At 31.8% G+C, this 144,179-nt stretch overlaps 10 protein-coding genes and 8 long non-coding RNA genes across 28 annotated transcripts in view; 4 read left to right on the top strand and 14 right to left on the bottom strand.

Annotated features, from left to right (window-relative positions):
* The first annotated feature begins 5,956 nt into the window (after positions 1-5,956).
* LOC118029692 (protein CROWDED NUCLEI 1) lies at positions 5,957-13,313 on the top strand. Of its 6 annotated transcripts, none has more exons than XR_004684210.2 (10): positions 5,957-6,580; positions 7,876-8,085; positions 8,625-8,878; positions 9,014-9,284; positions 9,363-9,446; positions 9,929-12,006; positions 12,180-12,345; positions 12,470-12,742; positions 12,867-12,950; positions 13,057-13,313. XR_004684210.2 is itself a non-coding variant. In XM_035033605.2 (9 exons), exons 1-8 carry the CDS (start codon positions 6,380-6,382, stop codon positions 12,716-12,718), a joined length of 3,513 nt encoding a protein of 1,170 aa, XP_034889496.1. In that variant the 5' UTR covers positions 5,957-6,379; the 3' UTR covers positions 12,719-12,742; positions 13,057-13,313. The 6 variants fall into 6 exon arrangements, 3 of the variants coding, with proteins under 3 accessions (XP_034889496.1, XP_034889495.1, XP_034889494.1); XR_012168544.1 differs by having other exon boundaries at positions 12,856-12,950; XR_004684208.2 differs by having other exon boundaries at positions 12,470-12,950.
* Positions 13,314-17,084: 3,771 nt separating this feature from the next.
* LOC118029693 (uncharacterized) lies at positions 17,085-23,719 on the bottom strand. The gene is made up of 9 exons (XM_035033606.2): positions 23,545-23,719; positions 22,380-22,942; positions 22,049-22,130; positions 21,796-21,868; positions 21,460-21,540; positions 20,355-20,491; positions 19,438-19,690; positions 19,099-19,162; positions 17,085-17,966 (listed from the first exon to the last, which is right to left on the bottom strand). The coding sequence occupies exons 2-9, from the start codon at positions 22,879-22,881 to the stop codon at positions 17,311-17,313; spliced, it is 1,848 nt and encodes a 615-aa protein (XP_034889497.1). The 5' UTR covers positions 22,882-22,942; positions 23,545-23,719; the 3' UTR covers positions 17,085-17,310.
* A 5,263-nt stretch (positions 23,720-28,982) lies between these two features.
* On the bottom strand, positions 28,983-29,925 carry LOC118029694 (uncharacterized). The gene is made up of 2 exons (XR_004684211.2): positions 29,531-29,925; positions 28,983-29,234 (listed from the first exon to the last, which is right to left on the bottom strand). It is a non-coding gene; the product is annotated as an uncharacterized lncRNA (long non-coding RNA).
* A 4,228-nt stretch (positions 29,926-34,153) lies between these two features.
* On the bottom strand, positions 34,154-34,997 carry LOC118029697 (uncharacterized). The gene is made up of 2 exons (XR_004684213.2): positions 34,698-34,997; positions 34,154-34,558 (listed from the first exon to the last, which is right to left on the bottom strand). It is a non-coding gene; the product is annotated as an uncharacterized lncRNA (long non-coding RNA).
* A 12,848-nt stretch (positions 34,998-47,845) lies between these two features.
* On the bottom strand, positions 47,846-48,463 carry LOC118029696 (uncharacterized). Its single transcript, XR_004684212.2, has 2 exons — positions 48,419-48,463; positions 47,846-48,212 (listed from the first exon to the last, which is right to left on the bottom strand). It is a non-coding gene; the product is annotated as an uncharacterized lncRNA (long non-coding RNA).
* Positions 48,464-52,065: 3,602 nt separating this feature from the next.
* On the bottom strand, positions 52,066-52,678 carry LOC140954908 (uncharacterized). Its single transcript, XR_012168553.1, has 2 exons — positions 52,392-52,678; positions 52,066-52,252 (listed from the first exon to the last, which is right to left on the bottom strand). It is a non-coding gene; the product is annotated as an uncharacterized lncRNA (long non-coding RNA).
* Positions 52,679-57,799: 5,121 nt separating this feature from the next.
* LOC118029698 (uncharacterized) lies at positions 57,800-58,758 on the bottom strand. Its single transcript, XR_004684214.2, has 2 exons — positions 58,457-58,758; positions 57,800-58,239 (listed from the first exon to the last, which is right to left on the bottom strand). It is a non-coding gene; the product is annotated as an uncharacterized lncRNA (long non-coding RNA).
* A 10,874-nt stretch (positions 58,759-69,632) lies between these two features.
* LOC140954837 (uncharacterized) lies at positions 69,633-70,758 on the bottom strand. Its single transcript, XR_012168364.1, has 2 exons — positions 70,270-70,758; positions 69,633-70,025 (listed from the first exon to the last, which is right to left on the bottom strand). It is a non-coding gene; the product is annotated as an uncharacterized lncRNA (long non-coding RNA).
* Positions 70,759-78,846: 8,088 nt separating this feature from the next.
* LOC118029699 (isoprenylcysteine alpha-carbonyl methylesterase ICME) lies at positions 78,847-84,257 on the bottom strand. Of its 2 annotated transcripts, XM_035033607.2 has the most exons (11): positions 83,624-84,242; positions 82,765-82,841; positions 82,097-82,166; positions 81,911-81,991; positions 81,533-81,607; positions 81,185-81,286; positions 80,956-81,096; positions 80,167-80,232; positions 79,900-80,043; positions 79,462-79,552; positions 78,847-79,181 (listed from the first exon to the last, which is right to left on the bottom strand). In XM_035033607.2, the coding sequence occupies exons 1-11, from the start codon at positions 83,992-83,994 to the stop codon at positions 79,020-79,022; spliced, it is 1,380 nt and encodes a 459-aa protein (XP_034889498.1). In that variant the 5' UTR covers positions 83,995-84,242; the 3' UTR covers positions 78,847-79,019. The 2 variants fall into 2 exon arrangements, with proteins under 2 accessions (XP_034889498.1, XP_073262112.1); XM_073406011.1 differs by lacking the exon at positions 79,900-80,043 and having other exon boundaries at positions 83,624-84,257.
* Positions 84,258-87,898: 3,641 nt separating this feature from the next.
* On the bottom strand, positions 87,899-93,869 carry LOC118029700 (uncharacterized). Its single transcript, XM_035033608.2, has 9 exons — positions 93,556-93,869; positions 92,782-92,902; positions 92,521-92,621; positions 90,574-90,699; positions 90,326-90,446; positions 90,099-90,183; positions 89,765-89,878; positions 89,575-89,614; positions 87,899-88,439 (listed from the first exon to the last, which is right to left on the bottom strand). The coding sequence occupies exons 1-9, from the start codon at positions 93,730-93,732 to the stop codon at positions 88,287-88,289; spliced, it is 1,038 nt and encodes a 345-aa protein (XP_034889499.1). The 5' UTR covers positions 93,733-93,869; the 3' UTR covers positions 87,899-88,286.
* Positions 93,870-98,311: 4,442 nt separating this feature from the next.
* Positions 98,312-100,421, bottom strand: LOC118029701 (cinnamoyl-CoA reductase-like SNL6). The gene is given in 6 exon segments (XM_035033610.2): positions 98,312-98,867; positions 99,099-99,252; positions 99,381-99,566; positions 99,781-99,953; positions 100,141-100,352; positions 100,354-100,421. Coding segments are annotated over 6 exon segments (1,077 nt in total). The 5' UTR covers positions 100,407-100,421; the 3' UTR covers positions 98,312-98,568.
* Positions 100,422-107,137: 6,716 nt separating this feature from the next.
* On the bottom strand, positions 107,138-113,930 carry LOC118029702 (proline-rich receptor-like protein kinase PERK8). Its single transcript, XM_035033611.2, has 8 exons — positions 112,127-113,930; positions 110,842-111,252; positions 110,238-110,324; positions 109,693-109,763; positions 109,339-109,421; positions 108,895-109,042; positions 108,152-108,313; positions 107,138-108,070 (listed from the first exon to the last, which is right to left on the bottom strand). Exons 1-8 carry the CDS (start codon positions 113,139-113,141, stop codon positions 107,861-107,863), a joined length of 2,187 nt encoding a protein of 728 aa, XP_034889502.1. The 5' UTR covers positions 113,142-113,930; the 3' UTR covers positions 107,138-107,860.
* A 4,798-nt stretch (positions 113,931-118,728) lies between these two features.
* Positions 118,729-123,247, top strand: LOC118029705 (uncharacterized). Its single transcript, XM_035033612.2, has 6 exons — positions 118,729-119,085; positions 120,952-121,074; positions 121,289-121,477; positions 121,572-121,653; positions 122,639-122,703; positions 122,817-123,247. The coding sequence occupies exons 1-6, from the start codon at positions 118,801-118,803 to the stop codon at positions 123,111-123,113; spliced, it is 1,041 nt and encodes a 346-aa protein (XP_034889503.1). The 5' UTR covers positions 118,729-118,800; the 3' UTR covers positions 123,114-123,247.
* Positions 123,248-123,959: 712 nt separating this feature from the next.
* Positions 123,960-125,632, bottom strand: LOC118029706 (protein trichome birefringence-like 19). Its single transcript, XM_035033613.2, has 2 exons — positions 125,105-125,632; positions 123,960-124,828 (listed from the first exon to the last, which is right to left on the bottom strand). The coding sequence occupies exons 1-2, from the start codon at positions 125,597-125,599 to the stop codon at positions 124,016-124,018; spliced, it is 1,308 nt and encodes a 435-aa protein (XP_034889504.1). The 5' UTR covers positions 125,600-125,632; the 3' UTR covers positions 123,960-124,015.
* Positions 125,633-130,468: 4,836 nt separating this feature from the next.
* LOC118029707 (small ribosomal subunit protein eS8) lies at positions 130,469-132,583 on the bottom strand. Of its 2 annotated transcripts, none has more exons than XM_035033616.2 (5): positions 132,435-132,583; positions 132,253-132,325; positions 131,837-132,167; positions 130,862-131,031; positions 130,469-130,769 (listed from the first exon to the last, which is right to left on the bottom strand). In XM_035033616.2, exons 1-5 carry the CDS (start codon positions 132,436-132,438, stop codon positions 130,688-130,690), a joined length of 660 nt encoding a protein of 219 aa, XP_034889507.1. In that variant the 5' UTR covers positions 132,439-132,583; the 3' UTR covers positions 130,469-130,687. The 2 variants fall into 2 exon arrangements, with proteins under 2 accessions (XP_034889507.1, XP_034889505.1); XM_035033614.1 differs by having other exon boundaries at positions 130,862-131,034; positions 132,435-132,582.
* Positions 132,584-133,962: 1,379 nt separating this feature from the next.
* Positions 133,963-134,776, top strand: LOC118029708 (uncharacterized). Its single transcript, XR_004684217.2, has 2 exons — positions 133,963-134,254; positions 134,362-134,776. It is a non-coding gene; the product is annotated as an uncharacterized lncRNA (long non-coding RNA).
* A 2,468-nt stretch (positions 134,777-137,244) lies between these two features.
* On the top strand, positions 137,245-138,227 carry LOC140954840 (uncharacterized). 2 transcript variants are annotated; one of them, XR_012168383.1, is made up of 2 exons: positions 137,245-137,850; positions 137,939-138,227. It is a non-coding gene; the product is annotated as an uncharacterized lncRNA (long non-coding RNA). The 2 variants fall into 2 exon arrangements; XR_012168382.1 differs by having other exon boundaries at positions 137,245-137,854.
* Positions 138,228-141,781: 3,554 nt separating this feature from the next.
* The window catches only part of LOC118029709 (protein FLX-like 2), a 4,755-nt gene continuing 2,357 nt past the window's right edge, over positions 141,782-144,179 (bottom strand). For all 3 annotated transcript variants that reach the window (XM_035033617.2, XM_035033620.2, XM_035033618.2), the window contains exon 5: positions 141,782-142,830. In XM_035033617.2, the coding sequence (XP_034889508.1) occupies positions 142,189-142,830 (642 nt within the window). In that variant the 3' untranslated portion in view covers positions 141,782-142,188. The remainder of the gene's footprint in view (positions 142,831-144,179) is intronic.

Raw genomic sequence — 144,179 nt, 5'->3', positions numbered from 1 at the left:
AATTGCTATTTAAAAAAAAATTGAATCCTTTTGTATAATTGAGTTTTTTTTTTTCAATTTCATCCTTAAATATTTTGATTGATTGGCAATTGGACTTTATGGTTTTTTTCATATGATGTGCTTATGATCTAATAACTCAAATCACATATTTGAAAAGTCAACATGGATTAGTTTTTTTGTAAAAAAAATTGACTTTGTTATTTTCTTTATTTTTTTCTCTATTAGGTTATCTCGAACTTATGACCTTAATTACAGGTTTGACGAGATAACTGGAGTTGGCTCGACCCTTATTTTCAAGGTTACAGGTTTGTCATTATAACTTGAGTTAACTCAAACCAATTATTTTATCATTTTTTACACAATTGTTTTGTCCTTTTTTGAAAAAATATTTTGTTTTCCAGGTTATCATGATAAATTTTTAAAAATTTTGGTTAATTTGTTGTCATTGTCTATTATTTTATCATCTAATTAAAATAAAACTAACCTTTTGATCTAGTTGGATCTATGAACCGAGTCACATATTTTTCTTCCTTCTTCAAAACATGTTTGCGCCACCTGAATATCATTTTTTATGCAAAGAAATAATTTGACCCCTGCAAAACAACACAATTCAACACCTGGTACAACACTATTAATAATGGTCTTTATAACATATCAATCTAATAAATAATGCGGAATCAATAATTCAAAGAAATCCTTAACTTTAGAATATTAACATGACAATAATGACCACAATGAAATAAAATGTTTAAAATGCATTGCTTGTTAACATTTTTATTACAAATACATTAATTTTAGAATTGTTTGAAGAGGGTGATCTTAATGCACCTATAAACTAATAAGTGAGGATACATGTGTGAACTAATTTGAAGATATTTTTGTGTTAAATTAAAAAAAAAAAAAAAGTTTTAAGGGTTCACAATATGGATCTTGAGTAGCTACTTTGATATTGTGATTAAATCGGTACATGATTTAAATTCCTAAATTTAGTTGTATGATAGTTTCTCCTAGAAAAAAATCATTTCATAAATGCCAATCAAATATGTTAAAATATATAAATGAAGTGTTGTCCAATAATCACAAATGAGTAGATGATTAAACAAGTGGATCTATCTATTTAGTTTATAATTAAACAGACATATAAAACATGTTAATTTTGCAATTATTACAAAAAAGAAACTAGCATAAATACTAAACAAATATATAAACTTACAAAAGATATATATATATATATATATATATATATATATATATAACAATCCTAGCATGCAAACTAAACAAGGTTTTAAAATTATAGTTAAACAAAACTAGTTTAGGGTACTTGTTGAAATTCTTTGAAAATATCTCCTTTGAAATTTTTGTCGTTGTTAATAATCAATCATTTGTCCTCAAAATTTTATTGTTCATCACTTTATGCAAAAGGACTGACTTCAATAAGTCTCTCAAGATTCTAACAACTCCTTTTTTATTTAGGTGCACTCCTAAATAAGGACCAATGAACTTAAAAATCTATACTTAATATCTCTCTACAAAGACCGAACATAAGCTCTATAATAGAAAAAAAATGAGTAAAAGAACAGGTTTAAAAAAAATTAACAACAAAAGGGACGAAAGAACTTAGGATATTTTTTTTTATTGAATTCCACCAATCAAAGACATCTATTTATAGGACTTGAAAACCAAAACATTAATTACTCATAATTTATGAATGTTTATTTATTATGATGAATGTTCAAAGTTCATGAAAATTCATAAATACATTTATTTTTATCACATAATTAATATATTAGTTCATGTACTAAGATATTTATTTTAGGGGCTAAAAAAATATCGATTAAATAAGGATTTAATAGTAAAATATTTTTTATTAATCAAACCTAAACCTAAACTCATGAGCCCACAAGCCCACTCCCCAGTCAACAAAGCTGTTTTGGGTTTGAAACTTTTGTTATCTAAAAGTTCATTAAGAATAATTTCTCATTCATCTTTAATTAATTTATTTTTAAAACCATGTTAATATTTTATGTTAAAGTATGTATGTTTGATTACAAAGTCCAACATTAATTTTTTTGGTTAAAGTTTAACTCATAAGAAGATCAATGATTTATTTCTAATGCAAAGTTATTAAACCCAATCCGTGTTAAGAGTTGAATGAGATAATTTAGGCTAACCTGATCAATTGATGTTTTAATTTTTTTGAAAAAAATAAAAATAATGTTGCTTCAATTTAAAAAAATTAAAACGATGTCATTTTTTTAAAAATCAAACTGGTTTTTGATAAGTTTAATTGGGTCACCAATTGACCCGTCAAGTATCTCGAGTTAACTCTCACCTTTAAAAAAAAAAAAAACTCGACTTGAGCCAGGTTTAAGGTCAACCACACATATCTAAGTCGGGTTTAATAATACTAATAATATATCAATTTTGATGTAATTGTTGAATGAAAGAGATAAATTCAACAACTCAATAACTCTCAAGACATTCACATTTATAAATGACATAGGACAAATGATTTAATGTTTTTTAATCAAACCACAATTATATTTAAGAAAATTGTTGGTTTTAAGAAATCTTTAAACAATACATGCCTTCATATATAGTTACACGCAACTCATCATAACACAAAAAGAAACACAAACAAGAATATAACTAGATAAAAAGATAGAATTGAAATCAAATAGGGTTATCACATAGAACTTTAATTCATAATTTTATTATTGGATATTTCTCTTTAAGTATCATGTCTCATTAAGAGCATTACAACTCATTAAATAAACCCCAAAATTAACCTAAAAAACTAGAAAACATGAAAAATAAGGGAATAACAATCAAAGTCCTAAACAAACTAGGAAAAATAAAATTATTAAGCATAATATTTAATTCCTTAAACTAAATAGGAAACAAAGAAAAATAACAAAAAAACAAATAGCTCTTTTTTTAAAATAAAAAATCCTCTTGTATTAGTCTCATTTCCATTATAAATACCATATCTATCAATAACATGCTCAACCTTTAACAATTGAACCAAACTTAGTGTTAGGATGAGATTTAAAAATATACTTCACAACTTTTATCTAAAGTACAATAACATCAACTTTGACCCTATCAATTCCAAAATTCTCCTCAAGCAAATGTGAGGTGCACAATTCACAACATGTTTCATAAAAAATCACTTTTTGAACCATATTTAATTTTGTTCCTTTCTCGTGGACATCACATATTAAGAATTTTGCATCTAAATCTTCTCATTCAATACCATTTTTATCATCCCTGTCAATTTTTTGTTGTTGATTTTAATCCATAAAGGAACTAATTTTATCAAAACTTTCAATTTTAACATTAGAATCATCCTAATAAAAGAATTATGTTTTTTTGCTCATGCCTCTTAAATGGTTTCTAAAAATTAGCCATACATACGTAATCACTTTTCTTGTGATCTCATGGATCCTCACCTTCGTCAACTAATAGATTAATTTTGTAATTTATCTTTGCATGTCTTTTATAATCAGTTTCTAAATTCCTTCTATTTTTTTTAATTTTTCAATTTATCTCTACATGTCTTCTAACACCAGTTTCTGAACATATTTTTTCTCGTGGAGGACCTTTGTATCCTCTCTAATACAAGAACACTATATTCCATTATCTCTTTCAATAATGGTTATTCCATCACACAATAATAATAATAAAAAACCATTAGGATAGTTAGGCTCTAATGTCAACTAACATAGATAAAAATACAAACAAAAAGATAACATTGAAGTTGAATATAATTGTCACACAAAACTCTAATTCATATTTCTATTACTGAATATTTTTCTTTAAGTAGTCTACCTTACTAAATAGTTTAAACCTCCTTAAATAAACAAAAAAACTAACCTAAACAAAATAGGAAACATGAAAATAAAGGAAATAAATAAAAGTCCTAAATATATTAGAAAGAATCAAAATTATTAAGCATTATATTTTATTTCCTAAACTAAATAAAAAATAATAAAAATAACTAAGAAAACAAATAACATTTGCTAAAAAAAACTCCTCCTACATCACTCTTTCCAGGTTGAAAAGAACTCGTCATTGAGTTCAAATTATTGTTGCCTCAATTTCATGGATGTCCAATAAAAAATTTCTAACCCTTTATGTGCTTAGCTTTTCTATTAAAAACATTATATTTGTCAATTATAAGTTCAGCCATCCTAACAACGAGACCAATCTTAGCGTCGGGAGGAGGTTTGAAAATCTACTTCACAACTTTTATCCAAAACACAATAACATTAACTTTGACTCCATCAATTTAAAAATTATCCTCAAGCACATTTGAGACAAATCTATCACAATATGATTCATAATAATAAAAAAATCATCTTTGGAACAATATATAATTTTGTTCCCTTCTATTTGACATTACAAACCAAGAATTTTGTATCTATATTTTCTTTTTTAACATCATCCTTATCAGATTTTAATGATTGATTCCAATCCACAAAGAAATTAGAATATTTAAAATATTAAATTTCAACATCATATTCATCCCAATCAAAAAGTTACTTTCTCTACTCATGCCTCTGAAACAGTTTCTCAAAATTACCCATAGATCCGTGATCACTTTTCTTATGATCTCTTAGGCTCCTGATCTCCGTCAACTGATGGGATAATTTTGCAATCTGTCTTCATATGTATTTTATCACTCATTTTTGAACATCTTTTTCTCAAGAGGGAGCCTCCTTATCCACTCTTACCCGATCACATTCTCTTCTACTATTTCTTTTAACCCATGATTTTTTCATCACACAACAAGCAAATAACCATTAAGATGATTGGGTTGTGATACCAATTAATACATATGGAAACACAAACAAGAAGAGAACAAGCTAGAGAGACATAATTGAAATTAAACAAGGTTGTCACATAAAACCCTAATTTATAATTTTATTGCTGAATATTTCTCTTCAAGTAGTCTGTCTCATTAAAAAATTTACAACTTTTTCAATAAATCAAAGAACTAATCTAAACAAACTAGAAAACATGAAAATAAAGAAAAAACAATAAAAACTCTAAATAAATTAGAAAAAATAAAATTATTAAACACAACATTTAATTTTCTAAACTAGAAAAAAATAACCAATAAAACAAAAACTTTTCCTGAAAAAAACTCTTCTCCATCAGGCCCACAACCCGGATAAATCAAGCAAATTTTAAATATTTGTGCATTTCTAATAACCCCTTTTTTTCATGAGAATAAAATCAGATCTCTACTACTATCCTTTTCAATAAAAGCATAAGCACTAATCAATACTTGTCATCCTTTACCCGAGGAAGAACATCTCATGAAAGATGACGAGTCACCATTTTACTCGAGTCCTTCCTCTACTTGAAAAGAAACACACACATGAGGCTCCTGAATTCTTTTCACCTTTCTTATCCCTTTTTTCTCAGTGGAAAGAGACAGTAGGGTCCATGTTTTTCAGTCTTGGTAAAGACTTCAGAGTAGTTTGGGCATATGATGACGTGTGCGCGTGTGCGTGCGTGCGTGTTTCCTTGAAATCCATGTGGGACAAAATAGATGCTTATCTTCATCACCCAACCATCCAAATCCAAAGCCAATGCTTCTTTTATTCATAACAGCTCTAAAACACCGTGGCATTTCCATGCTAGCATATTCCTCTCTCTCTCTCTCCTCTCTCCCCCCCCTCAAATCTCCAAACCACCCTTCCATCGCCCACTCTCGGCCACCAGGACGGGGGCATTTCCGTCACTACGTCTAAACCCCCACGTTCCGAAACCAGAAATCACCTTTCAAATCCCCAAACCACCCTCGCATGACCCATGAAGTATAAGAGGAATAAGGGTGAGATGGTAATTGGGATGAGAAATGATGTTGGTGGGGCCCATTACTAATTAAAAAATAAAATTAAAAGAAAAGGGAAAGAAGGAGAATAAAAGAAGGCAGCGTGAGTGGAACTCACAAAGCAGACACAGAGAAAAAAAAGTGCGGGCTCAAAATTTTTTCATAGAGAGAGAAAGTATGAGAGATATAAAGTTGTGGAGAGAGAAAGGAAGAAAGAAAAGTTCGTTTTAGAGACGTTACCGGACTCCAAAGCAACATTCCGCCGGAATTTACCCACACCTATTTCACGTCCGGTCTAGGTTTTTTCAATTTCAATTCAAATAATAATAATAATAATATTAATCCCTAGTTCCTCTTCTAATTCTAGGGTTTCTCTCTCTCCCTCTGTTACTCTTAACCTTCAGACTCTCAGTCTTTTTGATGTTTTTCAGTTTCAAACCCTCAATTCTGTAGAAATTCTAGGGTTTCTTTCACTGCTGGGGCCTTTATAAATTTGGGTTTTGTAGATTTAGTGAAGTTAGAGGGGCAATTCCGATGTTTACGCCACAGAGGAAAGTGTGGTCGGGGTGGTCGTTAACGCCGAGAAGCGAAGCGGGTCAAAAGAATGGAAGCGAGCCCGGGTCGGATCTGAAGGGAAAGAGTGTGGGTTTTGTCGAACAAGTGACGCCTAATGGAGTGCGACCCAATTTGGACGGTGAAGATTTGGCGGATAAGGTTTCAAGGCTTGAGAATGAGGTTGGTTTCTGGTTTTGGGTCCCTTTTATTTTTTTGCCTTTCGTTTTGTTTCAAAGATTTTTGTGATTTGTTGTAGCTGGGTTGTCTTTGAAATTGATGGGTTTTAGTTTTTTCTTTTAATTTTGTGATTTTAGTGCTCATAGAGTATGAAGATTTTTACCTTTTTTTTCCGAGTGTTTTTAGTCGGGTGGGTTTGTATTGGAGGATTTTTGGTTAATTCTAATAGTAGTGAAGTAGTTGATGGAATTAGTTTGTAATAGTAGATTTGGATGGTGGGGACGTGAAGTTGTGGATTGTGATCCCCCCCCCACCCCGCTTTCACTGTGCTATAGAAAACTATTGAGATTTGATTTGGTGCTGTGACCAGATTGTGGCTGTTGTGTAATGTCTGCGTATGCCATTTTGATTAGCAAGAAAGTGGAGTTTAAAGTTGGTAAATCATTATAGGGCTTACTGCACATTTTACATCAATTGCTTTCACTAAGGCCTGCTTACTGCACATCAAAGTTGGAATCATAAATGCGATCATTATTTATGTTTGAGCAAATGAAATTGATTTTAATAATTCTGATGCTGTGTGTCCATAAATATTGTTCTCTAAGGCCTGCTTGTATAGTTGCATTTATGCATCTAAACCGATGCAGAGTTGAAGCTGAACTGATTTAAACAATCTTTTGTGTGTTTGTATTGGTTAAAACTTGGGAATTAGGGTTTGAACCAATAAGGATTGTCTTGATTGTTCAGGGTATGTATATGCTTGGTAAATGAACTTTGGTGTAGAAAATTGATTGAAAAAATGACTTGCTAGGTTTTCTGGCAGCAACAACTAGTTGCTTCAGAAAAAAAGAGTAAAAAATGAACAGAGAAGAAAGGGAGAAAGAGTGAGTGTTTAAATATGAATTAGTAGAACTCAATCAAAGTATTTAATTATGCAATCAAATCATAAAAGACTTGAATTCTTTTTATGTGCTGTAAAAAGACTATTTATTTTCCTAACTTGTAGACTTCCTCGTAAGACATTTAAACGACAGGGGCTAAAATGGCACTCTATGAAGCTACAAGACGTGGCTGGACAATTTGTTATGCAAAACATGTGGGACTGTTGAATTCACTGTTCTGCTATCTTTAAGAAGTAGCATATCATAAGATAAAGTCCTAGCTAACTTTATATAGACTTAGACTGTATAACCACACAAATGCAAGTTTCCAACAGATAATGACTAAGTCTTTCTTTGACTGTACGTTGGTTGCCTTTATACTGTTCTGCTCATTTGATCCACTGATCTGTATCCCAGCTATTTGAGTACCAGTACAATATGGGGCTTCTCTTGATTGAGAAGAAGGAGTGGGGTTCTAAGCATGAAGAACTCATGCAAGCATTTACAGAAGCAACGGAAGCTGTCAAACGGGAACAAGCTGCACATTTGATTGCACTTTCTGATGCTGAAAAGCAGGAAGAGAATTTGAGAAGAGCCTTGGGTGTTGAGAAACAATGTGTGCTTGATGTAAGATTTTAATGTCTTTCTTTGATAATATAAATGATTTTTTTCTCACAGAATTCACTTGTTTTTTAAATAGACTGCTGTCATGCATAATCTGTCTCCCTTAATCATTGATAACTTAAACAAATGAACATACTTTGATCATAGGGAATGTTAAGGGTTAGCATCTGTTAAGTTAGAAACTCCCTAAAGTAGAATGTTGCCAAACCCCGGAGAATGACTTTCATTGCCAATATCATGTAAGAAGGCTTGTCAGGTATTTTATCTTGGAGGTCATTTCCTTGACTTCCTCTTATTGTGGCGAAGAATTCTCCAATGAGGGGTGAAATGAACAGCTCAAGTCTGACTTTGTGATTACTTTTTCCTGCACTAGATAATGTTATCGTGCATTGTTTAAGAGTTTTGATATTGCCCTCACTACTTGTGCATGTTTGTGATTTTATTTTTTATGCTAGTGTAAAGGCGCCTTTTAATGACAAATTTCTTCTACTTTTCTTCCGTGAATCTCTTCGAGTAATCTGTGAATTTGTTGGCGGATGCAGTTAGAGAAGGCAGTGCGTGAGATGCGTTCAGAAAATGCAGACATTAAATTTACAGCCGATTCAAAACTGGCTGAAGCAAAAGCATTAGTTATGAGTATTGAAGAAAAGTCTCTGGAGGTAGAGGTGAAATTGCGTGCTGCTGATGCCAAGCTTGCAGAAGTGAGCAGAAAGAGTTCTGATATTCAGAGGAAATTGCTGGATGTGGAATCTCGAGAAAGTACTCTTCGAATGGAGCGCTTGTCCTTCATTGCAGAGTATGCTCAATTTACTTTGCCTTTACTAATTACTGTTGAATCTGCTTCCTCCCTTCTTTGTCTGCACTCTTCAGTACTACTGTAGTTCAAATTGTGCACATGTTAATTATGTTGATGACATTACATTTCTCTCAGGAAAGAGGTGTATGAGACCACTTTTTCCAAGCAAAGGGAGGACTTGCAAGAATGGGAGAAGAAATTACAAGAAGGAGAAGAGAGGCTATCAAAGAGTCAAAGAATTATTAACCAAAGAGAAGAAAGGGCAAATGAAAATGATAGGATCCTTAAGCAGAAAGAGAAGGATCTTGAAGAGGCTCAGAAGAAGATTGAGGATGCAAACTCAATTTTGAAGAGGAAAGAAGATGATATTAGTAACCGGCTCACTAATCTAACTATAAAGGAAAAGGCACGTATTTTCTTCACAGTTTCTGTTATTGAATCAGTAATAAATGTATATTCTAATTTATCTGTCTGATCTATGCAGGCATTTGATGCTACAAGAAAGAAATTAGAGGTGAAAGAAGTAGAGTTACGTGCGCTAGAAGAAAAGCTAAATGAGAGAGAGAGAGTGAGTTTATGCAGAATACCTTTTTTTTTGGTGTTCTCATATGATGACATGTTTTAAATACTCTACATGCATGTTGTTCTGGTTCTATGCCACAAGTAACTGATAAGTCATACACAATGACAATCAGATTTGGATTTGACTTCCTTAGTGGTTCAGCAAACAATAAATCACCATAATTGATATAGATATTCCAATAAGAAGTTTTCTCTCAATCTTCCCATTTGAGTGAGGTTTTGGTGATGTGTTTGTGTGTGAATTATCCTCACATTTCCCTACATCTGTTGCATTATTCTTGTGCATCTTTTTATTAGAGTTCACAAACTTCCAGAATTAAACCTTCAGAATGGTCCGCTAATCTAGAATTTTGCTGATTGATTGCTAAAGATCAAATCTATAATTATCATTTTTTTTTACCTTTTTAAATATGATTAGCTGTTACTTATCATGCAATTTGATTTTCCTTTTGCATGGGACATCCAAAGGTTGAGATTAAGAAGCTAACTGATGAACACAATGCCATTTTGGATGCAAAGAAGCATGAATTTGAGTTGGAAGCTGAACAAAAGAAGAAGTCTTTGGATGAGGATCTCAAAAACAAGGTAATTGAGCTAGAAAAAAGGGAAACTGAAATCAAACATAAGGAAGAGAAAGCTGCAAAACGAGAGCAGGCATTGGATAAGAAACTGGAGAAGTGCAAGGAGAAAGAGAATGAATTTGAATCAAAGTCCAAATCTCTGAAGGAGAGGGAGAAGGCCATCAGATCTGAACAGAAGAAATTTGAGGGAGAGAAAAACCAACTGGAATCTGCTAAAGAGAATTTTCTAAATCTTAAAGCAGAACTGGAAAAAACCAAGGCTTCAAATGAAGAACAGCTTTTGAAAATTCACGAAGAGAAGGAGCGTCTCAAAGTGAGCGAGGAAGAGAGGTCTGAGTATGCCCGCTTGCAAGCTGAGCTTAAGGAGGAAATAAATAAATGTAGGCTTCAGGAAGAGCTGCTTTTGAAGGACGCTGATGATTTAAAGCAGCAAAAAGGGAATTTTGAGAGAGAGTGGGAAGATCTGGATGAAAAAAGGGCTGAGGCTGAGAAAGAGTTGAAGAGCATTCGTGAACAGAAGGAAAAATTTGAAAAACATAGACTCTCTGAAGAAGAAAGAATAAGAAATGAAAGAAAGGAAACAGAAAACTACATAAAAAGAGAGCTGGAAGCTCTGCAAGTGGCCAAGGAATCATTTGAGGCCATCATGGAGCATGAGCGGTCTGTGATGGCCGAGAAAGCTCAAAATGAGAGAAACCAGATGCTACATAGCATTGAGATGCAGAAGACTGAGCTTGAGAATGAATTACAAAGAAGGCAGGAGGAGATGGACAGGCTTTTGCAAGAGAAGGAGAAACTGTTTGAGGAAGAGAGAGAGAGAGAATTTAAGAATAGTAATTTCTTAAGAGATGTAGCTAGAAGAGAAATGGAAGATATGAAACTGGAAAGGCTTAGGATAGAGAAAGAGAAGCAAGAAGTTGATGAGAAAAAAAGGCATCTTCAAGAGCAACAAATTGAAATGCGAGAAGATATTGATAAGCTGGGCAATCTTAGTAGAAAGTTGAAGGACCACAGGGAGCAATTTATTAAAGAGAAAGAGCGTTTCATTGTATTTGTTGAGCAAAACAAGGATTGCAAAAACTGTGGTGAATTGACCTCTGAGTTTGTGCTTTCTGATTTGATATCTTCACAAGAAATTGAGAAAGCTGACGCCCTTCCTACATCAAAGCTGGTTAATAATCATGTGACCACAGATGATGGAAATCTGGCTGCTTCTGAGAAGCATGATAGTGAGATATCTCCCACTCTAGCTCATTCTGTATCTCCAGTTTCTTGGCTGCGCAAGTGCACATCAAAGATACTTAAGTTCTCTGCTGGTAAAAGGATTGAGCCTGCTGCTTTACAAAATTTGACTGATGGCACACCCCTGTCTGGTGAGCAAGTTAATGCAGAAGAAATGTCAAAAAGATTAGATTTTACTGAAAATGAACCAGAGCTATCTTTTGCAATTGTCAACGATTCACTTGATGCCCAGAGGGTACTCTCTGATACAAGCATCAGAGAGGTTGAAGCTGGACATGATTTATCGATTAATGATCAGAGCAACAATAATGGTACAGCACCAGAAATTCAGGAAGATTCCCAACCTTCTGGATTAAAGCATGGTCCCCAACGTCGTAAAAGGGGTAGGCCAAGAGTTAGCAGAACACGCTCTGTCAAGGAGGTTGTCCAAGATGCCAAAGCTTTCCTGGGGGGTGCTTTGGAATTAAGTGAGGCTGAAGAATCTGGCCATCTGAAATCGGAAAGCCGTGAGGAATCAAGTCTTGCTGATAAAGGAGGTCCAAGAAATGCCCGGAAGCGGAATCGAACTCAGACATCTCAAATTTCAGTGAGTGACCGTTACGGTGATGACAGTGAAGGTCATTCTGATAGTGTCACTGCTGGTGATCGCAGGAAGAGACGGCAAAAGGTTGTTCCCAATCAAACTCAAGGCCAAACACAATATAATCTACGGCGACGCAATCTGTAAGTTTTCTCATTCACTATATTCCAAATAGACCTTATTATATTATATTCCAAGTAGACTTTTAAGCCATATAAAGGCATGGCACTTCAGAAGGGCAATTACCTATCTATTGAGAAGTGCTCCAGCAGTCAAGGCTGGCCACTAATAAATGGATTTATTTAATGGCTGTCAGTGGAGTTGCTGTTGTAACTGCTAAAGCCTCATCAAACCTGAACAATGAAAAGGAGAAAGAGGATGATGGTGTAAGTAGTCCACAGGATGGAAATCTATTGAGAAGTGCTCCAGCAGCTTCTGCAGGGGCTGCCAGTGAGAATGGTGAAAGCATGCACTTTGCAAGGGTGAGTGCCAAAACACCCGCTGTTAATGTCATTTTCTCTGGGATAATGATTATAGAACATTGTGTGAGCAGCAATGGTGCTTCTTTTCTCATTTTGATTTGACATGATGTATTTTTGTGGACAGTGTGCAAATGTTATGGACACAATGGACGGTGATGGCAGTGCAAGAAGGATGGATGAGAATGCAGCACTGAGTGAAGAGATAAATGGAACTCCAGAAGGGGCTGGGGAGTATGGTATTGCAGATGAGAACAGAAGTGAAACCCCTAGAGGTGACAATGAAGATGAGGATGAAGATGATGATGAGGAAGAGTCTCTGCATCCTGGTGAAGTCTCAATAGGAAAGAAGCTCTGGACTTTCTTGACGACGTAAAGATAAATCTTGTGCACCAGTTGGGTGAGACTTAAATGGGTTCTTGATTGTTCCAATTTTTTTTTAGGGTTGTTGTTAGGAGCTCTTTGATGTGAAGTAGTGTGTATTAAAAATTTAACTGTTATGATGATTTCAAGTCTTAACCCAGGTGCAAGGGATCTGGTTTTCTTCCCCCCTGGTTTTGGTTTGTTAGGATTCAGGATTTTTTGGAGCTGCTATCTTTTAGAACAAGGTAGATCATTTGATGTAGCAATGACCAGTGAATATTAGACACTGGATACAATCTTCCACATTTTCCAAATTGGTTGTATCAAAACGTGTATTATTTCTCCTCGCAGGAGTGACGTTTGAAGAAACTGCGGTCTCAGTCCTCGTTCTTTGTCAGCTATGATGCCAGTTAGGTGGTATGATGCCAATTCGAGTACAAGGAAGAGTGAAGAGGAGATGTTCTATGAAAACAAGAACACCTTATTGGATAATCAATGATTTAGTTTGAATGTGTCAATCATTTTGATGGCATCATGTGGATGTACCTAGGAGTGAAATTGATTTGTTAAATCATTTGGTTGCTCAATGAACACTGATTTTTGGCCAATTCTCATTACCTTTGAAGTCAATCGTGTTTAGGCCCCTAACCTATTTTTCATCTCAATTAAGCAACGCGTCCAGGAATTTTTTTAATAATTCTCAATGATTGTTTCAAGAAGTGATGCGAGGGGTTTTCGTAAATTCAAGGATTTTAAGGAATCATTCCAAGCGTGTGACAATGTATGAAAACAAGAGCAAAGTGAAAACTCTAGCTTCGAGCAGAACAGGTTTTACCAATTCATAGTGGTGATAGGCCAGAAACAAGTTTCGAAAGTATACTAGTATATCCCTACTAAACACTACCCCGTTGGAACATCTACCCCGTTGGAGCATAGATGTTAATCATGCCCAACTTGCGCATTACTAGCGGAGACGGTCTTTTCTGACGGCTGACGGTGAGGAAAGGTCAACGACGGATACTAATACAACTGGGATTCAAAGAATGATTAACAGACGATACTTTGGCTTGGTCCCAGTTAGCATTCCTTCTCCAGATCGGAGACTAGATAAGTTTTTTTGCTTGAATCTGGAATGGTGGGACTGATTGACCTGTCAGTTCCTTGCATCAACAGAAATAAGACCGACGAGGTCATGATGGGGGAGGGGAAGATGACTTGAGGCTACTATTCAATTCAGCGTGAGAGAAACTGAAGAATTGATGGAATTCCTTGGGATTCTTAATGGTGCAGAGCTAACTATAGTGCAAAGTCGTATTTCCTTGGTTAATAAGATCCAGCTGCAGGCAGTGTTGGATTATGTAGATGATGCAGGATCGTCATTGACGAATGCTTTTCTCGGCGAAGTGTGTCAATGATAATGATTCTTCTGACAGAGACCCAAGAAAGTATGTTGATTCTCGAATGCCAGTTTTCTAAAACAACATCATTATCCTCAGTAACGGACCGTATCCCATTCACCATAACCTGAAAAGAGAAGAATGAAGAAGGACCAACAGGTTGTTGGCTCAGTGGTTGTTGGGGCAGCTCTTTTTCCTTCGAATTTCGATTCGAGTCCCAGTGGGAGTGGGGCTAGAGACTTTATTCCCTTCCTGTCTTTATTGGGTCCTTCCTGTGCGGTATGCTTATCACCCCCGCGGTGCCTTACTTGCTCACTGGGCTTGCAGGATGTTTAGTGGGCCGTGAAATTAGTCGTGGTGCGAGCAAGCTGGCCCGGACACCCACGTTAATAAAAAAAAAAAAAAAAAGAATGAAGAAGGTATCAAATGTGCCGTCTTTGCAATTACAAGTATAGTTATCACTGTAAATATAGTAAGGATTCTCACAGTATGCTTTTCCTTGTTATGTAAGGAGTGTGAGCCCTACTCTTTGAGGCCTTTCTCTGCATCATGGCTTCTGCAAAATGCGTATTGAACTACAACTATTTCCGAGTAATAATTCCATGTTCTGTCAGAAAAAAAAATAGTGGGAAACAGTGATTTAAGCAAAATGACAACCACCATCACTGCTAATGAGCTCCGGGATATACGCAAGTACATTAATTACCTTTCACATAGCTGAAATTGTTTTGCAGTAGTGGCAAAATCGTTGGCACTTTATAATGATAATGAGTGTGAATTATTATAGAGATTAATATAAATTTATTTTTGAAATTTGTTGTGAAAGAATTTATAGTTATTATTAATGAATATTGTAATAGGGGAGAAATTAAAAAGAATATAAAATTCAACAAAGTTAAACAATATATCTACATTCACATGAGTGATGAACTTTTATTTTTACTATATCAAAATAGAGTTACATGATATGATATGTATTTATTGTAGATCCTAAATCATTCAAAGAATCATAAGCATTTCCATAATATTTCTTTATTGTACCATAATGATGTTATCCCCGCACCTTAAACCTATTAATCATTCCTGACAACAAAACAAACAATAAATCCTTAAAAGACAAATATTATCATTCTGCTTCGCCCCCTCACTTTACTCAAACATTTATTTATGAGCCACAAACTACAACAATTTTCATCTTGACAAATATTCACCATTTAGAAGAAAATTAAGGAGAATCACCTAAGACAAAAGTAATTTTGGATGTCTTCTATCCAGCATATGGAGACATTACATTAAGTTCAAATAATGCTTGAAATTATATGTGATAACAGATTTTATCAACATGTCTATTGCATTCTTAAAATTTCAAACTTTGTCAAGTAACAGTTCACTAGAAAAAACCAACTCTCTAGTCCTATAAGACCTCACATCTATGTGATTGGTTTTGCATTATACACTTGGTTATTTACTAAGTAAATGAAACTTTGACTGTCACAATACAATTGAACTCCACCTTGCTGAATACCTAATCTTTTGATTAAACTTGTAATCCACAAAGCTTCCTCGACAACCACTATCATATATTCTGACTTAATAGGAGATAATGTAACTAGAAATTAAACCATAGACTTCCAATAAATAAACCCTTTTATCAGAATAAAGACATAACTTGTGATAGATCTCTTGTCATCCAAATCTTCTACATAGTTTGAATCTACATATCCCACAACTGAAGGATTACTCTACTATCTATTAAACATGATGCCATAGTTTGTAATACCCCTTAAGTATCCGAAGATCTATTTGATTGCATCACAATGTTGTTGTCCAAATCTAATAGAAACTTACTCATCATATTGACTGCGTGTGCCAAATCTGATAGAAACTTATTGACCATGCTAACTATGTGTATCAAATCTGGTGCTGTACAAACTACAACATACATTAAACATCTCATTGCACTAGTATATAGGTCCTTTGCCATTCTTTCACTTCATCAATCTTTGAGCACTATACAATACATAATCTGAAATGATTCATTAAAGGCATGCTTATTGGTTTTGCATTATTTATGTTGAACCTTTCCAACACTTTCTCTACATAGTTTTATTGAAATAACCATAATCTCCTGGTAGTTCTATCTATGCGAATTTCCATCCCAAGAATCATCTTAGAAGCACTCAAATCTTTCATGTCAAATTTTCTACACAACAAAGTCTTTAATTTTTTGACTCCACTCGTACTCATTATAATAATCAACATATCATCCATATAAAAAACAAAAAAACATCCATATAAAACAACAAAAAAAGATAAAAAAATCATTACCAAGGCTTTTTACATAAACACAAAAATCATATTCACATATTTTATAACCAATCCTAAGATCATGTAATAACAATCATTCATGTTTTCTTTAAGCTTATTAAATAAATTAATTCATATCAAGTTAGCTTTTATATATTTTATTAGAAACTCATGTCAGGCAAAAACTCAAGTTAAAAAATTTTAAAATTTATCTTTTTATCTAATATTTGATACCTGTTTTATTTTTATGTTATGTTTTTAAAATTATAATTAACCTCAGCATGACCAAATTAACTAGTGATAATATAAAAACAACTTGGTTAATAATAGTAATAATAATAAAAAGCTCATCAACTACATGGGAAAAACCTCGTCCTAAACAGACTAAACATTGGAAAATGTTGAATTAGCATTCAGTGTCGAGATACAACTGCAAAATGCATGTGGGATTAGCCATCAGATTTAAAATTGCAAATCTTTTTCCTTTCTGTTTCTTTATTCTTCTTTTCAAAATGCACGTGGGATTCGTCATCAGAGTTGTACATAAATTTTAACAGAAACCATCAACCTATCTATCACAATTTGACAGTCCATCAGGAAAAATAAATTCGATGGACACATCCACGAGGCCCTCTAGAAATTCGACAATTCGCAATTTTAATAAAGCAACAAAAATAGATGCAAATAAATATAAAACTAAATGGCTCCCATAGGAGAAGTATGGCAAACGATGTATGGATACAGAAACATCTTAAACTAGTTGAGACTTCTCCTCTAGTTGATGGAGAAAGGAATCGGAGCTGCAACTCTAGCCTAGATAATAAAGAAATGAAGAGGACAGGGGGTGTTGTACAAAGACTATCGCATCCATTCTACCCCATCACACTCATGACTACCCCATTTACCTCCTACTACGACGGCGATAGCGATCATTGTCATACTCACTCCGAAATGAATAATCCCGATATGAATAATCCGTGTCATAGTCATCCCGGCTGTTATCAGTCTCGTATCTGGCTGAACCAATATCCTGTGGCGAAGAACGTTTCCGTGAGGACGAGTAGGATGAAGAACCATGACTCGCAAAATCCTCATATACCAAAGCACCCCTCCCTCTATCGGAATTAGACCTCCCAAAGGCAGGGCTCAGATCTCTAGGGCTGTCAGAACTGTAACTAGAGTCATGATGACCATACCTTGGAGGATAACTGGACATAGATGGACTGAACACGGGATCAACACCTGGAGGCCCATCGTTAATGAAATCCCTATACTGTCTCTGTTCATGATGATGCCATCTGCCTGTAGCATCTGAAGAATGGTTTGATCTATGGCGTGATCGGTGCCTAAATGGATCAGAACTTGAAGGCCCCACTTCCCAAAATCTTTGATTTGCATTTTCTGGAATTGGTGCATTTATTCCAGGAAATTCAACTGACATTTTCCTTGGTGGTTCAGGATGGTCTGTTTCCATAATCTCCCCATCTTCCTGTTCTTCCTCTACATCTCCATCATCAAATATTGTGATCCCAGAAGGCTGATCCCCATCATCGGGATCTGAAATATGAATGTAAAGGACTTGCAATGACAACCATAATAATAAATAAAAGCTGCCGACAACAATAATAGTTATTGGGGATGACAGCACAGCAAAATGAATGCCACCACCATCAACATGGGGAAAATTGTAGCATATGAAATCCAAAAGACCACAATTTTAGTCTATTGCAATGTACTGCCCTTCTGGAATCATGATGATTTGCCGTGGTCCATTCTTCCTTATATGTGGGAGGTGATTAGCTCAAGCATCATTTCTAAAAAGCTCAATGATCTCTCCATGAGACATAGTCCTTTATATGCATAGCCTCAAATTCAGGGAAAACAAAAGTATTGATCTAAATTTACAGTAGCAGGACTTTGGATATGACTATTGCCTTCAATGAATAATCAGAGATTTTTCTTTTGTTACAAAGTAGAGATTTGAACTGGTGACTTCTTCTTTTTTCTTCTTCTTTTTTTTTTCTTTTTTTTTTTTAATTTTGATATAATGAACACACTTTGTTTTTGTTTTTAGTTTTTTTCAGGATCATGTGACTTATTCCACTGGGAGGGACCCGGGGCTAGAGCCAGTTGAGCTATCTGCTCAGTTGAAAGCACCATAACAGAGCCTCAATCCCAAACTATTTGAGATCGGCTAAAGCTTAGTTGAATTATGAAGTGCAAAATGATAGCAAGGATTTAAAATTGTATTTTCCTTGGGCCACATTAGCCTTTTTCATTCTTACTGGCCTTAGGGCCTCATGAGCTTAGAGTAAATTTATAAAATCAATCCAGTCATACTCTACATTTGACCAATCCATTAACATCAATTACATGAAAATAGGCCTCCAATCCATGTGTCAACCAAGGGCAACAGTGAGAATTTATGATAATCCTTGAATACCTTATTCAAATTCTTTTGAAGACCACACTTTTCCAGGTGGGGAAATTGGCAATAAAATGACAATTTCAAACATAAAGAGGAACACCCAGACAGCATAGAAGAAAATCAAACACAACAGCGGAATCGCAACTATTCATCCCAGTGTAAACATTAAAAAAAAATAAAAAACTAAAAATAGTGAGTTTATAATAGACAATTCTATGACGGCTTGGAATATCAGACAGAAAGTAGAATTGTGTGCATTACCTAGATATCCTGGCGGGTATCCCAGCTCTCGCATTCTGTTAAGCCATGGTGGAGGATCAAGCTCCTGTTTAACAAAATCAGACGGAGGGAAAACAAATATCTTACGAACAAAACAACAATACTATTTCAACTAGCAATCCATCTCATTATCCAATTCATGCGTTGTGTACTTTGTACTCTAAATTGTAGATGAAGTTTGATTTGGGTATGGGATTTTATACTTGAGTCAACTAGGCTCTAATGGGTTCTAGGCTTAGATGTAAGAGAAACATGGGGGGTGTTAAATATGTTGCAGGAGAAATTAAATGTTTGCTTTGATTCAATCTAGTATGCTCTTACCCCAAGACCCAAAAGTTGTCGTGTTTCAGTGTCAAGAGAACCTGGCTTTAAACCATCATACTTGCCACCAGAAGAGCTTTGATAATAGCGTGTTGGATTGCGGGAACTAGAATTCTGATTTCGCTTGAACTTGTGTTGTTTACGAGCATTATTAACAGCAGCATTATCACGAGGTTTTGGGCATTCCTTCAAAGAATGGTTGTACGCACCACAGTTAAAACATCGTGCAGCAGCATCCACTATCTCCAAGCCTCTACAAAAATGGAAGGCAATAGGTAGTGGAAGATAAAATACATTCAGGAACCCTCAAAAACATATATTTAACACAAGAAGAACAGCTGGTTGGATCAGTGAAAATATAGGAGCAGAATTATAATTAATGAATAACTAGGTCCTTGATGGGTTTTCACCGTGAAAATTGGGCCCCTTAAAGGTATAAAATCACCAACAGATTATTATATGAGGTAATGTGCGAGATCCTTCTTACATAAATGAGGGATATGAATGCAGCAGCTATTCTAATGTGCTGAACAGACTTGAGTTTTTATGATCTTTCTCAGATCCTCTGTTTAGTAAGCTATTGTCCTGAATTAGTCTGTAATGAGGTTCGCATTGAAAGTTTCCCAAGGAAATACAAAACAAGAGATTCTTGGAAATAAGTCCACATGGATATCCCTTGTGATTAGTTACTGTCCAACACATTATATTTGTCAACACATCAAATACAATACCATTGCCACAATCATAAAATCATCACGAAAGCTAATATCCCAAGCTTGTTCAACATACATAACAATCAACAGGTTTTGAACAACTTAGATATTTGCTACAATTCTGAGCATGTAGGACAAAGACCAAAAAAGTAACATTTTCAAAACATGAAATCTAAGAAGGGTACACAAGTCAAGATCATTTACCCTTCTACATTAATTGGACCATCTGCTGAAGTCAAACCCAACACATATCCACGATCATATAGAGGCACAGAATTACTATGTAGAAGAATTAAATCATTGTCTTCTTGTTTCCTTGCTTGGTTCTCAATCCAGAAGGACTACAAATGAAAAGTAATCAATCAAATGAAAAACTAGATGAAAAGCAAAGACGTGAAATCCTAAATTTTAACCTCTTTTAGTGAAGCTAAATGCAATGCACTATGATAGTTAGGGCCTTAGCATCAGCGCTACAATGAATAAAGTGGATAGTCAAGAGTGCAAATTTTCTGGTCAAAATAGGATGAGAAAGGTAAAATAAAGAGAAAAGAGGAAAAATCTCACAATAATACATTGAGTAAGAACTGAGAACTTAAACAGAAAAAATTTCTACCCGAGGATATCTAATTTTCAATGGTGATAGAAAATTTAACTATCCTCCAGGGTGATAATAGGGCTCCAAGTAGATAATGATTGGATAATACATTCCTTGTTTAAATTCCATGTTAAAAAAGCTATGGGGTCCATGACAACCATGAAACTTAATGATTCAAGATAGAGTTCCATGGTCATTGTTTAGAATACTAAAATCTGAAGTTGTGCTCTCTAAATTTTAGCATGAAGACTTAGCTCAGAAAATGGCACACCAGTGCATTGATTGCCCAGTGATAAATGCCAAAGAGTTTCTAACAAGTAAATTATCTGCTTCCAAAGGTTAGGATTCCAATTAAAGTTAAAAAGGTTTCTTTCTTTTTATCTTCTTTTTTTCTTCCCTGGAGGTGAGGGGAACTTCAAGAAAGAGCTTGACAAAGGTTAAGGCCACACACAAGAAAAAGAATTCCAGGAAAGAGAACCTAGAAAATTTATGAGTAAGAATATCTTCGCTATATTTTTTGCCCTTCACCAAATATATATTTGTAATCCAGCTAGCTTTATTAATGAAGCAACGGGCTAATTGCAACACAGAAAATACATCCTAAAGCATCTAAAGTTACAAGAACAAGAAGTTCTTCATAGCTAAAACCTGGCTAGTCCTTTTGGCTTAAAACTATATGCATTCAGGACCAAAGAAGCAAAAAATGGAAATTACCACTGCAGAGGACTTCTCCATGCCAACACGTAGAGCAGGAAAGTAAGTGTCTTCACCAGATTGTAACATTTCATCAGAATCCTGAAAGATTGAGATACATAATGAGACAAGCCACTGGTTTAATAGAGAATAGGAAGCCACAGAGCAACAACAACAGATTGCATGCATTCACCACATAGAATATCTGCATTATTATCTATCAATCCAATCTGGATTATGTGTTTGAAAAACTTTCCTAACTTTGCATTGGTCAAGCCAAGCACCCAAACTAAAAAGATTAAAAACAAAATTTTACATTGTACTGCAATTTTAATTAGCAGGAAAATTGAACCTTACATGAGATGAATTCTGTTGAGCATGCCATTCTGACCACTGTTGTAACAGTTCCTCAAGCTTTTGTTTGCTAGCTCTGGGAAGAGTAAGGCAATCACCAAGAATTAAACAAATGAGGATCTTAGCTAATTCTAATAAGACATGATGCCTCCAATAAGTACAGAATAATAACAGTCACAGCAATCCAACAAGAAATCAAAACATACAGTTAAAAATTCTTGGATTGCCAAGTTATTATGAACACTTCCACCCTGACCTTGTTAAGGAGTTATACATGACATGCACTGAAGGTTGCTGTTCATCATATGCCATCCTTTTTCTCTTAACGCCTGATATATCTGGCATATTGGATTGAGGGAATACATGACAGAAAGGGGAGGAAATCAGAATAAACTGCAACTAAAAAGGTGATTGTCATGGATATAGCATTCCTCCAATTGAGATTGACTTATTAAGGTTGTTTGATGCATTTATTTCTGAATAAGAAGCCTTTTTGGAATTATGATCTAAATCTAATGGGTTCATCTAGAGTTGAGTAGGAGAATTTACAATAAATGATTATGTTATCAAAGGTTAAGAGAGGATACGACTGCCATCCACCTTGCCTTGTTGGACAAGACTATTATTTTGTGTATCAAGGAAACAGTCTTCAACGTTCCCTATGATGCTGGAAATATCTGGCTTCTTGGAAACTATAACAGCATCAACCACATCAAAATTCACTTGTCTGACAGGAGAAACAACCAAATCCATGTCAGCCTCTGTTTCCACTGCAAACTGGACACCTTTAGATCCAATATCACGTTCCTCAAGCACCAAATTACTCTGATCTGTTGCAGCTTCTTCAGTTCCAGTATCACCTACATTAAGCCCTGAACACCCTGGATCGACTATACCTTCTTCATTTCCAACCACACCTTTACAGAGCCCCAAACCCTCCTCATCATCCTTACTTTCTTTACCATCATTACTACATGGTTGAGAGCGAGATTCACTGGGCCCAAAATCAGACTTGGAAAGCTCATCATTCTCATTTTTATATCCAAAATCAAAAGAACCAGGGAGGCCAATCATATCATCTGTTTCCATACTCAAATTTAAAAGGAGCTTCACTTCTAGCAAGTCCACTAACCAAGCCTCCTCAACTACCCTGCATATGAAAAACCCTAGTTACTTAAAAAGAAAACCAATATTTACCACCTTAAAAAAAAAAAAATCAGTCTTTTAAGTTTCTAACTTAAAAAAGAAGAAGAATAAAACCCTAATTGAGTGTTCATAGAAGCACCTTTTCATATCAAATGCTTATGTTAATAACTATCATATTGTATTTACACTACATAAAATAACAATTTCATCTATAAAATAATCATCAAAACCAGAAGATTAGGAAAAGAAAAAACGATTAAAACCACCAAAAATAGCTCATCCCAACTAATCTAACCAATAACAATAATGATAATCTAAATTCACATATCAAAAAAAGGATTCTTGATTAAAGCAACTAAAGCAAATAAAATTAGGCGCTTAAAAAAACTTACTAGCAATTATCAATCAGCAAATTTCTAATCCCTTGGAGAAAAAAACAACAACAACAACACTCCAATTAACAAAATAACTAATGCAAAACAAACCACAAAACAACAAATGCAAATTAATCATCTTTAAAAGAAGTTAGCGAGGTGATTTAAAACGGAAGGAAAAATAGACCAGAAAGGAGAGATAGTGAGTAATTGTTGTCTTCTTTTTACTTACCTGAATTTTCTCAGGAACCAAACAGGAAACGAAGAGAGAGAGAAGCTTTTGGAAGTGAGACTTGGTTTAGTGACAAACGAGCGAATTACTAGCAGAAGAAGGCAGAAGCTGGAGCGAACAGAATTTTGGATCTGTTTTTCGATTTTCAGTTTCTACGAATGAGCCGCCTTTTTTTTTTTTTTTTTTCCTTTTAACTAATTATTGGACATGGAGAGAGACAATGCTGTGGTACATCAAGGTGTATGTTACACTCCTTCCCCTTCGTTCGATGGAGAAGATACGTGTTGTTGCTACGGGTAAGCTTATAAAATTAGTTTTAATATTTTAATTAATTTTAAAAATTTAGGTGAATTAAATAAAAACTAATTTTAAAAATTTTAATATGTATTTTTTTAATTTCAAATAATTTTATGAATATATTTGATAAAAAAACCTAAAATGCACTTAATTTTTTATATCACATGAAAATCTGATTAGAATGGTTAAAAATGGGAAGAAGGAAATAATTGATATTGAAATGGTGATCAAGCATTCTATATTCAAAGGATTCGTAATTTTAGTAAATGAATTCATAATATTAATTAAAAAACTACATTATTCCATGTTTGATAGTTTCATTTCATATTGATGCAATTTTTAAATATTAGTTTTTATTAATTTAAATATAATTATAAAATTACATAGAAAAATTATAAGATTAAATAATTAATATTTAATTTTTATTTATGTAAGTCTAACTTGCCAAAAAGTATTACAACTCTTTATATAGAGAAAAAAAACCTAGAAAACTCTAATAATATCAAATAGAAAAATAAAAATAAGAAATTATTTTGCTCAAATAAGAAAACTAGAAAGGCATAATATTATTTAATAGGAAACTACAATAAAAATAAATTTCCTAAACCAAAAAAAAAAAAATAAAAATAATTAAATAAAATAATTATTTTTTCCAAAAACCTCTCTATCAATCTTTCTTGAACTCGTTCTCGAGTTCAATAGTTTTCTTTAACCAGAAAACTAATGATAGGTTGATACTTAACATTTTTTATAATTTCGATTATTGATTTCTAACACTTTTATATGACCCCCGTGCTAGACTTTTAAATACCAACTTGCAATAGATAACCTCTTGGAATCATTAAGCTTTGATATCAATTGACCTATAGCCAAAAGTGAATGATAATAAAGTTTGATATAAGTTAAAACTCCCTAAGGCCAAAAACATTATAATTATAGGGAGATATTCAAAATATTTATTTTTTATTCATCCAAGTCTCACATGTCAAAAAACTACTAAAATCCTTTATATAAAAAAAAATGAGAAACCATATTAATATTGAATAAGAAAATAAAAATAGAAAAGAATATTTTATTTAAATAGAAAAAATAAAATTCCTTGACTAAAATAAATAAATAAAAATAATTAAAGAATATATATATATATATATATATATATATATTTTAAAAAGCTCCTGTGTTATTCTCCCTGTGTTAGAAGAAACTCATCATTTAGTTTAAATTATTTATGAGACATAATTTATTTAGTTAGAAACTGCTATTCACCGTGAAAACATCTAACATAACATTCTTCGAGCAAAACCTACTTAGTAAAAAAAACTAATGTTTTTTTTATTTATAGACCACTTATCATGAATTTGTAATATCTTTCTTATAAACCACCCCATCATAGATCCTTAACATCTTTTTGTGGAATGCTATACCATGAGTTTCTTATGCTTTTTTATGGGTTATCCTATCATGGATTCCTAATACATTTATGGATATTGACCCATACAAATTTTGAATAATAGAATACAATAGCTAACCTCTATTAATCATTGAAATTTGATACCACTTGATGCAGTTGAGAGCGAAAAATAACAAGGTTTATTATAAGTTAAATCTATAAAAAACTAAGAACACTATAATTATAGATGAATACCCAAAATATTTAATTTTTATTCATTCAAGTTTCCTTTGCCAAAAAGTTATCACAACCTTTTATATAGAAAAAACTAGAAAACTCTGTTAACACTGAATAAAAAAAAGATTTCTTTCTTCAAATAGAAAAACTATAAAAGCATAATACTATTGAATAGGAAAATAAAAATAAAAAACAAAATTCCTAAACTTAATAAGAAGAAATAAAAATAATTAAAAAAGTTATTTATTTTCCAAAAAGCTTATACATCACTCTCCCTAGATTAGAAGGAAATTGTCCTTGAATTCAAATTTTTTATGAGATAAAACATTTTTAGTTGAAAACCATCTTCTACCATAAAAACATTCAACATAATGTTCTTTTAGCAAAACCTGAAAAACTAATAATTTTTTTTGTGTGGGGGTCATCCTATCATGAGATGTCCTAAACACTTTTATGATGTCACATCATTATGGATTCCACCTCTAGAATTTTAAATAATAACACATAGTAGCTAAGCTTGAGAAATTATTAAATTCTAATACCAATTGATGTAACTGAATTTAAAAGTCTAAAAAACCAATAACACCATGATTATAGAAAGACATTCAAAATATTTAACGATTAAAAAACTTATATAATCTTTTTTATATAAAAATAAAACTAAAGAATCCTATTAATATTATATAGATAAATAAAAATAAGAAAACTAATGGAAGCCGTTGATCATGTGCTTTATGACGGGATAACATGTACATGTTGTGGGACACCTAATACCGCAATCAGTAAAATTCTTCGAGATAGATGTTGCGAAATTAATAAAACCCTGAACCCCGTCACAATAATCCATCCTCCGCAATCCTTGGGGTGAGTCTCGATACATCCATGAACGATCATCCATGACTTCTATCGAACCTCTGTAAAATTATGACGACAACATGTATTAATTAACTATGTTACATAAATAAACATAACAAAAATATTGGTTTGCCCTGATATTATCCAACAAAATAAAAAAAACACTTATGTTAAATATTCATTATCAATTATCAACGTCCATATATATATATATATATACACACACACACGGAAATCACAACTTCACAATAGAATTGATAAAAATTAAAACGGACCCATTAAATAAGCTTTTAATTATTTCATCACAACACATCCAATTCGGTGTAATTCAAATAAAGTTTCAAAAATTTATAAACAAATATAATTTGACAAAATCTAAAACAAACTATAATAACTATAAAATTATACATTCATACTATAAGTTTCTTTGACAAATAATAATTAAACAAGTACATACGTTAACAAAAAACATATACTAAAAAAAAACAATAAAATTCACATTTAAGTGTTAAAACTAAAAAGGATAAATTTACTTACATAAAATGATAAAATCCACAAGAACGGATATTGTTTTGACCACATACAAAAGTATAAAAAACTTGAGTGCCTGTGTTGAGAAGAGGAGGAGAGTTGGGATGGGTGGTTGGCTGCAGTTCGGGAGGGGAGAGGTGGGATGGGGACGAAGAAGAGGAAGAAGAAGGAGAAATAGAGGAAGAGAGTGTCGGCAGAGTTGGTATAAATTGGCTTTTACCGATGGAATCATTGACGGACATGTTCCGTCGGTATACCTGTCGGTAATTCCACTGGTGAATGTGCCACATCACTGTATGAAGATCCCGGTTTGAATCCATTGGTAAAATTGTCTAAAAAAAATCCACGTCATTATATCGTTGCAACTTTTCAAAAAACTATATAATTCGTTGGTGATACGGTCGGTATATACCGATCGTATTACCGACATATATTTTCTATTGGTATATTCAAACAGAATTAACAATATTTAAAAAAGAGTCCATGTCCATGATGTACGCAGAATGGGCTAATCCCAACTGCATACGTTAGAAAATCACTCCTGAAAGCTTGGAATGTGTTTCAAATCAAAGAAAGTCAAAATTTAGCAATATTTATATCCACCGCTCTTACTCATAGCCACCATGATTTTTAGCAGCATTCGAAGGGAACCATTCTTGAAGGGAACTATTCCTCCCGTGCCCAAGATAATTAACGAACGTATCAAATACTTCGTATTATTGAATAAGCCAACTTTGAAATGTAAGAGTGCATTCTATCCACATATGGTGGAAGTATGGAAGACGATACTCAGCATTAGTAAAGCTGAAGACTAGCTGTTGACTCACGGTGACAGGCTCCACCGTCCGAGGTTTCCAAGCAAAACATAGTTCATAAGTACAAAATCAAGGTGCGTCGCATGTAGTAAAATAATAGTTGGATTGTCACGGTAATTAATTATTTGTATTTTTTTTTATTTTTTTTTTCTTAACAACTAAAATGTATAATTATTTTCTTTATTTGTTGTGTGCGGGTCTATCATAATTGTCAGACCTAAGATGGATCTAGCAACGCTGACAAATCCAAAGCGCTTGAGACAGTTAAAGTATTTTTTTACCTCTAAAATCAACGAAAATTAGAATAGTTGACCAAGAACTTTCTTGGCTTTTCATAATTTTTTAAACAATAAAAATACTTTTTTGCCCCCAAGTTTTTTTTTTAAAAAAAAGCTCCCAAAAAATTGTATTTCTAGTTTTTATAATTTTTTATATTCAATAATAAAATAATATTTTTAGTCTCAGAAAAATAAAAAAGGCATCTAATATTTTTGCTAGACCAAAGCTAATTTGATCCAGCAATCATTCAAGGCTCAAAAGTCTTGAGTTTGGTAATCATGTCAAGTCTAATCGTATTGGATCTGTTATGATTATCTGACGCAAGGTTATTAAAATATTTTTACACTCTTAATATTTTTTTATATTTTTTTAAAAAATTAATAATAATTTACTATAAAGCGGGAGCAATCTACTAATTCAAAAGCTGCTTAAAGATGATGTAATTACATCCATAAAGTACCCAATAGTTGTTCTTGACACCGATGAAAATTACTCAAGCTTATAACATATGTATGGAAGCAAATTCATCGAACCGTTTGAAATGGTAAGACCACTCATCTATGGTGGGACGTCGATTGGTATCCTTTGGCACTTTAATCACTATTAGAAAATTATTAACTATCAATGATTGAAAAAACAATTAAAATATTACAGCCCGAAGAGACGTGTTCAACTGAGTATTGCATTCATTGAAAATAAAATAAGAAATAATAGAGAGATTCTTTATAAACTATGAAATAACTTTCTTTTCCATGTCATTTGACAAAATCAAAGGAAAACACCCCACTCGAACAAGGGCTGCGCAGTTTACCATGCTTTCAATTTGTTTAACCTGTCCCATTTTTTCTAGGCAACCAAACAGAAACAGTGCAGACAAATAGAAAATAATAGTTTGAACATGGTTTTGAGAGATAAAAGAGGCTTTAAAGATTTATGTAGAAACTGAAGCTTCAGAAAGTGTTTGTTTTTGTAATTCAACCTAATTTTGAAACAGAGGACTGCATATTAATGACCGAAATTAAAACCTCAAAAGATACCATGAAACTCACTAAGAACTTCATTTATTTTTCTCACATAAATAGTTCTGATCATTTTACATATCGATAAAGACAGCGGAGGCTCTCCATGATCTTAAGCAGTACTCAACTTTGCTTGCTTCTAACGCCCACAATTACGCTGGTAAGGACTTGTGCATTTACGTTTTGGTGGTTGGCCACGGACGCAATATCGATTACCCCTTCCGCAACTGAACACTGGTTTATTGGAGCTGAGACCTCCGTATCTGGCTGCAAGATTCACGCATGTTATAGCAAATTCATGTTGACCTAATCTGATATTGTAGCAGAATCATCTTTATTTTTCTTATAAGATAGCCCACGACAGATTAATTACATAATATATACTTACAAAACATGAAATTAATGATTATCTTAACTTAGTTAATGATGGAAGTAAATGTAAAGGTTGACTCATCAGTTCTATAACAAAAAATTGTTTGCAGTGCACAAAGAGATTACACAGACAAAAAATAGTAATAAAATGAACTGCTTTTCTTAGGTTAATGTTGGAAATAAAATCTCACCTCGCTCGGTCAATTCTCGAGCACTGCATGTGGATAGGGGAGAGAAGACGACGGTGGCTAAGAGAAAGCATACGATAAGAAGGGCCTTCATCTTGGAAATATATGTGACTAACACGGTTATGCTCTCCTCCTATTATCCACCGCTCTTATTTATAGCCACCGTGATTTTTAGCAGCATTCGAAGGGAACTGTTCTTGAAATCAAGGATACGATAATTAATGAACGTATCAAACACTTCGTCTTCTTGAATACGCCACCGTTGAAAAGTAAGAGTGCATTCTATCCACATATGCTGGAAGATAATACTATGCTTTAATTAATAAAATGCATTAATAAAGCCGAAGACTAGCTGTTGACTCACGGTGACAGGCTCCACCTTCAGAGGTTTCCAAGCAAAACATATAGTTCATTAGGTACAAAATTGAGGCATCATTTTCTAAGGTATAAAGCTTCGAAAAGTATAAAGCTGTGAAAATTAAGAGTTAGGTATAAATTAAGATATTTAATTCAAAAATAAATTTTTTTATTTAATTATATTTGTTAAATTTTTTTTATTAACATAATTTATTTATTAAATAAAATGATAATATAACTAGAAACACAAATTAAATTGATTAATCTAGAATTATCTATAGACATGGGTCCTTTTATACTCAACTTGCTGGGTCCTTTATAGACGAAAGGCATCTTCGTCTCCCCTCCCTAAGTTTACGTCAACTTGGGTCCTTTTTATATATTAAGATAGTGTTTTTTATGGGTCCTTTTTATATATTAAGATTATACATATTATTTTTTTAAAATATTTTTTTATTTAGATAGATATAAATAATACTTTTATTTTAATTTTTTTAAAATTATTTTTTTATATCAATACATCACAACAATCTAAAAACAAAAAAAAAAACTTATAAAGAGAAATAATGCGTGTACTGTTGTTACTTGGCCTTATCTTGGAAATATATGTGACTAACATGTTTATGCTCTTATTTATAGCCACCATGATTTCTAGCAGCACTCGAAGGGAACTGTTCTTGAAATCAAGTTCACACGAGCCCAAGATAATTGATGAGCGTATCAAACACTTCGCATTATTGAATAAGCCAACTTTGAAAAGTAAGAGTGCGTTCTATCCACACATGATGGAAGATAACTAGCCTTGGTACCCGCGCGATACCGCGGGTCATTTTTTTTTTTGTATAAAAATATTATAAAAAACAAAAATTTAAGAATCTTGGGTTTTTTTGCAAGGTTATACTCAAGAATCTTGGGTTTGGCTGCAACTCCTAACCTAAAAGTAATATTTTATAATATTAATAATAAAATTAAACTTGTATAACTCAAGTTTAAATGAGCCTGATTGCAACATCGGAGATTCGTATCATGAAAATATGATAACTAAATAAAAAAAATTTAACATTAACAAAAAAAATCAAACAAAAAAAATCATTAAAAAAACTTAAAAAGAAAAAAAACAGTCATATAATAATAATACAATATAATAATAATTATAATGAAAAAACATGGGGAAAGCTAAAGCTAAAGATAAATTCTCAACCAACTCAATATTAAAAAAATAAATTTAACAAAGATAATTTAAAAAATAAACATGTGGGATAAAGACTGTAGCCAAACAAAAATCATGCAAGGGAAACACTGTAGTAATCCATAGTGTTTTTTTTTCTTTTTGAAAAAAGCTACAAAACTAAGTTCCCAACCAGCTTAATATATATAAAAAAAAACCGAGATTTCGTGTAATGAAAGTATGATAACTAAATTAAAAATTTTTTTTCACATTAAAAAACTAAATTAAACAAAAAAAATTCATTAAAAGAAAAAAAACACAAAGAAAAAAGTGACTATAAGGTCGTGTCATAAAAGTGTGATAATTAAATAGACTAATTAAAAAAAAACAAAGAAAAAAATCAACATGAAGGAAAAAAATAATGAAGAAAAAGAAAAAAAATGAATTAATTGGGTTAACCCTTTAAACCAGGTTATCTCGTAAAACCTGAGATTCGCGTAATGAAAGTTTGATAACTAAATAGAAAAAAAAATGACGGGTTTACTCAGAATTAACTGGGTTAACCCATCAAACCAAGTTAACCTGTCAAGCCCAGGATACGTATCATGAAAGTATGAAAGTTTGATAATTAAATAGAAAGAAAATTAACTTTAACAAACTAAACTAAATGAAAAAAATAACTCGTCAAATCAGGTCAACCCATCAAACCCGAGATCCGTATCATGAAAATCTGATAACTAAATAAAAAAAAATTAACATTAACAAATTAAATCAAACAAAAAAAATTCATAAAAAAAATTAAAAAGAAAAAAAAAAACTAATATTGTAGCAATCTATAATGTTTTTTCTTTTTTTTAGAAAAAAAAGCTACAAAGCTAAGTTTTCAACCAGATCAATATAAAAAAACGACAAAGACTATTTTTTTTTTTAAAAAAAGTAAATTTTGGGTAAAATAAATTAAAAAAAAAACATGTAAAAAAAAAGGAAACAAAAGCAAAAAAAAAACACGTGAGGAAAGCTACAGTGTTTTTAAAGAAATAAACAAAAAAAACTAAATTTTCAACCAGTTCAATAGAAAAAAAATAAAATCAACAAAAAAATAAAAAAAAAACATGTGGGGAAAGCTAAAGCTAGATTATCATTCAGCTCAATATTGAAAAAATAAATTTGATAAATATAATTTTTAAAAAAAATATATGGGGAAACACTGTAGTAAAACAAAAACTATGTAGGGGAAACACTTTAGCAATCCATATTATTTAAAAAAAACACTACAAAGCTAAATTCTCAACCAACTTAATATAAAAAAAATAAAATCTACAAAGAACATTGTGAAAAAAAAAAAAAAAAAATCATAAAAAAAAAAAACAATGTATGAGAATATTATAGCAATCCACAATGTTTTAAATAAAAAAACTACATAGTTAAATTTTTAACTAGCTTAATATTTTAAAAAATTAGTAAGGATAATTTTGAAAAAAAAAAAAAAAGAAATAAAAAAATAAAAAAAGAAAAAAAAACAAAGACAAAGAAGTCAATTTTGGGTAAAAAAAAAAGAAAAAAAACATGTAACAAAAAAAAAGAAACAAAAGCAAAAAAAAAAAAAAAAAAAAGCTATAGTGAAAAAAACTGCTACAGGAAAAAAAAACATGTAAAAAAAAAAGGAAACAAAAGCGGAAAAAAAAACACGTGAGGAAAGCTACAGTGTTTTAAAGAAATAAACAAAAAAAAACTAAATTTTCAACCAGCTCAATAGAAAAAAATATAAAATCAACAAAAAAAATTCTAAAAAAAAAATGTAAAAATTGACAATTTTGAAAAAAAAGAAAAACAAATAAAAAAAATAAAAAAAAAACATGTGGGGAAAGCTAAAGCTAAATTATCATTCAGCTCAATATTAAAAAAATAAATTCGATAAATATAATTTTTTAAAAAAAATATATGGGAAAACACTGTAGTAAAACAAAAACTATGTAGGGGAAACACTTTAGCAATCCATATTATTTAAAAAAAAACACTACAAAGCTAAATTCTCAACCAACTTAATATATAAAAAAAAAAATCTACAAAGAACATTGTGAAAAAAAAAAGAATAAATAAATCATAAAAAGAAAAAAAAAACAATGTATGAGAATATTATAGGCAATCCACAATGTTTTAAATAAAAAAAAACTACATAGTTAAATTTTTAACTAGCTTAATATTTAAAAAAATTAGTAAGGATAATTTTGAAAAAAAAATAAAAAAAGAAATAAAAAAATAAAAAAAAGAAAAAAACAAAGACAAAGAAGTCAATTTTGGGTAAAAAAAAAAGAAAAAAAACATGTAACAAAAAAAAAAGAAACAAAAGCAAAAAAAAAAAAAGCTACAGTGAAAAAAACTGTTATAGGAAAAAAAAATATGTAACAAAAAAAAAACTGCTACGGTGAAGAAAAAAAAAAGAAAAGAAAAGAAAAAGCTTTAGCTACAGTATTTTACCTACACGTTTTAGTATATTGTTAATACTATGGAAGACGATATTTAACGTTAACTAGATACTTTATCCGTCACGTTGCGGGTTATATATAATAACAATAACAATAACAATAACAATAATAATAAATAATAATTTACCAGAAAAACAAAAACCAGGCTCTATTGAGCTTGTACGCCTCACCCGTTTTGTTAGGTTTCACATGCAAGCTTGCACTAGCAGGCCCTCGTGACTGAATTTTTCTTTTTTTATTTCCATGTCGTCCATCCCAATTTTGTTTTGAAAAACAAATCATATGACAACTCGTTTGATTTATCTAGATTCCGGTCACCACAATAGCTGTAAAATTAAGGTATAGGTTTTTTAATCTCAAAACTCATTTTTTAACTTAATTTTTTTTTTTTAAAAATACCTACAAAACATCTTAGAAACCATGATAAATCTATCCATAGCTTTAAAAAGATATCTCAAAAACTAAAATCAATCTAAAATAAAAAATTAATCCGAGTTTAAATATGTTTTTTCATGGACTTTAAAAGTACAAAAACACTTAATTGAGAAGATTTTACACAATTAGAACTAAACAAGAGGACTGCATATTAATGACCGAAATTAAAACCTCAAAAGATACCATGAAACTCACTAAGAACTTCATTTATTAATTTTTCTCACGTAAATAACATTTTACAGATTTATAGAGACACTATGAGCCGTCCATACTTTTTAAGCAGACAACCTTGCTTGCTTCTTCTAATCCACTGGAGAGCTTCATTTATTTTTCTCACATAAATAGTTCTCATCATTTTACATATTGATAAAGACAGCAAAAGCTCTCCATACTTTGAAGCACTCAACTTTGCTTGCTTCTAATCTTAAAGGCGCCGCCCACAATTACGCTTGTAAGGAAGACATTGTCGTGGTGGTGGTGGTGGTGGTGGTGGTTGTGGTGGTGGGTGGCTACGTACGCAATATCGTTGACCCCTACCGCAACTGAATGGAACTTTGCCGGGGTCAAGACCTCCGCTTTTTGGAGCTGAAAGATTTGCACACACGTATACATAAGTAAGCTTGTTAATTAGATAACATATGAAATTGTTTGCAATACACAAAGTGATTACACACACACAAGATGAACTGTTTTTCTGAAGTTAATGATGGAAATAAAATCTCACCTCCCTCGGCCAATTGTCGAGCAGTGCAAGTGGATAGGGGAGAGAAGACGATGGCAGCTAAGAGAATGCATGCGAGAAGAAAGGCCTTCATCTTGCAAATATATGTGAGTACTAACATGCACGGTTATGCTCTGATCCTCCTATCCACCGCTCTTACTTATAGCCACCATGATTTTTAGCAACATTCGAAGGGAACCATTCTTGATCAAGGGAACTTTTCCTCCCGTGCCCAAGATAATTAACAAACGTATCAAACACTTCGCATTATTGAACAAGCCAACTTTGAAAAGTAGGAGTGGATTCTATCCACATCTGCTGGAAGTATGGAAGACGATATTCAACATGTTAAATAATCATTTTAATCTAATAATTTAAGTTTTTAGATGATATTTTAGGATATAATTTATATTATTTTTTAACACACTTTTTCAAATAAAAGCCCTTTAAACTTGAAACTTGAACAAGCTCATATTACCCTGTGCTTGATTTTGATCAAATAAACGAGGATTGTGATATTCGAATTCGTGACTAGTTGATCATTAAAACTCTGATATCATATCAAATAATCATATTAATTCAATAATTTAAATTATTAGAAAAAATTTTAAAATATAATTTATATTATTATACAACTAAAGCTGAAGACTAGATGTTGACTCACGGTGACAGGCCCTACCTTCAGAGGTCTCTATGCTAAACATATCGTGTTCGGTTAATTTATAAGTGCATGCATGTAATATACATATATAGTAAATGGATGCCGGGTTATTGTAAAAAGTATGATTACTGCTATTATGTGCTTTAATTCCTCTGTTATTTAACCTCCTCAATTAATTAGTAACAATGTATTACGCAACGGCACACATGATTATCAAAACTTACCACCTCATATTGAATCTACCACAACAAAATAGAGTTAATTATAACCTCGAAAAGTATGAATGCAATTGTATCTACATGAGCAAAACTTAAAAAAATTTATGTGTAAAACTTTGAAAAATATAAAACTTAAAAATCAAGAAATAGATGTAGATTAAGATATTTAATCTCAAAATCTTAGATATTTACCCGACTGTGTTTGCTAAATTTATTTATTAAAATAATTTTTTTATTTAAGAAAATAATAATAGAAATAGAGACACAAATTAAATTGATTGAACAAAATAAAAGAGGAAAAAAAAAAACCATGCGTGACTGCACATATTAAAAATATTATCTAAAAATATTTATTTTTTATTTTAAAAAATAAAGTTCATCCATACAAGAGATAAAAAAATATATTATATATAGATGAATTAGAAAAACTTTTCAAATTTAAATGCATAGCCAAAAAATTAATTGTAATTTAAAAGAGGCTCTCTGAATAAAATGAAAGAAAGAAGAGCTACTAATCTAAATATAAATTAAAAGTTTTTAGAGAAAAAATCATTAATTTAAAACAAAATTAGAAAAAAAAAAATTCTAAAGAAAAGGCAAAGGTCAGGCATTATTGGGCTAGATGCCTTACTTATATTGTTAGGTTGTAAAGTGTGTGCTCTCAAAGTGATGCATGACAACATAAACATGAATGCATGCTAAAACAGTAAATGTAGGAACAATAAAAAAAAATAAACACAACAAAAAAAAATAGTAATAATAAGATAAAAGACAAAGTTGAATCCTAATGTTCCCAGTGGAGTCGTCATTCTATCGCACCCGACATCGTGGCGGCTTTAAAAATTAATCTAGATTATGTGGATCGAAATGAACAAATTTCTGGCATCTGGTTCTTTTAAGGGAAAATATCTTGTTTAAGGAGTCGCCACCTAGTATTATGGTCACTAGGAACCCTAACCGGTCAACAAAGATTCCATGGTTTGGGATTGGTTACATAAAAGGAAAGACATTATCACTCCTTAAATGTCCTGCCTGAGGCACTAGGAACCCTAACCGGTCAACAAAGATTCCATGGTTTGGGATTGGTTACATAAAAGGGAAGACATTATCACTCCTTAAATGTCCTGCCTGAGGCAGACTGCATTGCTGGTTTTGTTCTAAATTGCTAAATGTTTATTAATTTATGCCATGACAATTTGCTTATAATATTCTTGACTCTGATGCCAGTGAATATTCAACAACGGATACTTCCAACTCTAGCGTTGGTAAATATTACGTAGCTATAAAATAAATTTAGATCAATATTTTTATTTCTGACTCTGGCATTGGTGAATAAACAAATAAAATAAAATTATTTTTAAGCATGCACATATTTTTTATTTTTTCTAGCTAAATAAAATAAAATACAATGAATAAAAATAATATAAATTTAAATCAGTATTTTTATTCCTGACTCTAGCGTCAGTGAATAAACCAATAAATTTATATTATTTTCATTCATGCATAAACATGTTTTATTTTTTATTTATTTTTTATTTTTTTTCTACTTTTTCTCTATTTTTCTATTTTTCTAATTTTTTTTTGGGAATCCGACTTGAAAATGCCAAGATTTTCCTAGTATATTATATTGCTACAAGATAACATGCTATTCACATGCATATTCCTCTCATGCATGGTTAAATCTGGAAACGTGCTTTTCTAATGGAGCCAAACAAAAAAAAACAAAAAACAACAAAAACAAATCACCGGTTATATGTCAAGAAAAAAAAACCTTAGCAGAAGCTCCAGGAATCTGTTTCAGATCTTCACGAGTTTGACCATGGCTACTGCTTTCCTCACACTGAATGGGATTGAGTTTCTCTGTTTTACTTGGAACTAAGGCCTCCTCGCCAGAACCTTTTAATTTTTTATCTTTTCACGAAATATTTCTTTGGCCTTCTTCCACAAGGGTATTCGGATTTTTTTTTTTTAATTTTCAAGTACAGTCATATATCGCATTTAGCCTCAGAAAAGACAAAAAAGAAGTCTTGCATTTGGGGGTATTTTGGTATTTTTATATGAGTATTTTGTGTAATTAAGAGGACCACATGAGAGTTTTAGTATTTTCACGATGTACTTGTTATTTTTAATAAAAAAAACTACGGGCTAGTGTTCCACACACCCTAGCGAGTGGGCAGTGTTTGCACCATTAAAAAGACGCGTATGATGCTTCTCGATGACCAAATTTGGCCAACCGCCATCTAATTGGAAGCATAGTCGTGCCCTGTTTCGAATAGTATGGCGCGTGCAGCCAGATAATAATTGGATTGCTCCCTAGATATTGATTGTTTGTGTTTTTTCTTTCTTTTTTCTCTCCAGACAACTAAAGTGCACAATTGTCCCATTTGTTTGTTGTGCACAAGTCTGGCAAGACTATCAGACCCAAGCTGCTCGAGACATAGTTAAAGTACTCTTTTACCACTAAAATCAACCAAAATTAGAACTATTAACCAAGGGCTTTCTTGGCTTTTCACACTATTCATAACACTAAAAATATTTTGTTGTCCCTAAGATTAAAAAAAGAAAAGGGATAGGCTCATGAAAAAGGGTATTTCAAGTTTTTATAATTTTCATATACAATAAAATAACACTTTTAGCTTTAGAAAAGATGAAAAAGTAGCTTGCGTCTAGCGTTTTTGCCAGACCCAAGCTACTTGGGTCTGACAACCATTTCAGGTCCAAGAAACTTGGGTTTGACAACTAAGTCAGGCCTAAACACCTTGGGTCTGGCATGACTACCCGAGTCATGGTTATTAAAACATTTACTACATTCTTAATATTTTTTTATATTAAAAAAAATAAATATTGATCCGCTATAGAGGAGCCAATATACTACTAATTACTAATACAAAAGCTGCTTAATGTTGATGTAATTACATTTCTACAGTAGCTTTTGGAGCAATAAAGTACAAATTATAGTTCTTGACACCGATGAAAATTACTCTAGCTTATAACATTTGTACATGTCAAAGAACCAATTCAAATCAAGAGTTTAAGTTGTTAGGTGAGGTTCCAATATATAATTTATATTATTCTCTAACATACCCCCTTAAAAGAAAAACCCTTTGGATTTGAGCTCACATTACCTTATGCTTAATTTTTCTTAAATAAATGAGAGTGTTGAGATTTGAACTCGTGACCGCTTAATCATAAAAGCTCTGATATCATGTGAAAGAACCAATTTAACAAAAGAGGTTAAGCTAGTAGGTGAGATTTCAATATATAATTTATATTATTCTCCAACAGTACATAAGCAAATTCATTGAACCGTTTGAAATGGTAAGACCACTCATCTATGGTGGGACGATTGGTATTGAAATTAATACTAATAGAAAAAATATCGTCGATGAATTATGGTGATATTTTTCAATAAAAAAATATGTTGCTATTTTAGTTACTATTTATTGATAAATTTTTTTGATTGGCATACATAGAGAAAATTAGAGATAAAAATTAATAATTAAAAGAACAATTAAAATATTAGATGTTAACATTACAGCCCGAAGAGACATGTTCAACTGATTATTGCATTAATAGAAAATAAAATAAAACATAATAGAGAGATTCTTTATAAATTATGAAATAACTTTCTTTTCCATGTCATTTGAAAAAATTAAGGAAAAAACCACACTAAAAAAATGGCTGTGCAGTTTACCATCAAAAATTTTTTAACCTGTCCCATTTTTCTAGGAAACCAAACAGAAACAGTGCAGACAAATAGAAAATAATATATAGTTTGAACATGGTTTTGAGAGATAAAAGAGAAACTGAAACTTTAAAGTTTTATGTAGAAACTTAAGCTTTGAAGTTAAGATGATATGGTATTAGAGTTTTTTTAGAAAGTGTTTGTTCTCATGATTCAACCTAATTTTGAAACTGATTTTTACATGGAAAAACGTTAAATTAAGCATTAATTTTGTTTGGCATAATTAAACTTCATTAATAATTCTCATGGGAGATTACAAACAAGAGGACTGCATATTAATGACCGAAATTAAAACCTCAAAAGATACCATGAAACTCACTAAGAACTTAATTTATTTTTCTCACATAAATAGTTCCCATATCAAAATAACATTTTACATATTGATAAAGACACTATGAGCCGTCCATACTTTTTAAGCACACAAGCTTGCTTGCTTCTTCGAATCCACTGGAGAACTTTATTTATTTTGGTCACAAGAATAGTTCTCATCATCTTACATATTGACAAAGACAGCAGAAGCTCTCCATACTTTTAGGCACTCAACTTTCCTTGCTTCTAACAATTACGCTTGTAAAGATTTTTGCACGGTGGTGGTGTGTTAGGTACGCAATATCGCTGACCCCTTCCGCAACCGAACACTGGTTTGTGGGGGTCGTTTGATCCACTTTCGTCTGCAAGATTCACGCATGTTATAGCAAATTCATGTTGACATTAATCTGATGTTATAGCAGAATCATTTTTTTATATATAAGATAGCCCACGACAGATTAATTAAATAATATATAACCTGAAATGCTTATCTTAAGTTAATTAATGCTGCAATACACAAAGAAATGAACTGCTTTTCTTAAGTTAATGTTGGAAATAAAATCTCACCTCGCTCGGCCAATTCTCGAGCAGTGCAAGTGGACAGGGGAGAGAAGACGATGGCAGCTAAGAGAATGCATGCGAGAAGAAAGGCCTTCATCTTGCAAATAGATGTGGCTAACATGGTTATCCACCGCTCTGATTTATAGCCGCCATGATTTATAGCAGCTCTCCAAGGGACCTGTTCTTGAAATCAAGTCCACACGAGCCCAAGCTAATTATTGAAACACTTCGCATTATTGAAGAAGCCAACGTTGAAAAGTAAGAGTGCTTTCTTTCCACATATGATGAAAGATAATAATATGCTTTAATAAAGCCGAAGACTAGCTGTTGACTCACGGTGACAGGCTCCACCTTCAGAGGTTTCCAAGCAAAACATATAGTTCACAAGTACAGAATTGAGGCATCATTTTCTCAGGTATAAAGCTTCAAAAGTATAGGGCTTTGAAAATTAAGAGGGAGGTATAAATTAAGATATTTAATTTTAAAATATAAAAAATTTACATGATAATGTTTGCTAAATTTATTTATTAAAATAATTTTTTTATTAAATAAAATGATGATAGAATTAGAAACAAAAATTAAATTGGTTGAATATAATAAAAAGGAAAAAAAAACCATGCACGGTTGAACATATTATAAATATAATCTGAAAAATAAAAAATAAAGAAAAAACAAATCATTAATTAAAAAATAATAATTTACAAAAACAAAGATAAAAACTAGGCTCACCTCACCTATTTTGTTAGGTTCCACATGCGAGCCTGTACTAGCAGGCCTAGCGATTGGCTATTATTATTTTTTGTAACATGTCTTTCATCCCAATTTTTTTTTTGAAAAAAAAGAGAGAGAGGATGGGTCATTTGATTTTCTTATCTATACTGAAAGAATTATCTATACTGAAAGGCATCTTCGTGTACTCTTCCTAATTTTATGTCAGCTTGCTGGGTCCTTTTTATATATTAAGATAGCGTTTTTATGGGTCCTTTTTATATATTAAGATTATACATAATATTTTTTAAAAAAATATCACAAAATACTGGGTCCTTTAGCTGTGTTTGTTTTCCGGAAATTAGTTTCCGGGAAATCACTTTCCAAACTTTCTTGTATTTGTTTGCCAGTAGAAAAGTTGGTCAATGGAAAACACTTTCCAGTAAAAGAAAAATTTGGCTTGGTTTTCAGGAAAGTGTTTTCCTGAAAAATTTGGGGGGAAAACACTTTCCGGAAGTTGTGAAAAAATTAGAAATGTCATTATTTACTGATTATATTAAATTTAATCCTCAAACTTTTGATTGCTATATATATTTTGTTTTGAATATTTATTTTTCAATTTCATCTCTTAAAATTTTGTTTTTATATATATTTAACTTTGGTCCTTATTTTTATAATTGCTATTTGCTTTTTCCTTATCATATTTTTATTGAAATTTTTTATCTATCAAATTTGGTCCTCATTCTTTTGATTTTTACTTATTTTATTTGAAATAATTTATGAAATATTGATTATTATTATTTTAATTTCTTCATCTTTCATTTTTTTTTTAATTTTTTAGATTTGATCTCTATTATTTTGATTATTATTTATTTTATTTGAGATAATTTATGAAATTATATATATTTTTTCAATTTCATTCTCATTCAACTTTTTAATTTGTAAGATTTGTTTCTCATTATTTTTAATAAACTTGAGAAAATAAAATATTTAATAAGTTATTTTCTAGCTCATTTTCCATGACGTAACAAAATACTGAAAAATATTTTCCAACTCATTTTTCATTACACTACCAAACATCGAAAAATACTTTCTTGGAATTCACTTTCCAAAAAAAAAATTACTTTCCAGCAAACAAACTTAGGAATCATTTTCTAAGGTATAAAGCTTTGAAAATTAAGAGTTAGGTATAAATCAAGATATTTAATTTAAAAATATAAAAATTTATTTGATTGTGTTTGCTAAATTTATTTATTAATATAATTTTTTTATTAAATAAAATAATGATAGAACCAGAAACACAAATTAAATTGATTAATATAGAATTATCTATAGAAATGGGTCCTTTATACTCAACTTGCTGGGTCCTTTACAGACAAAGGCATCTTCGTCTCCTCTCCCTAAGTTTATGTTAGCTTGCTGGGTCCTTTTTATACATTAAGATAATGTTTTTATGAGTCCTTTTTATATATTAAGATTATACATATTATTTTTTAAAATGTTTTTTTTATTTATTTAGATAGATATAAATAATACTTTTATTTTAATTTTTTAAAAATTATTTTTTATAACAATACATCACATCAATCTAAAAACAAAAAAAAAAAACTTATAAAGAGAAATAATGCGTGTACTGTTACTTGGCCTTCATCTTGGAAATATATGTGACTAACATGTTTATGCTCTTATTTATAGCCACCATGATCATTTCTAGCAGCACTCGAAGGGAACTGTTCTTGAAACACTTCGCATTATTGATAACTGATGAGCGTATCAAACACTTCGCATTATTGAATAAGCCAACTTTGAAAAGTAAGAGTGCGTTCTATCCACACATGATGGAAGATAATACTATGGAAGACAATATTTAACGTTAACTAGATACTTTACCCGTCACGTTGCGGGTTATATATATATATTTTTAGTAAAAAATTTATAGATATATTTTTTATATTTAAAAAAAAATTCTAAATGAAAATTAAAATGTTAGAGAAAAAACAAAAAAAAATAATTAATTTAATAATAATAATAATAATATACCAAAAAAAACAAAAACCAGGCTCTATTGAGCTTGTACGCCTCACCCGTTTTGTTAGGTTTCACATGTGAGCTTGCACTAACAGGCCCTCGTGACTGATTTTTTTTATTTTTTTTTTTTGCATGTCGTCCGTTTCAATTTTGTTTTGAAAAACAAATTAGATGAGAACTCGTTTAATTTACCTAGATTCCGGTCACCACAATAGCTGTAAAATTAAAGTATAAGTTTTTTAATCTAAAAACTTATTTTAAACTTATTTTTTTTACTTAAAATACCTACAAAATATCTTAGAAACCGTGATAAATCTATCCATAGCTTTAAAAAAATATCTCAAAAACTAAAATCAATCCAAAATAAAAAATTAATCCGAGTTTAAATATGTTTTTTCATGAACTTTAAAAAGTACAAAAAACACTTAATTGAGAAGATTTTACACAATTAGAACTAAATCACCCCACATCAAAATATAATCCAGCTTGATGGGTCCTTTTTATATATTAAGATAGTGTTTTTATACAATTATTTTTTAAAATATTTTTGTTTAGAAATACATAAAAATAATATTTTTATTTTATTTTTTTAAAAATTATTTTTAATACTAGCACATCAAAACTATCCATAATAATAATAATAATAATAATAATTTCAAGATATATTTTTTTCAAAAAATCACAAAATACTATTTAAAAAAATTAAAATAAAATAAATAGCCCCCCTGAAGGCATCTTCATGTAAACATCTTCTGTTCATTTCATATCGCGCTCAACATATGGTTCAAGAAGAAAGTCTTTTAGATGTGATTACTTCGTACATAATTATCTGAAGATGTAAGATACCTTTTATTAAAATTATTTTATAAATTCCAATATTTTCATGAGAGCAACCCTATTATAACAAAATTAAATCGTGTACGTGGAAATTTATGGTTTCCAGAAAAGTATTTTCTTTTTATTTTAGACAAAAAATATTTTTTAAAAATTTATAAAAAATTTAAAAATATCCACCACAAGATTTAACAGTTTTACCGATGAAATTTTTTTCGTTGGCATAAGACACATATTCTGTTGGTAATTAATTTACCGACGAAATCACCGACGGAAATGCTCTGTTGGTGAATCTTTCATCGATAATTTTTTTGTCCGTCGATAATTCCGTTGGTAATAAAAAAAATTATTACCGACGGATTTACTGACGGAATAGATGTGTCGGTAATAATATTTTTTATTACCAATGAAAATTTCTGTCTGTATATCCGTTGGTAATTATTTAAAAAACATTTTAAAAAAAAAATTCCTTTTATAAAATTATAAAATAATTAAATTAACATAAATCAACATTGTATAAATATATACTCAAAATACTTGGAAAAAAGAATAAGAAAATCAAATCAAATAAATTTGCAACAAATAAATAAAAACAAAAAAATAAATTCAACTAAAAAAAATTCATATGAAAAAAAATGAAGTTGCAATTGCTAAAAATTTAAAATCCTATAAATAAATCAACTAAAAATTGATCTCATATGGAAAAAAAAAATCTCACAACAACATTTATACAATTATTAAGAACAAAAACAATTAAAAATAAAATAAAATAATATATAGTGAAAAAATCATGAAAAAAGAAGAAACAAAAATCTTACTTTAATTTAATGTACTTGCAAGTGACGCTAAGGAGAGAAAACAAATTTCGTAAAGCATATTAATTAAAAAAAAAACTAAGAGGATAAAAGAAGAAAGAAGAAGAAGACATACCCTAGCATGGAAGAAAAAAGAAGGAGATGAGGAAAAGAAAAAGAAGAGAAAGAAATAGATATTTATGTTTTTTACATATAGTGAAGAAGAAGAAGAAGAAGAAATAAGTTTGTCTCTTGTGAAATAAGCGGATTTAGGTTTGTTATTGGGGCGTATTAACGACGGATAATTGAATATTAATATTTTTTTAATTCTGTAGGTAATATTTAATTTAAATTTTTTAATTTTGTAAAAAGTTTTTAGAAACCACCAACAATTACCTACGATTTTTCAATCCATCGGTGATTCCATCTATAATTTTTAAATGAAAATTATAAAATCAATTGAATTTTTTTCAGAAAAATCGCCAAATAACACCAATGACTTTTCAATCCGTCGGTGATTTTGTCCTTAAAGAACAACAATTAATATTGCAATTGAAAAGTGAACAGTTTTGGAGTTATCTGAAAAATACCGACGGAAAATTCCATTGGTGATTTCCTTTGTAATTGACATGATGAACAATGTTCACAGCTTACCAATGGATTTTACCAACAAAATTTATTCCGTTGGTAAAAATGAAACAATATCATTTTTTTGCCTTGTTTGAATTTTTTTCCCACTGTAATTTCCTTGGTATATACCGAGGGAATATTTCTGTCGGTAAAATCCCTCGAAATTTACCGACGAAAATATTTTCTCGGTAAAATACTGTTTTTGTTTTTATATTTTTACAAAAATAAACATCCCCTAAAGACATCTTCTTGTAAACATCTTTCGTTCATGTCATACCGTGCTCAACATGGTTAGATGTGATTACTTACATAATTAGCCTCAATTACCATAATAATCCTAAATTACACTTCTCATTCTTGCATAGATATAAGACACCTTGTATGAAAATTATTTATAAATTCCAATATTTTCATGAGAATAATCATTTCATAATAAAAGCTAAATGGTGTGGGAAAATTATTGTAGAGCAAAAGACTTTTTATTGTAGATTGTAATAATAATTTTACTTTTAATTTCTCATCTTTTCATGAAACTTTTCTTTAGCCTTCTTCGACAAGAGTATTCGGATTTTTTCAATTTTCAAGTATAGTTATATAATGCATTTAGCCTCAAAAAAGACAAAAACAAAAAAAAGCCTTGTATTTGGGGCTATTTTGGTGTTTTTATATGAGTATTTTGTGTGGTTAAGAGGTCCATAGAGCGTTTTAGTATTTTAACGATGTGCTTGTTATTTTTTAACTAAAAGGCTGCGGGCCAGTGTTCTTCACACCCTAGTGAAAAGGCAATGCCCATGCCACTAAAGAGACGCGTATGATGCTTCTCGATTGCCAAATTTGATCAATCGCCATCTAATTGGAAGTATAGGCATGCCCTCTTTCAAATGGTATGGTGTGTGTAGCCAGATAATGATTGGATTGCCCCCCGGTGATTGATTGTTTGTATTCTTTTTTTTCTTTTCTTTTCTCTCTCTGACAACTAAAGTACATAATTGTTCCATTTATTTGCCCAGCGCAGATTTGCAAGATTGTCAGATCCAACACGCTTGAGACACAATTAAAGTACTCTTTTACCCCTAAAGTCAACAAAAATTAGAATTGTTGACCAATAGTTTTCTTGGCTTTTCACAATATTCATAATGGTAAAAATACTTCTTTTTCCTCTCTATATATAAAGGATAGGCTTCCGAAAAAGGGTATTTCAAGTTTTTACAATTTTCATATACAATAAAATAACACTTTTTGCCTAAGAAAAGATTAAAAAATAGCTTGCGTCTAGCATTTTTTCCAGACCCAAGCGCCTTGGGTCTGCCTACCATGCCTAACCCCAGCTACTTGGGTCTGATAACCATTATAGACCCAAGAGACTTGGGTTTGACAATTTCGTCAGGCCTAAACGCCTTGGGTTTGGCATGACTACCTGACTTAAGGTTATAAAACATTTATTACATTTTTAATATTTTTTTTACATTAAAAAAAATATTGATTTGCTGCAGAGCAGGAGCCAATATACTACTAACTACTAATACAAAAGCTGCTTAAAGATGATGTAATTCCATTTCTGTAGTAGTTTTTGGAGCCATAAAGTACCCAATTACAATTCTGGACACCGATGATAATTACTCTAGCTTATAACATTTGTACGTGTCAAAAAAAACCAACTCAACCCAAGAATTTAATTTATATTATTCTCTAACATACCCCCTTAAAAGAAAACCCTTTGGATTTGAGCTCACATTACCTTATGCTTAATTTTTCTTAAATAAATGAGAGTGTTGAGATTTGAACTCGTGACCGCTTAATCATAAAAGTTCTGATATCATGTGAAAGAATCAATTTAACCAAAGAGGTTAAGCTACTAGGTGAGATTTCAATATATAATTTATATTATTCTACAACAGTACATAAGCAAATTCATTGAACCGTTTGAAATGGTAAGACCACTCATCTATGGTGGGACGATTGGTATTGAAATTAATACTAATAGAAAAAATATCGTCGATGAATTATGGTGATATTTTTCAATAAAAAAAATATGTTGCTATTTTAGTTACTATTTATTTGATAAATTTTTTTGATTGGCATACATAGAGAAAATTAGAGATAAAAATTAATAATTAAAAGAAACAATTAAAAATATTAGATGTTAACATTACAGCCCGAAGAGACATGTTCAACTGATTATTGCATTAATAGAAAATAAAATAAAACATAATAGAGAGATTCTTTATAAATTATGAAATAACTTTCTTTTCCATGTCATTTGAAAAAATTAAGGAAAAAACCACACTAAAAAAATGGCTGTGCAGTTTACCATCAAAAAATTTTAACCTGTCCCATTTTTCTAGGAAACCAAACAGAAACAGTGCAGACAAATAGAAAATAATATATAGTTTGAACATGGTTTTGAGAGATAAAAGAGAGAAACTGAAACTTTAAAGTTTTATGTAGAAACTTAAGCTTTGAAGTTAAGATGATATGGTATTAGAGTTTTTTAGAAAGTGTTTGTTCTCATGATTCAACCTAATTTTGAAACTGATTTTTACATGGAAAAACGTTAAATTAAGCATTAATTTTGTTTGGCATAATTAAACTTCATTAATAATTCTCATGGGAGATTACAAATAAGAGGACTGCATAATGACCGAAATTAAAACCTCAAAAGATACCATGAAACTCACTAAGAACTTAATTTATTTTTCTCACATAAATAGTTCCCATATCAAAATAACATTTTACATATTGATAAAGACACTATGAGCCGTCCATACTTTTTAAGCACACAAGCTTGCTTGCTTCTTCGAATCCACTGGAGAACTTTATTTATTTTGGTCACAAGAATAGTTCTCATCATCTTACATATTGACAAAGACAGCAGAAGCTCTCCATACTTTTAGGCACTCAACTTTCCTTGCTTCTAACAATTACGCTTGTAAAGATTTTTGCACGGTGGTGGTGTTTTAGGTACGCAATATCGCTGACCCCTTCCGCAACCGAACACTGGTTTGTGGGGTCGTTTTGATCCACTTTCGTCTGCAAGATTCACGCATGTTATAGCAAATTCATGTTGACATTAATCTGATGTTATAGCAGAATCATTTTTTATATATAAGATAGCCCACGACAGATTAATTAAATAATATATAACCTGAAATGCTTATCTTAAGTTAATTAATGCTGCAATACACAAAGAAATGAACTGCTTTTTCTTAAGTTAATGTTGGAAATAAAAATCTCACCTCGCTCGGCCAATTCTCGAGCAGTGCAAGTGGACAGGGAGAGAAGAACGATGGCAGCTAAGAGAATGCATGCGAGAAGAAAAGGCCTTCATCTTGCAAATATATGTGCCTAACATGGTTATCCACCGCTCTTATTTATAGCCGCCATGATTTCTAGCAGCTCTCCAAGGGACCTGTTCTTGAAATCAAGTCCACACGAGCCCAAGATAATTGATGAGCGTATCAAACACTTCGCATTATTGAAGAAGCCAACGTTGAAAAGTAAGAGTGCTTTCTTTCCACATATGATGGAAGATAATAATATGCTTTAATAAAGCCGAAGACTAGCTGTTGACTCACGGTGACAGGCTCCACCTTCAGAGGTTTCCAAGCAAAACATATAGTTCATAAGTACAGAAATTGAGGCATCATTTTCTAAGGTATAAAAGCTTCAAAAGTATAGGGCTTTGAAAATTAGGAGGGAGGTATAAATTAAGATATTTAATTTTAAAATATAAAAAATTTACTTGATAATGTTTGCTAAATTTATTTATTAAAATAATTTATTTATTAAATAAAATGATGATAGAATTAGAAAGAAAAATTAAATTGGTTGAATATAATAAAAGGAAAAAAAAAACCATTTGCAGTTGAACATTTATAAAATATAATCTGAAAAATAAAAAATAGAGAAAAAAACAAAAAACAAATCATTAATTAAAAAAATAATAATTTACAAAAACAAAGATAAAAATTAGGCTCACCTCACCTATTTTGTTAGGTTCCACATGCGAGCCTGTACTAGCAGGCCTAGCGATTGGCTATTATTATTTTTTGTAACATGTCTTTCATCCCCAATTTTTTTTTTGAAAAAAAAAAAGAGAGAGGATGGGTCATTTGATTTTCTTATCTATACTGAAAGGCATCTTCGTGTACTCTTCCTAATTTTATGTCAGCTTGCTGGGTCCTTTTTATATATTAAGATAGCGTTTTTATGGGTCCTTTTTATATATTAAGATTATACATAATATTTTTTAAAATATTTTTTTGTCTAGATATATATAAAATAATATTTTTATTTTTATTTTTTAAAAAAATATTTTTCATATCAACATATCACAACAATCTAAAAATATATATAAAAAAATTCAAGTAATATTTTTTAAAAAAATATCACAAAATACTGTTTTTTGTTTTTATTTTTTTAACAAAAATAAACAGCCCCTGAAGGCATCTTCTTGTAAACATCTTCCGTTCATGTCACATCGCTCTCAACATGGTTAAAGAAGAAAGTTTGTTAGATGTGATTACTTCGTACATATAATTACCCTCAATTACCATAATAATCCTAAATTACACCTCTCATTCCTGCATAGATATAAGACACCTTGTATGGAAATTATTTATAAATTCCAATATTTTCAAGAGAATAATCCTATCATAATAAAAGCTAAATGGTATGGAAAAATTATTGTAAATCAAGAGACTTTTTATTGTAAATTGTAATAATAATTTTACTTTTAATTTCTTATCTTTTCACCAAAGTTTCTTTAGTCTTCTTTAACAAGAGCATTCGGATTTTTTTAATTTTCAAGTACAATTATATAACGATTTAGCCTTAGAAAAGACAAAAAAAAAAAAAAAAAGCCTTGCATTTGGGGGGTATTTTGGTGTTTTTATATGAGTATTTTATATGATTAAGAGGACCATAGAGCGTTTTAGTATTTTAACGATGTACTTATTATTTTTGATCAATCGCCATATAATTGGTCCTCTTAATCATAAGTACATCGTTAAAATACTAAAACGTATGATGCTATCGAGAAGCATCATACGTGCCCATGCCATTAAAGAGACACGTATGATGCTTCTCGATAGCCAAATTTGATCAATCGCCATATAATTGGAAGCATAGTCGTGCCCTCTTTCGAATGGTATAGTGCGTGCAGCCAGATAATGATTGGATTGCCCTCCAGTGATTGATTGTTTGTGTTCTTTTTTTCTTTTCTCTCTCTCTGACAACTAAAATACACAATTGTCTCATTTGTTTGCTGTGTGCAGATTTGGCAAGATTGTCAGATCCAAAGCGCTTGAGACACAATTAAAGTACTTTTTTACCCCTAAAGTCAACAAAAATTAGATTTGTTGACCAATAGCTTTCTTGTCTTTTCACAATATTCATAACAGTAAAAATACTTCTTTATCCTCAATATATATATATAAAGGATAGGCTTCCGAAAAAGGGTATATCAAGTTTTTACAATTTTTATATACAATAAAATAACACTTTTTGCCTAAGAAAAGATTAAAAAATAGCTTGCGTCTAGGCTACTTGGGTCTGATAACCATTATAGACCCAAGAGACTTGGGTTTGGCAACTACGTCAGGCCTAAACACCTTAGGTTTGGCATGACTACCTGACTTAAGGTTATAAAACATTTATTGCATTCTTAATATTTTTTTTACATTAAAAAAAAAAAAATTGATCCGCCGCAGAGTAGGAGCCAATATACTACTAACTACTAATACAAAAGCTGTTTAAAGATGATGTAATTACATTTCTGTAGTAGTTTTTGGAGCCATAAAGTACCCAATTACAATTCTGGACACAAATGATAATTACTCTAGCTTATAATATTTGTACGTGTTAAAAACTCAATTCAACCCAAGAGTTTAAGCTGTCAGGTGAGGTTATAAGATATAATTTATATTATTCCTCAAAACACACTCCCTCAAGAGAAAACCCTTTAGACATGAGCTCACATTACATCATCCTAGTCACTCTTAGAAAATTATTAAATACTAACACAAAAAATATCATCGATAAATTATAGTGTTAATTTTTAATAAAAAATAATGTTGCTATTTTAGTCACTATTTATTGATAAAAAATTTATTGGTATATACTAGAAAATTAGAGATAAAAATTAATAATTAAAAAAAAAAAAAAATTACATGTTAATATTACAGCCCGAAGAGACATTTCATCTGAAGTATTGCATTAATAGAAAATAAAATAAAAAATAACAGAGAGATTCTTTATAAATTATGAAAATAACTTTCTTTTCCATGTCATTTGAAAAATTAAGGAAAAAACCCACTCAAACAAGGGCTGCTCAGTTTACCATCAAATTTTTTTAACCTGTCCCCTTTTTTCTAGGAAACCAAACAGAAACTGTGCAGACAAATAGAAAATAATAGTTTGAACATGGTTTTGAGAGATAAAAGAAAAACTGAAGCTTTAAAGTTTTATGTAGAAACTTAAGCTTTGAATTGTTAAGATGATATGGTACATATTAAAGCTTAAGAGAGTATTTATTTTTGTGAATAACCTATTTTTCAAACTGATTTTTACATGGAAAAACGTTAAATTAAGCATTAATTTTGTTTGGCATAATTAAACTTCATTAATATTTCTCATGGGAGATTACAAACAAGAGGACTGCATATTATTGACCGAAATTAAAACCTCAAAAGATACCATGAAACTCACTAAGAACTTCATTTATTTTTCTCACGTAAATATCATTTTACAGATTTATAGAGACACTATGAGCCGTCCATACTTTTTAAGCAGACAACCTTGCTTGCTTCTTCTAATCCACTGGAGAGCTTTATTTATTTTTCTCACATAAATAGTTCTCATCATTTTACATATTGATAAAGACAGCAGAAGCTCTCCATACTTTGAAGCACTCAACCTTGCTTGCTTCTAATCTTAAAGGCGCCGCCCACAATCACGCTTGTAAGGAAGACATGGTGTTGGTGTTGGAGGTTGGCTAGGTAAGCAATATCGTTGACCCCTACCGCAATTGAGTGGAACCTTGCCGGGGTCAAGACCTCGGCTTTTTGGAGCTGAAAGATTTGCACACACGTATACATAAGTTAGCTTGTTAATTAGATAACAGCTGAAATTGTTTGCAATACACAAAAGAGATTACACACACAAGATGAACTGTTTTTTCTTAAGTTAATGATGGAAATAAAATCTCACCTCCCTCGGACAATTCTCGAGCAGTGCAAGTGGATAGGGGAGAGAAGACGATGGCAGCTAAGAGAATGCATGCGAGAAGAAAGGCCTTCATCTTGCAAATATATGTGAGTACTAACATGCACGGTTACGCTCTTACTTATAGCCACCATGATTTTTAGCAGCATTCGAAGGGAACCATTCTTGAAGGGAACTATTCCTCCCGTGCCCAAGATAATTAACGAACGTATCAAACACTTCGCATTATTGAACAAGCCAACTTTGAAAAGTAGGAGTGGATTCCATCCACATATATGGAAGTATGGAAGATGATATTTAGCATGTTAGATAAGGTTCTAAAATATGAATTATATTATTCTCTAATACACTTCTTCAAGTGAAAGCTCTCTGGACTTGAAACTTAAACAAACTTGTATTATTTTATGCTTTATTTTTATCAAATAAACAAGGATGGTGACATTAAAACTCGTGACTAGTTGGTTATCAAAACTCTGATACCACATAAAATAATCATCTTAACCGAATAATTTAAGTTATTAGATAATATTTTAAAATATAATTTATATTATTATTTTAACATAATATTAATAAAGCCGGAGACTAGCCGTTGACTCACGGTGACAGGCCCTACGTACCTTCAGAGGTCTCTAAGCAAAACATAGCGTGTTAGGTTAATTTATAAGTGCATGCATGTAATATACATATATAGTAAATGGATGCCGGATTATTGTAAAAAGTTTGATTACTGCTGTTCTGTGCTTTAATTCCTCTGTTATTTCACCTCCTCAATTAATTAGTAACAATGTTTTACGCGAAGGCACACATGATTATCAAAACTTACCACCTCATATTGAATCTACATGAGCAAAACTTGAAAAAATTTATGTGTAAAACTTTGAAAAATATAAAACTTAAAAATCAAGAGATAGGTGTAGATCAAGATATTTAATCTCAAAACTCGAGATATTTATCCGACTGAATTTGCTAAATTTATTTATTAAAATAATTTTTTTTATTTAAGAAAATGATAATAGAAATAGAGACACAAATTAAATTGATTGAATAAAATAAAAGAGGAAAAAAAACCATGCGTGACTGCACATATTAAAAATATTATTTGAAAATATTTATTTTTTATTTTAAAAAAATAAAGTTCATCCATACAAGAGATAAAAAAAATATTATATATAGATGAATTAGAAAAACTTTTCAAATTTAAACGCATAACCAAAAAAATAATTGTAATTTAAAAAAAGGCTCTCTGAATAAAATGAAAGAAAAAAGAGCTACTAATCTATATATAAATTAAAGTTTTTTATAGAAAAAACCATTAAAAATCATTAATTTAAAACAAAATTATTAAAAAATAAAATAATTCTCTAAAGAAAAGGCAAAGGTCATGCATTAGTGGACTAGATGCCTTACCTATATTGTTAGGGCTCACACAGAAACCTGCCCTTGCAGACTTGCATGTCTAGACTCTTATTTTATTTTTTTTGTAATTAGATTAGATGACATGTCGTTCACCCAAATTTATTTTGAAAAAAATATTAGATGACGAATCGTGTAAAAAAAAAATAATTTGGTCTGGGCCAGCATTATCCAGCCCAGAAAAAAATGAATCTTTTATTAAAATTAAAAAGTTTTAAACCAAAGTATTTGAGAATTTTATAGCACTCCAACTTGGTTCTACAGCTAAACTTACGAGTCCATATAGAAAAAAAGAAAAAAAAAAAAGAATTATTGATGGTTAAAGGGGCTTGAATCTCACTTCTCTCGTGTACACATATTGGTGGATACTTAAACAGCTCACAAAGCCCATCCAAAATGAATTATTTTGGACACCAAAAGTCCCATTTCAATAGCTGCGAGAATGAGTGGCCTCCGCCGATCTTGCCTTCTATATATTCCGACGAAAACAAGGGCTGTCTTCTCTTTCGCTTGAAGGAGAGAAGGAGATTATATATATATATATATATATATATATATATATATATATATATATATATATATATATATATATATATTAGGAGTGTTTTCAAAAGCACAACATAATTCATCAATAAAACTGATCAATCTCAGATGGGCGATATTACAGACAAGAGAACTTTCGAACGATAGAAGTTATAGAACTTCAAATGCACAAAACATGAATACTTCTTCTGACGTAAATGGTTCTCATTTCAAAAAAAACATAGCAACTCAACTTTCATACAGATACACTACTAGCAGTCCATACTTGCAAGCACACAACTTTGCTTGCTTCTGATCCAAGGTGTTCGATTTTGATCAAGGGTTACCACAATCACGCCTCTAATGAAGGCTCACAACGTTTTTGTCTTGGCTTTCCATGGACATTCAATCTCGCCTATACTTCCACAATCTTTCATTGATTATACTATAATCCGTGCTATTAAAACTTTTGTATTTTAGCATAAGAGTATTTTATTTTATTTTCACTGCACCTAACACCTTCAAATTTATAAAGTGTTATATTAATGTAAGATATAAAAATATTAGAAATTTGAGTTGTATTAGCTATTCTATTGAGAAAGTTAATCATAATAATAAAATCACTCCTGTATACCTTTAAAAGTTAGGTGAAAAAATCTTAGAATTGGTGAGGTGTTTCCACCAATGAATAATCTTGAAAATGACATCTTCATGTGAAACAAAAATCTCAAAGAGAGAAATCTTCAAGTGTAGTAAATAGTTTGGTATTGATTCATCATATGGTTTCCATAGAAAAAGATTATTTGAAAGTGAATTATATTATTTTTTTGTATTTGATAGTGTTATGAAAAAATAAGTTGAAAAATAATTTTCAATGTTTGTTTATACCATGAAAAATAAACTGGAAAATAACTTATTAATATTGAAATTTATTTTTTTCAAGTTTATTAAAAAAATAAAGACCTACTTGATATATGAAAACATTGAAGGATGACAAAATTGAAAAAAAAAATTTATTTCATAATTATTTCAAATAAAACAAATAGCAATAATAAAAAAAAAAAAACAAAGACCAAATTTGACATCTTAAAAAATTTAATTAAAAAAAGAGTAAGAGAAAAGAGAGAAAAAAAAAGGATCAAAATTGATATAAAAATCAAATTAAATCAAATTTTAAAAAATAAAATTGAACAAAAAAGATTCAAAATAAAATATATAATAAAAAAATTGAAGATCAAATTTAATATAATCAACAAATAATATTATATTTTTGAATTTTATACCACTTCTGAAAAGCATACTATTCCATTCAAAATTTAAAAAAAATAAAACACTTTTTTAAAAAATTAAACCAAATCATTTTATTTGTAAGAGAAAGTATTTTTTATTAATAACCTTTCTAATTACTAAATAAACATGAAAAAGTTTCGAAGATAGCCTGATTAAAAAACTATTTTACATACAAATTGGTGGCCAAAGAAAGTCAACAATATCATGCCACCGAATTTGTGATGAAGATTGTCAGCAATAACATGCCACAAAAGTTTAATCCAGAAAAACATGCCACAAAAGTCGATGATAATGGTTACGGGATATACATGCAACTGATGCAAGGCATACTATTAGGTGTAAAGAAGATCTGTAAAGATTTCTTTTGACTAAATTACTTTAGCATTATTGTAGATATATGCATACTTTGATTAAATAATAAACCTTTTTAAGCAAAGTGTTCCTTCTCATTTCTTTGCCTTATTCAATATAAGCCACCTTTGAAAAATATGGTTGCAGTTCCATTTACGTAAAATAATATAAATTATATTATGGAATTTTATCTAACAGGTTAAACTATTAGATTGAAATGATTCTTTAATATGATATCAAAGTTTTAATAATAAGTGGTCACGAGTTCGAATCTCACAATTCTCATTAATTTATTTAATAACAATTAAGCACAATGTAACGTAAACCTGTGCTAGTTTCAAGTCCAAAATGGCTTTCATTTGAGAAAATATATTAAAGAATAATATAAATTATATCCTAAAACCTCACAGGTTAAACTATTGAATTGAAATGATTTTTTGACATGACACTGGATGAAAATAATAACAAACTCTATTTTTTGAGGTTTTTAATTAATAAACATATATATTCTATGTGTATAAGGTAAAGATTTTTAATGTCCAGTTATATCTCCCGGAATCATAAAAATAGAATGGAAAAAACCTAAAATTACTCTCAACAATACCTAATAAATTACTCTCAACAATACCATTTATATAAACCTAAAAGTATACTTTCCATTCTCACTTAGACATAAGACACAGTGAAAAATATTATTTATAAACTCCAACGTTTCGTGAGGACAGCCCTAAAACTGCTAATCCAAGAACTGCTTAAAGATGATATAATCACCATTTCGACAGAAGTTTTTGGAGCCATAAAGCACCCAATAGTTGTTCTACAAACTGGTGAAAATTACTCAAGCTTATAACATTATTTTGTATGGAAGCAATTTCATCAGACCGTTGAAAATGGTAAGATCTCTCGATCATCAGAATTCTTATATTTACTGATGGAATTTGGAACACAAGATTGCCTTCACAGGCTAGAGTTTCTGAGATGACATATATGTTATGCAAAGTACGCAAACTGAATACAATTTGTATTCATTGTGGTAATGGAGTGAGAAGATATATATAAATCATTTGTTATTTATTTATTTATTTATTTCCTTTCTCAAATTAAGGAGGTTTGGGTCTTTTCTATTAAAGAAAAGTTGCTTGAGGATTGGCAGCCGGATGGTTGCCTTTTGTTTTCATCAATTCAAGACTCAGAAAGGTTAGTTGAGCTTATTTTAGAGTTGAAGCTCACAAATTTTTAAAGGATATATTATATAAAAAATTTGTTAATCAATTGATTACATATAATTTTATTAATACGAGTTCTATGGATATTATCTTCAAAAAGGTATTTACCTACTATTATCTTCAAAATCTTGGATTGCATCAATTCATGGAAATTGGAAAGAAAATAATCATAATTGTAAAAGCATAATCATGGAGGAGGATGACACAAAACCGTACTGAAGTTTCCTGCTTGGATTAACAAGAATTTTCGATATAGGCTATTTTTTGTTTCATTATTTTCCTATAGTCCTAGAGGAACACCCCCACAAACAGCTCAGATTTGCGTCGGTGACATATTAGGATGGAAAGCCCATGTTTTTAAAAATTACATTTAAAAAACTTTTGATTTTTTTTATTTAAATTAGATTTTTTTTATTATTTTTCAGATTATTTTAATATGATAATATTAAAAATAATTTTAAGTGAAAAACACCTTTAGAAACAACCATATCATATCCTCAAACATCCACTTAATTACAATCCCTTAAAACTAAAAAGAAAAAAGAAAATAATAATGGGCATGTATAACACTCATATGAACAACAGAGAAGATAGCTAGCTAGACTATAGTCTAGCTAATTAAACACTTTATTTATTTTGCATCAACTTCATTACGATAACACAATATAAAACCCGACAGAAATTAAAACCTCATGATCATACCAATATATGGTTGTTGACATGTTATGAGAACTTCATATTTTATTTTTCTTACATAAAATATTCTCATATCAGATTACCATGTTAATAAAGATACTACTAGCTGTCGGTCGACACTTTACTGGCTTCTAATCCGTAGTGTTCCATTCTCAAGGGATTTCACAATCCCACTTGTGCGCATTACTGTGACCCGGGAGGTGGCTTCTTTCCAGGTGGTGGCTTGATCGGGCCACGTGGTGGATTCCTCGGGCCACGTGGTGGATACACCGGGCCACGTGGTGGCTTCCTCGGGCCACCTTGTTGCGTGGAAGCGTCAAGTGTCCTGTATGGACCTGCAAGATTTACTCACACGTGTTAACGTGCTATGAAAATTATCACAAATTAACTCCGTAAATATACGGCGCCGTGATGAAAATACTGTTAACAGAGGAGAAAGCAAAACATGCATAGATGCAGCGTTGTACAAGAACATACACTCACAGAGGCATGATTATCTTAAATCATGAGATCAATGGAAACGAAAGCAGATAGAGAAGGTGGGTTCTTCACCTTTATGGGATAATTCTAGGGCAGTGCTCGTGGAAAAGGGAGAGAAGGCAACGGTAGCCAAGAGAATGCATATGATAAGAAAGGCCTTCATCTTGGAAATATTACTTTGTGTTTAAAATGGCTATTGCCTCTTCTCCGCACTCTTATTTATAGCCACCACCACCGAAAATATCTAGGTGCTACAATACTTTTTCTAGTATAATTGTTTTTCTTTTTAAATTATGTAAGAATTAATTTGATGTACTCTAATCAATTTGATGAGTCTTTTGCACGTATACAACATTAGGTCGATTATCCCCTCAAATAAGGATTATCAAGAATGATGTGGGTGGAAAGGACAAGGAATATAAAAAGGATTATCTCCTCAATCCTTGTCCTTTCTTAGTAAAAAAAAGGAAATAAAAGTTTGTGTGTAAGATATATAAAAAGTTCTTTTTAGTAAAAAAAATCTTTATCTTATCAAATTAAAAAACAAAATCGTTTATAATGCCAATATAAAAAAATAAACTATCTTTTTATTTAATTTTAGAAATATGTCTTACTTATAAGTTCATTGTTAAAGAATAATATAAATCATATCCTAAGACCTAACCTAATAGCTTAAGCTATTGAGTTGAGATGGTTCTTTGACATGATATCAAAGTCTTGATGACCAAGTGGTCACGAATTCGAATCTCAACATCCTTATTTATTTGATAAAAATTAAGCACAAGGTAATGTTGGTTTCTGCAAGTTTCAAGCTTAAAAGGCTTTCACTTGGGGTGTATGTTAGAGAATAATATAAATCATATCCTAAAACCTAACCTAATAACTTAAGCTATTGGATTGAGATGGTTCTTTAACATTCATAATCTTGTATATTAAAAGAAACAAAAAAAAATTTAATTTTAATATCAGAAATATACATTTCATATAAGTTCATAATCTCACGTATTAAAATAAACAAAATAATTTTTTTTTGGTATTTTTAAAATGTAGACCAAAATCCTTTAGATTTTTTCAATTTTTTTGTAAAATCCATATAATATTTTTAAAAAAATACATGTCAAAATATTTTAGATTTTTTAAAAAATAAAAGATTAAATCAGTTTAAGATTTTTAGCCATATGCAAGGAAAAATAAATTATTGTTTAAGCTTTGTTTGACAAAAACTAAATTTTCTTTGTAATAAAACTACCAAATATAGCTTAATGGGTGTTTGCCAAACACACCCTAAAATCCAAAAACCTTTTAACAAAATTTATGGCAAACCAAACATGATATTAAAACCTTTGACCCATTTTTTTTACTTGACCCGATCAATTTGACTCGACTGGGTTGACCTGAGATTTTTGGTTTGACCTTAAATCGAGCTAGAAATCCTGGTTTGACCCGAAAACAACCCAAAAACAAAACCAAAGCCAAAAAATAAGTTAAACACCCAAAAATATTTTAAAAAAATCATAAGAACTTGAGCAAAATGAAACAAACACCAAAAAAATATTAATAACACCAAGAACTATCAAGAAAATCGAACAAACCTAGCAACATGAAATCCAAAACAAACCAAATTTATTCAAAACATAGGCATATACATGTTAGAAATCATGCAAGGATCGGTAATGTAGCATCTATTTACTTCAATTATCACTTAAACATAACAATTTTGTCAAAATACATTTCGGTTCTAAACCAAAACTCTAGGATTGTAAACCATTAAAATCATGTTATTGATACAAATAAACACTGGATTAATGTTTAATCATATAAGAAAGGGTTATATACAAGGAAATGGACCGAAATTGGTTCGAACCTATGGGCTAAGGTAACATTCTTCTCAAGAACACAAAGAACATTGCCTAAAAAACCTAGAAAAGTTCCCAACCAAGGCAGGCATTTTTTGTTTTTAAACAATGATCTTTTTATCTCAAGAAGTCAAAATAACATACACAAACAAGTTTGAATAAAAAAAACTAACAAAAAAACATCAAAGCATCAAAATTAAGCATGAGGTACCAAATCAAAAAAACTATCAACTTAAAACAACATATATGTTTGTCATAACCCAATTTTTTATCCTTTTATTTTTATTATTTTAAAAAAAAAATGATGATGAAAAAAAATAAAAATAAAATAAATAAAGAATGAATTAAAATTTGGATTAAGGGCAACATGATTGGAAGTTTAAAGATTTAATTAAACTCTTGACTAGTTTAATTAATTAAATCAATGACTTAATTGGAGAATTGATTTAATTAAAATTTATATTATTTTAATTAATGAAATCAAGAGTTTAATTGAAGAATTAATGAGTTTGAGGACTTAATTAAACTTTGATTTAATTAATTAAAGGAATGAGGGGTGTAATTGAAAAATACCAAAGTTTGGAGCTGATTCAAGGAAAAATTACTAGAAAATTAAAGTTCAACGACCAAATTGAATAGTCCAGAAACTCAGGACTGTTGTGTAAATGGTGCTATAACTAAGGGATTCAATTGAATTTAATCCAAGGGCATAATTAAAAATCAATTATATATGATTAAGATCTCAATTATGAAGTTTAAAACGTCCAGGGACCAAAGTGAAAAAATGCCTCAAGCACACAAACGACGTCGTTTGGAAGACTGCGTTCTTCGTCCCTTCCGTTTCGCACGGAGAAAACCGATTCAACGGGGAAATCTGCAGCAAATCATGGACCACGATCCCGTTCGTGGGGGGTAACAGTTGTGGAAGCTGCTGGCCTTTTAAAAGGCAGAGATGAGCAACGAACGTAGAGAGAGGGGAGACGCAACAGTGAAGGAAGAAAAACCCAGCATAAAACGGGGACCCGAAAACCAGAGCAGGACAGAGAAGGGAACAACAGGGGGTAAAACCTAGGAGATTGATCAAAAAAACACTGGAAACAGAGATGAGGAAAAAACAGAGAAAAAGAGCAACCCAGAACACAGAGAAGAGTTGAGAAAAGCAGAGGAACAACCACTGTCTTCCGGGCACAAGAGCAAAAGGGAAAGCAGAAGGAGAGGTATCCAGCAGAAGAAAGTCACCACCAGAGTTCCAGCCAAAGCTTCGCTATAGTCTCCATCGCCTCAAACAGAGCAGGTACGCGGCTTCTTCTCCTTCATTTTGTTGCAGTTAACTAACATTTACACTGTGTAAGTGAATTTTAATTCACTTGCACAGTGTAGCAACACGCGTGCGTTAGTGCACGCATGTTGCTAAGCCCAGCCGGGCCACTAGAGTCAAAAGTGGTTTTATATAACATCACAACATAATTATTATTATTATTATATTATAATTATAATAATAGCTAAAAGAAGTTAATGTTATACCGTGGACTCCACGGTAAAACATTGACTCCTTTAACACTGATTCATTAGGTGGGTTTTTTTTTTTTATTGTATTATTTTTTTAGCTATTTTTTTTATGTTTTTGGGGATTTTTTTTTGCTTCTTTCTTTTTTTTTTTCTTTTAACAATTTTTTTTTGATTAATTTAGTTTATTGATGTTGAATTTTTTTATTTAGTTATTAAACTTTTATGACATGTTTTTCGGATGTAACGGGTTAACCTGGTTTGACAAGTTAATCTATAATTATTTTTTTTTGCTTTTTATTCTTTTTAATTAAATTTTTTTGTTTAGTTTACTTTGTTAATGTTAAATTTCTTTCTATTTAGTTATTAGACTTTCATTCAACATATCCCGAGTTTCACGGGTGAACCCAGTTAATTATGGGTTGACCCGTTATTTTTATTTTTTATTTAATTATCAGACTTTCATAATACAGATCATGGGTTTAACGGGTTAACATGGTTTGACGAGTTAACCCGAATTTGTTTTCAATTAATTTTTTTTTGTTTAGTTCAGTTTGTTAATGTTCACTTTTTTTTTATTTAGTTACCAGACATTCATGACACGGATCCTGGATTTAACGGGTTAACTTGGTTTGACGAGTTAACCTGAAATTTTTTTTTCTTTTTTTTTTTTTAATTATTTTTTTCGTTTAGTTTAGTTTGTTAATGTTAAATTTCTTTTTATTTAGTTTTTTTTTCTTCTTAGAGGTTTTTTTTCTTTTATTTTTTCTTTTTAATTAATTTTATTTAATTAATTTAGCTTATTAATATTAAATTTTTTTCTTAGTTCTCAGCTGATACCTTTACTTTTTCTTTTTATTTTTATGCCTTTGACTGTGGACTCCACATTGCAGTCCACAATAAAAAGACTAATGTCTTTTTTTTTTTAATTAATTTTTTTTGTTTAATTTAAATTATTAACGTTAAATTTTTTTCTATTTAGTTATCAAACTTTCATGACACAAATTTCAGGTTTGACGAGTTAGCCTAGTTAATTCTAGGTTAACCCATTAATTTGTTTTTTTTTCTTTTTAATTATCAAACTTTCACGATGCGAATTCAAAGTATGACGGGTTAACTTGGTTTAAAGTGTCAACCCAATTAATTCATATATTTTTTTTCTTTTTCTTCATTAGTTTTTTTCTTCCTATTGGTTTTTTTTTCTTTGTTTTTTTTTTTTAAACTAATTTATTTAATTATCACACTTTATGACACAACTTTGCAACCAGACCCACGTCCAATGCTATTGGGTCTGATATTGCAGTCTAGACACTTTTATGCCAATGGTTAACCCAAGTTTAATGTTATTATTAATATTATAAATATTACTCTTGGGTCAGGCGTTGCAACCAAACATTAGACTCTTGGGTATAACTTTGTAAAAAAACCTAACACTTTTAGATTTTGGCTTTTTTTTAAAAAAGAAAAAATAATTGACCCGCGACATCGTGCGAGGCATGTAACTAGTAAATAGCTAAAACAACTCAGTGTTTTACTGTGCAAGTCCACAGTGAAACGCTGAGCTGCCTTCTTCTTCCTTCTTTTTTTTTTTTTTTTTTTGCTTTTTACTTTTTTAAAAGGCTACTTTTTTTAAGCCTTTTTTTTCTTTGTTTTTTTTAATGATTTTTTTTAATGTTAAATTTTTTTTCTATTTAATTATCAAATTTTTATGATACAGGTTTTGAGTTTGATGGGTTAACCCGGATTTTTTTTATTATTAATTTTTCTTTTTAATTAATTTTTTCGAGTGCAGTCCATATTGAAACGCTTAGCTGTCTTTTTATTTTTTGCTTTGTTTTTTTGAGCTTTTTTTATTTTTATTTTGCGTTTTTCTTTGTGTTTTTTAACCTGTTTTGTTTTCTTTGTTTTTTTAAATTAGTATTTTTTTTGTTTAATTTTTTTTATTTAATGTTAAATTTTTTTCTATTTAGTTATCAAACTTTTATTACATGGGTTCCGGGTTTGACACGTTAACTCAGATTTTTTCTAGTTTTTATTTTTAATTAATTTTTTTTGTTTAATTTAGTTTGTCAATGTTAAATTTTTTCTATTTAGTTATCAAATTTTCATGACACGGATTACGGGTTTGACGAGTTAACCCAGCTAATTCTGGGTTAACTCATAATTTTTTTTTTCCTATTCAATTATTAAACTTTCATGACACGAATTCCAAATTTGATGGGTTAACCTGGTTTGAAGAATTAACCCAGTTAATTTAAATTTTTTTCCTTTTTCTTCATTGATATTTTTTCTTCATGTAGGCTTTTCTTTCTTTCTTTTTAAATTAATATTTTTTTTGTTTAGTATTTTTGTTCTTTTTTTGCTTTTTGTTCTTTTTTTTTTTGCTTTTTAATTATTATTTTTAAATTTATTTTTTTAATATTAAGTTTTTTTATGTTTAGTTATCAAAATTTCATGACACGAATCTCAGGTTTGACGGATTAACCTGGTTTGACGAGTTAACCCAATTAATTGAATTTTTTTTCTTCCTTCAGGTTTTTTTTCCTTTGTTTTTGTTCTTTTTAATTAATCTTTTTTTTGTTCATTTTAGTTTATTAATGCTAATTTTTTTCTATTTAGTTATCCCACTCTCATGACACGAATCTCAGGTTTGACGGGTTAACCCAGTTGATTCATATTTTTTTTCTTTTTCTTTATTAGTTTGTTCTTCCAATTTCATCTTTAAATATTGTAATTAACTATAACTAAAAGACATCAATTTTTTTTCTTTCAATTTTATGGCATGAATCCCAGGTTTAACCGGTTAAACCAATTGATTAAGTTTCTTTTTCTTTTTCTTAAGTAGTTTTTTTTCTTTCAGTTTCATCTTTTAATATCGATTTGATTAAGAATTTAACTTTATGATTTGTTTTGTTTACTGGACATTAAATTATGCTTTGCTTTATTGTTTTTTTCTTTTCAATTAATCTTTTTTTTTTAGTTTTATTCTGTAATATTAAATTTGTTTCCTTTTTAATTATCATATTTTTATAGCAAAACCTTGAAACCAGACTCATATTAAAAACTTCGGGTTTGATGTTGCAATCAAACTCACTTAAACTTGGGTCATGTAAGTTTAATATTATTATTAATATTATAAATATAACTTTTGAGTCAGGAGTGACAGACAAACTTAATGCTCTTGGGTATAACTTTATAGAAAAACCTCATACTCTTAAATTTTAATTTTTTTTAATATTTTTATATAAAAAAATTGACCCCCAACAATGTGCGGACCACGTTTCTAGTTCATAAATAAAACTGATCAATCTCAGATGGGCCGGATATTACATACAAGAGAACTTTCGAACGATAGAAATTATAAAACTTCAAATGCATAAAACATAGATAGTTCTTCTGACGTAAATGGTTCTCATTTCAAAAAAAACATAGCAACACAACTTTCATATAGATACACTACTAGCAGCCCATACTTTCAAGCACACAACTTTGCTTGCTTCTGATCCAAGGTGTTCGATTTTCAAGGGTTACCACAATCACACCTCTTATGAAGGCTCACAACGTTTTTGTCTTGGCTTTCCATGGACATGCAATATCGCCTATACTTCCACAATCTTTCATTGATTATACTATAATTATAATTAGTGCTATTAAAAATTTTATTTTATTTTTACTATACTTAAATACCTTTAAATTTATAAAGTGTTATATTGTAAGATATAGAAATATTAGAAATTTAAGTTGTATTATTTACTCTATTAAAAAAGTTAATCATAATAATAAATTCACTCTTACATACAAGGACAGAGGAGTATAGGAGGCTAAGGTGTGTTGTAGCCCAGGTTAAAAAAAATTTATTAAAAAACTCAATACTCTTCTGCATTGTTAGAGAATAATATAAATCATATCATGGGACCTCACCTAACAGCTTAAGCTTTTATGTTGAGATGGTTCTTTGACATGGTATCAGAGCATTGATGACCAAGCGGTCACGAGTTCGAATCTCACCCTCTCCATTTATTTGATAAAAATTAAGCACAAGATAATGTGGGCCTGTACAAGTTTCAAGCCCAAAGAACTTTCACTTGAGGGGGTGTGTTAGAGAATAATATAAATCATATCCTAGGACCTCGCTTAACAGCTTAAGCTTTTAGGTTGAGATGGTTCTTTGACATGCATAACCTTTACATCATATCCGTGAAGGGAATTAAGGGTCGCTTGAACGACTTGCCTTCTGCCTGCGTTGGTGGTATGGCAATGACCACTATCAAGAAGGGGAAGCCTGATCTCAGGAAGAAGGTTATGTCTTCTATTATTGTTAGGCAGCGTAAGCCTTAACGCCGAAAGGATGGTGTTTTCATGTATTTTGAAGATAATGCTAGTGTCATTGTGAACCCCAAAGGAGAAATGAAGGCTTGACAATTACCATTCCAATTGGAAAGGAGAAATGAAGGCTGAGCTTTAATTTGTCTGTTCCTTTTCTTTGGGAATCCTATTGTCGTTAAGTCCTATATGTTTTTGTAGGGTTAATTTTAGTTCTGTTTTTGTTATTTTGACTAAATTTTATTTGGAGCTTTATATGCAGTAATGAACATAGGTTTTGAAAAGGAATTTATACAAAGAGTCACGAGAGTGCAAAACCATCACGAGAGTAAAACTTTCCAAGCTCTAACTTAGCTTTACAACAAGGATTGGTTTGGTGAAAAAGTTAGGTGAAAAAATATTGGAATTGGTAAGGTGTTTGAAAATGACGTATCTTCAAGTAAAACAAAAATCTCAAAAAGAGAAATTTTCAAGTGTAGTAAATAGTTTGGTGTTGATTCATCATATGGTTTCCATAGAAAAAGATTTTTTGGAAGTGGATTATATTTTTTTTTTTTTGGTAGTGTTATGAAAAATAAGTTGAAAAATATTTTTTAGTATTTGCCTATACTATGAAAATTGAGCTGAAAAATAACTTATTAATATTGAAATTTATTTTTTTAAGTTTATTAAAAGAATGAGAACCAACATTGATATATGAAAAATTGAAGGATGAAAAAATTGGAAAAAAAAAGTCTTATTTTATAATTATTTCAAATAAAACAAATAACAATAAAAAAAAGAAAGACTAAATTGACATATTAAAAATTTTAATTAAAAAAAAAGTCAGAAAAAAAATAACAATCAAAAGAATAAGGATCAAAGTTGATATAAAAATTAAATTAAATTAAATTTTAATAAATGAAATTGAAAAAAAAAGATTCAAAATAAAATATATAACAATTAAAAAAGAATAAATATCAAATTTGAAATAACCATCAAATAATATTATATTTTTTTATTTTTTACAACTTCTAAAAAACATACTATTCCATTCAATTTTTTTTTAAAATTTTTTTTTAAATGAAACCAAATCATTTTATTTTCACAGAAAGTATTTTTTATTAATCATTTTTTTAATTACTAAATAAACAAGAAAAAGTTCAGAAAATAGCCTCATTAAAAAACTATTTTACATCAAATTGGTGGCCAAAGAAAGTCAACAATATCATGCCACCGAATTTGTGATGAAGATTGTCAGCAATAACAGGCCACAAAAGTTTAATCGCCACAAAAGTCGTTGATAATGGTTACGGGATATACACGCAACTGATGCAAGGCCTCCTATTAGCTGTAAAGAAGATCTTTAAATTTTTTTTTTTATTAGACATAGTTTGAAAACGCAGTGCAGTGTTTTCAAAAAAAAAAATTAATATTTTTTTTATTAAAATTTAATATGATTTGTATATTTTAGATTGTTTTGATCAAAAATAATTTTTAAAAAATAAAAAAATATCATTAACATGCATTTTGACATAAAAAAATTATTTGAAAAACAACCGTTAACACACTACAAAACATACTCTTACTTTGGCATTACTGTAGAAATATGTATACATTGGTTTAATAATAAACCTTTTTAAGCAAAGTGTTTCTTCTCATTTCTTTGCATTATTCAATATAAGCCACTTTCAAAAATATCGAACATTACATAACAATTTAAATTATTAAATTAAGATGGTTTTTTAATATGGTATCAAAGTCTTAATGACAAGCAGTCACAAGTTTGAATCTTACCATTCTTATTTATTTGATAACAATTAAGCACAATGTAATATGGATCTTGTGCTAATTTCAAGTTCAAAAGGGTGACTTTCATTTGAGAAGATATATTAGATAATAATATAAATCATAGCATAAGACTTCACATAACAGTTTAAGCTATTGTGTTGAGATGGTTCTTTGACATTATACGTGTATGGATGAAAATAATAACAAACTCCATTTTTTGAGGTTTTTAATTAATAAAAATATATATTCTATGTGTATAAGGTAAAGATTTATAATGTCCAATTATATCTCCAGGATGAATCATAAAAATAGAATGAAAAAAAAAAAAAAAGAAGAAGCTGAAAGATGATAATTACTGTCTACAATACCATTTATATAAACCTAAAATTATACTTTCCATTCTCAGTTAGACACAAGACACAGTGAAAAATATTATTTATAAACTGCTAATCCAAGAACTGCTTAAAGATGATATAATCACCATTTCGACAGAAGTTTTAGGAGCCATATAAAGCACCCAATAGTTGTTCTAGAAACTGGTGAGAATTACTCAAGCTTATAACATTAATTTGTATGGAGGCAATTTCATCAGACCGTTGAAAATGGTAAGATCTCTCATTATCAGAACTCTTATATTTACTGATGGAATTTGGAACACGTACGAGATTGCCTTCACATGCTAGAGTTTCTGAGATGATATACATGTTATGCAAAGTACGCAAATTGAATACAATTTGTATTCATTGTGGTAAACTGGTAATGGAGTGCGAAGATATAAATTATTTGTTTTTTTTTATTTATTTCCTTTCTCAAATTAAGGAGGTTTGGGTCTATTCTATTAAAGAAAAGTTGCTTGACGAGGATTGGCAGCCGGATGGTTGCCTTTTGTTTTCATCGATTCAAGACTCGTGTGTGTTTGGATAGAAAATAGTTTGTGTTTTTCTAAAATAAAAATTATATTTTTTTTAACTTTTGAAGGTTTAATTTATGTTCAAAAGACTGTTGGATCTTTAAAACAAAACCATCATATCTCCAAACCAAACACACTTCTCAAAAAAGTTAGTTGAGCTTATTTTAGAATTGAAGCTTTTCATATTTCGATGTATTAGAGAAGAATATATATTATATATTAAATCTTATTTAATAATTTCAATTTTTTATTGAAATTTTTTTTTAATATTATATAAAAAATTTTATTAATCTAATGGTTACATATAAATTTAATTAATATGAGTTTGAATTTTATTGTTCTAAAAGATATTAGATAAAAAAAAAAAGGTATACTATTATCTTTAAAATATTGGATTGCATCAATTCATGGAAATTGGAAAGAAATTAAATAATCATAATTGTAAAAGCATTATCATAGGGGAGGATGACACATAACCGTACTGAAGTTTCCTGCTTGGATTAACAAGGATGTTCAATATAGTCTATTTTTTGTTTCATTATTTTCCTGTAGTCTTTGAGGAACACTCCCCACAAACAGTTGAGATTTGCGTCGGTGACATTAGGATGGCAAGTTTATGTTGTTTTTATGTTTTAAAAAGTACATTTAAAAAACTTTGAATTTTTTTTGTTTAGATTAATAATTTTTAGTATTTTTCACATTATTTTTTAATATGATAATATCAAAAAAAAAAAATTATTTTAATATATTTTAAAATAAAAATCATCTTGAAAAACAATCGCTACATACCACACTCTCAAATACCCACTTAATTACAATCCCTTAAAACTAAAAAATAAAATAAAAAATGCATGTATAACACTCATATGAACAACAGAGAAGATAGCTAGCTAGACTATAGTCTAGCTAATTAAACACTTTATTTATTTTGCATCAACTTCATTACGATAACACAATATAAAACCCGACAGAAATTAAAACCTCATGATCATACCAATATATGGTTGTTGACATGTTATGAGAACTTCATATTTTATTTTTCTTACATAAAATATTCTCATTAAGATACTACTAGCTGTCGGTCGACACTTTACTGGCTTCTAATCCGTAGCGTTCCATTCTCAAGGGATTTCACAATCCCACTTGTGAGCATTACTGTGACCCGGGTGGTGGCTTCTTTCCAGGTGGTGGCGCCGGTGGATACACGGTGGCGGGCCACGTGGTGGCTTCCTCGGGCCACCTTGTTGCGTGGAAGCGTCAAGTGTCCTGTATGGACCTGCAAGATTTACTCACACGTGTTAACGTGCTATGAAAATTATCACAAATTAACTCAGTAAATATACGGTGCCGTGATGAAAATACTGTTAACAGAGGAGAAAGCAAAACATGGAGGACATCAGAAATGCAGGCATAGATGCAGCGTTTATACATGAACATACACTCACGAACTGTTATCTTAATTCGAATCTAGCTATCATATCAATGGAAACGAAAGCAGATAGAGAAGGTGGGTTCTTCACCTTTATGGGATAATTCTAGGGCAGTGCTAGTGGAAAAGGGAGAGAAGGAAACGGTAGCCAACAGAATGCATATGATAAGAAAGGCCTTCATCTTGGAAATATTACTTTGTGTTTAAAATGGCTTATTGCCTCTTCTCTGCACTCTTATTTATAGCCACCACCACCGAAAATATCTAGGTGCTACAATACTTTTTCTAGAATAATTTTTTAAAAATAAATAATTATATGGAAATTAATTTGATGTAACCTAATTAATTTGATGAGAGTTATCACATGTGTATAGTGTCGTGACGATCATTTTCTTGGATTAGGATTGTCAAGAATGATATGGGTGGAAATAACAATGAATTCATATTCTTTATTAGTAAAAAAACAAAATAGAAGTCGTCATCTGTTATTTTGATCACTGAGAACCATAATTGGTTTCGGAATCTATATAAAAAGATCGATTGCATAAAAAGAAGGTATTAGCATCCCTAATATGTATTACCTGAGCTTAGTTGCATTGTTTATTTGTCTGATGTAAAATAAAGAAATGTTATGTTTTCTAATCGTTGGTGTGTCTAAGATATAAGAAAAATTCTCCTTAATAAAAAGATCCTTATATTATCAGATTAAAAACATAATCATTATACTGTCAATATAAAAATATAAACTAACTTTTTATTTAATATCAGAAATATCTTTTATTTATGAGTTCATAATCTTGTATATTAAAAGAAATAAAAAAATCTTTTTTTTATTTTAATATCAGGAATATGTCTTTCATATAAGTTCATAATATCATGTATTAAAATAAACAAAATAAAACTTTTTTGGTATTTTTAAAATATAGACCAAAATCTTTTGGAATTTTACAAACTTGTTATAAAATTCATACAATATTTTTTTTAAAAAAAATACATTTCAAAGTATTTTAGGTTTTTTTTTTTTTAAAAAAAAGAAAAAAGCTTAAATAACTTTAGGATTTTTAGCCATGTGCAAGAAAATAAAACATTTTTTTTTATTATTTCTTAGGCTTTGTTTGACAAAAACTCAATTTTCTTTTTAATAAAACTACCAAATATAGCTTAATGGGTGTTTGTCAAACACACCCTTTAACCCAAAAACCCTTTAACAAAAATTATGGCAAACCAAACAAGGTATTAAAACCTTTGACCCAATTTTTTTTACTTGACGCAATCAATTGTTGACTCGACTGGGTGGACCCGAGATTTTTGGTTCGACCATAAATCAAGCTAGAAATCCTGGTTTGACCCAAAAACAAGACCAAAGCTAAAAAAAATAAATTAAACACCAAAAAACAAAACTCAAAAGAACTTGAGCAAAATGGATCAAACACCAAAATAATAATAATAATAATAACATCAAGAACACTGAACAAACCCAACAACATAAAATCCAAAACAAACCAAATTTGATCAAAACAAATGCACATATATGTTGGAAATCATATAAGGATCGGTAATCTTGCATCCATTTACTTTGATTATTACTTAAACATCACAATTGTATCAAAATAAGTTTCGATTTTAAACCAAAACATTGAAATCCATTAAAATCATGTTATTGATGCAAATAAACACTGGATTATTAGTTAATCATACATAAAAAAAAAGGGTTACATACAAAGAAATGGACCGAAATCAGTCCAAACCTATAGGCTAAGGCAACATTATTCCCAAGAACACTAAGAACATTGCCTAAAAAACCTAGAAAAGTTCCCAGTCAAGGCAACCTCTACCAAACCTAGAAATAGGCATTTTTTTGTTTCTAAAACATGCTTCTTTTTTCTTTTTTTATTTCTTTTTTTATCTTAAGAAGTCACAATATCATACATAAACATGTTTGAACAAAAAAACTAACAAAAAAAACATCAAAATCAAGCATAAGATACCAAATAATAAAAATTATCAACTTAAAACAATCTATATGTTCATACAACATGGATTCAAAATTAATTTTTTGAATTCATTCGATGCATGAACAGACCTAACAAACCCAGAATATACATCATTATTGTAACATGCATAGCTTAAGTTAAACAAAAACTAAAACTAAAACAACAATGTATATAAAAAAACAAACTTAAATAACAACTTTAATATATCAAAAAAAAATATATATATATATATATAAAAAGTACTTCAAATTAACTTATTTAAATAAAATAAAAAGATAAATGCAACATTATTTGTTAAACATTTTAAACTTTTTTTATGCTTATAACTATAAATATAAAACTAAATAAATAAATAAGTAAAACAACAAAAGCAGCCCACCAAAAACCTACTTTTAGATCAACAATGTGTAGGGACAATTACTTTCTCTTGGCTTTCCTTTGGAAAATTTTGCTACTGGAGTTTGTTGCTGTCGTGACCGAGAGGAAGAGAAAACTCTGTTGCTGCTGCAACTAGGAGGACAACCACTACTTTTGTTGCTGAGGAACTGTTCACAGTGCAGAGGAGAGAAACAGCGCTGCTGTTGTCCATGGCTGAAACAGAGGAGTGGAAGTGCAGTTACTACCGCTCAAGGTTGTTGCTGTTGTCTGTTGCTGGATGCTGCTGGAAGTAGGGGCTTTCACTGTTGCTCAGGATTGAAGAGAAGATGTCGCCGGTTGCTATTGCTATGGTTGAGGAATAAAAGGGAGGCTGTTTGTGGTTGTGAGGCTGATGGTGGCCAGCTGGAGGGAGATTACGGTGCTGCTACTGGAAGGGTGGCTGGCCTTGAGTGCTGGACCGGGAAGGAGAAGTTGTTGGTGCAAGAGGGATCACCTCTGCTGTTGCTGCTTCAATGGAGGAATGAAAGTTAGGAGAGAGTTGCTGCTCCTGATGCTGCTTTCCCACGGTGCGGAGAAGATGACGATGGATACTGCTAAGGAAGATCTCTCATTGTTGCTTAAAGTCAGAGGAGATGAAGACTCTGCTCACGTTTGAAGGTTACAGAGCGGTTGAGGAGGTCCTGGTGGTATTGTTTGATGATTTGAGGGCTGTTTCGTGGTTGGTTTCGGGTTGGAAAAAATAAGGAAAAAGGTTGTTGCAGCCTTGGGAGGCAGTCTTGATGGTATTGTTCCCCTTTCTGTAAGCTGGTTGAGTTAGGATTTTGTGGGATTTTTATGAGAAAAATAAAGGGGTTTCAGGGCTCATGGGTTTGGGATATAATAGCATATCCAATGGAGAAGCTAAATAGAAAGCCAAAAATAAAAAAACTAATATTTTAGCTTTTCTTTACTTGTTTTGCACACTCCAAGAGTTTCAGCCAAACAAAATGCTAAAATATCTTTTCTCTTCCACAAATGTTATTTTTACATATCTCTCCAAATAGTCAAAACCAACAAAGTGGAGCCACTAAAAAATTAAATCAATTAAATATAGTCATGTGAAAAAAAAATAACATCAAATTTATTAAAAAATAATAAAACACTTGTTTCTTCTACTCCAATATAAATGGCTCTTCAAATGACTTTTTTTTATTGGAATAGATATTGTAAAAAAAGGTATATTTATACTATTCAAAATGCTATTTTATCAATTTAGCTTTTCAAAATAGCATTTTGCATTGGAGATGCTCTAATATCTTAATCTTTGATGTTGAGGAATACATCCTAGTTATTTATTAAAACTCAGGATAAAAGCTTGTTTTTGCTCTGAAAACTAGCAAGGGAGGGTAAAAGGCTGTTTTTGCAGGTAAAGCTGAGCTGGGTAATGTATTTGGGAGAAATTATGTTAGTGTTTTTAATGCAATAAAATTTGTGATGTTGGCTTTAAGTTAAGTACAAATATCAGGGTATAATTTAGTATAAGATTTGTGTGGTATGATGAAGAGGTTAGAGAGTAATTAGGGCTAAAGGATGGAGCATTTAAGCATATTTTTTTTTTTGTTTTAGCGGAAAAAATCAATGAATAGTAAAATTGTAATTTTTTTCAATTTGATCCTTGAACTTTTAGCACTTGTAATGGAATCCCCAATCAGCCCAAATATTTTGGATTCCTTGCAATTTCACCATTATCCCTTTTTAGTTGGACCATTAAATTTCAAAGTTTTTTACAAAGTATTCCTTGGTTTTAGATTTTTTTTATTGTGGTCCTCAATTAAACTCCATACTTTAAATTTTTTTCAATTAAGCCCCTAATTTAGACTTTCAAAGTTTGAATTGTGTCCATAATCTTCCAATCTTTGTGAATTGATCCGAATTAGGTCTTCAAACTTGGTTTTTTTTTTTTCAATTAAATCCTTTATTGAATCCACAATACTCATTAGAAGTTTAATTAAGTTCTTCAACTTAATTAATTCTTTTGATTTTTTTTTTCTAATTGGCTTTCAAACTTAATTTTTTTTTTCAATTAAGTCCTTAAATAAGTCAATTAAACCTTTTGAAAATTTATTTAAGTCCTTAAACTTAATTAATTCTTTTAGTTTTTGTCAAGGTTGGATTTCAACCTCTATTATCTTCATTTCTTCATCATATCATGTCAAAACATCTCAATCGGACTATTCTTCTAATATTTTGGTTTTTTTCAGATCGAAAACTTATCTTCTTGTGTCCCAAAATTATTTTTGGATTTTTTTAATAAAAAAGAAAAATATAAACTTTTTATAAAACAAATTTGAGGGGGTTTCCCAAAATGGGTTACGACATATAGCAAAGTTCTCATGGATTTAATAAACTTGTTATTAAATCCAAAAATACATATAAAAACAAAAATGTTTTTTTTCTTGAATTTTATTTTTTTTTATGCAAATATGATTTTTATTTGAGAGACTTGGTCATACATAATTTAAAATATTTAAATATGTTTTTAAAAGAAAGATTTTGATTGTTTTTGTATTTTATTTTTACAAAAAAAAAAAAGGTTTATTTAATACTAGAAAATCATTCACGTGTATGTTATCATCCCAAATAATAAATAAAAGGGAGCAAAACAATGACAAACAAAAAAATTATTGCAAATACATTCCTTAAAGGCATAAAAGTGAATTAATTAAAAAAACAAGGGCTATGTTTAGTAAAACGAGAAACATTTGGTAAAGAAAATTATCAAAGCTTTGTTAGGGTGTATTTAGCAAACACACCTTAAGAATGAAAAAAATATATTTTTATCTTAATAAAAAGATGGCAAGCTAAACACTGCACTAAGCTTGGAATGGGATCAGCCTAACCATATGGGTTAGGCTTTCTAGCTTGACCTAGGTCCAAGAACAAGGTTCAAAGATAGAAACTCAAAAACAAAGATCAAGTGAGAAATTTTGTTTGAAAGAACCAAGAACATGAAGAACACCTTCGATGAACCTAAAAACATGGATGAAATAATAGACTAGATTTCATTAAACAAAAAGCATGTAAAGACACAACATCAAAATATAATGTATAATTATCTATAATACAGCAATGATAAGCTTTAATCTTCATTAAAATGACCTATTAGTTAAGAACTTTCAAGGGTTATAAGGATCGATTGATCCAAAACAAGTTATAAAAAAAAAATATATATATATGGTATATAATGACCAAGCATGAGTTATAGCTTCGAGTGAAACTTATTAGAGAGGCTAAAATGTCAAAACATAAGAAAGCCTAAATCTTGGTTCAAGAACATGAACCCATAAATTCAAAGAAAACCTAGAAAGCCCCAGCAAAAGCATAAACATAGAAACTAACTAAAACCTCAAAAGAAAAGCGTAAACTTGTCATAATTATTTCAAGCATGCTTATAACAAAAACTAAAAGAAAACATGTAAAAGAAACAAAAAAAGAATTCATCCACATCATCAATAAGAACTAGTAATGTATTTTTGAAATCTTTAAACATTGTTACATTAGTTTTAACACTTATTTTTTCATCATTTTTAAATATGCACAACAGCTTAACTAACTTGGCATTGTATAAAAAACAAATTAAGAGCATAGTCTTTGTAAATCACACATTAATACATTAAAAAAAAACAAATCAAAATCAAAATGATTAACCTAAACTTCAAAACATTATAATTGATGTTCAAACATGCTAATTACACGTTTTTTAACAATAAAAAAAAAATTACATACTCAAAACTAGCTTGAACTTACTTCTCTTAACAAATGCATATCACATCTAAAAACAAAAACACGTTAAACATAACTTCTAAAACAAAATGAGATCAACATAATCAATAAAAAACAAATGAAATATTGATATGGAAGACATTAAAGGAAAGGTGTGCCCATTGGGATACACTATCTCACCAAAGTTTTAGGACTACCTTGTTGAATAATGCACTTTTCTTTTCTAGGTATTGTTGTGTATTTCCCCTTGTTCTTAGCTCTTAATCCTTAGCTTGTATGAACTTATTCTTTTCTCCTTTTTTCCTTCAAATCTTCACATGATTTTTTAACTTTGTCTCTCTATTTAATTAAGAATTCTTCTCTCTTTTCTCTCTACTTTTTTCACTCTTTTCCTTCTGTGATTTTATTCTTCCTCCTTTATCATTTCCCTCTAAAAAAAGGACCTCCATTTTGGTTTAATAGCATTTGCCCTTTTATAAACAAACCAAAATTAGAAGTTGCAAAATCATGGTGGTTTTGCACAAGATGCGTGGTTTATAGAAATGTGTATTCTGATTCATTTTTTTCTTTTATAAGCTCAAAACTATCAGGATAAGGCAGCTATGAAGTCTACTCAAACATGGAGTTTTCTTCTTTAGTTATGGTTGATTGAGTGGGCTACTTTGATGAGATCGTCGTAAAAAATAGGATATAAACATGTCATGGACAAACATGAATCATGTAGAGGAGATGAATATTTACCTTCAGAAACAAACTTCATTTTGTTTGGAGGTCTAGAACTCATTCAATTGTTGGAAGATCGGTCCCTAATTAGCTTGCATTTGTCAACATAGGGGAGGTTGACTAGGAATAAAATATTGTCAACATCATTAAATAAAATAAGATGTAAATGTATGATGGAAGTAGTTGATCCTTGTATAGAAGATTTTTCTCAATCGAGTGGTAGTGGTTGGAGCCTCTAAAGTGGTTGAAGGTGCCACGTTTATTCTTTAGCAAGCGGCATCTCAATTAGCCTTCTCAATTGAAAGAGATGATAAAGAGGGATGCAACAACATGTAATTCAATATTTTCATTAAAAATGAGTGGCATATCGCCTGTTTAAACCCTAAAAAATAGGGTTTTTTAAATTGGAATCTTGGAAATTTTCAAGTTAGTTCCTGTCTTTTCAATTTGAGCATATGCACCCTTATAACCCTTGATTTAAATCTTTTAATTTAAGCGCCTTACAAATTAGTCCTTGGTTTCCAAACTATGTAATTTGACCCCTCTCAACCATCAAACTTTCAATTTCTTTCAAACTCACCCCTAATTGGATTAATTTTAGTCCCCAAGCTCATGTGCTTTTTCCACTATGGTCCTTGGTTTTGAAACATTTCAATTTGGTTCTTAATTAGACTTCAATCTTTATTTTTTTTTTTCAATTGAACTCCTGATTACACCAATTTAACCTATTAAAGTTTCAATTACGTCCATAATCTTTTAATCTTTGCGAATTGATCTGAATTGGCCCTTCAAACTTGAATTTTATTTTGATTATGTCCTTAAACTAAACTAATTCTTTCAATTTTCTTTTCTTCAATTAAGTCCTTGATTGAATCCATAAAACCTATTATAAATTGAGTCCTTAAACTTAATTAATTCTTTCAATTTTTGTAAAGTATGTATGTATGTATGTATGTAGATGATAATTTGAGGTTTTCTCACAATCCCACAGATCACTGTAAGAATAAGTTTCTCCAAGTCTTTACCTGCAAAACATCAAATTTCAAACCCTTTATCTGACGAATGATCGATAAAGAATGTGACCTCAGCTCTCATGATGACGTGGGGCAATTAGTCGTAGATAGACAGAACAGACCCATGCCTCGAGGTATCCTTTTCCTTTCAATTCACTGGGCTAATGTCCTGACAGATTCAACTAGCTAGCTCTATTTAAAACAAGGAAATATATCTGTAACTTCAAACCCTGCTCCCCTTTTTTTCCATTGCTCTAGTCATTGACTTGTCTATTTAATAATGTAATTTGCATTGATTTAATATTTATTTTACTTCAATTTGATTTAATTTGAGTAAACTGTTTGATTTTTTACCTCAACATTCCAATAAAAATATTTTTCAACAAATATTTAGTAAACAATTAATATAAATTATCTATCTTTTTTAAATACTTATATTTTGTATCATTTACAATTAATATAAAGATCCTTATAACAAAATAAATGACTTCTATAACAAGAACAATATCTAAATTAAAAATAAAATAATTAATTCAATTTTATTTCAAACGTAAGTTATCTATTAAATTCAAATTTGCTTCCGAATCAAATTCAATTTGGCATCTCATTTGATTCCAAACAAGGTGTCAAAGGTTGATTGTGACGTTTGCATGGTATATCGTAAGGCAGTGAAACCTGAAATATTTTGTGCATCCAAGGAAATGGCCGCCTAGTTGATGTGGTTTTCAGGTTCAAGGTGCGCCTATGCAAGCCAAAAGACTCTAATGCTAATCACGTCTGATCAAATTAGGATTCAAGTTTGTGCAAAGGGCCATAAAAGATTAAATAAATTGTTTTTAAGAAACAAATAATAAATTACAAACCATCGATTATAAATGACTACAGAGAGGCCCTCCGAAGAATGAATACACCCAGTGGCTATGTATAGATGTGCAAATAGTAAGGCATGCACAACTATTGGTGTACAAACCTTAGAAAGGGCTGATATGGCTGGCCATCCTTAGCAGAACCTCAGGAACTAGTCGCCTTCTCGGAGGTGCCGTGGCATCCTTGGCTAGAGCTTCCTCATCACCAGCATGTATCACAGCGACCAGATGGCTGAACATTTCATCCTTACCACCTCTTAGAGGATCCTGAATGATGTGACCCAATCATTAGGATGAGTTGGATTCTCAGTGTCATATACGAGTTTCGACAGCCAAGTACATGAGATTATTAGTTGTCAATATGCCTAAACATCATGATGCTAAGCCAATTTAAATGAGATTCAGGTTAATATAGGTGATTAGAAACAGAATATTAGTGCATCTAATGAAGTGGTAGCAGGATTGGATTGATTAAAAAATGCACAATTTAGCTGAGAACATTAAACCAATCATAACAACAATAAAACAATACATTGTCAGCACTTACTTGAAGAAACAAGTCTGTATGGGTTTTTCCATCAAATAAAATTAGCTCAGCTTGTGCTCCTAACCTTTGAAGAGCAGCTGCAAAATCTATACTGCAAACCGAATAAAAAAAAAGATATGTTAATATAACGTGGTGAATTGTCCAGGAAATTGAAATTAATGTTAAATTTCTCACTAGAATATCTAAATCCAAATGGATTATGAGGCAACTTCATCTCTAATTTCATTGTCCTCGTAATTTTCAGATTGAAATTGTATGGATATCTGAGACATTAAGGAGGCTGATTATTTCTAAATTAAATAACCCTTTTTTTTCTCATACAAGTAAGGCATTGAATGGAATAATGATATCAAACTCGATGTCTATTGAACTATAATCCACTTATATATCTTTGTAATATGAAGCACATCATTGATGCCCAAAACAAGAAATTCTAACCTGGCAGAAGATGGTATTGAATAATCTGCTGTTCCATGAAAGAGAATAATAGGAGGCAGAAGAGAAACAGCATTTCCAATGCTTGGGTCTTCTATTCTAAGTTCAGGAGAAAAAGATTGCAAAGATTCTTCACCTTCCATCATGCTGTAACCACAAGTCAGAAAAAAACCTTATTCAGGAAAAATAACCTTAGGCAATAATTACATACTAGCATAATTCATCAGTAAATATTGATCAGCATCCAGTGAGCTTATAAACAAACAGTACCTTAGAAAAAGAGCACGGTACAGGCCACGATTGTTGAAATGATCGACTAATTTGCATAAATTGTACCTGTTCAGTGTTTCCAGGTAATCCATGTATGAATTATAGACCATAATGCCATAAACAAGCAGATAAGAAAGAGATGCTGAAACAAACAAATTGCAGATGTCGAAACCCAAAATCCTCTATATATCATTGAATATACCAATGACTCATGAGTAATTTGTAGTGTACTGAAACCAGACAGTGTTTTCTCTTAGACATCGCTCTTTATTTTCCAAGTTATTTTGATCAATAGTTTATAAAACAAGATGACCAAAATTCGAAAAGAAAATGATAACATAGCAGAGAACAAAGTACTGCAAAGGAAATTCCGTTGATTGATGTCCTTATGCTGGATTGAGTGCCATTTATGAACAGAGCACACATAGATGCTTAGTAACTAGTGGAACTGGCAGAGGTAATGACTCTACTCATTATCATGAGATTGTTGAAATATATACGCAGCTAAAGTAGTTAGGAAAACAGTTTATAGTGCTAAGGTGTTTAAACATAACCATTGATCCCACAATTTGGTAATATCATAAGCACATATTTCTCTCTTTTTAACGAAACCACTCATTTTAAGCAAAACGAACCAGTAAATAGTAGGGATCTTCTGAAAGAAACAGAAATCACATTGGTGACTCTTACTCTCGATAACTCATTCCACTTGTAAACGGTAACTAATGCTTTCCTTGATTTTAGTGAACTTCCACAAGATTCATGAAATAGTAACAGATGAAAGCTTACCCTCCAGATAAACCAAAATATGCCTTTATCTGCGAGACACTCCAGGAGATCCCCTCCTCTCCCTTAGCTTCTCTTATTGCTTGCTCCAACAGGGTACAAGCAGAAATATGTGCACCAGCGGATTGTCCCATTAGATAAATCCTACACAATAATAAGCAAGATGAAATCAAGGAAATAGTTTTAAGATAAGAAGCAACATGGAAGAATGAAAAAAAATATATCCTATCACCTGTTAGGGTCACCTCCATATTCAGAGATGTTGTTACAAATAAATGAGATCCCCTGAGATGCATCTGCAACCATATCACCAATGGTTCCCTGGGGAAAATTTCTGCAAAAGCATGTGGAACAAGCATGGTTGATGGAGGTAGACAATAAGTGGGCAATATCTAAGCAAGAAAATACGAGTTCAGGATAAGTAATATTGCCAAAATAGAAAAGGCTCACGTTCTTCAAGCTATCATAAGCAAATATGCCCCGTGAAAATTTAAATGTGTTCTCCCTCCCACGATAATGGATTTACATGATTAAAAACCAAGAACTACAATATGGTTCTGCACAAATTGAAACCAAATACCTGTAATCAATACATGCCACTATGATGTCTCTTTCTGCCAACTGTTGTCCTAGTAGACATCCCCATGCTTTATACCTATATCAGCATGAACACACAGCAATTTAATTTTAAGACACAATAAATGGCCTCGTATCAAGCAAGAAAATTCATGACCATGTCATAATTCCTGCATGCTTGAGGCTGTTTTTGTATCAGGTAGCAATACTCCAAATGGAAAAAAGATTCATATATGGTATTAACAAATTGTGCCTTGGGCAGCTTACAAATGAATAAATTGAAATCATCACAAAATCCAAGATGAAAAATGGAGAAATTCAAACTATGCAAATTCATCATGAACTCGAAAGGAAAGTCAGCCAGCTACTTAAGATGGCTCACCCAATAATCCAGGCACCACCTGTAACAAATGCCACAACTGGCTTTGGTCCATCTAATTTTTTTGGTAAATAGAGATCCAACCTGTAAAATCACCAATGCATTAGCAAAATATAGCTTTGAGTCTCTGATGTATGGCATGCACAAGTTTACAGGTTATGAAAAAAAGATAAAAACAGATTCAAATACCTGTTTCTTGGTTGATCACCATAAACAATGCTCCGTCGAACCTGACTTGAGAAGAAATAATAATATGCAACTGCAGGGATCAAAGGCAAGTTATTTTTCATCAATCTAATCACTTCACAGAATCTAAAAAACAAATTTCCCACAACTTCTTGAGAGGCACAACATTCAAGATTTTTCTGCCCATCTAATCATGATCTCCAACTTATAGTCAGATACATAGTTGGGCATATCATTGAAAGAAATGTAAAGGTTTCTTTTTAGAGGCACTGGAACTAAAGAAATTAATCTTTGAGGTTATCAACCAGGGAAAAGAAAGAAAAAAAAAACAAATAACAATGTGCAGAGTATGATCAATGCACACAATTGTACCAAGATATTTACAATTCGTAGTTTAATGATCGGGTTTCCAAGTGGAAAAAGGTAGAAAATAGATCTAGTTATGAAAAGCTCGGCAGGTTCCATTTAAAGTTCATGAAACTGAACCAGTTTAATTCATCTGAAGTAAAACAGCAGAAAACAGAATCTTTTTCCATAAAGAATTCTCAGTTCTCTAAATTTGCTTACATTACATATAGGGAGATTAATTGTTATTGCTGAAACAAAAAAGGCTGATTCACAACCACAAGCTTATAATCATTAGCTAATAGTCATGTAACACAAATGCAAACCTTGAAGAAAGCCAGGCATAAGTAGAGCAGCATAAAAACCAAGTGCTGCTAATCTCGTGATCCACCGGTAGCCTACCCTGAATGAAAACAAATGATTAAAACATGACATGATGCATATGAAAATAAGCAACTATAAAATAAATAAATAAATAAATCTTCTTTATTCCTTATCTCCTCTTCTTGAAATACTAACAATTTTAACCAAAGCAATCATGACCAAGATAAGATCCAGCACATGCGACAACAAAAATCTGTCCAAACAAGTTAACCAGATGGAGGCAGAAAGGGTGGCTATAGAAACAAGAAAATCATCAGATTCCCATGCCCTAGTTTTCCAAGATTTCATGTTTCTCACTCAAAACAAACTCACGCTAGGTATCCACAGCAGTTGTTAGAAAGGAATCACCACCCTTTCACACATCAGCATGAGCTAAAAACAAAGCAGTAGCTAAATAAAAAAGAAGCCAGGACCACCAGGCCACTATGGCTCCACCATTAATAACACAAATAGAGCTCTCCAGATTGATCTCAACACAAATTACCATAAAATGATCATACCATAAATGCATTCATAAGCAAGCAAGAAAAAAATTAATTTTTTTCATTTATTTCTGTTTAAATGAACATCAGGAAAAAAAAAATCCTTTTTCCTTTTAATATGGATCTTTCCCTTTTTTATATCATCAAACAACGAGAATAAACCTTCAATAAGAATACTCTAATTTACATAAATAAATACAAATTCAAGCAAAATATTCCTATACAGTAACAAATACACGTATAGATAAATGCATACACAAGCAAGCAAGAAAAAAACAGCTAGTACTGCTAAATGATACTCAAAGAGACGATATGTTACCCGAGGTATCGGAGAAGAGTGATGGTGAGGCGAGTGATCATGTAAGTCTCAGCGGCAGCGTGACCGATATCTCGACTATAAGATCGCTGCATATCCGGCTTACCGGGAACTCGTCGCCGCGGCATTTGTTTAAAACTACCGCTACTACTGGAATACCGAGAAAGAAGCGGTTTAGCGTCCGTTTGACCGTTGCCGCTCAGTTTAGCTTCAGTTCCGAATGAACGATTGCGATTTGGTGCCGGATCTGATGACGACATCGTGGCGGTTAGATTTGGATGATTGTGATGAAGTGTGTTGTTGGTGGAGTGACAACGTTTGAGCTTGAAGCAATGGGTAAACGAAATGACTGAAAATGGATGGGCAGATGTCATTTTTCCAATTTTAAAAAAGGAATAACGGACTGTGGAGCTTGACAAAACTCCATTAGCCGCAACTCTGCAGTTAGTCTTCCCAGGAAGAGGGCCCCCCCTTGCCTGCTCTCTTTTGGAACATGAAGTGATTTTTTTCCATATAATTATCTTAGTTCTTTAATATCTTTATTTATATATACACACACACACAAAATAATCAAACACAACCTAAATAAATTATCATATTATAATAATCTTATTTATACGTAATTTACTTAAATAGCAATTCTATCTTAATTATCATATTCAATAATATTGAAACTCGGTATCGTCTCTTTTGGTTTGAGAAAAAAAAAACACTCAATAACTCAAAACTACAAAAACACTCCATCGTTTCACATGTTTTGATTTGCTTCACAAATCAACTCGCTAATATAATATAATCAATCCATGCAAAATGGGCATCCTATGTGCTTTGGTCAACGGTCAAGATCAAAATTATGAAGAAACACGGTATAAATCGGTGCATGTGTTGCCTGTCAGATAGAAGAAATCTTGCGCCAAGGGGTCTTTTCCGCCATGGCTGATAGTGACTTGTGCATGGAACACTCTAGCAAGCAAACTTTACTCTTCTTTATTGAGAACAGATCATGTAAGGCAATTCCTGCACGTAATTAAGCAGACCTGGCGAACTTCATTTTGAACTAGTATATAGATGGCTGGCAGACGCTATCTTCGGGTCAGATTGAATTATTTTAAAGATAGGAAATAAGTCTAGGTTATGCGAAATTCTTTCACAAACTACCTGTTTGACCTGGATTCCAAATTAAAATTGTAAAGGACTTTTTCTTCATCTAGTTGATTTAAAGGATTTAAAAATGATTAGTAAATATATAATTTAATTTTATAAAAAAAATTTGAAGATGGCCTTTATTTGTTTGTGAAATATTTAGATGGTGATATATTAGATCGATCTGGGTCAGTTGATTTAACTTGTTAAACTTATAATATGAGTCGTGGACTTCCACTAGATTTAATAATTTTTTTTATGAAACTATTTATATTTAATTATATGATATAAAAATAAATACTTTTAAAATCAAACATCAACCTAATAATGACATTTGTTTTAGATCACAATAATCTTATAGAAAGTAAATTAAAATAAATTATAAAGTTTAATTCTCAATCAATCCAATATTAGAGGAAAAAATTGAAAAAAAAAAAGTTCATAAAAATTAATCTGAGTTAATTTGTTAAACACACGATTTAAATAATGAATTTTATCAAATTTAATGATTTTGGTGAGCTCGTCAAACCTATATCCTGGAGTTATAATTTAATTGGTTTAATTATTTTTTGTTTTTTAAAAGAAAAAAAACGTTAAAACAACTCTTGAAATTTTATATTTGAATGAAGATTAAAAGAGAGAGGGGGGATGTGATAGAATTACATCAAAATTGTATTAAAAATCTCATAAAAATGTAAATTTTATGTTAATTGGATAATTGTGATATGAGTGCATATCTTATGATTTAGAAATAAATGGCGTTATTCTGCCTCAACTTTCTCAAAGATGCTTTTGTCCTCTCAAAAAAGAATCCAAAGAGAATGACACCACCAACACAATTGATGAAAGAATATGATGCTCGTTGAAAAATATGAATAAAATAAAATGAGTACAATTATATCGCCTAACATATAATTTTTATGATTTTATGATAACACTTGTTCATCCCCAAAAATAACATGGAAAGCCTTGTTGTAGTTTAGTTTGTGGCTTATAAATAAATACGAGAATGAGAGTGTACGGAGTGAGTAAAAATGGAGTTATAGGAAGATATCTTTTTCTCTATATATTTAACACCATGTTTGTTTTTTTATTTTAAAAGTATTTTTAAATAAATTTAAAATTTTTATATTTTTTACTTCAAATTAATACTTTTTTGTGTTTTAGATTATTTTGAATTTGCTGATTTTAAAAAAAAAAATTTTAATAAAAAATATATATTATTTTGATATATTTTTAAATAATAAATAATTTAAAAAGCAATGCAACCACACTCCCAAATAAATTATCATATTATAATAATCTTATTTATACATAATTTACTTAAATAGCAATTTAAAATATTATTTCTTATTTTGTTGTTAAAAACTATTAATAGGTTGAGAATCTAGGGGCAACGTACTGACAATATAAATAAAAAAATATTAATATTTTTTTGAATAGTTATTAATTTTTAGATATCTAGGGTTTTATTTTTACAGTTTAAGATTCTACTATATAATCTTATTTTGATATAGTAAAAAGTAATTTTTTTTATGAATATAAATATATTATCAAACATATTAAATTTTGTGTTTTTTTTAAATTTTTTTTAAATATCAATAATTATTATAGATTTTTAACACGAGATATCAAAGAGGCCGGTGCTAAGAAATATGTTGCGGACCTTTTTTTTTTTTTTTTTTTATGTTTTTCAAATGGTAGACGACAAATCCATGGACGAAGCTCAAGACTTCATAATGATTATTGGAGAGTTAAGATTGGAGATAATCTTATTGTTTATGGCTATATTGACAAGCTACCACCGACCTAGAAGTAGCTTCAAAGGAACATGCATCCACAAGCAAAAGGATAATTCCTTGGAGGCACTCATTACTTTATTTTCTTTCAAGGAAGAGACTAAACCCATGTTTGATATTAGGGTATAAAATTTAATTTTTTTAGTTAATTTTTTTATATTTTTAAATTATTTTAATATGCTGTTATCAAAAATAAAATTTTTAAAAATAAAACATATTATTTTAATATATTTTTATAATAAATTTTTTTTGAAAAAAATTACTATTTTCCTTTCAAATATCCTAAAAATGCTTGATGGAAGCTCAAACAAAAAAAAAAACTATGAAAATATTTGATAGACCTCCAAAATATAACGGTGGAAAGGGGAACCAAGCATAAATTAAAAGGTAGATTCTTCACTCAATTTTCTATCATTATGTGAGAAGTAAGAAAAACCTACACCGGTCCTAAGAGCTATGGATTTATCATTCATTCATTCATTAATGGAGGTCTCAAGCCCTAGATCTATACTCGACTTTGATGCACATGGATTCAATATAATTAATTATAAGACAACGCAAATCATGAATAAATTAAATGACATGTCACACAACTATATAAAAATCAAAACAAAGTCAACCTCATACACACAAAAATAGAAAAAGAAAAATACCAGCATATTACTAGCATCATTATGGATCAAAGATATATATGTGTGTGTGTGTGTTTTTATTAATGTTTTTCTAAAATTCCATAAAAGAGAGATCCACATATACACATCAATTCATCCAATCATATATTACCCAGATCAAGTTTAAACCAAAATGGCCTTATATGTTGATGTATTTTAGATCCCAAGAAATCAAAGCTTGGATAATAACCCTAATATTTAAATAAAAAATATTCTATAATATCATGAGATTTTCATGGAAAAACAGATAGCCGCTAAATTAGACTTAAATGAAAACTCCGTTGTATAAAATTAAATAAGTGGATAATCACCCCAATATTTGAATAAATCTATTTAACAATCTAAAAGACATCATGAAAAATGATATCATAGATGTTGATTGGATTTTAGAAAGTGTTTAAAACTATAAAGAAAATTACTTTTTAAAATATTTTTTATTTAAAAAATATATTAAAATAATTTTTTTTAATTTCTTCTTTTTTTTACATTAACATATCAAAACAATTCAAAAACATTAAAAAATTAATTTGAAAAACAATTCAAATTTTAATGAAATATACATTGCACGGCAACCTCAAGCAGGATCTTAATCAAGAGAGAGATGTTCATACTGTTTTGTTTTAGTTTTTCTTGGAAGTTATTGAGCCTGCTACAGCCTATGTTCGTTTCATTTAAGAATGTTTACTGCTGCGTGATCGTTTGAATACAATAAAGCTGCATAAAGACAATGCAGAGCAAGCAGCCATTTGGAGTGATCATTTCAGCAAACTACAATTTAAGGCCAGTGAAATTCAAAAACATTATCCTTTCCCTCGATACTCTTTAAAAATAGTGTAAAATCTAATGCATTAAAATGAAAACTTCCTGATCCTGAATCCAGACAGGAGAGGGAATGGGACGAGGACCATTTGTGATCAGCAGTCAAGGTTTATCCATCCAGGGACCAAGCTGGCTCGTTGGCCACACATCTAGCTCTGGTCCTTTTCTTCCAGATAACAACTAACATCTCACAAGAGTCTTTCTTCCTTTCTCTCCATTGCTATCTATGGACATTTACCTTAACCACCATCTTTGAACAGCAGAGAGTGGAGTGTTCAAGAATGGGCAGTAACGGTGGATAAGCGGATTGACGACCCTTCCAATCTTAGCCCACACGCTCTGATGGTAACCAGCAGTGACAGGGGCATTATACATGAGCTTCAACAGCTGTCATAAAAATTTCAAAAACAAGAAAGAAAGGCTTAGTTAGGTCATGTTTCTAAAATATTTTAGAACGCTGGATGAGGTTCGCTCCGCAGTGAAATAATGTACCGAAAGGAAAATGTCAGTTTACTATCTTAGATGTAAGCAAGCATATGTCATCAACTAAACACAACAAAGAAAATTTATGTGTCCCGTGAAAATCAAAGAACAGTTGGAATGTCACCACATTCTAACAACCACCAATGACATGTTTAGGAGCAGAACCTAATAGTAGCCCTTCCTGAACACAAACTCTCACGTGTTTTTGGTGTCATTTTCTTTATTTGATCAGTACACAACGACATAATTGTACCATCAATTTCTCTTAGTTTGCTTCAATCATTTTGGCTTTTGCAGGATCAATGATTTTCAAGCTGGCTCCAAGTTCTTTAGTGGTAATTCAATTTCATATGTCCACACCTTCACAATCCCATGAAATTTCCATGAATTATATAGGAGGAACACATTTGCCTAAGTATATGCGTGAATATTCTCTATCTTCTAGCCTTCATTTCTTAAACTGCACCACTACAAGGTACTTATATTAGTACACCACTTTTCAAAAGATCAATTTTTCCATCAAAACTTTGATTCAGTTTAAATGGATGAGCTCTGATTGTTTCCTTGCTTCCCCAACAAGAATGTTGGGACAATAAGCATGTCCTCTTTGGACCCCCCCCCCCCCAAAAAAAAAAAAAAAAAAAAAAGAAGAAGAAGAAGAAGAAGAAGAAGAAGAAAAAAGGAATGGAAAGGGAAAAGGGGAGTTTGTGTACATTTTCAACAATAAAATTCATTCATCACTGTAAAAAAAAACCATTTCAACCCAAAAATTTAAGCTATTAGATAAGGTCGTAAGATATAATTTATATTATTCTCTAACACACCCCCTCAAGTAAAAGCCTTTTAGACTTGAAACTTATATAAATCTACTACTATCTTGTGCTTAATTTTATCAAATAGAATAGGAGTGGTGAGATTCAAACTCATGAATGAGGCTCTGATACATTGTTAAAAGATCTCTCAACCTAGAACCTTAAGTTATTTGAGGAAACCCCAATATATAAATTATATTATTCTCTAAAATCAGAAAGTAATTTACCTGCCAATACATGAATGTTTGTATTATGTTGCGTTGCCACCTGCATACATCAAACCATGAATATAATTCCAAAAAGATAAAGGGTCAGATAAAAAAGAAAGGAATAGGTTTAACTTTAACAACTTATAATTCCAAAAGGATAGAAGGTCAGATCAAAAAGAAAGGAATAGGTTTAGCTTTAACAACTTACGACAACAGAGAAATAATTAAGAGGAAGCCAAGTCCAATTTCGGAATGAGAAGACAGAATGTTGAGGGTAGTTGTGTTGGACTCCACCCATACACAAGGGTCTTCAAGGTACTTCCTACAAAACCAAATACAAGCTTTTTAAGAACAGAAAAAAGAAGAATTACAAGATGGATGCTACAACTTCATTAGTTAAGAAAACAACCTAAAAATGAAACAACAGTAACAATAAATCAACTCCAGTTGAATACCAAGGACAAACTACAAAAACTTGTGCGAGTCAAACTACTGAAACTAAATATCACATTAATTTAAGTGAAAATACGTTACTCCTCTACCTGTACAAGGTGGAACGACTGAAATTACACCTCAAGAATTTGGCAACATGCTCCAGTGATCGGCACAAAATTGGAATTAAAGCAACTGCAAAAAAGGTCAACATCAATATTCCACATAACACTGAAACCAAAATAACTGGCCAATTAATGGAATTCAGATTCAGAAAATTATTACTGAGAAAATAGAAAATCAGAATAAAAAAAATTAGAAGCCAATTAATGCTCACATCTGAGGCAAAGATGTGAAGTGACAAATGTAAGGCAGTAGATGACGTAGATAAAATCTTTGGTCGCAATTATTGACTGCAAGTAAGCTTGAATACCCTGCAAGTTCCATGCTCTGGGTCTCTACAAAAGACAAAACCCTAGTTAATGATGAATAGCAACTGTAATAACAGGAAGATAAGACTGAAAAATATGAGTTATAGGATAGGAAAGGGAAAAAAGAAACTGAAGAATATTTATTTTTTATTACCCCATGTAGTGTGTATAAGGAATACAGAGATGAGCATGCAGTGCCCATAAATGACAGCCGAGATGCCCTACTTGAAAGATGTTTAGGTACAAGGGGAATAATTGCAAGCACAGCCACAATGAAAACCTGCAGGCAAAGATGGAAGCATATTAAGAGAAACATGTATTGAGTTGAAAGTACAATAGGGGTAAGAGATAGCCCAAATTACAAGGAGGGCTATTCAAGATGTTGATTTCCTATGGTCAAAACTTTTAGGTGAGAATTTTTAGTTCTCTAACACCAACTAAGTGGTAGTTTATATTGGAAACTTAAAGACTATTCTCAAGACAAAGAAAATAAATAAATAAATAGCTATAGGTTTAAAGAAGAATAACCTATTACCCCCAACCCTTCTCTGGATGGGATACAAGAACCAGAACCAGAACCCCCTTAAGTTCTCTTATCTCATTCTTATTTTCTGCATGGAATTTTTTTTTTTTTTTTTTTAAAAAAAAAAAAAAAAAAAAAAGCAGAAGAGAAAACCTAACAAATCTTACCACACCTGAAACAGGCTCTGAAATACGTGAAATTAAAATCAAAACATCCTAAAATGTTCTCTTGAAATGTAATCAGGACAGCCACATGGAGCCCTTCAGAAGTAATGAGTGTTTTCTGATTATATCCAACTAGACTAAAAGAGATTTGATTCATCTAATTAGGTCTATTTAATTTTACAAGCCAATAGAATTGTTGAGTTTCCAGGTTTGTAGGTACAGGATGAATGTTTATCAGAGATTCATAAATTGAATGCATTCATATTTTGGGGGTTTTGACCAAACTTCATACAGGCTTCAGAGTTGAGATTAATTGACACTTATAAGATGCATCCGTATAATGCTTTAATCCAAAAACAGGAATAGTTACACAAAGTTTAAGAAAATTCATGGCCCTAACCTAAGAGCAAAGCTGTCAGGACCATGACTGCAATGCCTGAGAAATGCAGATGGAAAACTCTGAAATTTCTATACTTTTCTTAATTCTACCAGGAAACCAACTCAATCTAATTTTTATTTTATCAACCCTGAAATGCTATGTTCAAAAAGGCCTAGGAGGTGGGAAGAGGCAGAAGGAGGGTGGGTGGGGAAGGAAGTAGCTAATCATGTACAATGAGGAGCTCTTATAGTCAGAACCAGCTTTTGCCCAATCTGACAAACATGAAATTTGAAATTACATCAGATGAGAGCTGCTCCATTATAATGAGTGTCTATCCAAAATTGATGTCCCATCTGATCAAAACTTTACTAGTAATTCAAGGAGTTCAACTACCAACCTAAATAAGAACAGACACATGGAAATCAAAATTGAGGTTTCATCTAGGTTCTATGAGAACATGGGAATTCAAAGAGAACGATTTGGTTATTGGTGAAGTCTAAACAGGTAAAAGAAGAACAGCTTATGCACAAACAATCAGCTGAATATGTTGACCATCTAGTTTAACGTTGCTAACAGGCTAGATAATTTTGTAAAGTCATGAATGGAGCCGTGAGCTTTACTTGGGTAGTGGAAATGATTACCCAGTGCATGATCAATACAGAAGAAGTCATATTTTTGGCTATATCTACAGTAAAAAAAAATTAAACTTGCTGAAGGGGATAAAGATAGCATTTCAAGGAGAACAATCATCTCTCACCTCCATTGACTTCTGTATAATTAATATGCTAGATAGTCTCGGGTCAATAAAGCAGATTTTCTAAACTTTTCTGATCATTTAGTTTACATGTAGAGAAAAAGTACAGAACATAGATGAAGTTTTATAAGTTTTTTCCCATTCCTTGTGAAAAAAGTCAGCTACTCGTAAAAAGGTAAAAAATGACAGTCTGTAAACATATAGAAATATGTAGCCCACTTGCCAAAGTATTTCCAGAAAAGATTACACATGCAAACATATGAATGAAAAGAATACCCTACCCAAGCATTGATAGAAAATTGTATGGTTTGTCGATCCCAGCGAACAGGGGTTGGATTTTGACCTGCAGCAGCCGATGGCCCAGAGGTTCTAGTAGTTGACCCTGCAGGAGAAAAAGTTTGGTCCAACTACTCAATCATATGGAAGAAGCAAAATGACAGAACAATAACAAGAAATTGAACTCAACTTTTATACATATGTAGACAATGGGATCCATGTGACTATATTTTAATCAATTAAATAACTGGAGCAGAGTGTCAGACCTGTATTGCGTGGTCGAGGCTGGTCATTTGAAGGGGCTGATGATGAAGAGGATGACCCAGATGACTTTGTCGACTGAGATGAACCATTTGTAGACATTGCCTCCACCACTAGATCAGGGTCCTGCCAATTAAATGTGTATAAAGATTATGAGCACAGCATATGCAGCACCTCTTAAGAATTACTTCCCCAAGAAAACCAACAATCACACTACTTGACAATGCAAGCACAAATGAAAACAGCAAAATGAAAAGGCAAGAAAAAAAAAAAATCATCATTTGGCATGTATATGCGAGTAGTTAGTCATACGGACATGATATAAAATGTTAAAAGAAACATTGCGAATGTCATCAAATGGCTAAGCAATACTCTATCCATCGTATCACAAACTCCCATTTGCACAAACAAGTGCATTATTCAATTAAACCCACATATTATACAATACTAAAGAATTCAAAACCAAAATTCCAAACATTGCCGAAAACCCATTGATAATTTCAACCAAGATTCAAACTTTAATTATTTTTTCTGGCTTCTAGACAAATCAAGAATCAAGAAACTAGAATCGTCAATAACAGTACCAAACCTTATATTAGAAAAATAAAAAGAAAATCTGGGATTCAATCAAAATACTGCATACATGCGAAAGTAATCAGATTGTAAGTAAGATTCTAAATCCTAAAGAACCGAGACCCATTTAAAATTAATCCGGAAAAACCCAAGAGTCAAGAACCAAAAGTAAATCAAAATGAGAAAGAAAGAGATGGTGTACGGACGATGTAGCGTTGGTAGAATTTGCGCTTGAAGTGATCAATGACATCAGAACGAGAAGACAGGTGAGGAGGGATGAGGATGTTGGACCAGTAATCAGCCCATCGAGGGTCGTTCTCGTAATCAAAAGCAGCCGCTGCTATCCTCTTAAGCTTCTGTGGATCCTCCCTTTCTTCTCCCATTTGTTTTTGCTAGCAGTATCTGATCTCTCTCCGGAGGATGAAGAAACTTGCGAGGCTGAATACTTTCTTCACTCGACACAAATGATACAACTGGACACAATTTAGTATATTCAATGGATTTTTATTTTATTTTTATTTTACAAATGAGTGACATTTTACATTGACCTAACCCCTTTCATGACACAGTTTATAAAAAAATTATATTATTTAAAAAATTAATTAGGTTTCACCAAATTTTGACCGATAGGTTGGGTTTTAGGAAAATGAGAACGGGTACATATTGGCAAATTTGATAATATTAGGGTTGTATCAACATTCTATATTTAAATTAATGACCGTTATATGAAAAAATATATCAATCTAAATCGATTAAAAAAATTTGTGCTAACATTGTAATTCCACACCTATATGTGAAATATAATTAGCTCAATTACTTACTTATTTAGTCGAAATAAAAAGAATTTATAATAAGTTAGAAAATTATGATAATAAGTTTGAATTTTGGGTCATTGTGTTTTTTATTAAAAAATAAATACATAAGGAAAGATAGTATTTGAGAGAATTCTAAGTTTATATATTCACTTCAGAATAGAAAAGTAAGCTGTTTTTTTTTAGAATAAAAAGAAGTTGATATTTGCATAAGTTAGGAATGATTTTTATGTGATGGTTTTGAATTATTGTCTTTTGGTTGTGCAGGACTGAATTTCAAAAATATAGTTAAAAGGAGAGTTATGATTCAACATCTATAGGTTCAGTCAAGCACTAAATTTAGATGTATACAGGTCTAGTGAATTGCTAGATTCGTCATCTTCGGACTCTAAACAAGCATGAGTCTAGTGAGTTGTTAGACTTAACATCTCTCATCATCTAGTTCGCAATCTATCAGACCCGCTGATTCTAGGCCTACGCTCTCTTTAACTCTAAGGAAATCTCAAGTTCCCTTATGGAACCATGTGTTAGAAATATTTTACCCTGATAAGTTAGAGATATTTTTATCCTAATGAATCAGAGATATTCTACTCTGACAAAATAAGAATTTCTTATCCTGATATATAAAAGATATTCTCTTGACAAAACGTATATATTTTGCTCGTATGCTAACCTTTCCCCTTTAAACAAAGAGAAGGACCTTAGAATGGCTAAAGAGATAGGATAACGACAACCTTTAAGGAGGGAGCTTTTTCTTATCTTTATTTTTTAGATAATGGCATATCTATCCTCCTAAAAAGCCATTTTCTTTCTAAAAAAACTATAATGGATCTCCATCTCTGAACCGACACTAATTTAATCGTTGGAGAGTTCCCAAATATATAAAAGAGAATCTTTTGCAGATAATAAGCATGATCTACCAGCCACTCAGCAAAAAAATGATGGATTAAATTGCTAAAATCAGAAGATTAATAATCTTATCACTGACTTTAACTTGGCCTTCAAGCTCATGGGATAATATCATATTTCATCATTATGTTATTAAACTTTGAATAAGGTTAAAATACGAATCAAATTTATTTATTTTTATTCCTTAGAGATAGTAAAATAAGAATCTTTAATGTCTAATTATTAATTTTGGATTTTCTGATAAACATTGTTGCTCCCAAGTTTATAATCTTATAGTATTAGACTAGGTTAAAGGGTTTTACTACATTGCAATTTGAATTAAAAAAAAAAAAAGAATTAATGCAAAAAAAATGTTCTAGCCATAAAGAGTTATTTGGTATTATTATTAAACTCGGTTTAATAATTCAGTCTTAAATTATTCAAACCCAGCTCCTTATCTAGCTTAGGGTTAACACTAAACCATATAGAAGTTGTCTTGATGTGATTCAATCGACTTAAAGTGTTCAAATGCAACCTTAACTATTAGTAAAAAGCATGGTTTTAATTTTTTTAAAAAAAAAAAATCAAGATGACCTTTTTTTTAATATTGAAACAACGACATATTGGATTGATTCGGGCTTCGCGGTTTAACCCATCCAATCCATGATCTAAATGATGGACACCACTGAGTTTAATAATAAGTTTTTAAACTATTTTTTACATAATTATAAGATAAAAAATATACACTCAGAAAACCGAGCATAAACTAAACACAAATCAAATGTTTGTATGTTTATTTGAAATTATGATAACCATGTAAAAGCAAATCAAAATAATTTATAAAGATAAATTCAGAATCAAGCAAATATCAAATGATGAAATTAAGAAAAGGACACAAATGAAAGGAAAACAAAAGGAGGGAAAAAGAAAATGCAAAAAGAAAGGAACCTCATTCATTATTCATTGTTCATTTGAACAATGCATGGACTCTAAATCTTTTATAGTTATACTAGTTTACAAGTCTACGCTACGTTGTAGGTTGAATTAAATTTTTTTAACATAATAAAAAAATACCCAGGATACAGTGAAGTATTTTGTATTTTTTGTTAAACACGATCTAGTGGGTCAACCTTAAAATCTCTTGATTTGACTCCTTTTCTAGCCTAGTTTTAAAATTAAATCCTATGAGCAAGTCCACTTGGCTCGTCCAATGGCATCATGGTCAACCTATAAAAGAAGTTTGAGGATGAAATTGGCATAAAAAACATCTCGACTCAAAATCTTTACCTAACTCGGGTTTAAAATTAAACCTTGTGCGAGTTGCTCCGATGCGAACCAATCGACTTGGTCGGTTCAAAGGCAACTTGGCTGAACAGTAAAAAAAAATATGATGATAAAATTGAAAGAAAAAATGATGAAATTGAAGAAAAAAAAATCTCTCAACTCGACTCCTTGCTTAGATTAAGTTTAAAAATAAATCATTTGAGAGTTTTTCCTCGATGTGATCCAACCAACTAAACCTATCCAAATGCAAGTTGAACAATTGTTAAGAAAAGTCTGGAGATGAATTTGATAAAAAATTGACAAAATTAAAAAAAAAGGGGCAATTAAAAAAGAAAAGAAGAAAAGTTTCATTGTTTATATGAATAGTAAAGCTCCATATTCATTTCCAAGTGTTTTAGTATAAAAAGTGGTGATATGGTAATATTTTTTTCTTACTATTTCACAACTACTCTTAATGAAATAATAAATGGTGAATGTTCAATTATTTATTTAACTAAATAATGCTATACATTAGTAATTTACATGTAAGACAACAAAAATCTTAAGGTGTGGTTGTTTTTTTAAAAGTTTTTTTTTTTGAAAAATAAGTTATTTTTCATTGTTTCGATGTATCAATGAAAATATTTTCTTATAAAATAAATTATTTTACATTTCATGATTGTAGGTCATGGGTTTGATTCTCTCTTTCTCTCTCTCACACACACTTATGCATGTCTCTTTCTTCAGAGTGAAATATATTGAGTAACTAATATGATATCATTAGTTACAACTTGAGCACCATAAACTTTTTCCAATAATAACATTAGCTATGACAGTAGTATTTGTGATAGTAATAATACTGGTTATGTTAGTTATAATTGTAATAAGATATTGGTTGTTGTTGTAATAGTTGTGATGATGGTAAAGATAATGGTGATGGGGTGGGGTCACATAGTTGTTGTTGTAGTGATGGAGCTATTAAAAAGTTATTGTGAATGGTGATAAAATGATGGTTATAATAGTAATAAAATATTGATTGTGGTAAAAGTTAAGAGCGCTATACAATGATTGTGATGAGGTGATTATAAAGGGTGGAATGATGATAAAATAATGGTTATATTATAATAAAATCGTGTTTAGGTTACAGTAGTAAAGTAATAATAATGGTATGGTTTGTTTTTTTTATGGTTGTAACTATACTAGTGATGTAACAATGGTTATGTAACGATAAAAATAATAAAGATGGTAATACTAAATATTATAAATTAATAATTATATTTTAGTGTTTGTTTCCATTGAAAATGAGAAAAAATAATTTCTTAAAATATCAACCACGAAGCAAACATACTTGTTAAAATCTTATACTCAAATAACGAAGCATAATTGATTAATGCCTTCACAAGATAACACTTTGATCAACACAAGATAAAGGGATACGATTCCACCGAGTGAGGTATTATTCCATTTGAGAGAGAAATCTCTGTGATTAAAGGGAGTCAGGTGAAAATTTTCCACGATTAACCCATTTAGGGGCAAGGGTATATGAATATGGTGCTAATGTTGCAAAAAAAAAAAAAAAAAACTGTATTCTTTATCATTACAAGAGCTTGGAGAAAGTTCTATATGGGACAAAAATATCTTTGTTCTAATGCTACTCTGAGAATCTGACAGATGACTATATTTTTTAGTATTGGTTTTCCTAAAGCCGAATTGTTTCCTGTCTGTCAGTGTCACTGCCATGATCAAAACTTCATTTCTTGGGTGTAAATCAAGCTATTAGGTGAGGGTGGTTCGTCATTCTTGTAAGTGATTATTTAAGCGATCCCCCATGTTTCTTTCCGAAGCAAAGAGTTTTTCCATGAGGTCCTATAGAAGATTAGAAACTTACACAGACCCACATTATCTTATATTTTATTTTTATCAAATAAATAAAAATGGTGAGATTCAAACTCGTGAACACTAAGTTATCAAAGCTCTAATACTATGTCAAGAAACTATCTCAACTTAATACACATTATTCTTGAGACTTAATGGTGGTAAAAACTAACAGCAGCCATTAACTTTTTATTCTAATTCAATTTATTGCTCACTTTTCAATTGCTTTGGTACTCAGCTTCCACCATGCGTTGAAGAAAAATACAAGAATGGTTGCTGTCTCCTCGAAATCTAATTAACCTTGATCAGCAATCCCCCATCCCAGTAACAACGAATTAGTAGCATAAAAGATATGTATATAGGGAATGCTGGACTTCTGTTTCATTGATTGCAAGACATTTGAGATGCCTGATATAGCAATCTGGCAAGCTTTGAATTACTTAGATTGCTGTGTATTTCTTCTGATAAGATTCCACTTCTTCCTCCTGACACCAGACCTTGTATGTTCAATTCATTTTCAAGTTGAATGGCTTCATCCAATCTCTGTACTACTCTTTCATAGCATATATATCGTCCACAAGCTCCATTATCCATAGCTTCATAAACATGGACATGTGCTTCCGCCACCTTCCTCACATCTGATATTCCCAGGAGGCCCTGCCGTAGCATGATCGGACCACCTATCCATGAGATCTTATATGTTAAGTTTCAGTTGTAGTGAACAAAATCCAATCATTTCTTTTGGATTCTCTGGATGTTCCATGGTCCAGAATTATTGCCTAGTTGTTATGTTCTAAATACAAGTATAAGTGTGATTTAGAGACAAACTTGAAAAACTGGAACTTCTTCTCAGAATCTTGGATTCGAACTCAAACTAAGTGGAACAAAAATGGATTAAATGGTGTTCTTACCTTTAAGATATGGTATAGAGGTTTCTTTGTGAGCATGGGGGAACGCTGTAGCTATGAGAAGGCCAGGACAAACAGTTACGAGTCTCACTTTCAATTCTTTTGACTTCCTCCAAGCAATCTCTTCTGCTCTCACCTTACCCAAAGCAAGCCAAAGCTGTTTTACATATTGAAAATCCATGGAGAATCAATACTTTGCTTTTTAATCAAGTACCAAAACAATGGTTTAAATGGTCTTACGAAGAAAACTTCTACAGAAAAGATCTCTGCAACAGGTTCGAGTACCTTATTTTCTCTGCAAAATTCTTCACTGCTCCAACAACTCTCATCAACAACGCTGTCCAAATTGGAAGAGGTCCAGATGGAAGCAAGAAGAGAAGAAGTGAAGATACATCTCCTTATGTATGCTGCCCTGCCACACGCTTCAATAACATTCCTTGCGCCTTCTGTTTCAAGGAATGCCATTTGTTCCTGCAAATCATAACGCGAACAGCAAGCAACTGTAAGACACAATGACTAGCATTTTGAGTCTGGGATTTTTGTAATTATACAATGTTTGAAAAGCATTTGGAGTTTTAACATTTCTTGTGCCTGAAAAGTTCACAAATCACACCTAAAAACTTCAAATTCCATGCATGATTAACATTAAAGCTTGTTCCTGCACTATGATTCTGCAGTAACTTACTGAATAACCTGAGATCCCGTGTGGATCAACGAAGGAAGAGGTGTGAAAAACTGCATGACAACCTCTAAATGCATCACAGAGACTTTCCAAGTCTTTCATCTTTGCCACTACAACACTCTCTAGTTTATTCATGTCGTCTTCTTTCATCTGCCCTTTCAAGTCCTCAAAATCCACTGCTAACAGCAAACCAGCCATGGTCAACGAACACAGAGTTAGTACTATCTGGTGAAAAACTACAAGCCAGGCTGCTGATCCAACCAAAACCTTCTCAGCTCTGACATATAAAGAAAGAACCCAAGAAAACGAACTCTTCTACAATCCATCCCCCCCAAGAAACTGTATATATATATACTTACTCACCTTGGTTTTGGATAGTGACTCGAACAAGGTAGCCACGAGAAAGGAGCTCCTTGACTATATGAGAACCCAAGAACGAGTTCCCATCAGTCACGCAGACCAGTTTATTCTCTCTTGCATTCAAGCAAGAACTGAATTTCCTCCCAACATAGGGCTTCCCCTCGTCCCAGCAGAAAGCTGGCACAGGTGAAGGTCTTGATAAAAGCAGCACTTCGTCTTCCATCATTCTCCCTCTGTCTATGTCTAGATCTCTCTAATGTGCATGGCATTTAAAGGAAGAGGACTGGCAGCTGGCTATAAAAATGCTCGGAAGCGGTAGATAGGAACATTAGATGTATGGAACACAAGATCCCACGAGGGTGGTAAGTATAGTCTTTGGCTCGAAATGAAGACCGATATTTCCGTTCTGCTAACATGTCAGAAGCCCGGATGCTGTCAAGTCAAGATCCAAGGGCACAAATCGGTATTTTAAAACCCGGCATGGTCTAGCAGATCAACCCGTGATCCAGCCAACTCGGGATTAGAATTGAATCGAGTTAAAAAAAAAAACCTAATGTGATCTGAATGACCTGAAGACTCGGTTGACCGGCAAAACCCGGCTGCAAACCCGTTAATTTTTATTTTTTTTTCCTACTAAAATATTATTTTGATTTAAAGAAAAAAATTGACCCGATTAAAATTCAAAACCCGAATATTGAATAAGGCCAGTATTTAAAACTATGACATTCATAAATTATTATTATTATTATTAATTCTCGTAGAAAATCATCTAGAATATGTATATTTATGAAGAGTTGAAGATGGCTTTGGTGTTCAATTAGTGACCACACACACCACAACTTTAATTAGCCAAAAGCATGACTTCGATTAAATTAAATATATTGTTTTATAATTGAAATTAGCTAATATTTTAAAAAAATATACTAATTTTGATTTTTTTTTAAAAAAAATAATTTGAATTAATATACTCGATTTATGACCTTGTACGGGGCGGATAATATTAAAAAACTATGCTTGTCATGATAAAAAGTTGACCTAAGGCCTAGGAGGAGGAACGGAAATTAACTCTTCCACCAAATAATTTATTACATAGATCCAGCCCAACCTATCACATTCTTTGTTTATTGCACCTGTCCTGTCGGATTTGCTAACTAATTAGTTTTAATTAATATTTGGTACTGTAATAATATTTGTTTTTAAAATATTTTTTTATTTAAAATATATTAAAAAAAAATTTAATATTTATATCAATACATCAAAATAATAAAAAAATTAATTTTAATCACATAATCAAATTAGCTCTTTAAAAATTGGAGGTATTTTTATTTTTTAAATAGAACATATTAAAAACAAATTGCAAAGTAGTATAGTTGAAAATAATTATAAAGTAGTAAACTGGAAATAATTATAAAAAAATTAAATTTTTATTAATTGTTCTATTTGGAGGAGCACAATCTACAAAAATTTTATTAGTTATGCTCTTGATAGAGCAACTGAGTTATGCTACTCGTAAATGCCGAGTTAATTGGCTGTGTTGCCATTTTTTTCCCTCTTTCTCCTTCTCCCTCACTAGACCAGCCATTTCCCCTTTTTCTCTAACGCTGCTAGTTTTTGTCGCTTCATAGCCTTCTTCCACCGCAATATCATCGCCCCCTCCTTCTTCACCCGCCGTCACCATTCCCATCACCTCCACCTTCAACAATTTCAAATTAGCACTTTTTATCATTATTAATATTGTGAAATTTATTGTGTTTTAATGATTTGTTAGGTTTCATTTTGTTATTTTGGGTTTAGTTAAATTTAGATCAATCTCAATCAAGTATAAATTACATCACGGGGGGACAACTTTTTCCTTCTTTCATTAATGGAAATTTTGTCCTCACCAAACTCCATACAGCTCACCAGTCTTTAACTTGTTCTGTCACTCACGCCACCATTTTTAGAGGTTTCAGCCCCTTTATCTCTCCTGTTTGAAACAGAAAGGCTTCCAATCCCCACCCTTCTCCTTCCCTTTCTCTTTGTATGGTTGGAGACATCTACAGTAATGGTTGTCAAGAAAAAATCTAAATCATCTGCATCTCCATGGTCGACGGAGAAAGGGAAGTACTCTAAAACCAACGAAATACATTACTCATAATTCCTTAAACCACAGTTGAGACATGCTCTCCTGCTCTGTTTCTTGCTTTCTGTTTGGTTTGTTATTCTAAGATGTTTTCTCTTGTCCTCCTCCACGAGCGAAAACAACATCGAGAAACTAAACGTAGATGAAAGGGCGGCCAAGACAACATTGAAATCATCTGCTGTAGAGAACAATGATGCAAATCTCACGGCACGCGATGAACTAACCGTCCGGTTAGCAGATTATCTCCGATCAAAACCATGGTGGGAGAGGCATCACGGTGAGGACCATTTCTTAGTCCTAGGAAGGACCGCATGGGATTTCTTGAGAAGAAACAACGACTTTGGAAACTCTCTCCTAAATCTGCCAGACGTGCAAAACATGTCGGTGCTGACCGTAGAGCGAAACCCTTGGGATCTAGTCCACAACCAACGTGGCATCCCTTACCCTTCCTATTTCCACCCGTACACGTCACACGATATGATGACGTGGCAGAACAAGATGAGACAATCAAGTAGGCCCCGCCTTTTGTCCTTTTTAGGGGGGCCACGTAGAGGAGTTGAGAAAGCTGCTGCAAGGGACGAGTTAAGGCGATGCAGCGAGTCAGGTCGATCCGAGCTTCTAAAATAAAATGCAAGGTAGTATAACTGGAAAAAAAATTACAAAGTAGTGCATAGAAATTAAAAAAATAAAACCGTATATATACTTTTATTAATTGGACAGCTAAGAAACAAATCAACAAAAACTCTTAAGTATTTTTATAAAAAATTGATTTTTTAAAATTTTTTATTTTAAATTAATTTTTATGTTTTTATATCTTTTTAATATTCTATATCAAAAATATTTTTTAAAAAATAATTACCAATATTCTCTCGAATACTTCGTATAAAGCAACTTGGTTACGTTACTTTTAAATGCAAGGTCAACGGGTTACACTGCTCCCAATAGTATAACAATTAAAATTAATAGGTTGTGTGAATAGGAGGAGAATTTCCGACCACTCTAAAATTTTCCCTCACTAGACTAGAAATTTTCCCTCTCCTTGACGCAAGTTTCCCTTGCTTCCTTCCACCATAAAATCATGTCAATTTTTTTTTATCATATTTTTTTTAAAAAAATAATGTTATTTTTACCTCTTATATAATAATAAAAAAAATTGTAAATGACCCCGGTAGCTCTGATTATTCAACCTAACATGTGACCCAAGATATGATGAGGGTTGACTTCCGGGTTGAGTTTTAAAAGCAAGATAAAAAAAAATAAACTTCAAATACAATATGAAAATTCAATGAAATTAACAATGGGGGATGAAAATTCCAAAAAAATAATCAAGAAGAGAACTCAAAATAAAAGAAAGTGCAATCACAAAAATAAAAATCAAATTCAACAGGAAAAAAAAAAAGAATAAAAATCAAATTATTAGGGATGAAATTAAAAAAATAAAATCAAATTAGAAAAAAAATTTAAAAAAATAAATAGGAATAAAAAAAAATGAGGATTAAATTTGAAAAAAATAATAACAAATCAAATGTTAAGAGATGAAATTGAAAAACAACTAAATCAAATTCAATACAATTAAAAGATTAAGGACAACTTTGTAATTTTGCAAGGTCAGCATACCTTTTGAGGTTGAGGAAAGAGCAAAAGAAGAAAGGAGAAAAACTATTGCCAAAGCTTTGTTGTGCCCTTACAACTAACACGCGTCAACCCATTATGTAAAGGGGTGGTGCGCCGCTTCAAATGTTGTCTTGAAGGCAACCAACCACTGGGAGGCGCTGCACACACCCCTCGAAGGGTGCTGGCGCTCCCCACCTACTAATGTGTGCTTTATATGCGCCCCCATATTTTTTTTTTTTTTATTTATAAAACAATCATAACACTCTTGACCCTATGCGATAATTGCAAAAAACCCGAGGTCAAAAAATAAAAAATACTCATTTATCTTAGGAAAAAAAAAAAAAAAGTTGACCCAAGGGCTATGGGGTAATTAAACTGTACAAAAAAAATGAAATTAAAAAAAAACCTTTAAATATTAATTGTGTTTTTTGTCTTTTTCAAGGATATCAGAGTAATTATATTGTGCAATAAAAATACAAAATTATCCTTGAGTGTTTGTTCAACTATTTGGTTTTTTAAGGGAGGCATCAGTCATTTTCCTGTGGATTGCATTGTGCACAATCCACAGTAAAACATTGATACCTTTTAATTTTATTTGTAATTATATCAATTAGGTATAAATTGAATAAATTGAGTTCATGAATCACATCATTTATTTCTAAATGATAATGGATGAATTAGGTATTTGGTTATTATATTTAGGTTTATTTTGTTATGATAGGGTTTAGTTGAATTTAGATCAATAAGATATAAATTACATCAATGACGTATAAATTATATGAATTAGGGTTTGTGTGATTAGTGAGAATTGTTGAATTTTTGGAGAATTGGGGTTAATTGATGAATTGTTTCAAATTTATAAATTTTGGTGAGAAATAGTTAGGAGTGATAAATTTCAGGAGAATTGGTGAGAATTTTTCTTAATTGATGAATCATTTTTTTAATTTTATAATATTTTGATATTAGGGCTATCTGAATTACGTAAAAGTTTTGCAATTGATAAATTTTGTTGAGAATTTGTGAGAACTAAAAGTTTTTAGAAGAATTGGTTGATATTTGTGAGAATTGATGAGTTTTGTCAAATTTTGCAAATTTTTTGATACTAGGGTTTATGTGGACTATATAATTTTTTAATAATTGATAAATCTTGGTGAGAATGTGTGATAATTGGTAAATTTTAGGAGAATTTATAAGGATTGTTAAATCTTTTCATATCAAGTAAAATCTTTTGGAATTAGAGAGAATTGGTTGATGTTTGAGATTATTATGGGTCAAGTAATTATAAATTAGATTAATTAATTATTGTTTAAGATTGTTATATGATATCATTAGATTTTTTTGTTTTAAATGATGTCTTTTTTTTTTTTATAGTGATACTATTGTTAATAATAGTATTAATATGAATAACAATAAAAAAAAATGTATTGTTATTTTTATTGTCAGATTAGACATTTCAGTAGTTAAACTAAAATAAGTATGGTTTGCAGATAAGTTTTGAAAAAGACTCCTAGGGTTTGCTACACGACTGATCTTTGACTTTTGAATTTGCCATTATGATATCCATTTCAAATGTAATTATTGATATCCTGCGGCTCTAATTTTTAAGTTGATATCAACTTTAAAATTTTAGTAAATTTTAAATTTTTTTTTTTTTAAATGAATTTATTTTGATATCTTATGTTTAAAATAATTTTTTTTAAAAAAATTGAATATTATTTTAATATATTTACATATAATTTTTTTTAAAAAAAAAACAATCTCTATTTTACTTTCACATAAACCCTAAATTAATGCTATTGATTTTAAAATATAACCCTAACTTATAATAATTTTTGTCTTATCCATCCAAGAACATGATACATCTCATTAAATCTTACCTCTTTTTTACTAGATGATAAAAAATATTTTTTAAAATAAATCTTATTGCTTTACAATTAATTATATGTTTTAGGGTATAGTTTAATCACTATTTTAAAATAAAATATACGAATATAACCTATTCCTACTATTTTAAATCAATAAGAGTTTACTTCAGTAACATATTTATATTTATTTTTTAATCAAATTAATTTTTTTATATCCATGCATTTTATACACAACTGTAGCTAAAAAAAATTTAAAATCTGATAAATTAGAAAGAGTTTCAATATGCTCTTTTTACAAAAATCTTTTAATATAAGATTTGTTAAGAATTGAAATTTATATTTTTTTTCAATTTATTTTTTATAAGGTTATGTAAATCTTATGATCTAAGCCGTAGATTTGACAAGTTTACTTGAATTTTTTTTTCATCATTTAATATTTAATTAATTGAAAATTATGCTTCGTGATTTGTTTTAATTTAAATTTTATGAGTTATCCCCGTCTCATGAAGCGGGTCACGAGTTTTGCGGGTTAACCCAAGTTAACTCAAGTTATTTTTTATATATATTTTTTTAAATTGAATCTTTCAAAACTAGATTGATTGGGAATTTAACTTCATAATTTATTTTAATTTACTTTCTATTGGATTATTTTGATCTTATGACTCGATTCATAATTTTAGTATGTTAATTCGGATTGAATTGAGTTACATTTTTTGTCTTTTTTTGAATTGAGTTTTTTTCAATTTTATCTTTCAGCATTGAGTTTATTCAAAATTAAGCTTCATAATTGTTTTATATATATATATATATATTTTATATATATATAGATTATTATGGTCTTTTGACTATGCATGCAAAATGATAGGTTAACCCAAGTTGACCTGATTCAATCCAATATTTTATCGTTTTCAATATTTATAAAAGAAATCTCATTTTAAATATTTATTTTAAATCAAACTTACTTCTTTATCGCTCATTTAGGTTGTTTTTGAACTCGTTAAGTTGATCGAGCCATGTCGAGTCAATCCTCACATGGTCTTAAAAAAAAAATCTTTACTAGAAAAAACATTAACAATGCCTAAATATTTTTTGTTTCTTTAAAAAAAAAAAATAATTAATCTACAGCGTGAACGCATGCCAGCAATCTAGTTAAATACTAATCCATTAACTAGCAACAAAATCACCTATGAGATGATAATTTTTTTTTTAAAAGAAAAAATATGTATTGTATTCTTTTATTTGATATCTAGTTATTATTTATTTTCATTTTATTTATTTATTTGTTCATTTATTTTGGTGAGAATGCATTCTAGGAATTTTTTTAAGTTTCAGGACATATTTTCTTTGTATTATAATATTAGTTGATTTGGACTGGATCAGTCTAACCCTAAAAAATCCATTGAGAATAAATGATTCTATTTACTAATAGACAAAATTTGAGATACAATCAAGAAAATAGGCTTAAAACTTTAAAAGTTCAGTTTACTATTCATCATTCTCTGAAGCCTATTCTTATCCAGGAATCTCTCGTTAGGGTTATATATTTTCTCTTCAATAGAACCTTCTTCTTATCCAGGAATCTCTCGTTATCAGCAAGGATTTCTGGATTAGGACTCCCTTGTCCATTTTTGCATTCCTAAATCTTCCTCCCATGGGCAACACCTAGTTATGATACTCTGCAAAAGTCTAGGTGTGGTAGGAAAAGCTTTCACAAGTACGTTTCCAGAGCAAATCTGCGTTGGGAGGTCTTAAACCGTGGATGAAAGTAAGTTGCTGGCAATAAACAAAAAGCAGAGGAACACAAGGAAAAAAGCAAGACTCAGCAGGAATAAGTGGATTGGTGATTTTCATTGCTATAATATATATAAATACAAATATGGACTCTGAGGATACAAAATGCGGCAGCCATACACGTGAAATCGTGTTAGCTGACAATGAAAGCAGTAACAAGTGAAGGGAAGAGAATGTACATGGATTGGCAGTGGCAATTCTTGCTGAGATTGGATAAGGTCTCAATCAAGGGTCTCAAGATCCAACCAATGAGCACCATCACTCTTTAAATCAGCTACAACAAATTCCATGTTATAGATTGGAAATTTAGGAATTTTGATGCATCTGGGGACTAAACATAACCCCCAGGATCTCTGCTCCTCCAGCTACTCTGGGTGTGATCAAAAAAATCTGAGCTGTAGTCTTGGCTACCAAATGCCAACCTCTGAAACATTCTGATTTGTGCAGAGTGTTGTCTTGAATCAAATATTTCACTTTGGCCAGGTTTCATCCCGTTAGATAGATCCGATGACTCATCTAACAAGTCCAAGGCTCTCACCACCTAATATGGCAAAAACAAACAGCAAAACTATTAGCCAGGCTTGTCCAATAAGGAAAATATTCCACACAAACACATGACAACCTGACTCATTCGTGGCCTTTTTGCAGCTGAATGACGCACACAAGCTGCAGCTGCCTCAATCATCCGAAACATTTCACTTGGAACATAGTTCTTCTCCAGCTCTGGATCAACCAATGCTTCAAAGTCTTCATTTTCAAGCGCAGTGGTGAGCAATGGTCGAGCCTGACAATTTGGAATGCTCAATAAAAGTGTACCATGTCGTTAATGTTACAAATAGCAATATCTATGCCAAGACCCTGCCAAGCTGCGACCAAGCACCAATGAACACATCCTGCGGACTCGCAGTAGCTCACGTGCATGACTGACTTGTGTTACAAGTAGTCAACATTTTGCACAGTTCTAACACTTCTGGATTTGGGATTGCCAGAAATTCTGAGCCCAAAGAAGCTTAGTTCGCATTTAGAAAGTTTAATTTTTTTAAACAAGATGAATATGAAAAACTTTGGAGCTAGATTAGTAAAAGTTCACGTTAATACTGTGAAATTAGGTGCACAAAATTGCAAACATGACTGTACATAAAAGTTCGATCTTGAGCAATTGTTTAAATTGTGAGCTTGTAAAATGCTTAACTAATTAAAAGATAAAATTTGACATTCCTAGAGAATTCAAATAGGGAAATTAGTTCTCAGGGTAATAATTGGACGTCTCCAACATTTTACCAACCAAATAAACCATAAAATATTTGTACCTCTTGAATGTATAGCATCAACTAGAAAATGGATTGGAATGGTTATTGAACTTACCCATTCAACGAGGCTTTCATCACCTAGTGGCCGAGAAGCATCCACAGGCTTACGGCTTGTAATGAACTCCAAAAGCACAACCCCAAATGAATAAACATCAGATTTTTCAGTCAACTTTCCACTTGTTGCATACTCTGGAGCCATGTACCTGGAAAATCAATGTTCAAAATAGAAATAAAAGAATGTTAGGGCACACATTACCAGGACATCAACATTAAAAATTACATCTGGACTGTGCTATGCACAAAATATGTGAGTACAAAAATGCCATCTAAACTCCATCAGCTATGAAAAGAATACGATTATCCCTGTGTGCTCTAAAAAAAATCATACAGTTAAAAGCCAGTTTACTTCCTTTCACACAAACACGTGATTTAGCTTTCTTTTCAACCTTTGTAAGCATCACAATAAATGATAAAAGAAATAAGTAGTTAGGGCACCTACCCAAAGGTTCCCATCACACGTGTGGATACATGTGTGTTTGAATCCAGTTCCAGAGCTATCTTAGCAAGCCCAAAATCTGAAACCTGATATAATAAAATGTGCTTAATAATGAGATTGGAACTCGAAGAATTTATCATAGAAACAGAAGAAAACAGAAACATGTTCCAAGTGCACAGAGATGGAACATATTAGACAGCTTCCAAGTCTAATAATGCCAAAGAAAATCGTTTACTTGATAAAGGAATAAAATATTCCACCAGTATTCTGATGGAAAAAGTAATTGGCCATAGGGGCAGTTTCCCCATAGCAAAACCTGGTTCTTAGTGATATTAGGATTTTCAGAAACAGACATACCTGCGCTTCAAAAGTGTCATCAAGAAGGATGTTAGATGACTTGATATCCCTGTGAATAATTCGTGGATGGCCTGATAAACATCACACAAAAAAATGAGACCAAAAAGTCTTTCAATGTTGCAAACTTACAAATAGAAACAGATGTGAGACAGTAAGGAGAACATAGTGCATGAGCTTTTCTGCAAGTATCAAGTGATATTAACTAGTGTGATGAGGACAGGACGTCATATAATATTTGCAGGATGAAGAATGCATGTTGCCAACATGTTAATTCTGCTAACAACCAAGAACCACTTCAACTGTGCTTGTTCCTATTCAAATTACTCAAGAAGGTTTTCAACATATTATCAAATTGTTCTAGAATGCGTCTTGGATTTACACTTAATCAACTAACGATGAAGAAATTATAATTGGCACTTGTATGCCAAAATTTAAAATAGAAGGACAAAGCTTCTAGTCCTAGGAATCAAATCATTTATGTCCTCTGTTGTCAATGCAATTTCGTAAACATAAATTGTCAAGTCCAAGAAAAACAGGAAAATTACAATCCTCATGCAGATAAGCTATGCCACGAGCTGCACCAGCAGCAACCTTGACCCTTGTTGCCCAATCCATAAGTGGCCTGCCTTCACCTGCAAAGGTCTATAAGAATTTAGGAAATACTATTTGCCGTGGAGCTTCAAGCATGAAGCATGAAGCATGAAAACCCAAAATAATTAAAATGAAAATACTTTTACTAACATTAATTGAATAGGATAAGACGGAAAAATTAGCAAATAGCAATAGATTGGTAAGAATCCAAGCCAGCACAAAAACATCTAAAACCCAGTAAGCATAATAGCCTGTTGCAACCAACACAGTCACATAACCATTTTTGTAAAACCTATTCACAATACTTAGCTGCCGGCATCATAATTCAGCAGGTGATTTAGCCAACATAAATTTTCAGGAAAAAAAATGCTTTCAAGGCATAGGACATTTTTAAAAGATCTGCAGTGAAAATTCCAATATGATTGGATAATTTTATGCCAAGCAAATATCTCATGATAATTTGAAAGAAATATGTAACATGTCATATGCATCAAGATAAATCATTCATGGAGGAAACTAGCATAAATTATTATTTCATATTCCAAACTATGAGCTTACCGTGCAAATGGTAATAAAGAGTATCATTGGGAAGGAAGTCATAGACAAGCAGTCTTTGATTCTCGGATATACAGTAACCCACCAGTGAAACCAAATGTCGATGATGCACTCGACTAATAATCTCAACCTCTGCTCTGAATTCACGCTCCCCTTGAGAACCACCAATCTTTAATTGTTTCACAGCTACTTCTCTTCCATCAACCAGGACACCTTTGTATACACAACCAAATCCACCTTCACCTAGACGATTCTGTGCTGAAAACCCATTTGTGGCTTGGACAAGTTCTTCATATGTGAACCATGACCTTGAATTATTTATCACACCTGGCTCTGATGGTGAATAGATGAAATCACTGCCAGAATGACTGCCAACCAAGGGAGCTGGAGGATAAGGTTTTAGAAATAGTGAATCTGTAAAGCAAGACTTTCATTAATTCCCATCACATATCAGCAAGCATTTAAATATTCTTCCTGGACAACCTAATAGCATAAAAGAAAACATCATTACTTCAAAACTTTGAAGCCAATAAACTTAAAAAGAATATTTGGCATAGCCGCTCATTTGAAAAGAGATGATAAAAGGAGATAAATGTCACATTATGCTTTAATCCATAAACTAAGGTCAATAGGATAGGAAAACCAGAAAATGAACTAGATGATTGTTCTGGATCAAGTAAAGGCGCCAAAAAATGACAAGCCAAGTACTAGAAAAATAAATAATTATGAAGAAACCAAGACCAAGACAACTAAAGTAACTATGATTCAGATATGATATTGTCTAAAAGGGGGATTGGAAGACAAGTAATTGCAAAGCTAATTCAAAAGGGCTTAGATACAATCCAGCCTCCAGGACTTGTTTTACAGCCCCAAAACAATTTGTTAAATTGCTAGATGTCAACAGCGTGGATCAATGCATTAGAGATGCTCTATAAATCATTAATTGAACATCCAATATCATTTCATATCTCTAAACAGGGAAAGCTATCAGATCGGTCTTTGAGGATGTCTTACGAGGGGATTGTGTTAACAGACAAGTATCATCTTTCTACACTGATTGGCACATATCTCCTCACAAGGCTTATCACTCCAACAAAAAAGATTTTACTTCACTGAAGATCCAGATTTTGCATCAAGTAGCCATGTTCGATATCCTCATTCGCAAAACAATTACAAACTCTAAGGGCTTTTAAACAACACCATAACTGCTTCAGCAACGAAAATTTCTGAGAATCAATCAAAACTAGCTGCATGACCGATTACAATAGAGCAATGTTCAATAAATTACCTGAATTTTGTGAGGAGGCAAATGGGGAAGGCATAGTGTAACCAATATTTTCTCCTTTTCTTCTCTTTCGCTTTTGTGCAAACCACACACCCATCACTAGAAGACTGAGTGCTACAAACCCAACCACAATGCCTATTGCAACTGCACCTCCAGAGTTTGAACCCCCAGGACCACTGGATGAGGTATTCGCAGAGACATTGGTGTCATTAGTTGCTCTAGCAGTTGGTTTCTCTGTTGGGATAGAGGGAATGGGTGAGGTAGGACTTCCTGTTGCTGATGAATTAACTGGAGGAGCTGGAGGAGATATTGACGGAGGTGTTGATGAGGTTGATGGAACTGATGGAGGTGGTGAAGGCAATGTGGGTATTGGAGGAGGAGGAGAATTTGTTTTTGGTGGAGGACTATCAGATTGAGAACTAGGTGGAGGAGTAGTGACTGTAGGAGGTGCAGGGGGAGTTTCAGGGGACTTTGCTGTTGGCGGAGGAGGCGAATTTGTAGAAGGGGGTATCGGGACATTTGCAGGAGGAGGTGGAGAAGGTGAAACAGCTTGAAGGGGAGGTGGGGGTGTTGGAGAGGCTTGTGGAGGAGCGGAGGTGCTTACTGGTGGGGGAGGGTATTCATTCGGAGGGGGCGGTGAAGTAGTAGAAGCAGGGGGAGGCGCAGCAGGTGGTGAAGGAGGTGTTAATGCTGGAGGGGCTTGTGGTGGGGATGCCGGGGGTGATGGTGGTGGGGCAGATGGTGGAGGTGTTGAGGGAATTATTGGTGATGGTGGTGGAGATAGTGGTTGAGCTGGTGGGGAAGCAGCAGGTGGGGTTGGTGGTGGGGATTGAGGAGGTGGGGTTGCAGGGTTAGATGGTGTTGAAGGCACTGGAGGGTCAGTGGTCTTATCAGGCTGAGATGTCGAAGGAGGTGGTGAATTGGTTGTAGAATCTGGTGATGATGGTGGTGATGGTGGTGAAATAGAGATTGGTATTAAAGAGGGAGAAGAATCTGGTGAAGGTGTTAAGGAAGCCATGTTTGTATCTAACAAGAACAAGATGTCTAAATTTCTTACGAAGCCATTTCTAATTTTAGGAAAGTCGGTAACTAGAACCTAAATCTTAAATTGCTTAGCACACAAACATCAACACTACATCATCTGTCAGATACAATACTCCAACTATACAAAAGACTCGAGCTTTGTCAACTCTTCCACTACCAAATGGCAGAATTCTTCAACATATGATAAGAATGTACAAAACCCACTTCAAAAATTCAAGCAAAAGTAATTCACTTTATCTTTTTCACTGGGAAGACCCAGATCCTCTAAATCCCAGACACAGCTCTAAGAACCCAAATTTACAAAAACCCAGTTCTCAAAGCTCCACAACGAGCAAAAACCAGATAAAAAAACCCTCAAAACTTGAACGAAAATGAGATCAACTAAGCCAGTTGACTCCAAAACTATCTCTCTTTTTTTCAACTTTAATGCGCAAATGCAGCATTCCCAGAACACCAAAAAGACAGCAAAGAAGACACAGAAGAGAAAAGCTCTTGCATGTCTTTCAAAATGAAGATTTTTTGGCACTTTTGTTCCTTGCAAGTTGCAAACTGTGGCACCTTTGTTTCTTACAAGTTGCAAACTTTGTTTTCTAATGGCGTATTTTCAAGAAAGTATCTCTCTTTTTCTTGCAAATGGAGGTGTGTGTGCCCACAAAATATGCAAAGAACGTGGGGCAATTACAGAAAGCCAACCTTTAGTCTTTACTTCACATGGAGCAGGAAGGAATGTAGGATGGATCGATAGAATATAGTGTGTGTGTGTGTGTTTTTCGCACGATGAAATTTGACCGCAACATTTTGGAGATTTTGTCTGTTGAATTTCTTTTATGTGAGTTAGAGAAGAGAGAGAGAATTTATTTAAATTATTAGCAAATTGTTACCAGATCAAAATAATATACAGCAGTTGGCTCTGAAACATTAAAAAAATACAGGCTGAAGGTAACATTCAGAACACCAACAAAAAAAAAAAAAAAAACATAACACCATATGATATCACTAATCACATACTACCATGCACGGGAAGGTTTATTTAGAATTTTTCTTGATCTTCTAATTCCTGCAAAAATTAGCTGCCAAGTTGTAGCTGCTAGTTTTTCTTTTGGTGTTGTTTGTGGTGGGATCCTCTGAAAGTTGGTTGAGCTAACGATGAAAGCTTGGTCTCTTGCCTTTTATTTTATCTTCTTGCTTGTATATATACATTAATCACTGTTTTAAATTATTTGAATAATTATTTTATAAAAAACACACACTCAACGGTAAGATTGCTTATATGCCTCCGCATTTTTTAATTTTATTTGTTTGAATAGATAGAACAGAAGGTGGGGAGGTTTGGATTTTGCATCTCCTAGAAAATTAATATTTATTTTAAGATAGCAGTAAATTTTTTCCAAGAAGAAATTGAAATTTTGTTTATCATCAATGCACTAATTTAAGTCTAGGTCTATATAACTTGTTTAATCATAATTTAAAAAGAGTTTAGTCTATATATATATATATATATATATGAAATGAAAGCTAATATCCAAATACTTTGACACAATTAATATTTTTTTGTGTGTTTTATATCATGATTCACACATGAATCATTTGTAAAATTTTATTTTATTTTAGCTCCTTAAAAAATTATTAAAGTATATAAATCCGTTAGGTAGATTATAAAATTGAGGTAAACACTAAAAAAATAAATTATAAAATTTAATATTCACTAAACTAAATGTTAAAAAATAAAATTAAAAAATATAATTTTTTTTTTATAAAAAAAAACAGTATTTGACAAGAAAAAAACAATAGAATGGAACTGAAATGTTTCAGCTGGAATTTGAAGGAAATTTTCAGAATAGATCAAAATTCTAAGAAGAATAAAATTTATTCCAAATGCAATGGTACAAAATTATCAACCTTTATTCCCATGCATGTTCTTGCGACCTCGCCCACAGCTTTCTTCGGTCAGTATTCAGTATTCTAATATCATTTTCATGCATACTTTAATTTTACCAATATTCTTTTAGACACACCACCTTGAAGGATTATAATCACCACTCTATGTCCAAACAAAAATTGTAAAGACGAATAAGGCATCCTGATATGTGGGGAATTATTATTGCTAGGGCTGACTCACGGTGTTTATGAGAATGATAGAGATTATTTTTTAAAATATTTTTTATTAATATATATATAATTTGAATATTTTTTAAAAAAATTACAAAACAATGAATCGCCAAGTACACCCTTAGGCTATATATAATAATCTAAAATAAAGTAAAAGAAAAAAATAAAACCCTTAAAAAATTGTACCATCACAAAACAAAACCAACCTAAAGTTTTATGTACAGCTATTATGAAAGAGATTATCATGTATTTTTAAAATTTTTATTATATTTATTAGAAATTAATTTATATTTATGTTTTGGATCATTTTGATGTGTTGATCTCAAAATAATTTTAAAAAAAATATCATTTTGATGCATTTAACACCAAAAATACTTTATTCCTAACTGTTCCTAAAACTCAGATTACCAGCAACTCAAAATCGTTAATTTATTACAAACATCACTGAATTTGAATAAAAACATTTTATATGTTTCATTTGAAAACTTGATGCCAAAACATTTTGCAATTCTTTTTTCGAGATGATAAAAAAATATATATATCAGAGAAGCGATGAAAGATGACTTGATATTACGCCATTACCTCAAGTCGTCATCAACAAATTTGATTGCAAAACTTGAAAGAAAGATGTACTCAAGACAACTGAAACTTCATTTTCAACAATTTCGCCATTACCTAGTTCCTAAGCAAGGTTCCCACCCTTTCCCTGACTGGCACTTGAAGGACATAACCCCTTTATATTAATAGAATTTTGACCAAATAACATAACACTGGGATTATTGAAAATGTCAATTTCAATTTGAATTTTGAAAATGTAACTTGGTTTCTGAAAAAAGGGTCAGCAAACTTTGCATTTCGTTTTATTACCAAATAATTTCACTAACCTAAAAGGATAGATAATGCCTTACAAAGAATAAAAATAATAATAATAAAGAACTGTTAACTATAATACAATATTTATAAAACAACATTATCTTCATTACAAACCAGATTACAAAAAACTAAAAAAATATCAATCTTTCACTATTCATCAAGACATATATTACTGTAAATTGAATCAATGTAAAGATAATTATTACTAAACATGTTAGATGTTATTTGGCGTTGCATATATGATTGGGGGTAAAATTGTACATGCACTTCCTTTTGCTACAATATAAATATTATTTTGCCCTTAAAAGAAAAAAAAAATAATCTTTAACGGAGGGCTCTTCTATCATTTAAGATAAAAAAAGGAACAATAAATGTATAACCATATTGTTGGGAGCGAAAAAATATACATGTATAGAGAGGCTTATTCATCCTTTTCTTTTATAAAAAAACAATTAAATGGTAGAATTACCCTTGTAATTCAAAAAATCAAAGGCTAAATGCTGGGGAGTTTAGATCTTTTAGACTAGTTTTTTTTGTTATTATTGAATTTTGATAGGGATGTCTTGATAATTTTAGGTTTAAAAATATTATTAAAAAAAAGTTGACGCACGTGTCAGCATATGATAGTCTCTATGCCATTCAAATGGCATGTGAGAGCCTGTACATGAACCAAAATCATGCTTTCACATCAATGTTAGGAGCAACGTATTGTTCTCTTTCTAGTGGTATGACATGTGCTTATGGAGGAGGTTTGGTTGGGTTGTGATAAAAGTTTTTTCTTGTTTCTAGTTTTGTGGTATGACGTGTGAGAGCCTGTACATTAACAATATTCACCTAGTTTTGTGAAAGAAATGGGGAAGATAATGAGTATTGACCTATTTTTTCCTAGTAATCTTGGTTGTGGTTTCTTCATTGCTTGAGTTTCAAAATACAGTTACACTAGCCAACATTGTTATCTATAACTACTTGTTTTATTATTATTATTATTATAAAAAATAGCCTCACATACAAGATCTCTTGAGGGAAAAGAGACCTTTACAACTACTTAAGCTACATAGTCATTCGCGTCAACAACTATTTGTTGGACATTCTAAAAGAGGTACGAAGGTTAAGAAACAAAGAATTGGCTAAAGTGTGGTTTAAGTTATTTTCTAGTGAAATGTGATGCATGCTAATTGGGTATTTAAAAATGAGAGTAGAAAATCTCTTATAAAAAGGAAAAGATTCAAAGTGATCCCAACTAATCAATCATGCCATTTCTTTGTTCAAAGGCATGCCCTCCTCCCTCGGAGGATTCTTTTATAAAAAAACATAACCCTGTAATATTAGATCAACCCAAGTTAACCTTGAAGGTTGAGATAACTTGCCAAATCCTCAATACAAAAATAAAACTATGATAATCTCATAGAAAATAAATCATTAATTTCAATTTTCAATCAACAAAATATTAAAGGATAAAATTAAAAAAATATATTCAATTTTTTAAAAGGAAAAAAATGACCCTATGTGCACACGTACAGAAATTAAGAAAAGGAGAGAGAAAAGAAGAAATGAAGAAAAATTGTGTTGCTAGAGCCAAATTAGTCCTCTTACAAGTGTTGTCATGGATGTAAAATGATGCTTGAGATGAATTAAATGATACTAGGGAAAAATGAATGTTTGTGGCCACCACATGTGCAGCCGAAACAAGGCAAGCCTTTTTACATGTGTCAGCCACTCCCCTCCTTTTCTTTCAATTTAGCCCTTGAACACTAATTTCATTTTTGAATATGATCCTAAAGTACCAATTGTTCTAAATCAATGAAATCAAAGTGCATTTTTCCAAATCGAGCATCAAACAAGCACTATAATTTTTCTTTGACATTGCGAGAACCCAACATGAAGTCAATTGAAGCAAACCATAAAATCTAATATCAAATAAACCTAACTTGAAAAGATAAAATTGAAGAGCAAAGAAAACTTGATTAAACAAAAATTAAAAAAATAAATAAATTATAGCACTACTAAGATCCACATTAAATTTATGTCTTCATCTATAGTAGTTTCCTAAATATTTTTTCAAATCAAGTATCTACGACATAATAAAAGTTTTTAATCAATATTGTAGAAAGCCTAACATGAAGTCTTTTGAATCAAACCATCAAGTTTGATTCTAAATAAATCCAACTTAAAAAAAATAAAATTAAAGTGCAAAGAAAAATAAATGCAATATCTTGATTTACGAACTTATTCCCCTAAATGTTTTAGTTTCTTTTATAATGTTTCAGCTAAAATAGCAAAGCTAAATAAAATGGCAACAACTAGTTATTTAAAAACTATATTGGAAATTAGAACAACTTTCGGCTGTCGAAGTTTGTACTTTATCAATCACAACTCACAAGCTTGCAAGTTGCAAATACCAAGAATTACAATGCATCACAACGATGAGATCAGTTAATTTAATTGACCAAAAAAAAAAAAAAAACTTTTTGAAAACCCAACTTTCTTCTAAAGCCCAAACAATGATAATCCAAGTCGACCATTTGCATTCATCTTCTTAAAATTAGCCCAAGCCCATTCCTCTTCTTCAACTTCCAATATTTTTCTGCAGAGACATTCAGACAGTTACAATTTTACAGTTTTTAACTGATTTTGTCTTCAAGAATACAGGCATGGCGGGATTGCTGGCATGGGCAGCAGATGTCGTAGGAGCCCATGGAAACAACCATGAATTAGAAGAAGACAGAATCCCAATTGTGTTCACTGATGACCAACAAAAGTATGTTCAAGAATTAGATTCAAAGGCTTCATCTTTGAGCCGTACGATCCAAGATCTACGGCTTAGATTGCCTCCACCTGATATCTCTCAACGTCTACCTCATCTTCTTGCTCATTCCATTGCATCCAATGCTGCTCTTGCTCTCCAGTTGAATGCTCATTCCGCTACCAAAGAGCAGGTAAAAATGCAGTCTTTGAGGTAATCTGGGGTTTATTTGTATCTGGGCTGTTGTTTTTTTTTGGTTTTATTTATGGGGTTGTTGTTGAATTGTGTGGTCTTCTTTTTGTGTTTCTGGCTTATGGTCTGGGTCTTTTCTGTTTTTGGATATTGGTGAAGCGATGGGTTTTGTTAGTGTTTTGTCTTGCTTTTATGCTCTTGGTTCGCGTTTTACCTGTTATTCTCATTTGGGATATTAAGATTGGTTTAGTTTTTATGGATGGTTCTTCTTTTGATAAATATAGAAAAAATTGCAAGGCGTAGGGGATACGTATATTAGCTTATGTATTGCTGTCGATCTCTTCAAGTGGAGATTTCATTGTGGTTAGTTTTATACCCTTAAGATTTTCCATTTGGAAGTTTTGAATGATATATATGAATTTAAGATTTATACGACACTTTAAAGAGATTTTGTTACTGGATACGCATGTAATACATTTGGTTTGTAAAGAAATAGGTGATGGGTATTTCTACTTCGCTTTGGGCTTCTCTCTCTCTCTCTCTGATTTTTTTTTTTTTGGGTTCGATGTGGGGATATGTTGGTTCACTTCCTGAACTTACTCTTTTTTCAATCTTGAGAGTGATTGAGCTCCATATGAGAAATTGCTTGGGATCAGGGAAGTTGGTGGTGGAATTAATCTACATGCTCAAAGAAAGAGCATGATCTACAGGGCATGTAAATTCTTTTGGGTTGGGGTGAAGGTGATGGTGCAGGTCTAATCTATCATGTAGTGAGTAGTGACTGTGTTTGAGAGGGAGTTTCCAACTGCTAGGTGGTTTCAGGAGTAAAATGTGAATATTGCACAGATTACTATAGATAATTTGGACATGCAAAGTTCTACTACTGGGTGAATCAAATGCTCAAGTTGTGCTCTAAATTTCTTGCAATAGAAAGCCATATATTCAGCTGACTCTTGGCATTTTATGAATCTATCTAGGCAAAGCTCAATTAGAAGTATCTCTCTAAAAATGTTAATAGAGTTTAGTTCTTTTGTTTTAAAAAAGTGGTATTACGAGTTGTTAGTGGCAAGACATTCCATTCTGATAATATATGTGGCATGCAACCTTCACATCAGTAGATGACAACATGTGAAATGGGATGATCATTGAATTCGTTTCCTTTTCAAGTGAGAAACTATTGAAATAAAAACTGAAATTCAGTTACTATAGATTTAGGTTAATTTTTTATATATATATAATTTCCTTTTCCTTTGTTCCTGGTACACTGGAGGACCAAGCTCTGGACGAACCTGGGTTGACAGCATGGAGAAAGCTTTTCTTTTCCACAAGCCATAAGTTGACCCTATTAGAGGAAATTTTGATGTCCATTGCATGATGCAATTATAAAAGTCTCAGATTGTCACCATAAGAGTGCATTCATTCATGCAATGAAGGACATTAGTAGGATAGTTTTCAAACTTTCCTTCTATGTGCTCTAATCTAGTGGGGCCATAACTGGTAATGCCTTTTTATTGCACAACATTTATTTTCCAAATGGTTAAATTTAAAAATATTTGGTTAACTTAAGCATTATCATTTGCTGAATCTGTAAACTCAGAGAGGCTGGCTACTTTTGTCAATTCTATTTTTTCCCTCTATAATGTCTACTTGACAAGACCAATCTAATACTGTAAATGAATCAGCACATTTTCAAAAATGAAATTTTCTTTCTTAGTGTAATGTTAATTTGTGATGGTGAGCCAGTGACATGTATTGCTGGGAACCTGGATGAGTTCTGGTCCAAAGGCTGATTTTCATTTCTATATATTAACATTAAATGATTATTCCCTTCTGACCTTCAAGTATTTTGGATCTATTTTTATTACAGGCCCAATTGAGAGAGGTGACCCTTCAGGAAGAAAATGCCGAGTATGAAAAGGCTATATTAAATTGTGAGAACAACATACATGAGAGAATACAGGAAGCAGATTTACTTCTTAGGAAGTTACAGGTCAGACTTGCCTGCCATGTCTATATGCTTCTCTGATGAGTGATGTGCAATTTTTCTACAATCGCTTCAGTCATTAGTCATAACCATACATCTCCTGGTGTCCTGGCATTCTTTATTTTTTCTGCTTCAATAAATAGACTTTGTTCGCCTTTCACTTCCTTTAATTTTTTTTCTTCTGTAATTTAATGTTTGTTTTCATGTAATGAAATGTTAGGAAATGGATGAGACTGAACAAGCTTTGATGGAGGAGCTAGAAAATGCAGAAACTGCAATGGATGGTAGACAACACGGAAACTCTGGTGAATCAGTTAATGCATCTGAAACAACAGCTGAAGCTGGATCAGATGCAGAAGCTGCAAAGTCTGATATATTAGAGAAGTTGGATAACAAGAAAAAAGAACTGGTAGATTTGCATTTGTCTACTTCTTACAAGCTTTCTTTCTCAACTCAGCTCCTTTAGTTATAAGGTCTTGAAAATCTTCCCTAATTCTCTTCAGAGTTCATTGGAAGAAATTGTTCAAGATTTAGATAAAAGGTGGATGCAAGTTCAAGAGAATGCACTGAAGCAGCCTGCTCCAGGTTTCAAATATCAGAAATCTTCTTGAAGCTTGATATTCTTTCTTCATTTTGTGTGTGTGTGTGTGAAAGATAAAGAGGGGGAGCTGAGATCAGACTTTAGTTTACATTTCTTTCCTTGCTTTCTGGAAGGTTGTCAAAGGAACAAACTTGAGTTTGGTTTCAAAGAGATCAGCGTTTGCAAAGACTAGGCCATGGTTATTAAAAAAGTTTTTGAAATCTTAAAATTAAAATAGCGTTAATGATTCAAAACACTAACAATCACAGTTGGTTAAGATCTTAGTAAAATAGGTTGTTGAATCAGTAAAATCCCAATTTTACTTTATGATTTTACGATTTTGGAATTTTGGGTAAATAAGAAATTTTGGCTATTTTGGACTTCCATGAGTCAATGGTTTAGAGGCCTGAGTCGCATGATTTGATATGACCTTGGTGTCATGAGAGTACCTAATCTAATTCCATTCTGATGAAACCTTGTACCATAGAATGACTTGATATTCCCAAGTATGTTTGTCTACCTGGAACGACATTTTTCTTTTGTTCAGTGTGGCCAGAGCCTTGTTTTGCATGAGCACGGTGTTGGTCCATGGACACAAGTATGATTAAATTACATATCTATGATTAATAGTAAAATTAATGGTTGCAATTGTTGTTAGAGAAATGATTAGTTACTAATGTTGTCTAATGATTAATGACCTTGGTGTCATGAAAGTGTCTTATGTTAGGCTTCAGGGAGGATTACAACCTGCAGGTGGGGATTAGATTTGTTGTCTATAGTGGATGTTCCTTGGTGATCTCTGATCTGATTGCTAAATGGTGTTTCTTTCAGTAACTCTCTCACAATGTTTTGTTGATGTTCAGTGGTAAACATATACCTTTTGTAATCAGTGACAAGATAACCTATGCAATTGGTATTTAGTAGAAAAATTATCACTCTTGAAGGAGTAACTTGCACAGGGGAATTTGACTTGAAAGTGATTTTGCACAGCTCAGAGAGAGAAGTTATTGGATAAACAGCTTCATAGCCTAATCGAGCAACTAGAAGCTAAGCAGGTGGATTTTACAATTTTTGACAAATTGGCTACTACTTATGACTTCTGTATCAATGTGGAGTAGATACCTCATGGAATAAACACCAACTTTTCAAAATGGTGTCTTGTTTGTAGGCACAAGCAGAGGGCCTGGTCAGTGAAATCCATTTGAAAGAGATGGAGCTAGAAAGGTTGAATGGATTGCTGAGGAGGCTTGAAAGTAGCAATGTGGAGGGCAATACTGCCAGGAATCGGTTTGGAAGAAGCACCTCGGACAAGGGGTTTGCTTTTGCAGATTATATTGTCGACAAGCTACCGTATTCCATTGGTGGCCGAACTGAGCACCAACAGAGACTCATGTTCCTGAGGTCGGCTTTTGTTATTTACATTTTATTCTTGCACATTGTGGTTTTCATCAAGCTTTCATTTTGAGTCGCATCAAGGAAATTCATTTTCCTCTCCATATTTGAATGTGAGATATTTCCGTTGTGTAAATCATTATTCTGTAACGGAGTGACTAGTTCCTCATTCGTAATGCAGTTGGTTGCCTGGACTAATTCTCTCTCTCTCTCTCTCTCTCTCTCTCTATATATATATATATATATATATGCAAAGAAGCTGTTTGCCACTTCCCAATTTTATGATAGGGTACCGCAGATTTGCACATAAACGAAAAATTAATGATTAGTGGGTGAAAAATAGGAAAAAAAAACAAGATAAAGCAATAACATTAGAGGGAGGAAACAACATTATAGCTGTGATTCGTAGAGTTTTCGATGTTCTCAAATTGAGATTGACCTAAGAAATGTAAAATTTAGTTGGATGAGAACTTCATGAATATAACATAATCCATTTCCAAAACATTCATCATTATCTGTAAGTGGTGACATAATCAGTAAAATACAGTGGATAGTAACATGAAAAGGAGGATTAACGGGGTCCGGACCAAGGAATAAAGATCTTGCAAAATGAGCACCCCTTTTGCGCTCTATTGTTTAGTTCAACACCAAACACCAGAAGTGAGGATGACTGGGCTGTTCAATTTATTTGATACATATGTTTGTCCATGGCTTCTCAAAATGAAATTATTTGAAAGCTTCGGTGCTTCTCTGATAACAGCTAGAAGTAGTGGATTTGACCCCATTGGTATGTTGATTTGACTGTTGGTATGTGTAATGTGAGGGGAACATGAAAGCTTTTCCATGTTCTTGTTTCATATGTTCTTAAAAACTTCATTTACTTGTAAACGATAACCCATTACAGAACAAAGATTACAAAGAATAATGAATAGTGTTGATAAAACGTGTTGAAGATATAACAATATATTCATATCTTCATGAAATAGTTCTCTGTAGCTTCTCATAAAAAGATCTCCAAGCTTCCTTCCTCATCATATAAAGCAAGAACTCATTCCAAGTGTCAACGGGGCCAGGCAAGCACCAGTGAACGCAGTCAGCTACAGTCACATTGCTATGAGGTGAGCGACCATAATAGTTTGGGTGCCCATCTGGCCTCAGCAGCATTGCTTCTGTCGTTGCTAGTAGCTCAAATTTTAGACCCCCCTTCTTCCCTTCTTTCTGTGCTTTCCTTAGCTCTTCAACTTGTGTCAAGAAGAATTCCAAGTTATACCCATCAAACTTCATTTCCTCGCTTGTAAAGGGCATTGTCCTAACACAATTCCCTCCTTCATTCCACGCTCCATTTTCGAAATGTGAAGGAGAAAATGTCCTTAAAAATGTAATGCCCTTGTAGTTCTTTAGGCTTCGAAGGGTCTCAAACGCAGTTCGAAATGCCATTCTGTAGCCATAATACATTGTGACAGCAGTAATGTTTTCCATGTAGCAGTTATGACAACCAACAATCTGACCATTGATGTAGTATATAAGAGGACGGAAGAACCATTGTCCAGCTGAGATGATCACATAGTCGAAATCTTCAATCTGACTAGCCCATGCCTCATCAGCTTGGTCTAAGTAAAGGCTCATCAGGCTGTTGAGGGAATGACCATTGGGGTCTGCATCACGGGACTTGACCAAGAACGGAGACCAAAGAGTTGCTAGAGTAAACCCGTAATCAGCGTAGAACCAGCGTTTGAAATATGTTGTGTCTGCTGTATACCTATGAGAAATATCCTCAGGATGGGTCACCTGAGAGACAAGAGCAGGAATGAGAATCAAATTTGTATCAGAAATTCTTGGTGCAATTACAATAACTTGAATCACTCAAGATTGTGCATCTAACTTTGGTATGTAGAGTTTAGACACTGATCGTCTGGTCACCAAAACAATCACATCCCAGCAAATTCTGGTTTAATTTTAATGGTGCGAATCATTATGATGTGAAGCTTGTAACTCGAGCCATCGAGTGTGCTTGGTGATTCAATGCATATGAACATATGCAACGATGAGTGATTAAAGACTTACACTGGATAAGAGACATAACAATGATTGCATTTGATTCCTTCCTACAGAGTCTCCGACGAAGGCCATCATCTTCCCTCGAACAAGTTCCAAGAACTGCTTTGCATTAAAGAAAGGGAGCTCACATTTTTCTGGTCTCCACCTCCATTTCATGAACTCTGTATCAGGTCGACCAAATTTCATGCAATTGTGCTGGTCGATGATTAGGCTACAAGTTGCATCAGTGTAGTAAGGCCCATAAGGATAAGGAATCCATTTTCCACTAAAAATGTCACATTCCTTCACTATTCCTATGTTTCTCAAATCACTGATATCAATCTTAGGGGATGGTGGTGGTGAACGTGAAGTTGTCAACAGATAAAGAGGGACGATGGTGAGGAAAACTAGAATGAGGGCTAGCAGCAGCAGCTTTTTGGGGGCGATGTGCTGTGTGTTCTTTCCATTGGAAAACTCATTGTCATTAAACTTCATGGTGAAGTAAAACAACAAACTTTGCATTTGTGCACACTAGATGGGAGCTAAAGTGATGTTTTTATATTGTTTTTGGATATGATGATTCATTCACACAGAAGATTTCATTCCTAGCTATAAGATTGTATTACAATCAAAGAAGTTAAAGTCAGGTAAATAATCAAAATTAAATTAATAATATTTTTATAAATTCATTTAAATATGATATTTTTATTAAGATGAGAAATATATTAAAAGTTATAAAAAAAAATCAAGTTTAAAGAAGGTATTGAAAATAAATCAAATTTTAATATTTTTTTAAAAAAAAAGGAATTGATCGACCAATTTAAAAATAATTCATTTTTAATATTTGTTAAGTCGGCACATTAAATTAGAATTGTCTTTAGTAGTTTAATTCTGTTTATATAATACTTAAAACTTATAAATACACTTATAATCAGAAATATAATTTAATATATATAAAGAAAAAAATACTTAATGAGATTATCTTCCTCTTAAATTTTCTTCTTATTCTTTACTTTAGCTTATTGTTTTGCTATCACACCTTTTTTGTCTTTCAACAGATAATACACCTTTTTATTTTTGGTGAAGCATCGTAATCAGTAATTGATAGCAAGCTCAGGAAATTCTTAGCCTTTTCGTTTTCGCATCAATTTTCCATCGACATCCTTTATAGAGGTAAAGTTAATTTGAGCACCACTGCAAAATCACAATCATGATGAAAATGCCCTTTATTTTGTTGAAGCATCATGATGATAACTGAGTACTACTTGGCCTTTTCATTTTCATACTAGTTTTGCTTAGTTTCATACTAATTTTTCCAGTATTCTCTGTGCATAAAGGATTTAAGTACCATAAAGACTTGATTTTTAGCTTGCTTAACAATTACACATGCACCTAATCGTATTAACCAGCAGCAACCATAATGAAAATCAAAACCATGTGCATTAACTTTTCTCTGAGACACTTCTGATGAAACTGGAAATGATTCAAGCCAGGTCTTCAAATAGAGCTAGCAAGCTGAAAATGGTCACATGGGAATGGAGCTGCAGAAGAACTATAACATAATCAAACAATGATCTTTTACAGCAAGAAATTGGCAGCAATCACAAGGCTCATGTAGAACATTGCGCCACCTCATGGTGTTTTGCATTGCTGGTAACTTCAACTGTAAGTATTGGACTGCTCTTTTGGTTATATTTAGAGCCAATTGAGACTGGCGTGGCTTAGGAGCAAAGCCATGGATGATTGCATATCGCATTTTAGTGAAATTGGGTTCGTTCTACGCACATTTCAACACTTCTTTTCGGTGGAAACTTAAGTACCTTCTGCTTTGATAATAGAGTGCTAATCATTCATGTCATCTGCTTCTTTCTGAAATAAAATATCAGCTGGGACCTATCACACGTCTCCCTGCATGCTCATTGTGACAGCCAATGGTGGGACGTGGTAGACTGTTGGGTTATTAATCTATTATATCCACGAGAAAAATAATTACTTTAGAAGAAAAAGGAACCAGCGGTTGGGAATTAGAAGAAATGGTTGCCGAACCATTGTTGGTCATTTGGTTTCTCAGCTATCAGTCCAAATGTTCTTGCACATGAATTTGAACGATATTGTGTGGGTTACTTAAAGATGATGAAGTTATCTTAGTTGATGTTTAGATAAAGAAAAAGGAATATTGGACTTGTTTTTTGAAGAAACAAAATATATTGGGACTGCTCATATGCAGTTCATTCTTCAGAACCATACTAGAATCCTTGTATTTGCTGTCAGGCAAGACTTTTAGCATTTTAGCAGTCTAGAAAACATCAAGCACATTATGTCCCCGGTTTGTTCTGGAAGATCAAGAATTTAGGTCAAAAGGTGATGATTAAGTAGGGTTACCTGTCTGGCATTAACGGTGCCTGTGGGGTATGCATAGAACCTTTGATTAGTGCCTAGTTTTATTGCTGTTCATCTTCTCTGCACTTGAACAGGAAATTCTGAACTAGAACTAGAAGTAATATATTAACAATATTATCCTTCGGTTGATCGCACATGGCATCCACTTTATCAGATTTTTATGATGCTTTTCCATTTTTTTACCAGCCATTTTTCTCAGGAGTTTGGAGCATGGCCAAATGCCCGACACTGATTCAGAAACGATGACAGATATATAATAAACAATAAAAACTGGAAATCAGAACCATGTTCCTTCACACTCCACACATAAACTCCTCCCAGCCATTTTCCAGTGTGAAAACCGACTCAGACGCGTCAACATGCATTTTTTTTTTTGTCTGCAACCAAACGGCTAGCTCCTCACCACCTTTCCCTCTTCAGCATCTGAAGCAAGAGCTCGTTCCATGTATCAATAGGGCCTGGTAAGCTCCGGCAAGAGTCATATTCTCAGGTGACCAGTGTCCATCTGGTCCCACAACCATTGCTGCAGTTATGTCTAGCAACCTGAACTTTAAGCCCCAATTTTTCCCTTCTGTTTTTTCTCTCCTGAACTCCTTTACTAGAGTCAACGACAGCTCCAAAACATCCCTCCAATTTCATTTCTCCACTGGAAACGGCCGCGTCCTGACACAATTGCCTAGCTCCTTTATTCCATTCCTCGTTTTCAAAATGTGACGGTGACAAAAGTCCTAAAGAATGTCAACCCATTAAACCTTTCAAGGCTGAGTAGGGTCTTGAAGGTGTATTTGTTTAGTTTATAAATATGTGTAATATATATATAGAGTATACCTGAATAAAACTAATTTAGATTATTTATTTGTTAAAATTCTTAGAATATAACCAAGTTGAAATTCTAGCCTGAATTAATACTTTGTTCTGCTTATCTTTAAAAACTTTTTTCAATAAATCTTCTAGTATTTAAGTTAATTGTATTAACGACCTTACAATCCAGGTTATAAGGTTAATATAATTTAATAAAAAATAAACTGAAATAAATTATAAAATATAATTTTTAATAAATTATAAGTTAAAATACTTTGCAAGATAATTCATAATAAAAACATAGTTTCTTTTAATGTTTTGTTAATTAAAGTTGATATGTATTTTCCCCTAATCTTAACTTAACATACGAGTGGATTTGTGGTTTGCAAAAACAATAAGTCTCAAATTTGAGTCCCGCCTTTATAATTCATACAGCTAATATCAGAAAAGAAAAGAAAAGATCTTAATCTAACACTGAGATGAGATGATGCTAGGAACTGGAATTAGAGATTTTGCCTATGAATTAAGATTTTTTTACAGGCCTGTTTTAGGGAAATTGTCATAAAGGCCTCTTCTCTTGGAGGCTTTTATTCAATTTATAATTTTGGACCTGACCCATAACCAATTATTTTGTTTTTAAAATGATATACCTAATAAAAAGTCCTCCATTTGGGATCCATCATCCATGGAATCAGCTGCAAACCTCCAAGAACACACATTAATCTTCAAAAGCCTAACATTTAGGTTAGCATTGCATAGTGGGCGTCCATGGGTCAAGATCACCCAAAGGAGGTCCGAACTATAGGCATGATGCAAATCTTTGCTTTTGGTTTATGTTTTTTAAAATTATTTTAAAAATATTTGATTTTTTATTTATTTTTATTTTAAATTAATATTTTTTAGTGTTTTCATATCATTGATATGCCGATTTAAAAATAATTTTTTTTTAAAAAAAAAATATATTTAAAAAAAAATAATTTAAAAAATAATTACTATCAAAAATCGAGTAGCAAAAACCAAAATTTAAGCTTACCTGGTAACAACCACAATACAATACAATGATGTTTCATGAGCTTATTGAGTATGGGGCTGTTTTTCAAGTGTTTACTTTAATAAAGATTTGCAATAATTTTTGTTGTCATATTGACATGTCCTTTGTAAGTGGAGAGAGCTTCCTGAAATGTCTTTATTGCCAAGAAAGGAACGTGTGCTTCGCATTGCTGTTGTATATCCATGAAAGTAGATATCCCTACATCTTTTGGACACGGCTAAATCATTTACATCACTTTGGATTGGAGCAGTGACCAATGTTTCGGCTGTTTTTAATGGGCATAGCATAGTGATAAATGACTGAAAATTTGTATAGCAAGTTCGAGTTCGAAGTCAGGGTATGTATTTTTTATAAAAATCTGAGATAATCAAGGTTTTACTCACTTATCTGATCCACAAAATATACTTTTTAAAGGATAGGGTTTTCTCAAATCCAAAAAAAAGAAAGTTTCCTTGCATTATCTTCTTTTGTCTCTCTTATGTCTAGTCCCGGTCCTAGGAATGAGTGGCCTGTCGACATTTTTTCTTCGAGGAAAGAGCTCCATGAATGATCTCCATCTTTAGCCTGTGTGTATGGTCCTCTTCAAGAGGAAAGAAGTTTGCCTTTAATGGACGGGGAGTAGCTATCAAGAAAGCTGAGGTTCCTTGCAGCACCACAAAAAACCAATTCAGTTTCTGTATCTTTTATACTTTAGAATGTCCTAAAGAAACACGCATCATTGCACGACAAGATTTTGGTGGACGACACAGCATGGAGCAGCAGATTGGAGCTCTGGAGTCAGCTGAGTCATGAGTTTATCTTTTATTGTCTTATTACTGTCAGGACAAACACGGGGGAGATAACAAACAAGGCATCAGGGAATTTTCCGGGAGACAAAATCTACACGCCAGAGCAATATCTGAAACTGTCAGCAGTATAGGCGCACTTGAACCTGAAGTTGGCCAAAAACCTAGAACTACCAAGGGAAATCTTATGAGAAAGAACATAACATTAATTTTCCAGCTGAAATCATTCTTCAAGTTGGCTGTTGCCTAAAATTTCCCAATTCCTAATGTTGACAAACTTGACACATCTGATGTTCAATGGAAGCAATTTCAGTAACTGTGTCTGTGGCAATTTCAGTTCATTCTATTGGTGGCTGAGACAAAAAATTAGAAGTTTTAATTTAATTCGAAAATTGATTTATGAGTTCCAAGCAAGCCAAAACGTGATTCACTGGAGAAGGCTAAATATAGATATTTAGTCTTTAAACTCCAAAATCAGTACTGAAATACAAAATTTTTGTCCTAGGCATAATAGAATGAAAAGTAAAGCAACTAAACTCGAAAACAAGCAGAGGAGTCCAGTTATTGAATTGCTTAAGCAGCACCAGCACCCTTTCCCTTCTTCCTCTGGAGCTTCTTCATATAAAATTCAAGTTCTTTTCCTTCCAAGATGTATCTGTTGGGGAAAACATAAGTTAGAAAATAAATAAGTTGACATCGAAAGCCCAATGTACTATCAGAGTATATAACTAACTCTTATCAACTAACCCATCGGCTCTGCCACATTGACCAGGTCGAGAAGAGATGGAAGCCAACAGCCTACCACTTCCAAACTGCTCTTCAATGTGAGGATCTAGCTTACGACCATCTTGACGCTTCTCAAGCTTCCTGAGGACATGGCTGCTCTTCTTTGTTTCTTCTGTAGTTGCTTCTCCTTCCTGCTGATATACAAGACAGAACATTTTAATTAAGAACACCACATAAAGAAACTAAAAGATAATAATATGTCAAACCAAATCAGGAAACAAGCAGAAGATAAAACAGCCGACTACCATGCAAAAACAATTATTAAAATATAGCATGGTTTCTATCTTGCTGGCAACATTAACAACACTAATGACCCTAGCACACAGATAAGCCATGGAAAAACATCATCAATAAGCAGTTCTGCTAATCTTAAATAAAAAGAAAAAGAGAGAGGCAGTTTTGTTATATTCTATAAACAAACAGGATGATCCACAGCATTCAATATTTACATTGAAGTTATGTTAAATATCAAATTTATCGATGAGAAACTTCGGAGGAAAAATGGTTCACCAGAAAACACAGGATACAAGAGAAGAAGAAAAAATTCAAAATGAGGAATGACATTGAACACACACACACGCAGCCCTTAGAACAAGAAAATCTTATTCTGGAGAATATACGGATGGGTCAAAGTCACTGAATCAAAATTCATGCTTTGGATAGTTTGAAGGCTTTACAGGAGCAGCGAAACATTGAAGCGAGGAGGGTTAATATTGATTCCATAAAGCTAAAAAACAGATCAACTTCTCTTATCCTTCTCATAAACAACGTTGGCGAAATTCAGTAGATCCCATAGAAGTGCCATTCTTACACTTGGGAAAATCATGTTAATAACGATCATGGACATCTAGCAAACATCCTCAACGTGAAATCAAAAATCAAATATAAAAGAAACAGAAAAAAAGCATTATTCTGGTAAAGCATATACAATAATACCTCAGGGGTTTCCTTCTTCACCGCAGCCTTCTTCTTCCTACCAATGTCAACCCCATAATGCTGAAGGTACCATTGCTTGAAAGGGGCAGCATCCACCTGAACAATAGCACTTTTGACAAGAGTCTGGGTTCGGACAAGCTCATTGTTTGAGGCATTGTAAACCACATCAAGAATACGGGTTTTGCGAGTGACAGCTTCACTGCCCCACGAGTAGTTCCCAGTATCCAATCTGAGGGCCCTCCACTTCACATTACCACCTCGCACACGAATTCTTCTGACAGTCTTGTTGCTTGAGAGCTTAGTGCTTGCAGGCTGACGGCCTAGCTCATACCTTCATCAATCCAATAAGCAAGTAATTAATATAAATAAATAAATAAAATAAATATTGAAACTAAGGAGAATTAAGGAAATTGTACTTTCTCTTCTTTCTCCAGGCCTTCTTCTTGCCTCCAGTGGCACGCCTCTTGTGCATAGAGTCACGTGAGATACCTTCAAAGACATAAACAGAGACACCATTTTACAGCAGAACACAACACAGCACACAGAGATATACTACCTTTTATTTCATGGCAGAGAAACGGAGAGAGATTGTACTTACCCATGGTTGCGGTTGCGGTTGCGGTTGCGGTTGCGGTTTTACAGAGACCACTGATTTATGTATCTACTCCTAAGCGCCTCTCCTTCGACTTACCAGCTCTGCTATTCGTAAAACCCTAGTTGTCTGTCAATACGGGGCAGTCTTGTCATTGTACATACCCCTCCTTTTCTTTTCTTTTGTTTTCCGAAGACATTTATTTTTGGCTCCACATTGAACTCTAAGACAAATTAAAAAAAAAAAAAAAGTGATGCTATTATGAATATATTTTCTAGTATAATAAAAGTTTTTAATTAAAGAATGCAAGGATAATATTTGTGTTTAATAAAATATATTGAAAAATATAAGAACAGAGAAAATCAAACAAGACGTCAAGTTGAGTAAATATTGTGCTTAATAATATTTGTGTTTTTTTTTTTTAGAAAATTAAATATTATGATTAATAATTTTATTTTTATAATTTGTTTTAGTACTTTTTTGTTTTTCCTTTATTTTAAATTTTTCTAGGTTATTTAAGTTGTTTTTTTTATATTTATTTAAAAAGTTGCAAATCTTTTAAAAAGAAGGATACTTGGTGTGGTGAATTTTAAGAAAATAAAATTTTGAATTAAAATTTTTGATGAGGTGACCTTATTAAGTAGAATAGTACTCTTAATTCATTATCAATTCTTTATATAAATTCAAATCTCTATATATTTATTGAAAATTTCAATCGATAATAAAATTGATAAAATATAAAACGGATTCGTTAAATAAATCATTATTTATTTCATTACAAAATATCTAATTAAAAAATTTGACACAAGTTTCATCAATTTACAAACAAATATAATTTTATAAAATCTAAAATAAACCATAACATATATAAATCATAAATCTATACAAGAAATCTGTATATATAAAAAAAAACTATAAAACAAGTCAACACTCAAACAAAATACATATACAACAAAAATGTGCTAAAAAATAACATTTAAAATTGAGTTCAAATAAAAAAAAAAGAATAAATTTGCTTACATAAAATAAAAAATTCTCAATAAAATTTGAATCAAAATACAGATATTGACAAACTAAATGTTGTGATAATCGAATTTGTTGTAAAAAGTTGAATTATGTTGAGATTGAGGAGAAATGAGTAGTTATTTGGTACAAAAAAAAAATAATAAAAAAAATAAAGGAAAGAAAAAAAAAAACAATCATATTATTGATGATATTATCAATATAATTATTTTATCAATAACTTCATTGCTTATTCTGTCAATCAATCAATGTATTCATACCAACTTTAATAAATTGGTACCAACACAATGAACTCAAAACTTTTTTCTTTGTTTTGTTAAATGTACCTTATTGCAAAATCATGAGGCCCAGAAAGGTAACAAATAATACAAGGGAAACGTATGATTTCTTAAAATACGATGCGTACGAAATCCTAATCATTTGAATCTTGATTTAGAGATAGGTTAGATGGATTTAAATTAAATACCACAAAACACACCCAATTATCTCTCGAGTGCATTTAATTAAATGCCACAAACTATATTTTATATATGCTCAAGAATTTGCCAGAGAGGTCAGAAGGTCAATATAGCTCTCAAGTATTGCGTGGTATGCCTTCCAAGCTCTTAATGCTTCCATTGTGACCTCTCACAGTCACTTGCATTCATTCATTTCATCTCCCCAACCCCTCCACTTCTCCTCTTCTTTTTCAGTGTGCGCCACCATATCCTCACCCTCTCTCTCTCCAACCTTGTGTTAGTGCCATAGATTATACAGTCTCTCGCTCTCCTTTCCTTGCTCGTCTACAAGTTATCTTCTTGCAAGTAAGAGTTCCTCAAGGCACCTTTTCTTCTCTTTTCTTGATCTTCTTTTTTATGGCCTTTTGTGTTTTTCTAAGAGGTGCTGATAGTTGTTTTTTGGTGGCTAACAGGAGTTTTATAGCAAGGTGGTGGCCATGATGACGATGGGGCTGGGGAGCTTGGTGATGAACTTGAAATCGAAAATAAGAAGTTTGAAGATGAAGAAACCGTACGATAAGATTGAGAAGAGTGATAGCATGAGAGTTGAGATAAGAAGCAGAAAGGCCAAGAAGCTCATTGAAGAGACCTTAAAAATTGCAGATTCACCAGGGAAAAAAACTTATGCTTTGTGATCAGCACTGTTCTTGATCATGATCATCTCAGATCCCGCAAGTAATTAGAGGGCAGACAGCTCGTAGTTGTGTCATGTTTTCATGTTTCTTTCATTTCCTTCTTGATTAAGCATCTTTTAATTATAGCAGATAATACAAGAAGGTTGTCTTTAAATTTGTTGGGGGGCATGCGTTCCTCTTATTTTCTTCTTCATCTCCACGGCTAGTTCATACCACACACACACACACACACACACATATATATATAGCACATATAAATAACCCCATTTCCCTTAATAAATCCTTCTGATGCCCAGCGCATGACTTGAATTTGCAGCCAAAATATGTCACGAACATGGTCCATGGATTTTCACGATGACCATATATATCAGAGAGCTCAAGGATATGATATAAACAAGCTCAAAAATATTATCACAACTGAGAACACATGGTGTGAATTCCTCCCGGAGGGATAGTACTCTAAAATAAGATAGATTTACGCTCAAGGATCATCTTCTTGCAGGCTATATCACAAGGTTTGAAGACTTGTTCTATTTCATTGTAGGGCAACGAAAATTTGCTTAATTTAAAGTAAAAGATCATCATCCGTGAGAGAATCCTCCTATAGGTATTTGTTAAGGCAACTAATTATAAGAAGTAGAATATGCCTCCACTGTTTGCTTACCATAAATAAATAAAGACTTGTTCTCGATCTTTCATTGTAGAGCAGCTAACATTTTGCTTTAAAGTAATAGATCATCATCCGTGACAGAATCCTCATATAGGTATTTGTTAACTAAGGCGTAGAATATGCTTAATTTTCCACTGTTTGCTTATCATAAATAAACTAACTAATTCCTAAAAGCTGCATAATTAATCCTTGGGCCAGTACTGCTAGCTCGTGATTGCGTAATATAAGTAAAATCCATCAACAATTCAACATGTGTGAGTCATATACATGATTTAATGAGAAAATTTCAAATTGACAATGGTTTTCGTCTCTCTTTTAAACTAGGAGAAGAGGTGAAATATGTGAAAGTAATACAATAGGTCCATTTTAACTTTACTTATTTTTAAATATTTTCCCTAGATATGAAGCCAATATCTCAATTAATGTGGAATGGGAAGGTCTGCGATAATTATATTTGGGGGAAGAAAGACGAGAGGAGGACAGAAGCAAAACAACAAGACGCCGGTGAAGGTGAAGAGGATGGGGACGATGAACGGGTATATATTTTGAGAAGTTTCAAAACAACAGTTTTTTGTGTGAGAGAGTAGTTAGTGGAGGATAAGATAAAAGACTGAGTTTGCAACCCACTAAAAAGCAGCTTGATGTTGCTTTTTAGGTTGAACACAAATATAATGGATTTCACAAACATAAACTTATATTTAGAATTTAATCGAACAATTTATTTTGTGTTTTACCACATAAAAGCAGAAATAGCTAAAAAACAAAAATATAACATTTGTAATAAAAATGATTATAATATCAACGATACTTATCCGATTCTTATTTATTTTAAACAAGATTTGGAGTTCAAGTTTTATAAATAAAATATATCATCATTGTAAAAGCTTTATCCTTTAATAAATCAGCTCGACTCGATCGAATTAGTTGGGATTCATAGACTTTTAAATACTAGGATATATATATATATATATATATATATATGTGTGTGTGTGTGTCTTTCTTGTAAAATGAGGAGGAGAAGAGGTGAAGTATGTGAAAATAATAAAAGGGTACACCTTAACTATACTATATGTTCATATGTATTATGGATCATCATTAAGTTAAGCCACGTTATAAAGCTAACAAAGACGACAAATCCATGTTTGAAAGAGTTCTCCGGTCCAAGGTGATAAGAAGTGATGAATGATAATGGAATATAAAGCATAAAAAAGGTTCCTTATCCCTTCCGACTTGCCCTTTCAATATTAATATTAGCGAGAGAGAATGTAAAGAGGAAGGTAGGCCAGGAATATTCAGACGAGACAAAACATGGAAAGTTGGTCATCATGCGGCACTTATTTGGACATGAAGTCAAGACTTGAAGGTGGACAGTGGACACATCGTGTGTTTAAGAATCATTTGTTTATTTATTTTGAAAAAGTAAAGTCCTTTCTCACCTCCCTCTGCATATGATCTAGAGAGGAGAGTGTCCGCATTAAATGGTACATGGCAGCGCAAGAGGGTCGCGAAACAGAGGTGGTGGTTTAAGAAAATCCACGGTGGTTAGAATCTTCATTTATTGTAGAAGGAGACAAGGGAATAAACACAAGAAGGAGTGCATATGCTACGTTCATGTCCATACAAGACCTTGTCTCGTGTTGCAGGGAGGCAATTGATCATAAAGTTCTCGAGGTTTAAAAACCAAAAACAAAACAAAACAAAACTCAACTACTCTGCATAATAGAAAGTGGGTTTTGCTGCGGGTCGGATAAGTTTTCTTGAAAGAAAAACAAAAATTAAATGTGTATTTTTTTTTAATTCTAATTATAAATCATAAATAGATTTATTGTGTTAAGAAAACAAAAGGTGTTAAGAAAAAAACATTAAAAAAGAATAAAAAATGAACAAAATAAATAGTATAAATAGATTAAATGTAAGAATACAAAAATAATACATTTTTTTTCCCATATCATTTTGCAAACATCATATCTTAAATAATTTTATCACTCAAATTTCTTAATCTACTTAAGTGTAAAGTCAAACTCATATCCTTCGAACAACTTGATGGCCTCTGTGAGCTAATGACCTCATGCCTCCCTCCATTAACAACTAATTTGACCTTTCTCCTCTCTGAAACTTGAAATTTAATATTGCAGTACTTTCGTACACGCCAGGAATTTATTTTGGCAGCCCCTCAGTCCTGCTGATTTCTAATTATTAGGACCACACACACACACCCCCATTAATTCCTGACCATGGTATTTAATTTAATTTAATGTTTTCTGCAGTAGGAATCCGTCACAGAAGTGAATTTATTTTTAAAAAATAAATTGAAATGATATATTTTTTTATTTTTTCTAATTTATTTTTAATATATTATCATATCAAAACGATTGAAACATAAAAAACTATAAATATTGTTTGTCTGACTCTACAGTTACATACATTCACTCATTTCATCTCTCTCAATTGTTCCCTTCCTCTTCTTCTTCTCTCCTCTGCTCTCCCTGGTTACCATTCACTCCTTGATTTTAGTCCTCTGATAATAAGAAAACAATCTTGCTAATTTCTTAATTTTCCCAGCTAAAGTTTTGTCTTCTTGCGAGTAATTGCTTAAGGTAGGTAGGTACTCTTTAGCTTCTCTCCCCTTTTTCATCTCTGTGTTTGTTTAAAAGCGGCTAAAATCATTGATTACTTGAATAGCAGGTAATTTTAAATAGCTAGAGCTAGCCATGGTGATGATGGGACTCAAGAGGTTGATGGTGTTCTTGAAATCCAGAATGAGGTTCTTGAAGATGAAGAAACCTTATGATAAGATTGAGAAGAGTGAGAGCATGAGAGTTGAAATAAGAAGCAGGAAGGCCAGGAAGCTCGTTGAAGAGACATTGAAGATCGCTGATTCTCCAAAGACCAAGACGTATGCTTTCTGATCTGTACTGTTCTTGAGTATATATTGAAGATAATATTCACATGTCCTTTCTCTTTTAATTATTAATCTCGTCTCTTGTCTTCTGTTCCTCCATGGCTAAGCTCTGTCATGGATGGTACAATAGCACAGCTCCATCCCCCCCTGATCCTTGTAATGTTGAGCATAATTGCAATTTACAACATATTTACCTTAACAAATAACTTAATCAATTAAAACAGTTGACAAATAACTCTAAAGCATGGATCAGTCGAATTTAGTTTTCAGATGATCATTTTAGATTTCAATCCAAGTAGAGGATATATAGCAGTAATAACATGTATAATCCACCCGTTTAAAATTTATTTTTGTTAGAATGGCTGCATGTAAACGAATACAAATATACCCTGATATTGAAATTATACTAAGCACATACATGAATGTGCCAAGAACATATCGTGTATTCAAGCAGTAATCCATGGATTCGCTATCTCAAGAGCTCCTGGTGTATGTAACTCAGGGCCTTGGACATTATCAACAACATATGGTGTGGATTCCTCCTTGGTCGTGGATCACAAACTTTTGGGAAGTGATCATGGGTGGTCTAGTTTGAGTTGCATATGTATCACATGATCTGGACTTTAAGGACTTGTTTTTCTCAGTCATGAAGAACTTTCGGAAGCCATTAATAACTAAAAGAATATGCTTCACGTGTTTTCTCGTTAAAGTGATTCACTTAATTTGGTCAAATTACTTCAAAAAAGAAAAACCCTCTTCTTTTTTTTTTTTTTTTTTTACGTGGGTGTCCGGGCCAGCTTGCGCGCACCACGACTAATCCCACGGCTCACTGAATATCCTGCAAACCCAGTGAGCATGTAAGGCACCGCGGGGATGACAGACGTGCACGGTGAGGTTTGAACCCAGGATACAAAGGAAAGGATCAAGTCCCTTCAACCGCTGGACCAAGACCTCAAGTGCCCTCTTCTTCATTTTTAGTTTTATGGCTAGAGGATTATATATCTTCGAGCTAGTTAACATGCTTCATGTGTTTTCCCTAAAATTTACCAGCTTCTGATATAAACAGCTACGTATAGATCTGATCATCATTGCATACCATCCTTCTCTCACAACTGAGGCGCTCACACTGCAGCCAACCAAATACATGTTTAAGAATTAAAAAATAATATAAATTATATTTTAAAATTTTATTTAATAATTTAAATTATTAAATTTAATTAATTCTGTAATATGATATTAGAATTTTAATAATTAAGTGGTCATGAATTTGAATTTTATCATTTCTATTTGTTTGATAAAAATTAAACATAAAATAATATGAATTTGTGTAAGTTTCAAGTCTAAAAAGTATTTATTTAAAAAAATATTAAAAATTAATATAAATTATATTTAAGATTTTACTTTAACGATTAAATTATTAAATTAAAATGATTATTTAATAAGTATCATGGCTAGCTGCTTGTATCAAAAGTTAATTCTGTCCACGTAATAAAGCTATGGAGATGATAAAGCTGTCCTTAAAGATTAGGTGCTGACGATATTTTTCAGTGTGAGGTTACTCCAAGGAGTGATGAATAATGGGATCTAAAGCAGCAGTGAAGAGCTAAAGCAGCAAAATGGAGCAAAGATGACTTGCCCTTTTCAATATGGATGACAAGGAAAAAAAAAAGGCAAAAACAAAGATAGTCGTGCGATTAAAGGATCATATTATTCATTATTTATCTTCAGAAAGTTAGTTGATTTTCACTTTCCACTAATTTAGAAAGAAAATTTTATATTCATTATGTTTTGTTTATCTTAGTCAATGCAATGTTTTTAATTAGAGTAAGTATTTCTGTTAAAAAAATATTTTATGGTTGTTAAGTAAGTTAATAAAAAATATCAAAATAGTATATTTATAATTTATGTATTTGAAAGCTTAAAAAAATCATAAATGTTATAAATTATATGTTCAAAATCTATTAAAATATTTTAATAAAAAAAAATTGATTTCAATGGAGTTTTCATGAATAATTTATTATTAGTATTAGTATTTTCAAATTAGATACATAATAATTAAAAAATAAAATTATTAAAATTAAAAAAAGATTATAATAGCATGTAAGAATTATGTCAAAACTAAAAAGCAAGTTAATCTAGTAAATTTTTTTCAGAAGGTAAAAAAAACAAAGACACAACGCATAACCCACCCATAACAGATAAGCTTAGGCACTTAGCCCTAATTTTATTCTTGTTATTAAGGAGATGGATGATAAGTTATCTGCTTTTTATTTTTTGAAATAAAAGGTCATTGATGATGAATATACTGCAAAATGATTCATGAAACAAATTAACTTGTTAGAATCTTCATGAATTATATAATTAAACAAGACAACTATCTATAAATACATTCTGAATAATCTAATCTATATCCTATGATCCCCAAGGGTGAACTATTTGTAAATGTGTTGTTCCAGAAGAAAAAAAAAATGCATTCTGTAGAATTCAACAAAACAATAAACACTCATCATCAATATAAAATTATAAGAAAAAATTAATGGATAATATATTATATTTATTTTTTTTTGCTATTAGTAATATAGATCCTACAATAACAATATTACTCTTCAGGACTCAACATTCCTTCGTAAATGTACAAAAGACTCATGCAAGTTATATGATGATGCAAAATAATATGATTTAAAGAAATGAAAGAGGAGGAAAAGAAAGGAAGAAAAGGAAGAAAACATTAGGAAAAAGATGAAAAGAGCATGAGAAGAGAAAAGAGAGGGAAGAGGAGAAAAAACCTCAATTTTTTATTAATTCATCAAAACTCTTCATAATATGAAAATTACATATAAATACCAAAAACCTCGAGACCACAAACAATGAGACTTATAATTTATTAAATAAAATATCCAATGAAATAATATAAATTAAGCTTAATAATAAACCTAAATAAAATCCATTAACTTGGATGTGCTTAATTTTCTAACCAAATAACGATAAATTAAGCAATACTCTATAATTATTCAACCAGTATGTGGACTATATCACAAATCTGGTATTCACACAAACTCTCCCGGTGTTAGAAAATACAAAAATATCCTTTAACATAAAGTTTATTATTATTATTTTGCTTTCAATGGTATTCTATGTTTTATTATATAATAAAGATGAAAAAAATATACTTAGTTAAATTAAAAATGACAAATAAACTATGTAAAAAATCTTCTATAACCTTGGAAGCCTGTACAAATTGTTTTTAGGTAGAAAAGCAAAATTATTACACTGTTTCAATAAACAAAGTATCGAAGGGTGTGAAGCTACATTAATTTTCCAGACCAATTAGATTTTGTTAATAGCGCAAGTTAGACTGTAAATAATAATAATAATAATAATAATAATAATAAAATTGCGAGAAATTCTACGAACTACATTGAGATAAATTCATTCCTCGTCCTTAAATAAAACTACAAAGAATTGATATAATTATTTTTATGTAGTTTATGGATAGCTACATTATAGAAATGATCCTCACTTTCATTAATCCGGGGCACTTCGATTTGTTAAGTACAGCAATTCATATTTCAGGCATCAAATTAACAATGGTTGCTCTAAAAAAAACAAAAAAAAAAAAACTCCAGTTCCAAGAGAAAAGAAAGAAATTCATATTCATACTATACCTGAATTAATGAGGGGCATCTATCAGCAAACAGCCAGGGAAAATCTCCCCTAACCATCACACTAGACACCGCAAATAGAAGCGTGAGGTGCAGATCTAGAATTGCTCAAAGATTGTAATACATTGTTGCAATATAACCCTTCAAAGCAAGGGATCAACATATGAGAACTATTGGGAAATTAGTGAACCTTGAGAAACAAGACAGGGAGAGAGCGTAGCTGCTCGACCAATGCAGAATTTCTACTGGATAGTGCACCGTAAAACAATAGCCAGGCTTATAAACCAAAAAACAGGGAGAAAGATGAGAAAGGGGGTTTGATAAAGGAGGGATGTTAGCTGATATTTCACTGCAAGTACATTCTCTCAAGCTCATCTCCTGGCAGGGTTTGGAGCTCTAGCCGATGCGTCATACACACTACCAGAACGAGTTGGTGGCGTTGCAGACCCATAAGGCATGTTGTTTCCAGCTGCCACTTGCCCATGCGGCCCAGCGACACCTCTAGCTGGTGCTTCGTACCCACTTCCAGAATGAGTTGGTGGAGTTGCAGACCCGTATGGCATATTGTTTGCAGGTGGTGCCACATGCCCTTGTGGCCCAGTGGCACCCCTGGATGCTGCTGCATCATAGCCAGCACCCCTGGATGCATGATAATTAGGCAGTCTCTGTGCATCATAACCTTGTCCTCTTTGTGCATCATATGCATGTCCTCTCTGAATGTCATAAACAGCGAGTCTCTGTGGATCATAACCAGGTACTCTCTGAGCATCATATCCAGGCCCTCTCTGAGCATCATATCCATGTCCCCTTTGCATATCATAGCCAGGCAATCTTGATGCATCATAACCAGGTACTTTTGGTGGCTCATAGGCAGGGCCTCTTGGGGCCTCATAACCAGGTTTTGAGGGCGCAGAACCAGATTGAGCCCCGGCATAAGGAGTCGCAGTACCAGCACTAGCATTACCAACAGCACCAATATTCGCAGCACCAGAGTTATGAAGAGCAGGATGTCCCTGTTACATAAACCACAATTCTATCAATTCATTTTTGTTTCCAGAAGCTGACAGAAAATTGAGCCATCAAAGGAAACAACAAAGACAACAGCAATGAAGACTCCCATGCCCAACAGAGTTGGCCCTGACCAATTGTTTGAGCCTTGTAATAGCATATGGTTAGTTTTGCCCCATCAACAGCCTTTTGTGTTGATTTTACATGGCAAAATCTGTGTTGCAAACATAGTTAAATATAGCATGCGTTATGCGTGCCCCAAAATGTATTTTGGTTTCTTCAGGCTTGCTTTTGGTTAACCGATTGCAAGTTTACAATTCACTTATGACAAGCAGTTAAATTTCTTCAAAATGTCACCACTATCAAATTGTTTATTTTCCATCTGTCCCAAAAACAGGCTTTAGTTGGGAACCACTCCGGAGCCAATTTTGTACCAACTAATTCCTACCGTATAATAGCCATCTGCAAACATTAGCTACATTACCAACTTCGCTATATAGATGACCTGAAAGAGACTACTAGAGGTTCTAAATTATAACAACCTCAACTCTTTAGCAGGCAAGTCTGAAGTAGCAGTAACCAAAGAAAATTAGCCATCTGATACCATAACTCCAATTACAATCATAACTTCAATTACAATTATATTTGGCCAGAACTTAAAATAAGTCACACCAGAAAGAACACTTTGGAAACCAGTTTTTGATTTTTATGATCACCAAATATCTGCCTTGTTTCTAGTTATAAGCTCTTACTAATTCATACTTGAAATAATTACTTTGCCTCAAATACCTAGGAAAGTCTTCAAAGAAACAGTCGAAAGAATATCACGATATTCTCTCAGGAATAGTTGCCTATTTTTGTTTTGCTGTATTGTTTCTTTCCTTTTGAAAAATTCAATTTCAGAAGCAATCAAGTTCCTGACATCCAGAAACCACCTCCATGTTTAATCATCATTGCAGAAGCAGTTTACACGTGTTTCTCTAGTTTGGTATCATTCCCTCACGTTTCTGAAGCTTTGCACATAAGCATATAATTTATTCCAAATCTCAATGTAAGATGAAAATGCAACTTGCATACTTGCCAAAAAATATACAGCACCAGTTCACTAATATGCATGTCAAGGATTTTTTGCATCCACCAGAAAACTTGCATACATTTTAAACTGTCTTTAAATGTATAAAGAACCCATGCCAATTCTTACAATTAAGGGATTCTAAATAATTTACCAAAGAAGAACCCACTGATAAGTCATTCACAATTCAGCAATACTCATTTGACACACAAGCACAACAGCCACAACCACAATAATGATGATAACCTAATAACCCCTAGATTTAGTTTCCAGGGAAAAAAA

The sequence above is a fragment of the Populus alba genome, chromosome 17 (assembly GCF_005239225.2).
Source record: "Populus alba chromosome 17, ASM523922v2, whole genome shotgun sequence".
In the NCBI taxonomy this organism is placed as follows: domain Eukaryota; kingdom Viridiplantae; phylum Streptophyta; class Magnoliopsida; order Malpighiales; family Salicaceae; genus Populus; species Populus alba.
This window is presented reverse-complemented; position numbering and strand designations above follow the sequence as displayed.

What these genes read in the sequence shown, in the direction of transcription:
- LOC118029707 (XM_035033614.1), bottom strand. An exon ending in GCCTGGAGAAAGAAGAGAAA is followed by an intron (nt 132,168 to 132,252) that starts GTACAATTTCCT and finishes GGATTGATGAAG; the next exon opens with GTATGAGCTAGGCCGTCAGC. An exon ending in TGAAGAAGGAAACCCCTGAG is followed by an intron (nt 131,035 to 131,836) that starts GTATTATTGTAT and finishes CTTGTATATCAG; the next exon opens with CAGGAAGGAGAAGCAACTAC.
- LOC118029706 (XM_035033613.2), bottom strand. Translation starts at nt 125,599, where the DNA reads ATGCAAAGTTTGTTGTTTTACTTCACCATGAAGTTTAATGACAATGAG. An exon ending in TGTTATGTCTCTTATCCAGT is followed by an intron (nt 124,829 to 125,104) that starts GTAAGTCTTTAA and finishes CTTGTCTCTCAG; the next exon opens with GTGACCCATCCTGAGGATAT.
- LOC118029700 (XM_035033608.2), bottom strand. Translation starts at nt 93,732, where the DNA reads ATGGGAGAAGAAAGGGAGGATCCACAGAAGCTTAAGAGGATAGCAGCG. An exon ending in AATTTTCTATCAATGCTTGG is followed by an intron (nt 90,700 to 92,520) that starts GTAGGGTATTCT and finishes CTTTGCCTGCAG; the next exon opens with GTTTTCATTGTGGCTGTGCT. An exon ending in AGTCGTTCCACCTTGTACAG is followed by an intron (nt 89,879 to 90,098) that starts GTAGAGGAGTAA and finishes TTGGTTTTGTAG; the next exon opens with GAAGTACCTTGAAGACCCTT.
- LOC118029692 (XM_035033605.2), top strand. Translation starts at nt 6,380, where the DNA reads ATGTTTACGCCACAGAGGAAAGTGTGGTCGGGGTGGTCGTTAACGCCG. An exon ending in TTTCAAGGCTTGAGAATGAG is followed by an intron (nt 6,581 to 7,875) that starts GTTGGTTTCTGG and finishes TCTGTATCCCAG; the next exon opens with CTATTTGAGTACCAGTACAA. An exon ending in AGAAACAATGTGTGCTTGAT is followed by an intron (nt 8,086 to 8,624) that starts GTAAGATTTTAA and finishes TGGCGGATGCAG; the next exon opens with TTAGAGAAGGCAGTGCGTGA.
- LOC118029699 (XM_035033607.2), bottom strand. Translation starts at nt 83,994, where the DNA reads ATGACATCTGCCCATCCATTTTCAGTCATTTCGTTTACCCATTGCTTC. An exon ending in GGTGATCAACCAAGAAACAG is followed by an intron (nt 81,992 to 82,096) that starts GTATTTGAATCT and finishes GTGATTTTACAG; the next exon opens with GTTGGATCTCTATTTACCAA. An exon ending in ATACAGACTTGTTTCTTCAA is followed by an intron (nt 79,182 to 79,461) that starts GTAAGTGCTGAC and finishes CACATCATTCAG; the next exon opens with GATCCTCTAAGAGGTGGTAA.
- LOC118029705 (XM_035033612.2), top strand. Translation starts at nt 118,801, where the DNA reads ATGGCGGGATTGCTGGCATGGGCAGCAGATGTCGTAGGAGCCCATGGA. An exon ending in ATTCCGCTACCAAAGAGCAG is followed by an intron (nt 119,086 to 120,951) that starts GTAAAAATGCAG and finishes TTTTTATTACAG; the next exon opens with GCCCAATTGAGAGAGGTGAC. An exon ending in TACTTCTTAGGAAGTTACAG is followed by an intron (nt 121,075 to 121,288) that starts GTCAGACTTGCC and finishes ATGAAATGTTAG; the next exon opens with GAAATGGATGAGACTGAACA.
- LOC118029702 (XM_035033611.2), bottom strand. Translation starts at nt 113,141, where the DNA reads ATGGCTTCCTTAACACCTTCACCAGATTCTTCTCCCTCTTTAATACCA. An exon ending in AGCTTATCTGCATGAGGATT is followed by an intron (nt 109,764 to 110,237) that starts GTAATTTTCCTG and finishes GATGTTTATCAG; the next exon opens with GCCATCCACGAATTATTCAC. An exon ending in ATGAAAGCCTCGTTGAATGG is followed by an intron (nt 108,314 to 108,894) that starts GTAAGTTCAATA and finishes CCAAATTGTCAG; the next exon opens with GCTCGACCATTGCTCACCAC.
- LOC118029693 (XM_035033606.2), bottom strand. Translation starts at nt 22,881, where the DNA reads ATGGAAACAGATGATATGATTGGCCTCCCTGGTTCTTTTGATTTTGGA. An exon ending in CTCAACAGAATTCATCTCAT is followed by an intron (nt 21,541 to 21,795) that starts GTAAGGTTCAAT and finishes TCAATCTTTCAG; the next exon opens with GATTCTGATGAAATGTTACA. An exon ending in ATACCCGCCAGGATATCTAG is followed by an intron (nt 17,967 to 19,098) that starts GTAATGCACACA and finishes TTCATATTTCAG; the next exon opens with ATCCCGATGATGGGGATCAG.